At 37.1% G+C, this 144179-nt stretch overlaps 9 protein-coding genes, 1 non-coding gene and 1 pseudogene across 10 annotated transcripts in view; 3 read left to right on the top strand and 8 right to left on the bottom strand.

The window, feature by feature from the left end:
• LOC142611425 (cytochrome P450 CYP82D47-like) overlaps nt 1-7409 on the bottom strand; it is an 18219-nt pseudogene extending 10810 nt beyond the window's left edge.
• A 3105-nt stretch (nt 7410-10514) lies between these two features.
• Nucleotides 10515-10847, bottom strand: LOC142609076 (uncharacterized). The gene has a single exon (XM_075780711.1). It carries the CDS (start codon nt 10845-10847, stop codon nt 10515-10517), a length of 333 nt encoding a protein of 110 aa, XP_075636826.1.
• A 38600-nt stretch (nt 10848-49447) lies between these two features.
• On the bottom strand, nt 49448-50029 carry LOC142609075 (uncharacterized). The gene has a single exon (XM_075780709.1). It carries the CDS (start codon nt 50027-50029, stop codon nt 49448-49450), a length of 582 nt encoding a protein of 193 aa, XP_075636824.1.
• A 14413-nt stretch (nt 50030-64442) lies between these two features.
• LOC142608571 (uncharacterized) lies at nt 64443-74447 on the bottom strand. Its single transcript, XM_075780263.1, has 2 exons — nt 74271-74447; nt 64443-67281 (listed from the first exon to the last, which is right to left on the bottom strand). The coding sequence occupies exons 1-2, from the start codon at nt 74275-74277 to the stop codon at nt 65192-65194; spliced, it is 2097 nt and encodes a 698-aa protein (XP_075636378.1). The 5' UTR covers nt 74278-74447; the 3' UTR covers nt 64443-65191.
• A 24469-nt stretch (nt 74448-98916) lies between these two features.
• LOC142611459 (small nucleolar RNA R71) lies at nt 98917-99025 on the top strand. The gene has a single exon (XR_012840043.1). It is a non-coding gene; the product is annotated as a small nucleolar RNA R71 (small nucleolar RNA).
• Nucleotides 99026-99077: 52 nt separating this feature from the next.
• LOC142609073 (uncharacterized) lies at nt 99078-99404 on the bottom strand. The gene has a single exon (XM_075780708.1). It carries the CDS (start codon nt 99402-99404, stop codon nt 99078-99080), a length of 327 nt encoding a protein of 108 aa, XP_075636823.1.
• An 11882-nt stretch (nt 99405-111286) lies between these two features.
• LOC142609072 (uncharacterized) lies at nt 111287-112021 on the bottom strand. Its single transcript, XM_075780707.1, has one exon. It carries the CDS (start codon nt 112019-112021, stop codon nt 111287-111289), a length of 735 nt encoding a protein of 244 aa, XP_075636822.1.
• Nucleotides 112022-115929: 3908 nt separating this feature from the next.
• On the bottom strand, nt 115930-116490 carry LOC142609071 (uncharacterized). The gene has a single exon (XM_075780706.1). It carries the CDS (start codon nt 116488-116490, stop codon nt 115930-115932), a length of 561 nt encoding a protein of 186 aa, XP_075636821.1.
• Nucleotides 116491-119764: 3274 nt separating this feature from the next.
• Nucleotides 119765-128712, top strand: LOC142610918 (COP9 signalosome complex subunit 2-like). The gene is made up of 11 exons (XM_075782904.1): nt 119765-119921; nt 120602-120694; nt 121609-121687; nt 122607-122847; nt 122931-123005; nt 123086-123220; nt 124430-124617; nt 124957-125025; nt 125178-125268; nt 125389-125523; nt 128316-128712. The coding sequence occupies exons 1-11, from the start codon at nt 119912-119914 to the stop codon at nt 128517-128519; spliced, it is 1320 nt and encodes a 439-aa protein (XP_075639019.1). The 5' UTR covers nt 119765-119911; the 3' UTR covers nt 128520-128712.
• Nucleotides 128713-135186: 6474 nt separating this feature from the next.
• Nucleotides 135187-143097, top strand: LOC142610350 (COP9 signalosome complex subunit 2). The gene is made up of 11 exons (XM_075782154.1): nt 135187-135400; nt 136215-136307; nt 138379-138457; nt 139245-139485; nt 139658-139732; nt 139813-139947; nt 141089-141276; nt 141580-141648; nt 141782-141872; nt 141986-142120; nt 142762-143097. The coding sequence occupies exons 1-11, from the start codon at nt 135391-135393 to the stop codon at nt 142963-142965; spliced, it is 1320 nt and encodes a 439-aa protein (XP_075638269.1). The 5' UTR covers nt 135187-135390; the 3' UTR covers nt 142966-143097.
• The window catches only part of LOC142610352 (uncharacterized), a 3202-nt gene continuing 2070 nt past the window's right edge, over nt 143048-144179 (bottom strand). The window contains exons 3-6 of the mRNA XM_075782156.1: nt 144053-144151; nt 143883-143924; nt 143567-143798; nt 143048-143454 (exon numbers count right to left, since the gene is read on the bottom strand). Coding sequence (XP_075638271.1) covers nt 143234-143454; nt 143567-143798; nt 143883-143924; nt 144053-144151 — 594 coding nt within the window. The 3' untranslated portion in view covers nt 143048-143233. The remainder of the gene's footprint in view (nt 143455-143566; nt 143799-143882; nt 143925-144052; nt 144152-144179) is intronic.

The raw sequence follows: 144179 nt of genomic DNA, 5'->3' as shown, positions 1-144179 counted from the left end.
ATTATTTCAATGTAAAACACATCTTCGTCTGGGAAATCATCAGAGAACTCCCAATCAGATGGAACTGGGTGATCAGCTAAGAAATCTGCAATACTTGTCCTTTGATAGCTCTTTGCGGAACATATGCAAGGTCGTATTGTTGCAGCAAGACTGCCCATCGAGCTATGCGACCCCAAACCACTGGCCTGGAGAGGACATATTTAATCGGGTCCACCTTTGCTATCAAACGGACCGTATGTGCTTGCATGTAGTGCTCCAGTTTGTCTATGACAAAGAAAAGAGCGAGGCACATCTTTTCAATAGGAGACTAGTTTAATTCATCTCCATTGAGAGTCCGACTTAAATAATAAAGGGCTCTTTCTTTCCCTTCTTTATTTTCTTGTGCCATAAGAGCACCTAGAGACCTTTCTTGTGCCGCGATGTACAACGCCAAAGGCTTTCCCGGGATAGGAGCACCTAAAACTGGAGGATTAAGCAAGTATCTTTTGATGCGTGCAAAAGCATTGCTACAAGCCTCATCCCATTTAAAGTGTGCACCCTTCTTCATTAATCTATTGAAAGGTTGACATCGACCTGCCAAGTTTGAAATAAATCGTCATATGTAAACTAGTTTTCCTTGCAAGCCTCTAAGTTCTCGCAGGTTCTTGGGCTCTGGCATTTTCTGGATAGCTTCAATTTTGGACTGGTCAATTTCAATACCGCGGTGCCTCACAATGAAACCAAGAAATTTCCCGGATGTTACGCCGAAAGCGCATTTGCGAGGGTTCATTTTAAGCTGATACTTTCTTAAGCGATTGAACACGGATCGCAAATCTACTAGATGGTCTTCCCTTCTTTTTGTTTTAACCACCAGATCATCGACATAACACTCCACGTACTTATGAAGTACATTATCAAAGATCTTTTGCGTGGCTCGTTGATAAGTAGCACCAGCGTTCTTTAATCCAAAAGGCATTACTTTGTAACAGTAAATACCTTTAGGGGTACGAAAAGCTGTGAACTCTTCATCCTTAGGATTCATTCGAATTTGGTTGTAACCAGAAGAGCCATCCATGAAAGATAAGGTTTCATGACCAGTAGTGGCGTCAACCATGATCTCAGTGATAGGCAACGGAAAATCATCCTTGGGACATGCATTGTTCAGATCACAGAAGTCAACGCACACCTGGATTTGTCCATTCTTCTTTTTGACAGGGACGATATTAGCGATCCACTCCGGATACTGTACTTCACGGATGAAGCCTGCCTCAATTAGCTTATTGACCTCAGTTTCTATTTGAGGGATAAGCTCCGGCCGAAAGCGTATTTGAGCTTGTTTTACTGGGTGCACGCCCTTCTTTACTGCCAAATGGTGTAAAGCAATACTTGGATTGAGCCTAGGCATTTCTTTGTAAGTCCAAGCAAACACATCTTTATATTCTACCAGGAGCTGGAGGTATCCTTCTTCTTCTGCAGGAGTGAGAAGGGCACTGATGAAAGTTGGTCGAGGTTCTTCAGTAGTTCCTAAATTGATCTCTTTAAGTTCATCAACTGTAGCCTGTACTCCATCTTCCAAGGCTAGGGGAGCTTCATCGACCTCATTCTTTGCGGCTTCATCATCTAACAGTATATCTTCTTCTACTGTAATATGAAACGAGGATGATACTTCTTCAATTTGCTCATTGTGGACGAGTGACTGACTTGTGTGTACAATTGTTCGCCTTTTGACTTTGAGAGCTCCTTCAATGCTGATATCCAAGATAAAGTTACACTTCATGCGTGAAGGAATATTACTACGTATCTCATCATTAGCTTTCTCCTCCTTTTGGTCCTCAACGTTTATTGAGCTTTGAGAGCAAGTATCAATGGGCCTTTTTGTTGCCCCTAATCAATTAAAGATTAATCCACACGCAAAAGTGTCCTGACTTTGCGTTAAACAAGCCGTATTCAACCTGTCGAACACTATAATTCGTGATGATGAAGCCTTAATGCGATCGAATACTGAGATGCGTGATGAAGAGTGATCTTTTCTTTGATTCGAACTTTCATCGACCTCTACTGTTATGTATTGGGAACTTGAAGCATTGCTTCTTTTATTGATCCATATTTGAGTCGGTGGTTCTAGAGTATAACCTATTCCGGTCTTTGGGATAGGAATTTCATGCCCTTCAAGTCACATTTTCCCTTGCGTTTTACTAAGGCCGTGCATCTTTTCTCCGGTGGCTTCTGGAATTAGTTTCCCTAGGCCACTCTGTTTTGAGAAATCATAGCCTGCTTTGGCTAATAGCCTATATGCCTTTAGGTCAAACCATTCTTTCGTCCGTTTACTTGGTAGAATACCATGCTCTGTCAGACTTTGTGAAGACCTCACGAATCCATTTAGTGGCTTTGAGGGCAAAGGATTTGTGGATGAAGTTAAAGGCATTACATGATTTTCTTTCAATATGGCTACATCCTTCATCGTGAGCTTTGTAGGAGGTCTTCGCATGTCCATTGTAGATTGAAGGCATTCCGTGAATTGTCCGTTCTTGCGGCGTGACAATGGTACATAGCGGAGGAATGGAGGGTTAGTGGAAGGCGTAGAACTTTCATCCGCTCTCTCTGAATTGCTAGTAGACTCGTTAGACTGGTTATTCCCATATCGTGGATCTTCCTTTGGGGAAGGAATATCCTTTCTAGTGATGAATTTAACATGCTTCTTTTCACCCTGCTTGCTTTCATGGACGGGACTTCAACTGGATGAACTTCATTAGGGATATCATCTTCTACATAAAACTTCGCGTCAACAAAGTGAGCTTCAGTTTCAGAAAAAGGCTTCAAGTCGGCATCGACTTTCTTTATTTCACCTTGAAGATACTTGAAACATTGGTGCAAAGTTGACGGCACTATTCCGTTCCCATGGATCCATGGACGTCCTAACAACATGTTGTAGGTTGTTTTGGCATCAATGACATGGAACAAAACATTGCTTGTTAATTCTCCAATAATTAACTCCAAGTGTATCATGCCGATGGCGCGTTGTCCTCCTTGGTTAAAACCTTGTATGACCAAGCGACTGTGTGACAATTCCTCCATAGCAAGACCAAGTCGTCTCGTTGTCATTTTTGGTAGTATATTAATAGCTGAACCTCCATCAATGAGAATGCGATCAATCTTTTGTTCACGAGCATAACCAGAGACATAAAGTGGACGATTGTGAGGCTTAGGGCCTAACAATAGATCCTCGTCAGTGAAAGTCAAGTCTGGAGAGCACGCGAAACATTCCTGTGTTTGTTGAAGTGTATTGGTACAAGGAGTGTAAATCTTTGGCTCTTCAAGAGCTTGGATGATCCCTTCTTTCGGTGAGGTGGAGGATTGCGAGGGTTCAATTTTATCAACCTGAGATTTAAGTTGTTCTAAAGACGACAAAGTCTCATTTGAACTACCATGGTCAACACCTTTTTGTTTTTCATCAACTTCACAACGAGAGACCGTGTGAACAGCCTCCATTGACTTGTTTTGAAAGAATTTTATGGGGAAAAATTCTTCCAATGTGACAAGACTTCGAAATTTTTGGGTTTGTGCCGAATCATCACACATTTCCGTTCTTAGTCTTTCTTTCCTTTTATCATTCTTTCTTCTTGACTGCGGCTGAATTTGGTTTTGTGCTCTTCTGGACTCTTGGGTGATCAAATGAAGAGGGAATACTCGTCTCTTCTTCCATCTCTTACGAGTAACCAACGTCCAACCTCTTCCTCATCCATTGTTGACTTTTTATCATCATTTGAGTTGTAATCAGATGCTTTTTGTGAGAGCTAAACTTGAACAGGTTCCAAAGAACCAAATCGGATGAACGTGGTATTTGCCCTCTGCTTAGTAGTTGGAGACTTGCAACTAGGCGACCCGTAAGCAAATGTTACAAGGTTTGACTGAGCAACATCATTAACATCTAAGTCGATTTTCCTTTCCTTGGCTAGCTTCATGATGAGTTCTTTAAGAACAAAGCATTTTTGGATCGGATGACTTATGATGCGATGATACTTACAATAGTTCGGGTCATCGACCTTTCCTACTTCTTCCGGTCGTTTGCATTCTGGCAATTCAATTAATTTCAAATTGAGCAGTTGTTCTAGCATTTCGGGTATATCAGCGTCAAGGAAAGGATACACCTTTTGTTCCCATTCCTTGAGTGATGAGCGACGCGTCTCGCGTCGTTGGCCTCCCTCAGGCCTCTTCTCGTTAGCCTTTACATTTCCCGTTGAAATTTTGACTGGGGCAGGGTTGACATTCATGGAGTGTTTGACATTACTTTTCGTATTCCTGTCATTTTTCCTTATTTCTCGCCTTTCTTTCTTTTCTTCAGGTACGGGAGGTTTCATATTTTCATGGCAAGAGATACTCAATTCCATGTCATGCGCACGAGTTGCCAATTCTTCGAATGTTCGAGGCTTTACCCCTTGTAGGATGTACAGAAGTCCCCAATGCATGCCTTGGATGCACATTTCTACAGCAGATATTTCAGACAGTCTATCCTTACAATTTAAACTCAAAGAACGCCACCGATTGATGTAGTCAACAACAGGTTCGTCTTTCCACTACTTAGTATTGGTAAGCTCCATCATGCTTACCGTGCGGCGCGTGCTGTAAAACCGGTTAAGGAACTCCCTTTCCAACTGATCCCAACTATCAATTGACTCAGGTTCCAAATCTGTATACCAATCAAAGGCATTCCCTTTCAGTGAACAAACAAACTGCTTTACAAAGAGGCCTCCTTGAGTCCCTGCGTTCTTACAGGTTACTACAAAGTAAGCAACGTGTTGCTTAGGGTTTCCCTTGCCATCGAATTGCAAGAACTTGGATGGTTGATACCCATTTGGCATTCTCATATTGTCAATGCACTTCGTATAAGGTTTTGAATATATGAGAGAATGTGTAGAAGAACCTCCATATTGTGCTCGTATGGTGTTCATTATCATGTCTTGCAGTTGTTGGACAGATATCGAGGCCATTGAGGTGGAATGTCCTTGTTGAGAAGTGCCTTCACCTCCTTTTCCCTTATCACCCCTAGCATTTTCTCCCTTCAAGGTAAAGCCAGGAGGGTGCTCAAGGTCTAGATTTGATTCACCCGAATCTTGGACTTCCAGTTTGTTCATCAGGGTTGCAATTTGGACATCCTTATCTTCAAGTGCTTTTGTGAGAAGGGTGACCCTTTGTTCCATTTCAGCCATCTTTTCTTCCATAGTAGAGGTGTTGGTCATCATTACTGGCATGACCTCTAGATATGATGGAGAAAACGATGAGACAGGATGAGTCAAAGGCATTTTGTTCCTTAGGCTTCTCATCACGGGTGAAGAGTTGATAGAAAAGGTCTTTGTTGGGGATGATTCATCATTGATCTCAAAATCCTTCGAGACAGATGAATCCTTAGCGGTAGCTTTCCTTTTTGCAAGAAAGTCTAGAGAGATGATATTATGAAGCTTGCTTTCTTTGGTTGATTGGGGTTGCGGTTGATCAAGAGCTTTGGATCGACTACGAGTGATTGGGCCGACATAATCATCCGCAACAGAAGCATCCATCACCGATTTTTGAGCATTCTTGTTAGAAGCCATCGAAGCTAGTAGCAGATCGAATTTCTTTTCTTTTGAAGGAAAAAAAGATGAGAGGCAGAGATGTCCCACCGGGCGTGCTAGAATTTGTAGACGACTAAATTCTTAGTTCGAAATAAATCAAACAAGTAAAAATAGTTTCACAAATGCGAATTTGTATTAATGAATATGTGGTACAATTCTCTGTGATTACAAAAGAGTGATCCTCTGATTCGATCTCCTTGAAAGATTTATTGATTGGAATTGTGGAAATGTGATTTTGATTTGAACACAAGATATCCTTCAATTTGGCTGAGGAATGGATCGAAGATCTTTGAAACGGAATTACAATGAATCTTTGGCTATGAGCTTGTTAGAAATTCTTTGTTCTTCGTGTTCTTCATGTGTTCTTCGTGTGTTCTTCGTGTTTGAAGGTTTGTGGTGGAAATTCTTCGGTGCTTTAGAGGCTTGATTCCGTAGAGCTTCGTTGATTTATGGTTTGTTGAGGTTTCTGGAGGCTTTTGAGCTTGATTCTAGTGACCTTTGAGACTTGGACGAGTAGTTTGGATGATTTTGCTTCGAATGTTGTTTGTATTCGAGGTTGAAGTTCTTGAAATTCTTGGAGGCTTTGGGGTTTGATTCCGGCAGAGCTTCTGGATTTCTGAACTCAAGATATCTTCTTCCTTCTCTCTGTCCTCTTAAATGTCTCAGGAAGGCTTCTATTTATAGGAGTTTAGGGGTGGGTGAGCGACACGTGGCAGAGTCTGATTGGTGACACTTGTCACAGCCTGATTGGTCCGCTTATGTCATCGCTTACACGTGCTAGATTGCTTATGTCATCGCTTACACGTGCAGGGCTGCTTGTGTCATCGTTTACACGTGCTGATGCAATTTCATGCCTTTATTTCAATGACATTTGGCAAATTTCTATTGGAATCCGAATAGTGATGGCAAAACCTAGCAGCAGTACGTGGCGCCTTGTAATTGGTTGTATTTTGTGGACTTGGTAGTATGATGTGTCAGCTTGTGATAGGTCGGGAATTTTCCCTCTCTACACCATACTCCAACCATATTATCCACTTCTTTTGCAGTTTTTTTCATGGCTTTCTCATACCCTCCCACGTCTAACCACCTTAGATATGGAAGTGCATCTGTGAACATAAATTCCCCACTCAAATTGGAGAAGACTCTGAACGTCTTTCGGCACCGGTCATTAGCTTCATTCTCTTCCTTGCTCGTAGCCCTGCCAAATCGTTTCCCTACAACTATCCTACATATTACATTTAGGACAGTGTACCCAAACCATCTCTCCATTTCCACTAACAGTTTGTTGTTATTGCCCAAAAGCTTAAATATCTCTTTTATAGAATCATTCACCTCAGCCTCCCGAATGTGTATGAACGTCTCAAGGCGGTCGTTTGAGAGGACCTCTAGTGAGGCGATTTTTCTCACTTGGCGCCAGAAGGGACCGTAAGGGCTGAACCCAATTATGGCATAGTTGTAGCCCAAGACTTCTGGAGCTACACCTTTTGGACGATTGGCAAAGGCTTTGTCATTGGTGGTAAAACACTCTTTAGCTATCTCCCAACTGCTTACGACCAGAGTTCGGTGCACACCTAACCAAATAGTGAAGATTGGGCCATACTTGTCAGCCATCTTACCCAAAGTTATATGGGGCGGTTCTGACCCTCATAACAGGTGGAGGTGGCCAATCAAAGGCCATGCGCCGCCAGCTTTAGGTGGAACTCTCTTTTTACTAGCAGCTCTGTGAAATATTCTTGGTATCCATAATAGAAAGAATACAAACATGAAAATGATGAATACGCTGGCCATAGAAGTTGTGAAGAATGGGTACGAGAAGTGCATGGTTTCTATGTTGGATCAGGTGGATTTGTGGTAATATATATTTATATCCCAAACTAGCTAGTAACTTGGAGGGGATGACAATTAAATGGTTGACAATTAATGAGATCATGTTGTCTAATAAGGAATTCAAGGGAATTAAATTTGAATTTAAGAATGCCAATTAATGAAAGGAAAAACAATTAATGACTTAAATTAATGGGATGATTTTTCCTAGAGACTTTAATATTTGAATTTGAATTTTTTTTTTAATACATGATAGAATTTCTACTCTAGCCTAATCTAAGTCTCTATGTATATGAAATATATTTATATCCCAAACTAGCTAGTAACTTGGAGGGGATGACAATTAAATGGTTGACAATTAATAAGATCATGTTGTCTAATAAGGAATTCAAGAGAATTAAATTTGAATTTAAGAATGACAATTAATGAAAGGAAAAAAAATTAATGACTTAAATTAATGTGATGATTCTTCCTAGAGACTTTAAGATTTGAATTTAATTTTTTTAATACAAGATAGAATTTTTACTCTAGCATAATCTAAGTCTATATGTGTGTAAAGCTCCCTCTTAGAAACTAGAACCTCGGCCCTTACCCCCCACACTCCACAAGCATTTATACTTGTAGATTGATCACCGCACCAAGGGCTAAAGGCTTGTTTGAATCACCATAATTTTGAGTAATATCACTCAGTTTTCATCACTGAGTTTCCAAAACGTGTGGGTCTCACAGAAAAAATCTTGTTTGGATTGGTTTTTGAGTGATGTTTCCATCACTCAAAACTCAAAAATTTGGGTGATGGATTATGGAAACTAAAAACAAAATTTTGGTGTTTTCAGTTTCTGAAATATGAGTTATGGTGGCAAAAAGTGAGTTATGTGACCAAACAAGAATTTTGGAGTTTTTGAGATAAAGTGAGGTTTGGGTTATGAGTTATGAGTTATGGGTTATGAGTTATAAGTATGGAGTTATGAAAAATTGAGTCATGGCCAAACCAAACGAGCCCTAAATGATTGATAAGATGTTTCTTAAAAGACAAGAGTACATTTAATGATTAATGTTAAGACTACATAGGAAGACATAATAAAGACATTTATTAATTAATAATTAATTAATAAGACTTAATCATTAATTCAAATTAAATGTTACATTTCTTACTTGATGTTCACATACTTGGATGTTCACATGTTTACATATTCACATGCTTTAATGCTCACATACTTGCATGCTCTCAAGTTCAAAAGCTCACATGCTCATATGCCCACATGCTTAATTATATATTCCAATGTTCATATGCTCATATGCTTGCATGTTCTCGTGCTCATTTTTAAGTTGGAAATTAGTAAATTTGATTTGAGTTTTTGTGTTTAGTTGCCAAGAGATTGCAAGAAAATGCAATATAATCTGGTAAATTATTTTTTCTATCTTTAAATTTGAAATATTAAAATTTTTTGCTTTTATTTTTTTAAAATTTAAATGCTAACATGGAATTTTTAAATACTTATTAAAAAATTTATCTATTATTTTATCTACCACGTAAGCTTTAAGTGTGCTAACTACTTACATACTGTGCCACATAAGTATTTTTTTTTTAGTGAATTAACTGTATGGACCAAATTGATTGCAAATTGAAAATAATTGAGACCAAATTGATTGTTACCAAAATATAGTAACAAAATTGACTATGACCCTAATATGTAGAGACCAAAATGGTATTTTCTCCTATTTTATATTATATCTACGTTTTATTAATGAAAGAAATTCTCTTTCCTAAAGGAAATTTAAAAATTATACTATACAACCTCTCTCTTTCAAGTCTTTCGGATTCACCATTGAGCTCCTGTAAAAAATCCACCCCTTCCACTTGACCTGGTTGGTGCTCAGGGTATTTAGGTATTGGGTGCAAAAATCCTTGTTTACCTGATTTTTTTGGATCCGGTACGAGTATTGTTACTCAACTCGGCCTTTTTTTTTTTTTTTGAAAAAATTAAAAATAAATTTTTTTCCTATTAGATATTATTTATATTACATATTTTCTTAGCCTCTATACATGAATAAGTCTACATAAAAAATGTAGTGATTGGAAAAAAAAAAAAAGAATTAAAAAGTATAAAGCCAATACTTATTATCTTACCAAAATTATAATTCGAAAAATTAATGATACATGATCAAATGTTATGGGAAAGTTTAATGGCCATTCTTCTCCTTCTAATAAATTAATTAACAAAAAAAATCCTTAAAGTTATGTCTTTCTAATTACATAGATATCTTTTGCTTAACTGGATAAATGTAAAACTAAGAATTTTGAATTTAGATGTATTTTGAAATATTAATAGCTTAGTGAAGAACAATTAGCCTCATCATCACACGCGCTTCATGCTTGCAATGGGGCTTATTTTTTATTTTTTATGGTGTCATAATTTTTCATTCAAGTTTACACGTTTTCTCCTTCTCAACAAAAAAAGTTTACATGTTTTCTCATTAATATTATGTATTTAGAACTACTAATACAATCAAGAGTGTCGTGAGGTTAGTTTCAAGAAATGAACAAGTAGGAGTTAAAGTTGTATTTTTACTGGATTATCATTTAGTTTTGTCTCTACTTAAACATAGAGGTGTAAAAGGCATTTTTTAAAAGAAAAAAAAAAATCCCAAATAGGAGAAGCCCCTTAAATAGTAGTATAAATTAATGAGACAATGCAATATCGTCTGCTTATCTTAGTAACCATAACAATTACTTTAGCAGAAATACAAAATAACCATAACAACTAGTAAACAACAATTTTTACTTGGCTTTTAGCTTCGGCTTGCTCCTAGATACATCTTCAGTAGAATATTGTCACCTCCTGTTTGATGAACATTTTCAAACATTTACTTCATAGAAAGGTAAATTGAAGCATCTATTGCTTCCTTATTAATAGTAACATAGAAATAAGTAAAGCAACCATACTCAAAGAAGCATGGCTGCATGAGTCTCTTTAATTAGCGTAAGTCTCAAAGGGCCTCAGGGGCCCCTAGAAAATTCGCAACTGCTCCCAACGCTGTCTGGACTATACTGACAAGAGTGATAGTCACTGTGAGGGTTCCGGTTGGAGGCAGAAGGGTTCAATTGCCGACAGGGAGTTTGACAGTTATAGAGCATAGAGATTTATCAAAGATAATACCATCTAGATTTTTAAGAACAATATTGTAAAATCCCGTGGCGTTAGTGACAGCTTCGCCGATGCTACCTTGGGCGCCATTGCACACCAGAGCTACATTTACACCTGCCAAACCCGAGGCTTCAATGTTAGGCAAGGGATTTCCAGTGAGGGAGCAAAACATACGTCCTAGAACAATTATTTCGGCTATATTAGTGCCATTGATGCTGAGGCCATGGGCGACTGAGGTTGCAGAAACAAGAAGGAGAGCTAAGAGGAGCATGGCAGGATAAGCCATGGATATTTGTGGAGTTGGTTTCAGAGGTTGTAACTTATATCTTCTTTTTAGTTGTGTCCCAATCTTGTGGACAATTCCTCTATTTATAGGGGAGCTTGTGACGTAACAGCTCCAAGTTGCTTTTATTTTTTTTTTTTCCATCAGTTTTTTGATAAAGGAAATTTTTTTGAGTGAGGATTTGATGGATTTAATAGGAGTTGAATATTATGATATCCGCTTTATAATAATAATTCATCTTTATTCTTAGGTCAGTATAACAATAGATTTACTTTTGATGTAAACAATATTCAAACTTATAATGAAGGTTCTTTATCATCAATTTAAGACACGAAGACACAAATGGAATCTTTTTTGATATAGGTAGAATTCAAAGTCATGTTTTTACATTCAGTGAAAAATGCTTTAAGGCCAATTGATGGGATTTAAATTCACATCTGTTTAAGCAAGATTGGCATTTGTTCATCTATTGGCCAGTCATACTTCACTATTCCAGAGAAAAAAAAAAAAAAAAGTGGCATTCCTCGCTATAACCCTTTTTTTTTTTAAAAAAAAAAAAAATTCTTCGCTATGACGTTGAAGCGGTAGGTTCATGTTGTGCAAATGACATCTTCAGGATTAAACCAATAAGAGTTTAAAGACAAAAATATATCAACAAATACACAAACAAAGAAAATAATAATTTATGTGGTTCAATATTAATATATCTATGTCTATAAGCAGCCATAGAAAAAAAGTTTCACTATAAAAATAGGGAGATTACAATAATGACACAAACTCTCTCAAGAAATTCAAACTCCAAATACACTAGTCACCTCTTTGAGTTCTAAAGTCACTTTTTTGTATATCAATGTAGTCAGTAAATCATCAAAAGATATGAGGAAGAATATTAAAAAAAGTATCGTTTTGTCTTCTCTATAATTTTTCAAAATTTTAGAATTAAGTGTTCAACTTGTCACTCTTCTATTTTTGTACCTAAAAATTCACTTGTCACAAAAATTAAAAAGAATTAAATGATATACGTACCCGTGCCATAAAATTGGACTTCAATTTAAATTAAATTTAGAATTTAATTAGATATAAACTTCAATTTTGTGCAGTTAATAATTCATTTTGTACAAAAACTAAAAATTAAATGGGACACATGACATAAAACATTCTTATGATTAACAAGTAATGGTACGTGTTAAACTTGACTATGAAGAATCAGATCAGCTCAGCTAATGTTTGATAGGTTCAAAACAAATGTTTCTCACTCTAGCTAGTTAATCCAATCAGTGCAAGAAACTCCAATAATAATAATAATAATAATAATAATAAACTATAAACAAAAGAGAGTATTAAGGATTGAAAGTTGAAGAAATTGGATCTACGTAATACATGCATGCCAAGTTAACTTGAATGCCTAGCAATCTAAAAACAACCCATGCCAAGTTTGACGTTGTTGCCATATGACGAACTTTTTTTTTTTTTCCCGAAATGATAGCCATAAGACGAACTTGAATGCCTAGCAATCCAAACATCCCATGCCTCTCGCTTCTTTCTCTCTCTTGTAAGCAGTGCGATAGATGCAGTTGTCTAAAGCCCTAAGTAAAAAAAAAAGGCCTTTAAAGTTTAATCAATAGGATTATTTTTTTAATTAATTAAGCCCAAATATAAGCTAACAAATAAAATCATTTTTTTTTTCATCAAATGAAAGACAAGAAAAAAAAGAGCGAAAAATGCTATGTCCACAATATTTTTCACAACATTTTATAAAAAAATTTTAGTAGCAAATTGTTACAGGTTATTATTGATGGCAAAAAAAAAAATTCTAATAGTAGATTCAAATTAGAATCAGTAACAATTTAACACCTAAGATTTGTTGTGAAAAATATTGTGAATATAGTACTTTTCAAAAAATAAAAGAGCGCAATACACAAAAAAGAAAAAGAAAAAAAGTTTGCAACATTTTTCATAATAATTGAGTTGGCAAACTTTTACTAGTTCTCACTTAGGTCCACCCCTAACATCATTCTTTTACTTACCACTATTAATCTACTACATTAATAGGTGTAAACAGTTTTGTCAAATTTTTTGTGTCTATAGGCTTTCTTAAAAATAAAACATTTTACGTGGTTCATGTTAATTAATAATAATTTTGCCTATAAAACAAGATAATAAAGTTTAAATAATATTTAATTTTTTTAAGTCATATATATAAAAGACCTCAATGTTTAGTTTTCACTTTACGCCCCAAATGCATCAAGCCACCTCTGCTTGTAAGTACATGAATGCCATGATGTTAACATATGCCCAGGTGGACTTAACATTGCATAAGCTGCCAAAGCAACTTTCATGCTTAGCATAATCGTTCTATGTTCTAAGTTCTACCCATATTCCCAGCCAAATTTTTTTTCTAATCCATATGCTTTAGCACTAGTATTGGGTTGTAAAACTCTCCCATTATTATTTTACAACCCAAAAGCATAAAAAACCCACTACATCCGGGTGGGCATATTCAAAATTTTTTTGGCAACCTTCCTACGGTGGGTTCTTATTTATAAGAACCCACCGTGGCAGGTTGTAAACAAATTTTTAATATAAAAATGTTCTCTCTCCTCCCTATTGTTTGAGTTAGATTTTATGTTTATTTTATTGTGTAATTATATTATTTTAATAGATTGTATGTAAAAATTAAAATTAAAATGTAGGGAATATTGTAAAGTAAGTTTGTATAATAGATAAAGTGGGTTTTTAGAAGGTAAAATACCAACTTTTATATCATCCCCAATGCTAGTGCCATAATGCCTCTCTTTGTTCTCTCTCTTGTAACTTGTAAGTACATGCATGCCATGATCTTGGAGTTTTTGCTTACCGCAGATATTAAGCAATATTATTATTACTTATGAAAATGTTTAAGATACCATATATATACTAATTTTAGGGTTCTGTTTAGGGTATTTGTTGATAGAAAATTTTAAGAAAGTTTTAATACAAATTTCAAAGAAATATAAAAAACTGTCAAAAAATCAATTGTTTTTTTTTTTTCCATTTCTCATAAAAATTTCTAAAATTATTTTTTAAACTAATACCCTTAGGGCATTCATTAATTTTTTCCCCAATAAGGATTTTGTTAGCAAACACTTTAATGGCAGTGGTTAAGATGCATTCAATATTTTATTAAATAATGTTTTATACATTTTTTTTAAAATAAGTCAAATTTTATATTTATATATATAATCAAAATACACACACAACTACAATAAATTTGTTTGTGTAGGCCAATAATCATTAACATATGTAATTCATTTTTTGAAAACTATGTCTTACAACTCATAATTAAACATATATTAATTTTTAACATGTACCCTTAAGATACTCATTAACAAGACCTATCAATAAAATGTGAACTCAAAGAAGGCACATGAAAACAAAATGCTATAGGAAAAAAATGAACTTAATAAGTAACATGAATATTCATTGAGTACCCTACCCTTTTAATTATAAAAATGAAGCAAAAACTCTCTTCGTGTATTAGACAAGTCACCACAGAAAATCCGGCGTAGTACAACTACAAGTGCTTTGGTTCTTAGTCTTCTGACAGATCTAAACCTTGGAACATATGTACAATTCCAGAGCCAAGCCCATCTCAAACAGGACCATTTGAGACTGACCAAATAAGTTTGAACAAATTTATAGATCCAAATCTGAAAGTCTAAGAATAAAGTAAATAAAATAATTCAAATTTCAATATTCAACTTGACAAGTAACTACAAAGTAGAGAATGCATTTCAATTCAATGATCACTATAAAATAAAAAAGATTACGCATATATAGTATATAATAAGTAATTTGTCTTTGTTTCTTAGTGTTGCAGAATATGTTTCCTAATTTTTATGAATAAAATTCCTAGCCATATTTTTTATGAGTCCAAGTTTTCAATTCCAAAAGCCAAAAAAGCTCGACATGCTTTCTAATTTTCCAAACAATTTGTTCTAAGTCCAAGGTTTGTGGAGTCCTTTTTTTGCAACATGCAAATTTTGAAAGAACACTAGTCAACTAGTCAAGTCATTGTGAACAAAATACTTATTTCCTAATTAAATTATTCATTACTCAATCGAAACAACGTGCTAAAACCATCACCACAGGGTTAATCATTAACTAATAGTAAAAGCAATTGGGTCATTCTTCAAACACATTCAATTTACAAATACGTACAACCCAAAAACTGATTCTAAAAGTACACTGTTTTTATTCATAGGGTAAACATAAGAACACTATAAAAAAACACCCACAACTTTATATTGCCTATTAATTTGTTGAAAAAAAACCCACAAACAAGAATTAGAAACGGAAAATCAGTCAATCGAGCATTGATTTACCAAATAAAAATTCGGGGTTTTGAGAGAGGGACTAAGAAAAAAAATCTTGCGGCAGCTTAGTTCATGCTTGCGACAGAGTTGCTGCATCTAAACAGGCCAACCTGTACCCATTTGTATCCAAGCTTGTACTTACTGTATCTAAACCTTCTTTCATTTCTTTCAACAATTTAGCTAATTGAGAGGGGCTTTTCTGCAACCGCAAATTTTAATTTTAATTTTTAAGAAAAAAAAAAAAAACAGACTTACTAAACTTAACCCGAAATTCATATATTCATGAACTGGAGTGTCTTTCATTGAGTTATAAAACATCTACAAGTGGCAAGTGCCAGCAGCAGATACAGAAAGTCATGTAAATAAAGTATCATTGGAATTTGAGTTGGCAGTCCCTTCCACACTTGAATTTCAAAACCCTGCAATCATTTTATCAAACACAAAATATTTCACCGTCGAAATTAGCCTAGTAGTAGTCTTGCTTGGGAATGTGGAGACCACGTCACAATTCGTGGCTGACTTCGTACTATGCATGGCTGGTTTCTTCTGCACCTCCAAAAAATCATGTAGAACTTGTTTTTCTTTGGTCCCAATCTTCCATAGTTCCCATTTCGACTGGTCCCCCACATATGTTCATTTATATCAACACTCGACCCAAACCTTTCCCCCATAAATTTTGTGAACATTGATTCAGACTTCCAAATGATTTGGCTTCATCACAATACCACAGGACATGGATGCAATCTTTGGCCTTATCATCACACTGACTGCAATATGGGTCTTGAATCACTTGTCTTCTATAGAAATTATGCCGAGTGGGGAGAGATTATTGCAAACTCGCCACATGAAGTGACGGATTTTGTTTGGTACTTTGAGTTTCCATATACCCTTCCATATGGCTTTCGATTTCTTGGATTGTGCATGAATACAAGTAAATATAAATAAACTACTAATGTTAAATGATGATGCAGCTTTGTAAGGTAAATTCTTTTGTTTATGCTTTATGGCCTTATTAATTGAATGTAAAACCTTCACATTGAACATGAAATACTTTTCTAACTAATTAAATTGTTAACTTTATTATTAATAAGTAGATATCACAACTTTTATATTATAATCTAGGGAATAAATTTTTTCATAGTTTCTCTTTTGGGCCCATTAGTTCGACTCCACTCGATCAATTGAGTTTCGTGGATTTTGAATCTGAATTTCTGTTTCAACTCATGACAACTCAGCCCACTCAGGATCTATGTAATAGGGATCTCAAAGGTATAAAAGCATAATTTTAGAATCATCACTTTAGGGATAACTCATGCATAATTGGAGAAGTTGTTGCGACCTTGTGCGTCTTGAGTTTCTATACTGAGCTACTTCTGGTTCATCGTTGAAACATGTTTACTGTGAAGATATTTGGATGAACAACTTCTACAATCAAGAAGGTTGATTGTGAAGTCAATCACAAATTGACATTCATGCTGTAAAGTTGAATTTATTCAACTATGTGTTGGTTTTATTCCTTATCAAATTTTCTTGTAATTCAGTATTTAAAAACCCTGTATTTAGGTGAGAATAATGTAAGGATTGTGTGACAGAAAGTGAACAATTGATCAAGTGTATGCAACAAGGAAAATATGGTGACTGGAACTCGCGATTGACTTGCGAGTGACGACTTGCCAAAACATGGCACACGCATGAAGCATGCAAGAAGTTGAAGGGTCACGACAGTTGAATCACTACAAGACAAAAAGTACAGTATGACCTTTCTGTTAACGGGCAATTGGAACTTGCGACTCATACCAGTAGCGAGTGACTCGCCAATGCACTGTTTTGCTGAAAACTGACTTTTCACATTTCATCTCATGCCTTATTATAAATACCCTTATACCCATGAATGTAGAAGAGCCTATTGAGAAAAAAACCCTAAGAGAGATTTCTACAACACACCCACCTTATTCAAAAGAGAGCTACTCATTCTTAGAGAGAAATCTTTGTAGTCTCTTCTCCTTCTCTCTCTCATTATTATACCCATTGAGAGGAGATTTGTATCCAAACACTACCCACACTTATTCAAAGTGTTGAGAGTGTTTTTGGAGCTTTGGGAAGTATTGAAAGATGCCAAGGATGACAGATGCAATATGGAGCTTATTGCAGGATTCGGAAAGCTAGAGAAAACACGATTCGGCGTAACCTTGTTGGAGCAAGACGCTTAGAAGGCTTAGGTGCATCGGGTAGATTAGGCTTGGAGGGTCTATTGATATTCATGTATCTCAACTGATTTTCTAGTGGATCATTTTACCGCTTGAAGGGCGACAGAGAGGTTTTCGTCAAGTTTTTCAGTTTCCTCTTCGATAACACGTGCCGGTGTTATCTTGTGTTTGCATCTCTCTTCCCTTACTCTTTAACCATTAATTGTTACTGTGTTTGTGATTAATTATGTGTTAAAGTAGCTTGCCAAATTGGGTATTGCTTATATTTCATATTCCGCACATCTATTGTTTGAATATAAGTTTGCTTTGTAAATTTGTAATTGGGGGTCTAAACATTCACAAGTGTTTTATACACTAAGTGAACTTTCACATGCATTGCAAATAATGTCACTTAGAAGAGTAGTCCAACTTGGTTGGAGCTACTCTTAGATAGCTTAATAGGTTTTATTATATGTAGGTACTTTGAGATCTAGTAATATTTTTTGTAATCTCAATTTTTGTTAATGGATTCTTTGAGTTCAGTGACTATCTTAAACCACCTATTTGGAGTTTTCCCTATAGTAAATGCATTATTTGTGTCAAATTTATTTTTCGTTATATTAAACTCTAAATTGGTGGTGTGATCGTGCCTTAATTTATTAAATCGAAAAATTGCATAAATTGAACTTAATTGATCAACATGAGCAATTAATTAATTTAACTGTGGTCAAATTTCAATCCAACAAATGCACATATAGGCATATATGGTCATACGTAATCAAAACAAAAAGAGTTAGAAATTTTAGCTTTTGCTCTATTTTGTTTTGATAATTCAATGGAAAACATTATGTAAAGATAGTTTTTTTGTATTTTCCTGTATTTAGTAGCATAAAAAAAATTAGTCAAAGAAAAATTATATTTAGTCAACAGAAAACCCTATTAAAAACATAGCTTATTTTTTAGAATGTTTCCCACTAAATTTTTTCTAAAAACAACTCTATCTCTTAATATCACGCCACTTGAAACACTTAAAAATAATCTATTTTTTCCGTTCTAAAAAAAAAAAAGATCTCACCCTCAATATTTGTTATGGTAAGCTCTCTCTCGTTTCTTTTCTTCCCTTTGCTTTATCATTTTTCTCTAGCCTTCACTCTGTCATTCTCTCTCTCTCTCTCTCTCTCTCTCTCTCTCTCTCTCTCTCTCTCTCTCTCTCTTGATTAATTTAAGGATTTAAATTATTGTTTGATGGTTTTTTTCAACAAGTTAATATGTCATTGATGGAACCTCAACGCTTCTATCAACAGCTTTGGAGTGTTTCGTTGTGTTCAATTCTATAGTGGTTTTGGGCTCAATTAGCATCATTAAAAACAAACATAAGATCGAGGAAGACAGGAAAAAACATATAAACAACGTGAAGAAGAAAAGTTAGCATTGAATCTCTATAAGGAAAATATTTAGAATTCCCATGTAGAACCATTATCACATGACGGCAAAATGCAAATGCATATCCATATTATTCATAACAAATGGCTAATATGAACAACACAATAGGTATTAAAGCATTAAGGTTACTTAAGTATTACCCCACAGTAGATAATGAATTGTTAAAGTAGGGTATATATAGTTAAGAAATGTATCAGTAAGATCAACTAGGTTTAGGGGGATTCTAGCCTTTTACCCCTATTTTATAAAATCTTTGGCAATATGCCCATGTTTTAAACTATTTAGGTTTGTGCCTCTGTTTTGAAACTTGATTTTATTAAAATAAAGTTTCAATAAAAAAACTCGATTGGTAGAAATTTGAGTATGGGGTGATCAAACTTTAAAAAAAAAAAAAATTGCATGAAACTCGAGTTCATGGAGCTCGAGTTCCATATAAAACGCTGCTATAGTTCTTATAAAATGCAGCTATAGGTTTGGGTGATCAAACTTTAAAAAAAAAAAAAAATTGCATGAAACTCGAGTTCATAGAGCTCGAGTTCCATATAAAACGCAACTATAGGTATGGGGTGATCAAACTTTAAAAAATTTGCATGGTAAAAAATTTGGGGTGATAAAACGCAGCTTCAGTTCCATGCAATTTTTTTTTTTTTTTTTTTTAAGATTGATTGTGCATAACATGATTTTAAACCAATCGAGTTTCAAAACAAGGGCACGAACCTAAATAGTTTGAAAACAGGGGTATATTGCCAAATATTTTTAAAAATAGGGGTAGAAGGTTAGAATCCCCCTAGGTTTAGTGGTTGTTTGGCTTTTATTTGTATAGTATATTAGTTGTGTAGGAAGTTGGCTTTGTAAGTAGTTTCTACTTTCTACAAAGTGGCTTTCATCGGTGTATTGTTGGTTTTTGGAGCTGGTATTGCAAATAGTTTTTGTAGTGTGGTTTTATCATTAGTAACAAACCAAATTGGCTGAGAATACAAAGTTAAAATTATTTACGACTCTCAGAACATGATAAAGCTGATTTTGTTTTTAACAAGGACCTAGGTTATGCTGCAAACAATATTGCTTAGAAAATTCAAATAATTTTTTCTAGTTTCACATAAATTTTATTAAGATATTGCAATGTAAAAGGTAACAACATTTCGCAAGAACTTAAGGGCTTGATTGGTAGGAGAGTTTTTATTTTTGTTTTCAAAACAGTATAAAAACAATTTTCAAAATATGAACTTGAAACTAGATTTCAGATAATAATTTTTATATTTTACATGTTTAGCTCCTACTTTTAAGAACAATTTTCAAAATACTAAAAACAAAAAAAAATATTGTTTAGGAGAACATTTCTATTTCTGAGATTTAAAAAAAAAAAAAAAAACTTACATAACATATAAAATCTGTAGATTACTTCTTCTTTTTGTGGATGATAATAAGGAAATAAAGCTCATTATGTTTTTTTTAATGATAAGTTTCAAATTTGAAGTGTTGAGTATTCTTTTTATGATAAAGACAAGCTCCTTAATTTAAGAAATAAAAGAATTTGAACAAATATGTGGGGTTCACTGTTTTCAATTTATTTACAACTATGTCATTAAAAATATTTTATGTATCCTAAAAAAAAAAACCCTTAGCTGTTTTCAAAATCATGTTCTAAATCAGGAAAATAGGATATTGTTTTTTGAAAACTGTATTTAGAAAATATTAGTCAAACAATAAATTCAAGTGCAAGAGCCACCATTTTATGGATTGCAAAAAAAAAAAACTATGTTTAAATACTTTTAACAAACAGACCCTAAATTTTAAAAATTATTATACCTAATTCATAGTTGGTTTTTCAATTCATATTGATTACATTAATTGGTTTACACAAATACGTGCCAAACATATTTTGAATTGAAATGTTAAAAAAAATTAGGTGCATATCAAACACTAGAAAACATTTTCAAGGTTGCTACTAAACACAAGAAAATGAAATAGTTTTCCTACAACAAACTTTGGGTTTATTTAATTGTTTTGTAGAACACTCAATACCAATGGATAAAATTCGGATGAAAAAAATTATGTACAAGGTGTTATTGTCTTTTTGAAGTTTGAATACCAAGTTAAGACTATAGATGAGATGATTTGATATCCTTGTATAATATGTGCAAACATAAACAATGTTTACTATCGAAACCGTACATGATCACTCAGTATCTAATGGATTTAACCCTTGTGTTATTTACAATCTGAAGTTTGCATCTCAAGTTATGACTATAGATGGGATGATTTGATGTTCTTGTACAACAAGTGCAAACTTAAAGTTATGACTATAGATGGGATGATTTGATGTTCTTGTACAAGAAGTGCAAACTTAAACTATGGATTTAACCAGGGATATAAATTTTGGTTTTTTAATTAAGAACCCTTGTCTACAACAACTTTTAATAAAACTAGTAAAAGTCATATCCAAGAAATCTCAATGCATAAGAGATCTCCAATGATTATGAAGATATACATGATATGTAGCATAACGTATTATATAACTAGTTAATGAGTAAATACGGAGATAATAATTATTGGTTAGAACTAGAAAAATAAGTCACGAATGTCCAACAATCTATCCAAAATCCTAATGAAGATGCATAAAGGTTTTACAACTTTTTTAAAGACACTAACCAACATTTTTTTTTTTTTTGTTGATAAGTAACACTGACCAACATTTATATGAATGGTGCATGAATTTTAGCATATTGTCTACCATTGTTCCTCCAGAATTTGAAAGATATGCTTCATATGTGTATAATTGTCATACTTAAGGTGGGCAACAAAAATAAATCATGTTAACAACTTAATAATTGCTTCATTCAAGAAAAGAAAGAAAAAAAATGCTAAGATTATGCATTGTTATCCTTCAAAACCAAGACTACAACGGTTGTTTATATCTCCCAAAACAGTTTCTTCAATGAAACAGCAAGTTGAGAATTGTACAAATGAAATGAGAGTAAGACATCCTATTGATCCTCTAGCTCGGTAGCCATTTTACTGTCAATATGTAGATTACTCATCTGATCCTCGCAATGTCAGACTTCGATTAGCAACTAACGACTTCAACCCTCATGGGAATATGAGTTCTAGTCATGGTACAAGTCATTCTAATTCTATACAATCTTTCTCCTTGGATGTGCATGAAAAAAAAATTTATTTCTTGTTATTTTTACTAATACCTAGGCCTAATTCACCTTTAAATAATATGGATGTATATTTACAACCTCTTAATAGAAAAATTGAAGCAATTGTGGGGCAATGGAAATGAAACTTATGTATCTTCTAAAAAGACTTTCCAGATACATGTGGCATTAATGTAGATGATAAATGATCTCCTTGTATATAGTGATTTTAGTGTAGTCAAAGGCACAAGTGCCTTTGACTACACTAAAATCTATATGCAAGAAAATCCAAGAAAAATATGTATCATCTACATCAAAATTGCATGCATCTAGAATGTCTCTTTACAATACAGCGTATGTTGTTGCTTCATCGTTCCACAATTCTTTCAATTCTTCTATTGAGGTTGTAAATGCACATCTAAATTATTTAAAATTTAAAGGTAAACTTAACCCAAGTATGAGCAAGTATGACATAAAAAAAGATCATTTCATACATATCCAAGGAAGAAGTTTATACAGAATCATAACAACTGGCTTTGTACTATGACTAGTACTCTTATTTCCACAAGAATCTATTAGCTGCTAATCCAAGTCTAACATTGTAAGGGTCAAATGAGAAATCTATGTATGGACAATCAAATCAAATGTATTCCAAGCTAGTAAATAAAAAAGATGTCTTCTTATCCCATCACTTATATGACTTTCAAAATGCTATTTCTTTGAAGAAGTTGACACATTAACAATCTTTGCAATTTTAGCAGTTTTTTTCTTTCTTGAGTGGAGCATTCATCAAATTGTCAAACATCATTCCATGTATTGACCCACTTAAAATACAACAAACTATACACACTTTATTTATGAGACTTTTTTCCCAAAATAGCATTCAATCATTTATATAAACATCAATCTTCTCATTTATAGCTAAGTCCTAAATCCTTAATAATCGTTTTAGCCTCATATGTGTCTTTTGGTCACTTGACATCCAAATGAAGCATATCTTTCAAAATTTGGGACTTTTTATAGTTCTGACCAATTATTATTATCTTTGCATCCATTCACTAACGAGTTGTGTAATACATTAGGAAACATATCACCATATTCATTGATTTTTTGTGCATTCAAGATCTCCTAGACATGACTTGTACTAGTTTTAATTTGCGATAGACAATGATTCTCCATGAAATAACTATTTATAACCCTTGTAAAACCAAGACACTAAGTGATCACGTATGATTTCAATAGTAAACATAGTTGAGTTAGCACATGTTGTACAAGGACATGAAATCAACCAATCTATGATCACAACTTGGGATGCAAACTTCAAAAAGTCAATAACCACATATACATACTTTTTTGACAAAAGGGGGCGTAGGTTGTCCCAAAAGATGAAAGTAGCTTTATAGGGCAATGATGTACCCTGACCATGCCACAAATGCTGCGTAAGGGTATAAATGACGCTTCTATTAGCTAAAGAGGTATCAAGAGCTCAAAACGACATCTCATAGTTTTATTACTAAAGATAGTAATTGACTTTGAGTTTAGGAGTGCTTATTGTCGCATAGTGCGGTTCTGTGCTCTTCCTGTGCAGAGCTTCCCCCACCAATCCATAGTCCATAAACCTTAAAATTACCTAGAGCTCATTTTTCAACCACTTACAATTGGCGTCATTCATGGAAAGCCAAGTTGAAGCAACAGTATTTAACTAAAATTCTTGAAACTCGAGATAAAACCAATCCCTGAAGCACATACCCCCAAGGCCCATGGCAGATATTGGAGGAAGGAGTAGCTGAAATAATATACGAGCAGTCATCCCAAGCTCCGGTAAGAACGACAATGCAATTGGTACCAAGGCAAATGAAAAACACTACTACTAGCATTAACAATTTACGGACTCCTAGAGTATGAACTACAGGAGTCGAAGGTTGTCAATGAAGAACAACGTCCACCCAAGACAAAGCACAATCATGACTATAGTAAGTAATAAAAACTGATAAAAGTTGAAAGCCAACATTTTCAATATGATTTAAGCCGGGGTCATAACCACGAACAATAGAGCAAATTGAAAACGACAACATACATTGGGAGGATTTGTTTGGTCATCAGCACGGTGTAAATGGCATAGCCAACCGAGTGATACCATTCACAGGCTGGGATCTAGAGAAAACACAAATGTTGCACAACAATGCCGTAGGTGTCACTATTGGATTAAGGGGCTGCTCAAGTAGTTACGTCTACATCAGTGATATGTGATGTTGTGCACTTTGCATTGAAAAGGTAGACTCCTTACAGGTCATTACTTTGGCACTTATGGAACTCAAGCAGAGGCAATGGCCTCAATAGTAAATACAACAAAAGCGGTATTGTTGCCCAAAGACCGACTCCCAATGGAAAAAGTTCACAAGGCCAAACATGTAAGCAGATAAACCGACCCATGACAAGAAGCGTTTTTTATGTTAAATATTCGCCCCCGAGATTAACCTACCAAATGGGGGCCTTAATCCAATGAGCAGCCCATAGTCATTTGCGAAATGGGATTGGACCAAGATAGGCACCACACCTAAAACCCTAGCTTGGTTAGGTGTGACTAGCCCTAGGTCAACCATATCAGATGATAGGTCCTAAATACCCATCTAGACTTTAAAGGTAAGAACACCCTATTCCAAGAACATCATCCCAATACATTTCAAAAAATGGGTTCTGGACTCCCATCTAGACTTTAAGGGTGAGAACACATAATGCCAAAGAATGACACCCCCAAAACCCTAGCCTACCCAGGTGTGACTGGCCCTCAACCAACCATGTTAGACAATGAGCCCATAAGAACAACCTATGCCAATAACAATACTTTGAAACCTTTGTTTGTCTAGGTGTGACCTAAGTTAGATTATGGTTCCTTAACACCCTATCTAGACTCCGATGGTATGAACACCCAATACCGATGTTGCCAACACCATCGCGGAATAGCCCATAGCCACAAGAAAAGCAATGGAAAGAATGTATTGTTGGAAATAAAGGAGAGATAATACCTGAATTTTTCTTGGAAATTACACAATTTGATTTACCAAAAAGAGGTGGCGGAGATGAGGCGTGGACCAAGTCACTGTCTTGAGACAAATCGTACCGTCTACGGTATATCCGATGTAGTTAGACAAATAGTTTCTGCACGTTGTCCCCAGGATACAACAGTCCAGCCACCTTTGCTGATTATCCTTGCGAGCCTACACTACTCGTAGGATATAAGCTCTCTATAGTACTTTTTTTTCCCAGGAAAATTTTGTAAAAGAAAAAATGTTTTTTGTGAGTAATAAGAAGCAAAAGATGGTAAGTGTTTAAAAAATATTGTTTCTGAAAAGTTTGCAGCTTTATAATTCAAAATAAAAGTGTATCTGATCTATTTTTTTCTTTTCATATATATATATATATATATATATAGCTAGACACGTTGCTTGTCCTTAGCTAAAAATTTAAATACATTTGCTATCCTTAAAAGCTTTAAATGATCATAAAAATTTTGAAATCAATGCCTGAGTTAATAGCTTTTTTGTTATATATAAATATATATATTATATATAACCGGTCAAAACTTTCCTCTTTTTTTTTTTTTTTTTTTTTTTTTTTTTTTTTTTTTTTTTTTTTTTTTTTTTTTTTAAGTTAGTACGTTGAGGCAGACAAAACAAGTTTGTCTTTTTAGTTTTAAGATGCCTTTTAAAAATGACAGCCCCTACGTGGCTGTCATTTAAATACTAAATAATAATTTCCTTTGATTTTTGACTATACACAATAATTACAACCAAGAATGAAAAGTACTATATAATGCTATAATTAATCCATCAACTGTAAATTATATAAATATATAGTTGTACAATATCTGATACTTTCTATCTATAACGTTACTATTAAATATATTAAAATAAATGTTTTAAAGCAAAAGTTTACAAAGGAAAGTATACTAAAAGTTGGCAATATATGGTATTAAAATTCACATTAATTTTCAGAGATTTTCTAATTAAAACCATTGACAATAGCTATTCAAATTTTGAATTTTCAAAATTTAGCAATTAACGCATCTGACATTAAGGGATAATTGATTTCCTCAATTCACATAAATGAGTATTAAAATTAATATGATATTTTTTATAAAAATATCCAACATGTAACAAGCAAGCACATACTAACCAACCCACTAAAAGTTTCCGACAAAATTCCATTCATAACCATAGATAATAACAAAAACGAAGACAAGTATTGTATCAAAAAAACAAACCTGAAATTTACTTAATTAGTATTGCATCCAATACCTACGTCCAAGTTTTTCCTACCAACATTATATCTACAGTTCTACATCATAGTGTATTAATTTAATTAGTATCATTTTAACACAAACTAGATTTCAATACGGGGCCATTTGGTAATCAGAATCTTGGATTCTTATGAAAGTTCTTATTCCAATAATCTTAATTAGATTCTCATAAAAGTTCATGTTCAATGAATTTGGGATTCTCGTAAGCATATCATTGAAAATATAGAATTTTTGCTTTTATATTGATAGTTACTATCCTATTAAATTCATGGGAATGTGACCATATGAGTTTTGAAAGTGCTAGAAATCTTGTTCGGAATCTGTGAACTAAACGACGCTTTGAAAGATTACAATAATTTATGTTCATACACTAAATAACAAACAAGATGAAAACATATTCTCAAGATCACGATCCTTATCAACAAGATATATAAATTATAATATGCTAGCACCATGTATTTCAGAAGAAAACATACCAAAATAAAAGCCAATCCGCCGGAAGAAGATAGTCCATGATATATTTCACCTGAACAAAAAATAAAAAGATTTTAATAAAATCATAATTAAGTCACACCATATGTGTTGGGAAAAATCCTTAATCCCCTCAATGTCTATGTGTGAATTAAAATTAATGACTACCAAGCAATAGCAATATTATGGAAACAGAAAAAATTTCAGCAAACACCACATAAACACAACCACACAAGAACACCAAATCTTACGTGAAAAACCCTCCAGTGTAGAGGAAAAAACCACGAGGCAGCTCCGAAAAATATCCATTATGAAATAGAGATTACAACTATCAAGTTTATGCTAAACTTGAGTCCACAATAAATTGAATATATAACAAATAAATCTCAAAGAGTAAATACAATCTTACCACAAAGCCAGTAGCAAAATTTTCCTCTAAATACTCCAACTCTTCATGGTTGCAACACTCAAAAACTCCATGAAAATTCCACCAATTTATCTTCTTTGTGTGTAACTTGAGTAAAGAAAAATGTCTCTTTTTTCTTTTTCACTCTTTCACACTCTCGCTGTGTTTCTCTCTATCTCTTGAAACGGATTGCACCTCTCAAGCTGAAGCTCTCACTTTCTGTGTCTTGCTCTCTCTCTCTGGAACTCTCACACGAAATGGCCGAATGTGGCTCTTTGTTTGCTTCAGCTTCCCACAAGGCCGAATGACCTTTCTTTTCTTTTTCCTTCTTTTCTCCTTAGCGTGTCTTACACACTAACTCAGTTTTGCATCACTTCTCGTTAAGAGAGGTCAAACCTTCCCATGCATGCTCAGCTTTGCATTAAACCAAAAGCTGACTTTGGAAGCTTGAGGAAGCCAGCTCATCAATTGAGCTTTGACTAATGGTGTGCTGGAATCCAAAGGGTGTCACGTGCACCCAACAATCTCCCCCTCTAGCACACTACGGAGGAGATCTTCAACCCAAGTCTTCAGTTAGAATTCATGCCGGCCAACCCGACACAAAGCTTTAGCTTCTCTCTAGACACAACCTTGGTCAACATGTCAGTTGGATTTTCATCTGTGTGAATCTTCTATAATTCAAATGATTGTTGTTCAACAACTAGTCTCAACCAATTGTATCTCACCTCAATGTGCTTCAAGCGTGAATGGTACATAAAATTCTTGCTCAAGTCTATAGCACTCTGACTATCATAATTAACTACATACCCATCTTGCTTCAAACCCAATTCTTGGAGAAACCGTTTCAACCAAAGCATCTCTTTACCTACTTCATTAGCTGCAATATACTCAGCCTCAGTTGTAGATAAGACAACACACTTCTGCAATCTTGACTGCCATGATACAGCTCCCCTTGCAAAAGTAAATAAATACCCGGATGTAGATTTCCTACCATCAAGGTCACCTGCCCAATTTGCATCTACATAACCCTCCAAATCTGGTTTAGAATCACTAAAAGTCAAGCACAATTTAGAGCTACCCCTCAAATACCTAAAAATCCACTTCACTGCTTCCTAGTGATCTTTACTAGGATTAACCATGAACCTGCTAACAACACCAACTGCATAAGCAATATCTGGTCGTGTACAAACCATAGCATATATCAAACTCCCAACTGCTGAGGAATAGATAGTTGATGCTATGTCTCCCTTCTCTTTCTTTGATGAAAAATAAGATCTCTTTCTTAGCTTGAAATGAGCAACAAGAGGTGTACCGATTGGCTTGGCATGCTTCATATTGAACCTTTCAAGAATCTGCTCAATATATTTCTCTTGTGATAACCATAGCTTCTTAGCTTTCCTGTCACGAAGAATCTGCATACCCAAAATTTGTCTTGCAGGACCTAAGTCTTTCATATCAAATGACTTGAACAAGTCCTTCAAATTTCCAATCACACCTGCATCTTGTCCTACTATCAACATATCATCTACATATAGCAGAAGAATAACAAATTTACCATTGGGAAATTTTCTGACATACACACAATGATCTGCATTTGTCCTTATGTACTCGTGACGCACCATGAATGAGTCAAATTTCTTGTACCACTGTCTTGGAGCTTGCTTCAAGCCATACAATCTCTTCTTTAACTTGCAAACTATATGTTCTTTCCCTTTTACTTTGAATCCCTCTGGCTAATCCATGTAGATTTCTTCTTTCAAATCACCATGAAGAAAAGCTGACTTCACATCAAGTTGTTCAAGCTCAAGATCCAAGCTAGCTACTAATCCTAGAACTACCCGAATGGAACTAATCTTGACTACTGGAGAGAATATCTCATCAAAGTCAATCCCTTGTTTCTGACTGAAACCCTTGACCACTAATCGAGCTTTATACTTCACTAACTTGTCACCATCTTTCTTTAGCTTGAACACCCATTTGTTTTTCAACACCATCTTACCTTTAGGAAGTTCCACCAAGTCATAAGTCTTATTCTTGTTCAAAGAATTCATCTCTTCATGCATAGCCTTCAACCAGCTTTGCTTATCCTTATGAGACTGTACTTCCTGAAAACTTTCTGACTCCCCTTCTTCAGTAATCATAGTATACTCAGAATTGGGATATCTAGTCGATGGACGACGCTCTCTAGTAGACCTTCTCACCTGAGGTTCTACCATCTCTAGTGGAGGAGGCTGCTCCCCCTGCTCAACACCATCTGTATCTGTCACATCATCACCATCAATACCTGCTGGCTCATCAACATCAAATTCAGTTGGTTCATCACCATAATTCTCATCTTGTACATCTTCCCTATTTGTGGCATTCTCTAAGGAAGAAGAGGTAGGTGTAAGATCAGGAACACCTTCAACTGTAGCTTTAGGCTTCTCAGTTTTCTCAAAGTTTACCAAGTTTTCATTCTCATGAAAAACTACATCTCGACTTCTGATCATTTTCTTTTCCTTAAGATCCCATAACTTGTAGCCAAATTTTGCATCTCCATATCCAATAAATACACAAGGAGTGGATTTCCTATTAAGCTTCAATCTTTGTTCCTTAAACACATGTACAAATGGCTTGCACCCAAATACCTTCAAGTGAGAGTAAGAAACATATTTTCCTGTCCATACTCTTTCTAGAATATCAAAACCCAAAGGAACTGATAGAGATCTATTAATTAGGTAGCATGTAGTCACAACAGCTTCACCCAAAAATGACTTAGGCAGATTAGCTATTCTCAACATACATCTGATCTTCTCAATAATAGTGCAGTTCATCCTTTCTGCCACACCATTTTGCTGTGGGGTACCAGGAACTGTCTTCTCATGTCTAATGTCTTTCTCAGTGAAATAACTCTTGAATTCATAGGTGTGTATTCACCTCCGTTATCACTATGGAGACACTTTAAAGGCTTCCCTTTCTCTCTTTCCACCATGGCATGAAATTTCTTGAAGTGCTCAAATACCTGGTCTTTTGTCTTCAAAACATAAACCCACACCTTTCGTGAAACATCATCAATAAAAGTAATAAAATATTTATTGCCACCTAAAGTTTCTACATCAATGAGACCACATACATCAGAATAAACAAGATCTAATACATTGGGTTTTCTAGTATAGGGTACATTAAATGAAACTCTATGTTGTTTACCAAATAAACAAAAATCATAAGGATTTAGTGATGTACCTTTGGCAAAGGGAATGAGAGACTTCTTTGCCAAAATCTGCAACATTTTTTCACTCATGTGAGCCAGCCGCCTATGCCACAACTTAGGCGAAGAATCCTCTTGAGCTGCACTAATAACATCCTTGCACAACTTTACTTGTGTCTTGTAAAGTGTACAACAAATCTTCCCTCTAGCAAACACCAATGATCCTTTGCTAAGCCTCCATTTTCCATCACAGAAGTAATTTCCATAACCTTATTTATCAAGAACATGAGTGGAAATCAAATTCAGGCGAATATCTGAAACATGTCTCACATCCTTCAAAATCAGGGTGTGTCTAGTGTTAGCCTTAACACATATATCACAAATTCCCACAATGTCGGCATAACTATCATTGCCCATCTTCACTCTCCCAAAGTTTCCCGCTTTGTATGAAGTGAATAACTCCTTTCTAGGAGTGACATGGCAAGAAGCAGCTGAATCAATCACCCATTCAACATAAGGATCTGAAACTGTACAACAAGCATCTTGTCCTATGGCTAGGACCTCATCTTCGAACACTATAACAGCAGCGGTATTCTCATCATTCGCCTTTTTCTGATTTTTATCCTCTTTCTGTTTGTTCTTCCAAGCCTTGCAATTCCTTTTTATGTGACCTTCTTTATCACAGTAAAAACACTTTAATTTTCCTTTCGACTCTAACCGACTTCTGGATTTACCTCGCCCTTTAGAATTTCTACTCTTACTTCTCCCCCTGTTCTTTGTGACAAGAGCCTGTGCAATATCCTTGCCCATATCCTTTCTTCTAGTTTCTTCATTAAGCAAACTATCTTTAACCATGGCAAGTTGTAACACACCATTCGGAGCAAAATTACTAAGTGACACTACCAAAGTCTCCCAACTATTAGGTAAGGAACTTAGAAGCAATAAAGCTTGCAACTCATCATCTATTACCATCTTCATTGTAACCATCTGATTAACCAAGTCTTGGAATTCACTAAGGTGCTCGGCAATGGACTTACCCTCTTTAAGCTTCAAATTCACAAGCTTTTTAGCAATAAAAGCTTTATTTTGAGCTGTCCCTCTTTTATAAAGACTCCTTAATTTTTCCCTAAGAGCCTCTGCATTTGTTTCCTGAGACACATGGTGAAAAACACTAATGTCGATGCATTGTCTAATACACCTGATAATTTTTCTATTTAATTTCTCCCGGTCTTTATCTGACATATCACTAGGCTTGGCACTATCACCCTCAATAGGGTCATGCATATCCTTGCAATAAAGGACATCCTCCATCATCGGCTTCCATATTGAATAATTCGATGCCAAGATTTTAATCATAGTGTTCATAGCCATATTCTCCATTTAATCCAACACAAGATAATTATACCCAAGCAACCAAAAGCTCTGATACCACTTATTGGGGAAAAATCCTAATCCCCTCAATGTCTATGCGTGAATTAAAATCAATGACTACCAAGCAATAGCAATACTACGGAAACAAAACAAAAACAAAAACAAAAAAAATTCCAACAAGCACCACATAAACACAACCACACAAAAATATCAAATATTATGTGGAAAACCATCAGTGTAGAGGGAAAAATCACGGGGCAGCTCCGAAAAATATCCACTATGAAATAAAGATTACAACTATAAAGTTTCTGCTAAACTTGAGTCCACAATAAATTGGATATATAACAAATAAATCTCAAGGAGTAAATACAATCTCATTACAAAGCCAGTAGAAAAATTTTCCTCTAAATACTCCAACTCTCCATAGTTGCAGCACTCAAAAATTCTATGAAAATTCTACCAATTTATCTTCCTTGTGTGTAACTTGAGCAAAGAAAAATGTTTCATTTTTCTTTTTCACTCTCTCACACTCTCACTGTGTTTCTCTCTTTCTATTCAGACGGATTGCACCTCTCAAGCTGAAGCTCTCACTTTCTGTTTCTTGCTCTCTCTTTCGAACTCACACACAAAATGGCCGAATGTGGCTCTTTCTTTGCTTCAGCTTCCCACAAGGCCGAATGGCCTTTATTTTCTTTTTCTTTCCTTTCTCCTCAGCGTGTCTCACACACTAACACAACTTTGCATCACTTCTCATTAAGAGAAGTCAGACCTTCCCATGCATGCTCAGCTTTGCATTAAACCAAAAGCTGACTTTGGAAGCTTGAGGAAGCAAGCTCATCAATTGAGCTTTGACTGATGATGTGTTGGAATCCAAAGGGTGTCACGTGCACCCAACAATATGTAGTCCAATATTAGAAAGATTAAAGTATTGCATTTACTAGAGGTAGCACAACTAATTAGAAAAACTACTGCAAAATTAATTACTCATCACACATACAAAGCTATATGGTTTTATATGTAGAACAGATTGTATCATTCATGTTTAAAGGAGGAATAACGCCATGCATGAGATAATTCTTCACAAAAGAGTGGATTTTTAAGATGCTCTAGGTTTGGAATTTTAGACCAAAGGGGTCCGCATGTTTTAGTTACCTAAAACTAGCTCCTGTGACCCAACTATTTCCAGTACCACTTGTAACTTTCACCTAAGAATCTAGGATACTTCTAGTACTAACTACCAAGTTCCTTGATAGGATCCGTAACTTTCACCTAAGAATCTAGGATACTTCTAGTACTAACTACCAAGTTCCTTGATAGGATCCGTTTGTAAACTTCAATTTTCAATTTTTTAAAAAGAAGATAGATAACAGTGCTACTAAATCAACTTCAAGCAATAAGTCATTGTCCAGTCACATTCGGCAATTGAAGAATAAACTCCGTATATACTTTGAGTCGGTTTAATTGACAAAATATTTGGGTTCTGGCTTTCTAAGAGCATCCACATTGAATAGGGCATATGGCAAATGTAAACTCAATTTGCAATTTAAGCCCAAAAACAGCACTCCATCAATTACGGTAAAACCCAACAATTGCAAATTTTTTTGCAATTCAGCTACAGTGTAATTCTAAATGTAGAATGCACTGTAGCTGAATAATAAATGAAAATAGTATTATTTAATTCTCTCTCTCTCTCTCCTCCTTTTTATTAAACAATTCCTATTCTTTCTCTCTCTCTCTCTCTCTCTCTCTCTCTCTCTCTCGTTATTTCTCTGCTCTGTTCCTTCTCTCTTCAATCTTCAGACCCAAAACCCATAAACACCACACCACGGCAGATCGGCCTGGCTGACGGCGACAACGTGGCTTGGTTTCTCTCTCTCTAGTTGACGGCGGCGACATGGATCGGTGTTGGTTTGGATTGATTGGGTTGGATTTTTGGAATGGGTTTTGGAGTGGTGATTGGGTGGTTGAACGAAATCAGGGTGTGCTCGCCATGGGTCTGAGTTTGCCGGCGTAAATTTGGGATTTGCTCACTGTGGGTTTGGGTTTTGCTTGCCGTGGGTCTCTTTTTTTTTTCTTTTTTTTTTTTTGGTGGTGGGTTTTGCTCACAGTCATGCTCTTCAATGGTGGTGGTGGCGGCAATGGGTTGTGGTTAAGGTTTGTGTTCACGGTGGTTGTTGGGTATGTGGTGTGGGTTGGTTTCAAGTTCGACGGATCACGATGGATCGAGGTGTGGTTGAGGTATGGGTCACGGTGGTTGTGGGTTGTGTCGTTTTGGTGGTGCTGGGTGGAGGTGGGTTGCTGTGTTTTTTTTTTTTTTTTTTTTTTTGTGGTGTTGATGATCGGAGAGGGTGGTGTTGATGGTCTGGGTTTTTTTTTTTTTTTTGGGGTTGTGTTGTTTTGGTTGTGGGTTTTTTTTGGTGTTGACAGAGAGGGTGGAGGTGGTGTTTCTGTGTTCATGGTGTGGTCTTTTTTTTTTTTTTGTTGGTGTTGAGGTGTGGGTCACCGCTGGTGGTGGTGGTGGTGGTGATGGTGTCAGGTGTGTGTATTGCAACCGTGGTGGTGATTGTGGTTCTGGAACAGAAAGAAGGAGAAAGAAAGAATAAATAATGTGTTGTATTGTAAATGATGGTGATTGTTTGATATATTATTTTATTGTGTAGAAATAATATTTTAATGAGTAGAATAGGAAAATAAAAGTTTGGATGTGGAAGTATTGTAAAATTGTATTGTATAATTGATAAAGTGACTTTTTGAATGATAAAATAGGATAGAATTAGGAAAAATGAATGTGGATGCTCTAAGTAGTCACCATTACCACGTCAAAAAAAAAAAAAAAAAAAAGTCACCATTAGGATCAGCTATTAGGAAATTCTAGTCTCCAAAAGAAATTTAAACAAAATAATTATGATATATATATATATATATATATATATATATATATATATATATATATATATATATGTGTGTGTGTGCTTTAGCATGCTCTATCAATCCCCAGTTTTATATACAAGGATCCGTTGAACTAAACTAACAAAAACCATAAAGAAAATAATTGTTTATTAGGGGCGTGGACCTTAAACAAAGAATAACATATAATGCAATCAAAAAAAGAATAACATATAATAACATGAAATGCAAAAAAAAAAAATAATAATAATAACAATAATGTAATAACATGTGAGAATAGAAGGTGTTAGAAATACTAAATAATTGTATATCTCGATTAAAGAATATACATGTGTGCCTTTATATAGGAGGCGTAGGAGTGCAGTACAAGTATGTGTGCTATACAAGTAATCTATCTAGTTAGGCCTAAAGCCCATAACACTATACACGTTAACAGCCTCCCTCAAACTCAAGGTGGATGTGAGACCAACTTGAGGTTGTCAACCAAAGTACGAAGGCATCCCTTAGGATGTGACTTGGTGAAGATATCTGCAAGTTGATCTGTAGAGGAGACTAAGATTAGCTTGAGAGCACCATAAACAAGATGATAACGGATAAAATGGCAATCGATCTCAATGTGTTTAGTTCGTTCATGGAAGACACCATTGTGAGCAATATGAATGGCACTCTTGTTGTCAATAAAGAAGAGTAGCAAAAGATGTAGACACACCTAAGTCTTTGAGAAGTCATCGTAGCCAAAGAAGCTCAAATGTGGTATTAGCAACGGCACGATATTCTGCTTTAGTACTAGAGCGGGCCACATGAGTTTGTTTCTTGCTTCGCCAAGAAATCAGAGAAGAACCAAGAAGAAAGCAATAACCAGTGGTGGACCTGCGATCAATGGGATCTCCTGCCCAATCAGCATCAGAAAAAGCACGAAGAACAAGAGGAGACTGAGCAGAGTAGAAAAGTCCATGGAAGAGAATGCCCTTTAGGTACTGAAGAATGCACAGAACAACAGCATAGTGAGTTGATCATGGAGCAAACAGATACTGGCTCACCTGGTGAATAGCATAGGAAATGTCTGGACAAGTAATAGTGAGATAAACTAGGCTGCCAACTAAGCGTCTGCAAAGAAAGGGATTAGACAATGGTTTCCCCTCTGAGGGAGTTAGATGCGCATTAAGCTCAACTGGAGTGTCAATAGTCTTGCTTGGAGTGTCAATAGTCTTGCTATCAGTGAGTCCAGCTCGAGACAAGAGTTCAAAGGCATACTTGGCTTGAGTAATGTAAAGTCCATCTGTAGAATGAGTAATTTCAAGACCCAAGAAGTAGCTGAGATGTCCAAGATCTTTCATCTCAAACTGCTGACTAAGAAAATTCTTGAGTTCTTAAATGCCACTGAGGTCATCATCAGTTATGATCATATCATCCACATATAGGAGAAGTAAAATAGTGCCTTTGTCAGTGCGATGTAGAAATAAGGTAGAATCATAATGACTGGCCATGTAATCTAAGCGAGAGATGGTAGAGCTGAATTTGGCAAACCAAGCTCGTGGAGCTTGTTTAAGGCCATAAAGTGCATGTCGAAGGTGACAAACATTGTTTGATTCAACAGAGACACTAGGAGAAGGTTGCATATAAACTTCTTCACTTAAATTCCCATTAAGGAATGCATTTTTGACATCTATATGGAAAAGGTCTCATTTACTGGGAGCAGCAATAGCTAAGAGGGCACGAACATATGAGACACGAGCAACCGGAGCAAAGGTCTCTTCATAATCAATCCCATACTCCTGTGTAAAACCTTTTGCAACAAGATGAGCTTTGTAGCGCTCAATGGACCCATCAGAGCGAGTCTTAATATTGTAGATCCACTTACAACCAATCACAGATTTTCCAAGGGGGAGAGTGACCAAGTCCCAAGTATGGTTTTTAGATAATGCATCAAGTTCCTCTTTCATTGCAATCTGCCATAAAGGGTCAGTGGAAGCCTCACGATAGGTATAAGGCTCATGCAATGTAGCAAGGGCAGTGTAACAATGATAGTCAAGTAAATGTCCAGGAATGGATCTTACCCGAGTTGAGTGATGAGGTGGAATGTCTTGTGCAAGATCTTCAGACGGAGCGGGAGCAGGGGACTCAAGCTTAGGGTTAGGTAGCTTGTCTTTGACCTGTTCATCTTCTACCTGTTCATTAAAGGGTGAACTAGGAAAAAGATCAAGGATATCTGGTGGTTGGACAGAGAAGTCTACAGGAGAATCAAGAGCAGCTACAAGAGGATTAGGAGTAGCTATAGGAGGGTTAGGAGCAGCTACAGAAGGAATATGTGCCTCATCTGGAAATAGATCTAAGATAGAAGTGGAAGATAGAGAAGCACGGAAGTGAGAGAACTCGACAAAAAGGTGATATTCACAAAAGAAAACATTGCGGGAGATATGTAGACGTGAGAAACAGGATCATGACATCGATACCCCTTTTGAGTTTCACCATAGCCAAGAAAACAACAAAGCCTTGACCTAGACTCAAGTTTGTTATGCTCATGTGGCTGAAGAAGAATGAAACAAGCAGAACCGAAGGAGCGAAGGTGGTGATAGTCTGGAGGTGACCTAAAAAGGCGCTCATATGGAGTTTGATTTTGGATAACAGGGCTGGGAATGTGATCAATAGCATGAATAGCATGAAGAGCAGCTTCGCCCCAAAAAGGAGCAGGAACTTTGGCAGAGAGAAGGAGAGCACGAACAGTGTCGAGAATATGACGAAGTTTTCGTTCGGCTCTACCATTTTACTGAGAGGTACCTGGACAAGTTAGTTGATGAACAGTGCCATAGGAATGCAAAACAGCTTGGAAAGCATATTGAGTGTACTCAAAAGCATTATCAGATCGAAAAATTTTGATACGTTTGGAAAATTGGGTTTCAACCATTTTTGCAAAATTAGAATATACTTGCAATAATTCAGATGATGATTCATATTAAAAATCCAGCTATAGCAAGAGTAATCATCAACAAAGACAACAAAATATCGAGATCCACCAATACTAGAGACAGAGGAAGGTCCCCAAACATCAGAATGAATAAGATCAAAGATATCAGTGGATATTGATTCACTAGTATTGAAAGGAAAAGCTGGTTGTTTTCCTAACTGACAAGAAACACAATCAAAATTTTCTATAGACACTAAACCTAACAAACCTCTAGAAGCCAATTGTTGTACCCGAGAAGAAGATGCGTGACTAACTCGAGCATGCCAAAGTGCAAGGGAAAGAATAGAAGAAACTGTAGCGGCTGCAGTAACAGAAATAGGAGCAACAAGTGGAAGACGAAGGTTGTTCACGGGAAACATACGCCCAACTCTGGGACCAGTCCCAAGCTCCTGTCCCATCCTTGGATCCTGCACAATACATCCAGAATAATCAAATATAATGCGATAAACCAACTCAGCTAATTGTCCCACAGAAAACAAATTGTAAGAAAGGTCAGGAACATTAAAGATCCTAGGAACTAAGAGGTTGGAGGTCGAAACGGAACCTACATTAAGACCAGACATTGTGGAACCATTTCCTGTGCGAATATTAAGAGGGTGTGGTGCAGGTTTAAGTTCAGAAAATAAGGACGAGTGAGGTGTCATGTAATTACAACAAGCAGAATCCATAAGCCAAGAGGAAAGAGACAAACCAGATAAAGCTAAGAGAGAAGAGGAATAAGATGCATTACCAACCATACGAATGACATTGGCGATGATGTTTTTAAGGTCATCTGTGGACATGGTGAAAGTGCGACTTGAAGACTTAGACTGTGCAGAGACGGGAGCCATTGGTTGGACACTCTTAGTGATAGCAACAGTGGCAGCAGAAATTGAAACAGTTGATTTATTGCGCTGATAGCAAGTTTCAATATTATGGCCAAAACGTTTACAAAAATTACAAAAACGTTTGCTGGATTGTCGGCGACGATTATTGCAAAAAGAAGAAGACATGTCCTTATTCTTCATTTAGAAGCAAAATATGCAAAAATAGACTGCAAAAATGAAATCTACGCGAAAAATTAAATAAGGAGCACCTAGACTGCAAAAAAGTCAACCCTAGAGAAAAGTTAACGGTCAAAGTCAACCTTCAGTCAAAGTCAATAGTCAGTCAACGCAGGTCAACATTTGGTCAACGCGAGTCAACATCTGGTCAACACGGGTCAACGTTCTGGTCAATGATGACGTGGCAAATGACGTCAGCAGGCGAATGGATGCTGATGTCAGCTGATGACGTCACCTAGGGCTGACGTCAGCAGGTGCAAACCCGGTGCATGCAAGCGCTTGAAGAAGGCAATCAGCGCGTGGGCACGTGAGCTTTAGCGCAGAATATTTTGGTGGTGCGTGAGGGAGCGTGCGGGCTTCTTTGACTTTGAGGTTTCCACGATTGAGTAGATCGGGATAAGACGATCACTGTGGTACTTGAAAAATACTTATCGGAGCAAGATGCACGGTGGAGACAGTAAGTGCAATGGTCTGTGTGGTGTGGGACTCCTCAACGACGGTAGCTGCAGGTCTGGAACCCAAGGAAAATGACTGGAAGAAGTCGGAGGTTCTACGGCGAAAAACTGCAACAGCTGTTGTGATGGCAGAAGCGATGTTGAGAATGGAGTAACACCAATAAAGACAAGACTGCTAAGAAAAAGTCAGAGCAGTGGCTCTGATACCATGTTAGAAATACTAAATAATTGTATATCTCAATTAAAGAATATACATGTGTGCCTTTATATAGGAGGCATAGGAGTGTAGTACAAGTATGTGTGCTATACAAGTAATCTATCTAGTTGGGCCTAAAGCCCATAACACTATACACGTTAACAGAAGGAAAAGCAAATAGAAAAGTTGTGCACTGTTAAGAAATTAAAAATTGAAATTAGAAGAGACAAAACTATGAACAAAACGAAACAAAAAATAAAAGAAAATCAATTAACCTATTGGGTGGACTGTGGAGTGAAGGTATTGATTGGCGGAACGAATATATGGTATAATAAAAGGGAGAGAAGAGCTATGTGACTGTGAGGGAAAAAGAGCCGGTTAGGGTTTTTTTTCTATAAAAAAAAATCGGTTAGGTTAAAGGTTTTTCTTTTTTTAATTATAAAGAAAGTTAGGTTAAAGTTAATTAAATACTTAAAAACCAAGTCAGAAACACGACTTTCTTCATAAACTAGTTGAAGGCCCGTGCGTTGCACGGTTTAAAAATGAAAACCTATGTTATTTCCTTTTATGATTTAATGAAAATATTTTGATAAATACAATACTATTTACATTTTCTCTATCTCTCTTTTTCTAATGCGTTTCATTTTATTCTTAGACATATTCTCAATGTTGACAGTGATATATGCACTTTTAATTTGAGCAAGTAGCAAATTCGAAAGTACATTTTTTTTCAATTATGTAAATGAGGATTCAACATGGAATGTAATTGAGGTTACATTATTTTGCACTTTTGTGCAAATAGCAAATTTGAAAGTACATTTTTTTTTTTTTTTGATAATGTAAATAGGATCCAACATGGAATGTAATTTCGCACATGAATGGAAATATCCATGAAAAAAAAAAGTAGCATATTGTTGGGGGCCTTTTTTTGCAAATGTTGGGCTGGGCCGCCTCTTGCTGCACTCGGCCCAAAGCTTTCTGGATCAGGGATTTGGGACCGGTCCAATAGCAACCCTCCTTGGTCTGGCTTGTGCGCAAATGAATGTCGTTGTTTGCCCAATTTTTATCACATGCCCATGGCAGGCAGAGCTATTACAATAGCTATAGCAAGTAGATACAATAAAGACAATAATAGAAATTCTCTTACGATTCAAACAAAAGTAAATAATGGGCTTGGATAATGAATGCCCATTTTATGAAACAACAACAAAGGATAAGTATTAAATGAATAGCAATTAGCTTATTAAAAGAGAAAATGTCAGTCTGCTGTATCAAGTTATGTTGCTGCGTCTAAGTCAAGAAGGGGAACCATCTCTTCAATGCGACTAACCTCTCTATGGGAGAAATTAACTGCTTTGAAAGGGCGGGCCTGAATGACTTGTAGTTAGAGAGGTCATTTGCCATTAGCAAAGAACAAGGGTCGGAGAGGGAGAGGGAGATCAATCTATTCGGTGCATGCCTACCACTCTATTCTCTCCGTTTTTTACTTTCCTTTCTATTCTCTCCAATTCTTTCCTTTTCTTTTTCTTCATTTTTATCTTTCAATGTTTTTTCTTAGTTATGGTGATTCTCCCCTCAGAGTTTGCTCTGCCCCCCGCCGTGCATAGTAAGGGTTCCTTATATAATGCCAGCCATGGCTGGCTTTTACCATTTTAGCCCTTAACCGTTTTTGTCTGGTGTGGGTGTCCTTACCGACCATTACTCACTGGTCAGTCACCCAACCAGTGCCACTTACCTACGCTGCCCGCGTCACTTCACCTCACCAGACAAAGAAGACTCTTTTGTTTGTTTGCTTGTCGTGACATCCTTACCTGCCACAGTGTAAGTACTCTCTTCCTCCCCATCCCTCATGGCATGCACCTAGTGATTCCAACTCAGTTTTACCTCTTTGGTTGGTATGTCATCCCAGCAGGACACTGCCTCCAAAAGAGCCTGAGCAGGAAACACGAAAATAGGTTTTTTCCCTCTCTACCACCAAACCATGCCCTCTTACCTCTGGCCCATGACCCACCACTTCTGGTATTGGCTGGGTACAGGCTAGTGGTGTATGGGTCTTGCGCGTGCCTTACTTCCATGCTCGTCCAAAATCTGCCTGCTGCTTGCCGTGGTCTGAAGATCTGCCCTTCCTTCCGTTTGTTTTTTTAACTTCTTACGGCGTGGGCTGCTTTATTAATCTTTGGTTCTTTATGGCTTGCTGGACTTTGCCTAATTGTGGGCTTCCTTTCCTTCGCGCCCTCCTTCGTGTTCGATTGCTAGCCTTGCTATTATTTCCTGCCGCGTTTTTCTGTTATGCCTGCTGTGATGTTTACTTGACCCAGGGCTACTGGGCTTCTTTGGGCTTGCTGCTCATCCCTTTTCTAGTGGCCCAATAAACTCATTGGGCCTTTTATTACTTGCGGGCTCCCGCATCCCACTTACTTCCTTTTGGGCATCCTTGGCCCGTTTACTTTCTTAGGGCATCCTTGGCCCTTTCCAGTTCTGTGCTTCCCATGGGCTTTTACTAACTCCTTGGGCTTCCTTGGCCCAAGTACTTTATACTTCATCTTTGGGGCTTATGGATTCTCCATTCCCCCTTACTCTCTTTACTTACATTGTTTTAGGCCTACTGTGACAGCCGTGACCCATTCTCACTTTTCTACATCCATATTGCCCATGGGTTTGCTATTTCTTTATTTCCGGGCCTTCTTAGGCCCATTTACTTCTTCAGGGTCCATTTGTTTGCTTCATGGATCCACGATCCATTATTCCTACCACTTGGCTCAATGGTATTTCCATCCCACCTTCTTTTGCCCACGTCTTTGGGCTTTCTCCTCTTGCTGGGCTTCTAAAAAAAATGAGCATCTACATTTAGCCCCCTAAGCATATGAAATGCTCCTACAGTTCATATGTGAATAAAGACTTTCCTATCCCTTCTGTTTTCTTCTTCTTCTTTTCCTTCGTGGGCTTTTTCAAAAAGTGGACCCCAACTCATGCATTTTTTTTTCTTTTCCTACAGTGAACAGTGTTGTCTCTTCAAATTCCCCCACAACCTCCTCTTCATTAACTCCTTCCCTTATCCACTGATTAACCCATCGCATCCCTTCGCACCCTTCCCTATGGCGTTGGTATTTAAGACAGAGTCCTTTCATATTTCGGACACAAACACCCTTTCTCTTTTCTTTTCTTCTCTGTGTCCTTCCCAATCACCGCAAATCGTCTCCCCCGATTAGTCGATACTCCATGACACCGGCCAAAGGTCAAACCTCTTCCCGCCATAAGGGGAAGGAGGTTGTCAATGATCCTGCTGTGCGTGAGGCAAGCGAAGAGGCCGCCTATTTTGAATCGAACCATTCCGATGAGGAAGTAGAACGGTGCGACCCTAACAGCGAGTATGCCCCCCTTATAGATCCTTGGTATGATGTTCACGGCCACTTCCCTAAGGTTCTCGGTGATTATGCGCCATCGCCGCCGGGCCATGTGTAACTCACCCTTTGTCAAGGCACTGCACTCCCTGTACCCATCCATTTCGAATTTGGGTCCGACGCAGCCTCGAGTTGGAAGGAGTGGGTAGATAGAGAGTTGTCTGATACAGGCTTCATGGGATTACTACAGCGGGCCGGTGTGTTGAAGACCATCGTTCTATCTCGTCGTTTGGCTAATTTCAGGGACTTGTTCAACCTCCGCCACTTAGTCTGTCAATGGTGCACCATTACCCACACCTTCTTTCTCTCCTGCGGTGAGATCATCGTGACCTTGGAGGACGTGGCGAATCAGTTGCTTCTGCCCATCCTTGGTGTTGTCGATCCTACCACGCTAGAGCTTTCTCTGGAAGAAGAGGCCATAAAAGCCGAGTTGAAGAAAAGGATGAGCGGTAACACCAAGTTATCATTTTGGATTGGTTCTCCTTCAAAGCTCTCCATCGCTGCCAGCCGTGCAGCCTTTGTCACATTCTAGCTATGTAAGTTTGTTTTTGGTTCCCATCCCCAGCCTTTGTACTTTCGGTTGGCTATTAAGAGATCTGCTGGGGTGAGTCTGCCGCTAGCACCCATGTTCCTGGGGCATCTGTATGTCCAATTAGACGTCCTGCGGAGTGATGAGAGTCAAGCAGGTTCTTATCATATAGTCACCACTTCTGTTCACAGTACCATCTTGCAACATGTGTTGTATGAGCGTTGCGCCAGGCACCTAGCAAAGTGTAGGCTCGTCCGATTTGCCAAAGAAAAGTAAAGTTCATGTCCAAAGGTTATCACGGACTTCTATGGTAGGTTTGATTCCGATTTTCCTTTAGCTTTTCATTGGGTTGGTTTAAAACCGATTAAGCATCCTGTTGTTGAATTCTTTGATAAAAGAGTTGGGTTTTCTTGGAAGGCGTATAGGAATTTAGGTACAGGTTATACATGTATGGATTCTGTTATGGGTACATTTGTTGATGTTGTTGACATTACCACCCCGCTGACTAGCTTTGAGGAGAGGGGTATAACGTACTTGGCAGCCACCAACGTTGGGTGGTTGCCTTAATTGACTGATGAAGGTGTCAGGTTTGTACATTATCCTGCCAACTGGGTGAGGAGGCAATTTGGACTGGATCAGGACATTCCTGATGACATCTCTTTTCTCCCAAAGTCTCCCACTTCTGTTCGACAGTTCCTGCGGCATACCACTTTTGAGTTTTAGAGCCAACACTTTACCACAGTTACTATTTCAGGCTCTCAGAGGGAAGGCATTTATACCGCTGCTATGCACGGGTACTGGCAAGTAGTGATGATTTCTTTTGAGAATGAGTTGTTAGGTAGTCACAGATTTTCCCTCATCCCTCCTGACGGGCTTAGTGCAATTGTCTCTACAAATCCTCTCTTGCTTTTGCCTTCTGCATCCGTGCTGGCTTATGCTAGGAAGCAAAGCCGTTCTGCCATATTCGAGTGGGTTGAGGAGGAGAGAGGGTGGTACTGGCACGTTGGTGATTACCCCACGGGCTAGGAAAAGAGAGTGAAGGTGACTAATGTCCCCATGCCTACAAAGAAGGGTTCCACCAAGTCCAAGTCTGCGAAGAAGAAGGCAGGTGATGATTCCTTTGAAACTTGCTCGGATATTGTTCCTTTTGAAAGTGACCTTCCTCCTATGAGTAACATCGTATTAGAGAGCACTACTCCTCTTTCCTTTTGCACCCGCTTCAGCAAGCTTTCCCCCGTAGGCAAGACTAGGCTTACCATTCCCCGACCGTCCACTGATGCTCCTCCCTCTAGCAGGACCCAGGGCCGTAAAAGGAAAACTTCACCTCCTAAAGCACCCACCACTACTAAGCGATGAGTATGTCATCTCTAACTTTCTCCTATTCTTTATCGTTCTTGTATAGGATTCTTCTTGCGACTAACCCTGTGCTCCTACTGGCTTGTCCATTTCTTCTCATTTTTCTTTTTGCAGTCGAAGTACAAGGAGGACTCGTCTACTACCCATCCTATTCCACTCGATGAGCCTGAGTTTGAAGTATGCCTCCTTCTTCCCTTTTTTTTTTTTTTAATACATGTCATTAACCTTCATCTTTTGCTTTCTCAAACCGAGCCTGAACCCATCTCTATGTATTGCCCCACAGCTGAAGAGATTTATGCCTCCATGCTCCCATGGGGGGGTTTCTTTGATGGGGAGAATGTGATATTCCCTGCTGTGACTTCTGCTACTCCTGCTGCTCCACAGGGAGTTCCTGCTGAAGGGGTTAATGAGACCATTCCCATTCCTGCCTCGACACCCACTTCCCAAGAAGGTGCTATTCCTGCTGCTGCTGTTCAGGCCAAGGTTGTTTCTCCGGTCATGCCCCATATTATCTCCACTAGTGACCCTTTCGCATCTCTATCCCAGGCAGTGAAGGATGGCCCCTCCTTAGTGGTTACCCCTTCCTCCATTCCTAGTTCTACCACATGTGGTCCTGATGTGGACTTGTCCTCTGAAGAGTCTGAGGATGTTCTTAAGGATCTTGATGATGAACCTGCCAAGAAAAAGAGGGTTTTCAAATCTGAAGGGGAAGAAGAAGAAGACTTTGTGCACGGGGTTGAATTCATGGGTATATATATATATATATATATATATATATATATATATATATATATATATATATATATATCAGTGTTACTCCCTCTGCTGCGGTCTCCCTTTATTTTGCATGTCCAATTTTTTTATTACAAAGACCTCTAAAAAGCCAGAGGTTGCAACAGACAAAGACATGCCCACAGTTACTTCTCCTGCCGCACCTGTAGCACCTGTTTCTGCCGTTCCTACAGCCTCCACTCTCACAGGCCCTAGTGAGTGCCTCTTTTCCTCTTCTCTTCCTCACCCATTCACTGTGTGTTTTAATTTGCTTTCCTCGTGTATTCTTATTCCACTCCTTACACCTTCTGCCAGGTTCGCTTCCCACCATTCCTTCTCAGTTTGGGTAGCAATTCTGCCGCAGTGCCGGATCCGACGAGTGAGGTTGCAGCCTTCTTCACCTGCTTCGACCAACATGAGGTTAATGACCTCAATCCTGCAGATTTTTGGGGTTTCGGGCCTCCCTATGTCGACTTTCATGGTTTTAGGATACCTGCGGATTGTGCTTCTCACCTAGTGGCAATTTACAGTAGTCGGGGCGACTTTATGCGAGAATTTCGGTACGGCCGTTCTACCAAGGAGCATTTTCTGAAGCTACTAGGGTGTTGTGAAATTTTAAAATACTCGCAAGTGTACGAACCGTACCGAAGTATAGTTTGACAAGAACGAGGTCGAACCCACAAGGACTTGAATGAACGTAGGAAAATTAATCAAATCTTAACCAAATTAATCCTAATCCAGTTTAATAAAAATTAGTTGTTTTAAAATTAAATAAACTAAGCAAATAGTGAAACTAAGCAAAAGATATAAAGCAATAAAAAGATGTAAACATTCAAGGGAAAGGAATTAAGGTTTTGGAATCCGCCTTGTAAGTCATATCAGCATATATTTATGATCATTAATTTTTCCCAACTACTACATGATAATCTAGAAATCAATCTTGCTATCATGGAAAATATTCTCATTAAAATCCTTATTTTAAAAATCAAAAGCATGTTCTTCTTCGCTTCTTAAGTATAAAATCAAATTATCAATTGTATCCATAGCTAAACAAATCACAAGATATATCCAATTCTAAAAATCAAATCACAAATTGTATCCATTGACAGATAAATCACAAGTGATATCCAATTTTATAATCAAGAATTAATAAACCAAGCATTCAATTAATTAAGAAAAATCCTAAATCATGAAAAAAACATGATTGAACTCATATCTAGAATCTCATCTTAGTCAATTGATATGAAGCAAGAGCAATTTAAATCATTAAAGAACAACTATTGTGAGAAAAATCAAATCACATAAATATTACTAATAATCCTTAACAAGGTTTCATTCTCAACCCTAATTATAAATTTAGCTACTCATAGTAATTAAAATAAAACACAAGAATAAAATACTAAACATTAAACTAGACAAATAAAATAAAACTAACTGTCATGGAAGAAAACCAAAGAAGTAGCCGCACTCTCTATGTTCAGCCCTCAGCCCTAGCACTAGCCCCCACACTGGCCTCCATTGAATTTTGCCCTAAAGAGCCTTTAAATAGGTCAAGGAATCCTATTACAAGTTGAATTCCCGTTTGGGGAAAATTCCAGATTTTTAGGCTTCACTTAACCGACAATTTTGGCCCATTTAACGTCAGAATTAGGACTTTTGGTAAACTACAAAGTTGTAGACCTTTAAGTTAAATTTCCAGTCCAACTTGAATCATCTCAATTGGACATCTGAGCCGAAAGTTATGCCAAAAATACTAACTAATGTGCAGGCTGGAATCCTAATCCGAATTGAACTTGGATTTGATGCAAATTTCCTTTGGTTCCCTGCTCCAATTGGACTTAAATTTAATTGGATTGGTCTTCTTTAACTTCATCATGGCCCTTGCAAAAGTAAAGTCCATTAGCTTTCTTCTTTGCACAAATCCACTTATTTAATTCCATTCTCCTACGAAAGATCAATTCACGCAATAAGATTCAATTAAGCACAAAATTGATTATTCACCATTATTCCAAAACCAAATATAAAATGCATGAATTACCTCAAAATAAGTATGATAATGCTTTCTAACAATGATATAAATATGCAAAATTAAGCTATTATCAATGCACATCATAAGGAGTGTGATGAATGATATTGAGCATAATTTTGTTGACACTGTTTCAACCGAAAGGATCTTGTAGTGGAGGGCAGCGATTCAGGAGCTTGTTAGTGTGGGGTTCACCGTAGAGTTCATCTTGGACCACCTTCGTGAGATTGCTTGCGCCTTTTTTATAAGGAAGGTTCATCCTGCCATTGTTGCCATTGACACACGCCTTGAGGTCCTGAAGAAGGAGGTGGCAAACTTAATGGGTCATCGTGAGCGCCTCCTTTCCAGCATTGGTGGTTCCAGTCTTTTTGGTGACCAGACTCTTATCTACGAACTTTGTTAATGATGATGTGGTTCCTTTCCTTTTCTATCTAGTACCTCTTATATTTCCCTTCCTTTTTTTTTAGCACTCATTTGGCGAGTCTGCCACAATTTGGGTTTTATAACTATAAAATGCTACACTTGGTAACTGCTTTCTTTTCTTGCTACTGCTATGACATGGGATGTTTTACAATGCTTCATAACTTTTCATTGCACAATTCATGAAAGCATGTTACAGTTTTTTTTTTTTTTTTTTTTTGTGACATAGTCACTTGAAAAAAAGAAAACAAAAGGGAAACATAAGACTCTTCAAAAGGGGTGATCTCTCGTTCTTCCTCATTCTACGCATAATAATACTTCAATCACTTCCCATTGACGGGATCCATCGGGTCTTTGCCATCCATCCACGTCACGCGGTAATACCCAGTGGGATGCTCCTCTCTTATCACAAAGGGTCCTTCCCATTTTGTTGCAAACTTAGATGATCCTGCCATGCCTCGCCTGACATAGTCTACCACCTTTAACACGAGTTGTCCTTCTGCAAATACCATTTCCTTAGTCGTCTTGCCGTAGGCTTCCGTCATCCTTTGTCTATATCTGCGGCAGCGCACCTGAGCTTCTTCTCTCTTTTCATCAAGCCCTTCTAAGTCCTCATACCTTTCTGCTGCAAAGACCTCCTTCTCTTTTCCATTTTCCTTCATTTGCATAACCCATAGGGAAGGGGTCCTTATTTCTGCTGAGCTCATTACTTCTGTTCCATAGACCAGAGAGAAAGGTGAGAATCCTGTGGCTGACTTCGGCGAATTTCTGTAGGCCCAAAGGGCATCTGGCAGATGCATTGCCCATCCTCCTGTATACTCTTGACTCATTTTACTGATGATCTTAATGAGGGTTTTGTTCGTCGCCTCCGCTTGCCCATTCCTTTGCGGGTAGTAAGGTGTTAATCGATGGTGTTTGACTTGGTAAAATTCCAGCATCCTTTTCACGTCATTGTTGACAAATAGCGTGCCATTGTCGCTGATAATTCTATGGGGCACCCCGAAGCTTACAATTACATTTTCCTTAATGAAGTTTGCCACTGCTCCTCCCGTGGCTTTCCGAAGTGGCATTGCCTCTGCCCACTTAGTGAAATATTCTGTAGCCACCAGGATCCATATGTATCCTCGCAATGGTGGGTTAACTGGCCCCACCAAATCAAGCCGCTAAGTATGGACTGGCCATGGGGTAATCATACTGTGCAAGTGCTACGGGTGGATGTGAATCAAGTTGGCTTGTACCTGGCAGCTGTAACACCTTTTTACAAATTCTACCATGTCCCTTTTCATGGCAGGCCAGTAGTTGCCCATCTGTAGCAGGCATTTGTATAGCTTCTTCTTCCCTTGATGCTTACCACATTCTCCCGCGTGTACTTTATCATACCTTTTGCTTCCTCGGGGCCCAAACAGCATAGTGGGTCTCCATCATACCCTTTTTTGAAGAGGACCCTATTATGCAGGAAGTAACGTGTTGCTAGCCTTTTAAGCTTGTATCGCTCACTGTGCTTTTGTGGCAGGATACCTTCTGCTAAGTACTGGGTGAATGGCTTTCTCCAGCCTTCGGTGACAAACACAGCATAGCTTTCTTTTCTGTCAGCCGTAAGCTGGCAGGTCTCGCATTGGACTTGGACTTGGTCCGCGTCTCTTCCCATACTTGGCTAATAAAAGCCTGCCCTTTAGAGTCTGCGGTAAAGGTTGATCTCTCCGCAGGATCCGCAAGTCTTGTCATGTACCTCCTTCAACTTTCTCTGAGCCTCCTCTTGCCCCATACATCTAGACAAGACCCCACCTGGCATCATGTGGTATAATTCTCCTTTTACCAGGGCATAATCTTTTGGTACCTTTAATTCTGCAGGCTCTCCTTCCTTCATCAAGACCTCCCTTATGGGATTCCGCCAATCCTTTTTACACTGTTCCTCCTGGAAATTTTCCTTCAATATTTCGATAATAGATTCTTTCCTTTTGTTGAATTCTATCCTGGTGCTATCCCCTTCGAATACTATTTGTGAGCCTAATGTGGCCAGCGCATCTGCGAACCGATTTTCGCTTCTCAGAGTGTGCTCTATTTCAAAGGTCGAAAACCTTTCCTCCATCTTTTGGGCCATTGCCCTGTAAGGGGCTAGGTTGGGTTCCTTTAACAAGAAACTTCCTTTGGTCTGGCAGACCACTAGGTTCGAGTCCCCTATTACTCTCAAGTGTTTGACCCCCATTTCAAGGGTCATGGCTAACCTGGTTAGATAGGCTTCATATTCTGCCATGTTATTTGAACAGGGGAATTCCAATTCAAATGATAGTGCCACAGCCTCGTTTTCTTCATGATACAAAACTACTCTCACTCCCCCCGATTAGGTAGTAGAAGACCCATCAAATTTCATCACCCATCATTCTCCAACTTCTTTTGCCACTGCTACTTCCCCTGGGACTTCATCATCCAGCAGGAATTCTTCTTCTCCTGGGAATTGGGCCAACAGATCTACTATAGCCTGGCTCTTTACTGCATTGGGTGTTCCCGCTTTCAGGTCATACTGTGACAATTGTAGCAACCACTAGGATATTCTGCTAGAGAGAATTGATTTTTGTAATAAGGCTTTGATGGCATGAGACTTAGTCATCAGCCATACCTCGTAGGCCAGGAAATAATGACGTAACCTTTGCGAGGCATACACGATAGCCAAGCATGCCCTTTTTGCCCTTGGGTAGCGAGTTTTTACGTCTTTTAGAGCTCTGCTGATGTAATAAACCGGCTGTTCCACACCATCCCCATCCTCCTAGGCGATCAGCGTGCCTACGACATACTGGTTGGTGGCTAAGTATAACAACAGTGGCTTCCTGCGGATTGGAGCTTGCACAGTAGGGAGATTCATCATAATTTGCTATAGCCTTTTAAAGGCCGCCTGCTGTGCCTCCCCCCATTTAAAGTTTTGCCCCTTTTTTAGTAGTTTCCTGAAAGCAGAGGTGATGGATGCTAGTTCGGGGATGAATCTTCGTATATACGAGACCTTCCCCAAAAAAAATTTCAACTCCTTTACTGTGGCTGGAGGCTTCATAGTTGCTATGGCTATAGCTTTGGCTGGGTCTACGTCTATTCCTTTGTTGTGGACCAGAATGCCCAATAATTTTCCTGAAGACACTCCAAATGCGCATTTGAGGGGGTTCATTCTTAGCTTGAAAGTTCTACACCTTTCGAATACCCTCCTCAACACTTGGATATGCTCTTCTCGTTTCTTTGACTTTACCACTGTGTCATCCACATAGTCTTCTAATTTTCGACGCATCATGTTATGGAATATAGCCGTCATTGTCATTTGATAAGTTGCACCTGCGTTCTTTAACCCAAATGGCATTACTGTATAGTAAAATTTGCCTATAGGAGTTCTGAAAGTAGTCTTTTTCGCATCCTTTGGTGCCATTCTGATCTGATTGTATCCACTGAACCCGTCCATGAAGGAAAACATGGCGCTTCCTGCTGCAGAATCTATTAGTAAGTTCATGTTTGGCAGTGGGAATTCGTCTTTCGGGCAGACCCTGTTAAAATTTTTGAAATCTACGCAGCACCTTATCTACCCATTCTTCTTCTTCACCGGCACTATGTTGGATAACCAACGTGGATGTTGAATGGGTGTGACGAATCCTACTGCCAACAGCTTCTGTACCTTATTGACTATCTGTTCTTCTATTTTAGTGTGGGATATCCTGGCAGGCTGGGCAGCTAGCTCGGCCTCTGGATCCACATTCAGCATATGCACTACTAGCCCAGGATCCAATCCTGGAATTTCACTATAATCCCATGCAAAGACATCTTTGTATTCCTTCAACAGTAGTATGAACTCTAACTTTTCTTTTTCTAATAACTTTGAATAGATTGAGATGAGCCTTGGTTCCTGTGAGTCGGATCCCAAGTTGACTTCCTCTAACTTTTCTTCTGCCATAACCTGTACATCCTTATTTGTTGTAACCTCCTCGTCTCTTTCTCCATAATTTCCTTCTTCTCAGCCTTCTTGAGCTACGCAACACACCAGGCTTTTCTGCTACCACTCTTGTCTAGGGCTCGCTTGTGTTTCACTCATGGGCCCCACGCACCTTCATAGTTTATACATAATTCTGCCATCAGGTCCTCGGACCCTGACGCATTGTGGCGTGTCATTTAGTTCTGCAACAAGTGCTTCTTTTCTCTTCTTCTTCTAAGAGATTAATTCTCTCAGATCAGGCTTTGGGTCACCTCGAATTTCCTCCCACCTAGGGACAAAGGTGCCTCTTGGTTTTGACACCGAGCTTTCCCCGGACGGTGCCCGCTAGTCATAAAACATAGTTTCTACTAAATGAGCCTCTGCTTGCTCGAATGGTGATGGGTTTGCCGCTATACGTATCATCCTGCCATTCAACCTCCCTTTCACACACTGGTGATAGGTAGACAACACCAGTCAGTGTTTATGCAACCACGACCTCCCTAAGAGCACATGGTATGAAACTTCTGTTTTTACCACATGGAACCGAGCTAAAATGGCTATAGGCCCACTTTTAACCATAGTTGAATGTGGCCTACGGTATATTCACCACTTCCTCCAAACCCAGTTACTTCCATTGGGCACCTTGGATCTTTTTTTATGAAAGTCCTGCTACCTGCAAGGTGCTTAATGGGACAAGGTTTACCAAGACACCCGTATCCACCAAGGCTCTCTTGATGGGGATCTGATTTATGGATGTAGCTAAGTAGATGGGCCTCCTGTGGTCAGGGCACCCTAAATTCATATCCTCATTACTGATAGTGATATTAGTTGATTTCTATAAGAGGGTTCTATCATCTGCAACTTCTGCTAACAAACATTCTACTCCTACCCCATAAGCAATGCTTACCAGGGCCTCTGTAGCTATCTTTCACTCTTTCGCTGTAAGGCCTAGTTGGTCAAACAGATTTTTGAATTTGGAGCTCTTCTGTAGGGTGGTGATTGCCGCGGCAGGCAAGGCTAGATTCTCCTTCTCGTCTTCCCCTAGATCTACGCAAATTACTACCACTGCTACACCCTTCCCTTTGTAGTTTGGGAGTGGATTCCTTTGAACTTCTTGCCGCGACAGCTCCAGAGTCCCTTCTTTGATCCTACGGTGCACCAGTTTACAGAGCGCCCAACATTCTACTGTAAGATGTTACACATAATTGTGCAAGCGGCAGAAGCATGGGTCCCTCTGCTCTTCTTCTGTGGGCTCCCTAGAAACTTGATTGGGTTTAAAGACTCCGTCTGCTATCCACCTGTCCAAGAGCACATCTAGCTCCTTTGGGGTGCATGGTATTGGTGGAAAGGTGTCATACTCCCTCCCATCAGTTTTCCTTTTCCTTTCGCCGGTGGATGCCGCCATGGCCTGCAGGGCGTTCCTTTTGTCAGAACTTGGCCTCACCAATTAAGCGGTCTTTCTGGCTTTCTGTAACAGCTGCGTAAACTGGGAGATTTCCAAGTTTTTCAGAACATCTCTATATTCTCTGATCATATTCGTCATACACATCTCCACCAATGTCTTTTCCTCACAATGGTCATAGCAATTAAGTGCTATGTCTCTGAATCTCTTGATGTACTCCATTAAATCTTCTCCATTTCTTTGTTTGGTAGCTTGCAAAGTAGCAAGCGTCACTGTTTCCTCTCCGTGGAAGTACTTAGTGCAAAATACATCCACCATGTCATCCCAGGTTGGGATTGATCCTGGTTTTAGGCCAATGTACCAGGTGTAGGCACGGTCACATAGTGATTTAGAAAACTCCTGCAGACATAAGTCCCCGTCTGCCGCATAAGGGCCAAGAGTATCGATGAACTTGCTCATGTGCTTCACAGCACTACCCTTCCTGCCGTCATATTGCGCGAAAGCACGTGGTTCATACCTTTCAAAATATGGATTGCTAAGCACTCTTAATGGATAAGGAGGTCTCCGTGCATAGAATCTCTCCTTAGGTGCTCTGGCCCTTTCCTGCTCTAAGAAAGTTGCTACCTTGGCCATGGTGATGTAGCGTTGTCCTTCATTATGCGGGGCGCCTCCAACTGGTGTCGTCTCTTTGTCTACCGCATGCTCTGGGACATCTGGCTTCCTTTTTCCTTGGTCTTTTCGGTCTTTAGCTGACGTATTTTCTCCATCATTTTTTGTTGTGAATGTTGCAGTGCTTGCAACACCTCAACAAAAGAATTGGTATTGTCAGCGGGATTCCTTGACTGCGGTGGGGGTTCAGCCCCCAATTCATTGATGTTTTCTGCCTAGTTGGGCTGATGAGGTGTTGTTGGCCTCAACTCGGCCTACGAAGGGACAGCACTCATGTTTCGCATCGTCCTGGATTTTGGCGGCATTTGTTTGCGAGGATCTCTATCCTTGTCTGCTTCCTAACTCCCCAGTGGAGTCGCCAATTTAAATGTTGGGAGCCTTTTTTTGCAAATGTTGGGCTGGGCTGCCTCTTGCTGCACTAGGCCCAAAGCTTTCTGAATTAGAAAGTTAGGACCAGTCCAATAGCAACCCTCCTTGGTCCGGCTTGTGCGCAAACGAATGCCGTTGTTTTCCCAGTCTTTATAACATGCCCATGACAGTCAGAGCTGTTACAATAGCTACAGCAGGCAGATACAATAAAGACAATAATAGAAATTCTCTTACGATTCAAACAAAAGTAAATAATGGGCTTGGATAATGAATGAAATTAGCTTATTAAAAGAGAAAATGTCAGTCTGCCGTATCAAGTTATGTTGCTGGGTCTAAGTCACGAAGGGGAACCACTCTTCAACGCAACTAACCTCTCTATGGGAGAAATTAATTGTTTTAAAGGGGCGAGCCTGAATGACTTGTAGTTAGAGAGGTCATTTGCCATTAGCAGAGAACATGGGTCAGAGAGGGTGAGGGAGATCAACCTATTCGGTGCATGCATGCCACTCTATTCTCTCCGTTTTTTACTTTCCTTTCTATTCTCTCCAATTCTTTCCTTTTCTTTTTCTTCGTTTTTATCTTTCAATTTTTTTTCTTAGTTATGGTGATTCTCCCCTCGGAGGTTGCTCTACCCCCCGTCGTGCACAGCAAGGGCTCCTTATATAATGCCAGTTGTGGCTAGCTTTTACCATTTTAACCCTTAACCATTTTTGTTTGGTGCGGGTGTCATTGCCGACCATTACTGACTGGTCAATCACCCAACCAGCACCACTTACCTGCGCTGGCCGCGCCATTCCACCTCACCAAACAAAGAAGACTTTTTTGTTTGTTTGCTTGTCGTGACATCCTTACCTGCCACGGTGTAAGTACTCTCTTCCTCCATGTCCCTCATGGCATGCACCTAGTGGTTCCAACTCAGCTTTGCCTCTTTGGGTGGTATGTCATCCCAGCAGGACACTGCCTCCAAAAGAGCCTAAGTAGGAAACACGAAAATAGGTTTTCCCCCTCCCCACCACTAGACCATGCCCTTTTACCTTTGGCCCATAACCCACCACTTCTAGTATTGGCTAGGTACAGGCCGGTGGTGTCTGGGTCTTGCGCGTGCCTTACTTCCATGCTCGTCCAAAATCTACCTGCTGGTTGCCGTGGTCTGAAGATCTGCCCTTCCTTCCGTTTGTTTTTTTAACTTCTTTCGGTGTGGGCTGCTTTATGAATCTCTGATTCTTTATGGCTTACTGGTATTTGCCTGATTGTGGGCTTCCTTTCCTTCGCGCCCTCCTCCGTGTTCGATTGCTAGCCTTGCTATTATTTCCTGCCGCGTTATTCTGTTATGCCCGTTGTGATGTTTACTTGACCTAGGGCTACCGGGCTTCTTTGGGCTTGCTATTCGTCCCTTTTCTAATGGCCCAATAAACTCATTGGGCCTTTTATTACTTGTGGCCTCCCGCGTCACGCTTACTTCCTTTTGGGTATCCTTGGCCCATTTACTTTCTTCGGGCATCCTTGTCCCTTTTCAGTTTTTTGCTTCCCATGGGCTTTTACTAACTCGTTGGGCTTCCTTGGCCCAAGTATTTCATACTTTATCTTTAGAGCTTTTGGATTCTCCATTACCTCTTACTCTCTTTACTTACATTGCTTTGGGCTTGCTGTGGCAACTGTGACCTATTCTCACTTTTCTACATCCATACTGCTCATGGGTTTGCTATTTCTTTATTATCGGACCTTCTCAAGCCCATTTACGTCTTCAGGGTCCATTTGTTTGCTTCATGGACCCACAATCCATTATTCCTGCCACTTGAGCTCAATAGTATTTTCCATCCCACCTTCTTCTGCCCACGTCTTTGGGCTTTCTCCTCCTGTTGGGCTTCTAAAAGAAAATGAGCATCTACACATATCAACACATTTGTCAAAAAGAGAACGCAACACCCAAAACATGTACAATAAACTAAGTCAACCTATCCCAAATAAAATTTTAAACTTTAAACTGAATTAGCATATTACAATAGCTTAAAAGTAAATAAATTTTTTAAACTCAAATCAGTCCAAAATGAAAACAAACATAATTTCAAGATGGTAAAGAAGTCATTAAAAAGAAAAAAAAATACTGACATAATATCAAGATATAGTAAACAATGACGTATATACTTAATGTTGATATTTAATGACAGTGGGGAGTGGGAACGTGTGGTAGATTATTTCAATCTGAACCTAAGTTACCTATATTAAAAATGATGGATGGCCTCTCCTGAATATGTGGTATGACAACAATCGCCTCAACCAAATATAACATGGAAAAAAACATGCAAAAGTAGTGTATAATAATAAAACCTGATCGCTAAGCAAGTCTTGAAAATAAGCTTTTCAACATTGAGTAATCTTCTGCTGTGATTCAGAGTCAAGTCTGAATCGTCTTTTTCTTTTGCGAGAGAGAAAGATAGACTTTTTGAGAGATTTTTTTTATTGATAAACAGAATGAGAGAGATCTGATTTGAAGAATACATAATAGTTATAAAAGTAGTATTTGATGCGGATTAGTATTCGGTATTTCAATTGTGATCAAATTCTTTTTTATTTTTTTTATTTATTTTTATTTGTCTTAGGATTATCTATTTAGTTTTTGGAAGTGGTATTTGAGAATCACCACATTACGTTTTATATATATAAACGTGCGGTGTATTAAAAAATAAGATTAGATGGATTAGATGAAGTGGTATTTGAGAATCACCGCATTAACTTTGTTTTATATATATATATATATATATATATATATATATATATATATATATATATATATATATATATGTATAAAACGTGTAGTGTAGAAATTTTTTTTAAAAAAAAGTTGTTTTTTTTTTATAATACACTACATTGGAAAAATAAGGATTAGATAAAGAATTTGGATTATAACCAAATTAAGATTTTTATCAACTTAAAAATTATAGTAGATTTTAAATTAAAAAAAATCTAAAAAAATTTCTGCAATTTGGTGAAGCCACTTGGTGCAATCACGGCTTTTAAGCCCAACTTTTATTATATAGTATATGATTTTATTTCTCCAAAATTCCATCCAATAAACGTCAAGATTTTACCTACTAATTATTTGTCAATGTAATCAACGCACCGTACATAATGCCCTCACAAAAAGTTTGACATTTTCTTGACAATTTATGAGGGTCCATGGCCAATAGACATGGCAAAACAGGTGGGTCGGGTCAAACAGGTCATCTTAAGCGGGTTAAAAACGGGTTCAGGTCAATCGGTTTGCAGGTCGGGTCGGGTTGGCCTGTATTTTTCACATAAATTTTTTTTTTTAAGAAAACAACATGTATTTGTCATTTGGAAAGTTATGCAACAAATTACTTGATGTAAAATGCATTATTTTAAATTCACCACTTACATAAAGAATGATTCAATTAAACTTATTAATTCTTATTCAATAATTTTAAAGTTATACAAATCCTAACATTGCTATCTAAAATAAAATAACACAAAGATAAGTAAAACAAATACACATGTTTTATTTCTACACAATATTGACATTCCAAAAAATAAAACAAAATTACAATTGACTTATTGGATAGCTCATTTGATAAAGAATAAAAACATATAAGAAATTTACAATCTTGAAAATTAATTTTATAATCTATTATCAATTATGGTTGGCACTCTATTTCAATTTGAGATATACATTAAAGTTTGATTGCTTACTTATTTATACATGGTCTCTTTTATAAATATCATATCATTGCTAAGCAACACACACTCTAGAAAATATCATAATTTATTTTGAAAAGCCATTTATTTTGGACATAAATTGTTAAAAAATAGGTCTAAGCATTCATAATTTATGCTAATTTGATACTTTGGCTTCACTATTTTCACACTTGTAAATGTTTCTCACACATGTTTACAATTTTAAATCTATATTTTTAACTCTACTATAATCATATTATCTTGGCATGTACTTTGTTATTTGATATCTAAAAATCTTTACTCATTACAGAATGCTCAACCATTTATCTTTCAATTAATTTGCATGCAGTTATGTAAATGTATCAATTGTTTCCTTAAAGCTCACAATAAACAATTAAACTATTGTTGTCTTTTAAAAAAGTGATTCGGATTCGAGTCAGGTCGGGTCGGGTTGACCCGCAAAAAAACTCGGGTCGGGTCACAGGTCAACCCATTTATGCTTCAGGTCAAAAAAATCGGGTTCGGGTCAGATCTGGTCGGGTCAAAAAATTTTGACCCGTTTTGCCATATCTAATGGCCAAGCATTCCCTTGCAATTATATGAGATACGAAATTGCTTATATCTAATCTTGTTGATTAAAATTTAAAAAACAAGAAAAAAGTCACTAATTATGGACAAAATTTGACTACAAACTTGGTTGTATCTAATAATTACAAATCTACTCAATATTTTTTTATTAGATGTAAATTTTAACAAATTACCATTAGATTACTTCTTTTTTTTCCTATATCTTCATTGCTTGCAAAATTTACAAAAAATAGTTATATATCAATCAAATGTTTAAATCTCAAGTTTTTGTAATTTAAAATTATGCATAAAAATTAATTTATGAATCAAATAGTAAATAATATCTAATTGGTACGAAATTTGACATGAATGTTAAGAACTTAAAGAACATTCAATCTAATAATTAGATTTTCAAAATATGTAGCTTGTTATTTATTTTATTTTTTTAGAAGAAGTTGTAATTGTAGCCAAATTTTGTCCATTAATTAATATTTTTAATTTGATATTTTGCTTGATTATTTGAGAACCAATCATTACTTTAAAGTTTTTTTTTTTTTTAGAAAAAAATATTACTTTTAAGTTAGAACCACGTTACCCTCACAAAAAATATGGAGGGAGTATTTTCCTCCAAAAAATTTTACATTTGCCATGCCACTGCAACTGCATGATATGGTATTGGTGTGGAATTTTTTCCTCCCTCACAAATTAGAGCTGGTATCTCATGCACCAAGCACATAAGACGAGCCTCTTATAGACAGATGAGCCCCACACTTCACAAATTAAAGCTAGTATCTCATGCACTTAGCGCATGATAGATTTTTCTCACAAATTAATGCTTTGCCATTTTACCAAATATTTGTCTTGGTGTCAATTGTACCCTCTTAAAATTAAAATATATAGTATTATTCTAATATTTCCCGCCAATTTGACATTTTCCTCATTATTATTTGTGGGAACTGGGAACCAGTTATTACCCCTCACAACTACATAAGAATTTGTGACGGTTCCATAATATGTTGTCCTCACAAAAATGTTCTTTTTGTTAGGGCATCCACATTAAATCCTTACAAAAGAATGACAAAAATATTTCCCATCAAAAGATTGTGCATTTGCTTAGCTGAGAATCCTGAGATACGGCATCGTGATGAATATTTTCTCATCCAACAAGTGATTTTCCATTTCACCAGAATTTAAGGGTGGTCTTTGGTCCCTCACAAAAGCATATTTTTGTGGGGGCTTTGTGCACATGAAAAATGATTTTTTTGCATCTGAATTAAGTTTGATGGGCTTTGATAGAAACTTTCACGCTTTGGTAAAAGAAAGAAACATGAAAATGAATTCTCAAATTTAGTTTTTTTTTTTTTTTTAGAGAGTTTCAACAAGTCATTTCCTAATGATAGTTTTTTATCATCAGACCAAGATATCAATCAGTTTCTAGTGTAAACGGGAATTGAACCCCAAATCTCTTATTCAATTATCAAAAATTTTACCAGTTGAGCTAATTGGAACCTACCACAAATTTAGTTTTAGATTATCCGTTTAGATTTTTTTTTACTTCATAATAATTTTTTCTTCTTCTTTACTTAATTTCGGGAGGCCTCTCTTCTTTATTTTAATTTTACTTTAGTTTTTTACTTTTTAAGGGAGCATCAAAAGCTGATTTACATTTCTTCCGAAATAAATGCCATGAAGATGCTCTAAGATAAACGTGAGTACAGTCACATGGATTCTTTCTTAGTTGGGACATAGAACTCTAGCTTTGATGAATGGTCGCTTATTAGAAGAGTTTGAACTTTCGTTATTTGATTATCCAGTCTATGGCAACAAATATGGTATCGAAGGAAATGTGAAAGCTTCAAAAGCGCAAATTATAAATTTGATGTGAGGATAGATTTTCTCTTTCTTTTTTTGTGTTTGTTAATATCAGAAAAAAATGAATCAAAGAAAAACTATTTTCAGTCAATAGAAAACTCTAATAAAAAAAAAAACTTATTTTTCAAAGATTGTTTTCAACAAAAATTTTCCGAAAAATAACTTTAGCTTGCACTCCATGAAACAAAAAAGTAAAGATTCACGTTTTCAAACTCATTTTCAAGATCATTACTGTGGGGGGCAGAATGGTCAAAATACGCTTTTGGGCGTTGGGCTTGATTTAGAGGTATTAATTCATCTGAGCAGAGCCTTGAAGTCCACAAGCAAACTCTTGATGTAAGGATTGATGGGGTTGTCCGAGGAGGGGCATCTCCTCGGCCAAGTCAAGTGAAGATTGAACGACGTGTCATGATGTTTGGAAGAGAATTCTGGAAGGTCTGTTGGGTAAAGATATGTTCCACACAACTATAGAGAGGAAGAACACATGAGAAATATCATAGAAAAAACTGCTACCACCGCATTAAAGACTCTGCACCTACCCTTCTGGCCGCATTAATGAGGAAATGACATTTGAACAGTATAAATCAGTCTTACAGCTATTGTTTGAAGACTTCCAGAGGGCGGTGGATGGGACAAGTATCTGGATCATTGATTTGATCCATACGTGGAAGATAAAGGGAAGGAGGAGAATGATATAAAGGGAAAAGAGAGGCATTCTAGCGGGGGGATGAAAAAAAAGAAAGAAAAGAAAGAAAGAAAACAATGTACACATCATCTTCAATTATAATCTATTGTTTGGAGAAGGAAAGGCAATATAAGTCATCCTCGACTTACGTCCAAGGAGAGTTTTTGTTATTTTATCCATTTATTGTGTAGATAATGGCAATCTAGCCCACCATATTTGTTATCCAATATCCATAAAACTTAGGTTTCAAGCCCACATTCTACAAATTTGATTGTATAAGGCTTTTTGAGCCTGAACCCATCACGCGGTTGGGTCCAGGTACAAATTGTGCACTTACAATTACCAAATATAGAAAAATGAAATAGTTTCTAGAAGATACATTTTAAAAATAACTCATTTTTCAAAAAAAATTTAATATCAAAACAAACGGAGTAAGTGACTACAAAACCATTGAAAAAAGTATTTTTGACAATTGAAATGACTGTCGAGAACCATCACTAAAAACCATGTCAAGAAAATTTTTCCACAACCTCCGCAACTATTGGAAAAAATGTTACACCTTTATCAATGTTCAAACGTTGAAGTATTATTAAAAACCATTGAAACATATACCATATTCACATAAATGTATATTAAAATATGTTTATTAATTTTATCCACATACATTCAACCGTTGGTAAAAGGTATTTTGAGATAAGTTTCAACAGTTTGTGAACATTAAAATAAGTTTTTTACTTTTTAAATAAGAAAACAATTTTGGATGCTCACTTATACATATGTGCAGCTAAATGTAATATACTGATTAATAACCTGATTTAAAATATAAAGATAAACACAAGTGCATTACAATGTAATATACTTTCCTAAATCTATTTCACAATAAGTGCAGGTAAACACTTATTTAAATTATAGGAGACCTAGAAAGATATCAAAAAATTATATTTTCATTTAGGTGTTTTCCTATTTTCCTACAAGCCTTCAAACACACTCAACAAATACTTCAAACCACTTCCTTGAGTTCCCAAGTGCGCAAAACAGAAAATGATCCTTTCTCCTTCATTACACTAATCACAATTATCCTATATACTGAAACTAACATCACGATTTGTCTAAATGTTATGAACGGGCCATAGTGTTTTTATTTCCTGTGTAGGCTTGTCTAAGTTCCGTATTACACAAAACGTATCTCTAACCTTTTTCACCAATCGCGTAGACGAGGGTAGAGGATTCACTCCTCGACTGAATCCGGGCAACAAAGAAGACCTATCAAGTGCAAACTTGTGACAATTAGGAAAACAACCTTCAACAATAATTAACTAGAATTATATGGTCAAAATAATCAAAATTTATAAACTTAATGACCACGTCACCATGTTTTCTACGAGCTTTTTAATTTAACTTTTAACTTTAATTTAACTTATAACTTATTTTATTTGTGTACAACTTTTTGAAACTCTCTACTTTTTAAAATAGGATAAATTTTGTTAATAACCCTTGAGGTTTGGGCAAATACTAAAGAGGTCTAGAAAATTTCAAAACTGACAATTTCAATCCCTAAGTGCAAACGGACTCTAACGACATTAACCTCAGTCATCTCATCCCTTTCTATGACTATCTCTCTTCTCTTTCTTCGCTGATAAAATAGAAATTCTCTTGTAACTTTCTCAATAAACAAACAGGGAAAGAAAATGCTTGAATGAATCCAACAATCAAAACGGAAAACACACAACAAAAATCACAAAACGATCAAGAACTGTGACAAAAAAAAATCAACCTTTCAACTCAAAATCCTCATCTAAAATCAAACCCAATAAATCAAAACCTCTCTTAACCAAAATCCCAAAGCATCTTCTCAAATTCACAAACACTGCTCACTCCATCACCAAAACCCCTCACCAATGGCTCTCAAGCTCGGCAACTTCATTAGCAAGAGAAAATCTTTGCTCAACCACAGCAAACCCACAAAACCTTTGCTCAAACCAAATCAAACCCACCTCGCCTATCCAAACCAAAATCCACAAACCTCCACCGCCGACCCAAACCAAAATCACAAACCTCCTCTGCCAACCCACAAATAACTCAAATGTTGATGTTGATCCACACCAAAACCCACGAACCACTGCTAACCCATAGCACGGCGCTGCCCAAAGACCATGAGAACCAACACCGATCCACACCAAAACCCACAAGCACCGCTTACCCACACCAGGATGCCATCGCAAAGACTACGAGAAGAAAGGGACAATAGAGTCAAAGAGAGGTCTGAAAGTGGAAGAAGGATGAGAGAGTCAGAGAGAGTGAGAAGAAAGCTATGAGAGTGGAAGATGGATGAAGGAGTTAGAGAGAGAGTGAGATGAAAGTGGGATGATAAAAGAAAGGTTTAAGGGTTAGAGAGAGAAACTAAAAAATAAATAACAGCATTAGAGTCTATTTGGACTTAAAAGATTGAAATGGTCAATTTTGAAATCTTTTGGACCTCCTTGGTATTTGCCCAAATCTCAAGGGTAATTAATGAAATTTACCCTTTAAAATAAAATGTATATTTAGCTTTCTTTTGGCAAAAAGTGAAGTAAGTTGATGCCAAACAAAGGGGCTTCAAAAGTGTTGGGATTGTGAAATTAGTATTAATGTATAGTATTGGAGTTTCCTAATGAAGGTCTTAGAATATTCTCATCAAAGGTGGAATAAATGCTAAAAGGTATTTTTAGCAACTAAACCACTAAAAAAAACCCTACATCAATGGTGTTAAATTTTAAATTTTTTAGCACCTTGCTCCAGTAAGATGTTATTACTAGCACCTAACTATATCAAGTTGTTACTCATTTTTTATTATTTTTTTATTCCCCTCATATCTCACTCTACTCTCTCAAAAAGAATAAAAAATGACAAATAAATAATATTTTAATGAAGTGGTAAAGAAAATAGAAATTTTGATGTTAGGTGTACTATAAAGTGACGTGTTAAATGCTATAAAATTAATTTTTTAGGTGCTAAATACTAAAATTTTTAAAACTCTTGATGAGAATGCTCTTAGGTTGCGTTTGGGATTTAAAAAAAATAGTTAGCTTTATTTACTTTTTAACTTATTTTTGCTCTTAATGTGGATTCCATTGTACTATTAAGTGGGTCCCATTGCTCCAAAAATCATCTTTTAGCTTTTTTTTCTACATACTTTCAGCAAAAAAAAATTCAATTTCAGCAAAATCAGCGATTTCCAAACCGACGTTAATCTGCAAAAAATTGAAGCGAATGGAGCAATAATTGGATTCTCATCTAAATTGTTATCTATGCTTGTTGGATTCTCATCTAAATTGTTATCTATGCAAACTACACAAGCAGAACTGAGAATTGGCCTCATCCGGAAAGATAATAGTTACAACATTCGTGAACACCCAAATTGAAGACAGATCATATAGGAAAAAAGGTTTAGAGTATGCCCTAAAAAATTAAAAATCTAGGACAGAAACTTGTGAAAAGTCAATTTGAACTATAGATTAGAGACTCAACTAACCAAATAATGCTGGTTCTAAGGGCTCAATTAAAATCCCATGGACACCTCACCTTCCCTCCCCACCTCACCCAAAAAGAAAAGGAGAACAAAAACAAAGGAACTAATAACACATTTACAAACAAGATGATGCCCTGAACAAAGCAGACTACCCAAATCCAGTCTAATACCTCACAATTACACCAACTTCAGGGCAATCTGAATGACTCATATCTTTACAAAGGAATGGTTGGAATTAATACAGAATATATCCATAAGAAACTCACAAGAGCTGAAAGCAATGATCTTCTTGATTCTCTACATAATTAGGGAGCTGCAATGCCTAATATATGCGGGCAACTTCTGAAAAAACCCAATCCAAGAACACTCTATCTAGACATTCTGGAAAACTCGACACTTTGGCTCATCCATGCATATACCAGACAGCAGTCCCTGAGATATCCAGATAGTAAACAGCACAACCAACACCCAGATGTACAATCATGATCAAGCTGCTTCATGCAGGACGCAACCAAACCATTCTTGTAAATTTCAAACCAACATTCTGTCACATGTAAAACAAAATCCAGATCCTTGAATGAGTTGAAACAACTGACATCATGATTCAGAGACATCCACCAGAAATCCATAGTGTCCAGCGTCATGAATAGATTATGTAAAAAATGATTTGAGGATTCATTTGAGATGGTGTGGCCAATTGAAAATGGCCTAGCCTGATGTGTCAATTTCCTTCCCACAATCTTCCTCGCGAATGTTTCTTTTTAACCTTCTTAGCCATATCTCATAGTCCATTGGATATGGCGTTCCACACAGACTGTCCACATAATCAGCAAATGCTTTCAAAACAGTTGAGACATCACCAAGCTTCTGCTGAATCAACCTCCTCGACCAAGATGTCTCTCTCCACTGCAGTGCCCCCTCAACTGAATCCAGATCAGGAAAAGTCCCACCAGAGGAATAATAAAGCATATAAACCAGGCTCTCAGCATCTGAAGCTGAGCAAAGCTTTCCCTCCTGAAGAGCATAAGTTGATGAGAAATGAAGATTCATGGCAGGGCGGTCCCTGTCTTCAAGAATAGCATGTCCCCAACCAATAAGAACAAAATAAGGATGTCTCACGCTAGACCTCACGCAAATTACATTCTCTGGCCTGATGTCTCCATGCCGAATTCCAGCAGAAGCAGCAGTCGAAAGTGCAGATAAGCAATCATGACAACACCTGATTGCCTCCTCTGTTCCAAATCGACCCTCACTTACCATGTCAGCCACTGTTTCACCAATTGGGCTGGTCACAAGAATTGGAGTGCCACACCAAGGGTGGTCACAGTTTCCTCCTGAGCTGGGTCTTTGACACTGACCAGGGTGAATAATCCTGCCAGATGCACTCAACTGTGGCAGATACTTGCAAGATAGACCTTTCTGTTTCATTATAGTCAATATTTTTGTCTGCCTCTGAACTTGATACCATAAATTCATATCTTCCCATGCTGGTTCCAGCTGAGAAGGGTGAGAACCAACATATAGAAACAGACTTTTTCCCGGGTCTTCTACAGGAGATGCAATGTAATATGAGAATTCAGAGGTACTCAAGGCTTTGTTAATCTGATAACCCTTCTGCCAGTTAGAATCCTCTAACCATAATACGGATCCTACTTCTAACTTCAACATTTCTTCAGACTGAATATTATTGGAATCTTCTTGAACTTCAACAATTTCAGGGGAAACAGTGCGCTTTTTGTACCGAAATATACCATTTCCATTCACTCTTGTATCCTCCAACTCCCTCTCCCCTCTTCTTGTTTGAAGGCGAGAACCATGATCAGCAGCTAAATCCTCAATGGAGTGCTTGGGCATTCCAGCAAACTGCACGATACAGTGGAAGGTTGCAAAGAGTACCTGTAATGCACCAATATCTCCCCAATTTGCATTTCCAAGTTTGTTCCATATCCTATCAATTGGAGAGACTGCAATTTTAGAATGGTTTTTTATCCATTCAGCAGCACATTCATAAACATTATTCGCATCACATTCCAACTTATGTACGTCTCCTTCAACTTTTACAACCCCTCCATATTGAGAGTCAACAAGAAGAACAAAGACAGTGTTTGAACTCTCAGAGAAATTTAATCTGCTTAAACTTCTTGCTAGTAGCATACGAAGAGCATAGAAAAGGGCCTCCCCTAGAACAGAGAGAGAAGGCTGCCGGTCGCTATCTGCAGCAAGGCTTCCAATATCAGGCCTCAGAAGAGCCAGTTCAAGAATATGGTCCCACTTCCCATGGGGATGTCTAGGATTTTTAAGCATTATACCAGTGGCACAAAGGCCTCCAAGCTTTCCGTTAGCAATTGCCTTCTCAGCCTGGTAGAATTTCAAGTTAGCATTGGACAGACAAGCAACCGAGAAAGGCATAGGCTCATCCTGACTCCAAAATGCCTCCCACAAGCCCTTCACACTTGCATGTAAAAAGTCTTCAATAGCAAGATAAACAGTTGCTTCCACAGCATCAGAAGTGGAAGCATAAACAGCATTGGGCATCCGAATCAGCTGTTGAAATGCAATCCCTTCCAATGCATAATCAAATTTTTGAAGGTCTATCAACTCAAAAGGAACATCAAAGGCAGGTGTATTTGCTGCCGGATTTTCAAATAATGAATCAAACCAGTCTTCAAGCTTTGAGGTCAGGCCTTTACTATCCACAAATCTATTAAAGAAGTCCTTGCGACTCTGAGTCCTACTGCTAGATGATACACTAGACCTTTTTGTTCCAGACCCTACTGATTCCTGGTCCGGGGATTCACCTGTTCAAATATTGATAATCCTCACATGATGCAACTATGGAAGAATTAACTAACATATAAAGGATGCAGCAAACAATTACTCAAGGCCAGCAGGTAACTTCACCATATACAATTAAGTGCAATAAATAAAAATCTGACAATGTTACAATAAAGAAATGAAACTCAATAATAACTTGATGTTAAAAATTTCATCAGTCCCACACCACATGTAATTAACCACATGTTTGAGCATATCTGAAAAGTTCAAGATATAAAGCTTTTACAACACAAGGAGACTTCAGTAAATGATTAAATCTATTTTTGGTAAGTCTTGATTGGATCATTAGGTGAAAATTAGAGGAATAGCATCTATTCACCTAATCAAGGAAAAACCTATCAATTTCCATAAACAATAACCGTATGAACATTCTATGACCCACTTCATGTCCAAGATCATCACATTCTACCTAAAAAATGAGAAGAAATTATATATTTCAACAAAACAATACATTTCACCAACACATAAAGATGTCTACGCGGTGGGCAAGATATTAGACAATTCATTTTTGAGTACAATGAAGTCTGCTGGTAGGAATTCATCAGTGCATATTATGGCTTTTCAAATAAATTTCACATTTTAAAACTATCGGCTCCTTAAGAAGCTCCCCTAAAGTGTTTCCCAAAATTTTGGCCAGCAAATTCAAGCTCACACTATTTAAGATTATAAAGCCGACCATATCCTGTCCATGAGAAGAAGGATGGACAATCCACTTATAGATGATGTGCTATTAGGTCTTGAATGTTTTTCATGTTGCCATAGCTTGTCATATCCCTGTCTAGGTGGACTTATGTCCCTATTGTAACTAAGAAAGACAGTTTGATTCAATAAAGAGAGATAGTTTACAAGAATTAGAAAAAATACCAGAAAGGAGAAATCATACAATTATATATTGGGGTTTTAATCATTAACTTTGCTCATAATGGGATCTTGACGGAGTCCAGACAAAATGGTGTAATTTAAATCTCATCCATTCTTCAAGGTCAGGTTAACCTTACTCTTATTAATAGGAAAAGGGCAAGAAAGTGGACAAAAAGCTATCAAGTTTCTGACGTGTTAATAAGATGATTGTGCCCCAAAAATAAGAACTAACAAAATCAATCCAATGTTCACTTGAACATGTTAATTTCTTTCTTTTATTTTTTTTGATGAGTACCTTGAACATGAAAATTTATTCATTCATTATTCTATAACAATACCTTAATTAGTTTAAACAGGATAACTAGACATACAAAAAGGACAGAGGAAAAAAGGAGTAATTTAGATTCAACTTCTGCTAAAAAGCTTAAAACTTATATTCAAATTACAATCATGAGATTTAGCGGCATCAAACCACAAAGATCTGAATGAAGAATAAACACCATTAAGAAAGGTTGAAAGAAAAGACAAAAAAAAATGAAAAAGTGTAAGGGCCTCAAATTTAGAATGTATATCTTCATCCAGTAGTTTTGTTCATAATTTACTAAAGGTGTAAATGCCCTTTTAGTCCCTACATTTTGGTCTCATTTCTGTTTTGATCCCTACTTTTCTATTTTACCGCTTTTAGTCCTCAATGCGTTCCATTTTAGTCCCTACTAACGAAAATATCCTATGTGGCTAACGGAATGCACCGTTGGCACACTAAATGCTTACGTGACCAATAAAATAATATTAAAAAAAATTTATTTAGCATTTAAAAATGTCATGTCAACATTTTAATTAAAAAATTAAAAACAAATAAATTTTAATTTCGCAATTTTAATTTAAATTGAAAAAAAAAAAAACAAAAAACTTTTTTTTTCTTTTCAGTTTTAGAGATTAAAAAAAAAAAAAAAACTTGTAGTAACTTTATCAATTTTTCTTAAATTTTCTTGTCATCCAAACACAACATCATTAATAAACACAAACACGGTGCCAAACTCATTTTTCATTTTCTTATCTCTCTCTCTCCCTCTTGGATTTCTCTTATTTCTTTTTCTCTTTAAGTTCAAGTTGTAGTTTTTGGGATATGGCTTTGATCTGGGTTTAGAGAAAGAGAGGCTGAGATGTGGTAGTTTGGATTTGGGTAGAGAGAGAGGGGCTGAGATTGGCGGTGGTTTGGATTTGGGTTAAGCAAGGGGCATTTTCTGTGGGTATCTGACCCGATCTTCATCAACAACGAGCAGAGGAAGGACTAATGGAAAGTCGCCTGTTTGGGTTTGAGAATATTGGGAGTTTTGGTTTGTTTTCCCTATGGGTATCTGACTCGATATTCATCAACAATTTATTCTCTCTCACACAATTCAACCGATCTGGATTTTTTGTGTTTGTTTCCCAAGAAAATTTATGGGTTTGAAGGTTAGGGTTTACTTTGTTGATCAGTTTGGTTGTTGGGTTTATTGGTGTTCTGGGTTTGGTTGTTTTGCTAGAGATTTGGGCTTGGTTCTTTGTTGGAGATTGATTTTGCAGGAGATCTGGGTTTAAGAGTTGTAGCTGCAATTGTAATTGCAACCTCACCCATCTAGGTTTGAAGCATTTTGCAGGGGATCGATTTTTCTTTGCTTTGCTATGTGTATTTGCAAGTTTGTTTACTAGGAAAATGAAAGAAAAGAAAAAAGAATTCTTAAATATTTTAATTTTCTGGGCAATGAAACATGTTTGGGGAAGAACATGAAGAATGAACAATCATGTTCCTCCGAAAAACTAATGAAATTTTTTTTATATTTTATTTAGGTTTTAATGTTTGTTTTTAATTTAATTTATTTTTTGTTAAACATTTTCTGAAGTGGCCTTTCTTATATAATTAAAATGCTGATGTGCCATTTTTTAACAAATAAAATTTTTAATATTGGCCATGTAAGCATTTAATGTGCCAGTTGTGTACTCTGTTTGCCATATAGGATATTTCCATTATTGATATGACAATTGGGACTAAAATGAAATGCATTTTTCATTTTGAGGACTAAAAGCGGTAAAATAGAAAAGTAGGGACCAAAACAGAAATGAGGTTATAATGTAGAGACCAAAAGGGCATTTCATGTGCAAATGTCACCCCTGGCAAATGTTATGCAGGCTTATATTATAAGGTAAATACAAATCAAGGCCCCATGCAATTGAACTTGTGAACCCACCCTACATCCCTCCATAACTAAGGGAAGAGAAACCGTTTGACCCTGAAACCTTTGGCAAACACAGTTCCACCAACGAGCAAAGATACTGCCCATTGCAGTAACTTGTGCCTATGCTTAGACATATTCATTCATATTAGCAAAGATACTGCCCATTGCAGCAACTTGTGCCTATGCTTAGACATATTCATTCATATTAAGTGAACGTTATTAATCTGCCAAATTGGCCCATTGTGGGATGTCACCTCAGTAAGTACCCACAAAACTAAAAGAGAGCACCCAAGGAACTGAAATATTCTGTTTTCTTATATGAACAGTAGATGAAGACAATAACTTTCCAAGAAAACACATTCCTTAAGGTATCACAGAAAAAACTATTCAGGATTATTTAGGGCCCAAGTGATGTATTATCTAAAAAAAGGTACCCTACTCAAAAGACTTTTTGAAGACCTAAAATCACTTTCTATATGTAATAAAGATTTTGACTTTAGAATCCAAATCACAAAAATAAATATTCTCCAATGGAAGAAATGGCCGCTCAGTAAAATCACCCAATAAATATTCAGGTCCTCATAAACAAAAGGCAAGCTCATTTTGGTTTATCCATACATCACTAGATTTAGTTCCACCAGCAATGGCACCCACAGGAGAATCACTCTTCCTTCAATGAAGCACTGGTTGGACATTTGAATTTTCATTTCAGTGTCTTCAACAAACAGAACATGACACAAACAAGGATGGCAGTATCTAGTCTCAATAATAAGGTTCTTGCACAAAAACTAAAGTGTTAGATCCTGAACAAACGAACTTCAACAACAGTCACTCCCGATCCATGAGAGGCCATTCCCTAAACAAAAGGTAAGTTCATTTTGGTTTATCCATAAATCACTACAGTTAGTTCCACCAGCAATGGCACCCATAAGAGAATTACTCTTCCTTCAATGAAGCCCAGGTTAGAGATTTGAATTTTCATTACAATATCTTCAACAAACAGAACATGACACATGCAAGGATGGAAGTATCTAGTCTGAATAATAAGGTTCTTGCACAAAAACTAAAGTTCTTCATACATCCTCCTGAACAAATGAACTTTAACAACAGTCACTCCCAATCCATGAGAGGCCATTCACCTAAATTCAGACCCTTTATCAACCACAAAACCAAGATAGGCATGATTTCATGCATAGGCTCCTGATTTCACATGTAAGACTTGTCATTGGTTAATACAGTTGGCACTCATGAAAATTTTCAAGACCAATTCATGGTTCAATAATGGATTCCTATAGATCCTACATTAGAGAATTATCTTTGGCCTCTCAATAAGCAAGCCTTGTAAACACAATTAGAGTACTTTGATTAAGGAAATTTTAATCAAGATGTACCCTTTTCTAAAGTGAGCCTCCATCAATATTCTTACTATTAGTTTTAAGCTATAGTCACACCCTGCAAAGCCTCAAATATTTTTTTTTATAAGCAATAAACTTGAACAAATAGGAAATAATGTAGCAATTCCAAGCATACAAATCTAAGCAAGTTTCTTGTCATTGTTTGAACAACTCAAATATTCCTTCATGTTTGATGTGGTTGGTATGGAAGGAATGCAACTCTCATACATTTAAGAACACTAAAGATTCTTAGATCAATTGAAATCATTATTGATTCACAGACTGTTTGATTGGTCTCAGGCTTGGGGTTTTACACATTGTACTTCCATTTTTGAGTTTCCAGCATTAAACTCCAATCCCAGCACCTACAAAACATTCAAGTAGCTGCTGTCCTGAAAATTCCTGCAACCCATATTTCTTGATCTCAACTTAAAAACACCCCAACTACATTATTTGAAAAAATTTTCCATCCCTGATAACTAAAGAAGCCTGCTAGCTGTGGACCCAAAATCAAAATATTTAGCCCACATATATTTATTGTAGGAAGGCGCTAACTCAGGATTTAAGGGCTTTCATATATTGTTCATGACTCAGTGACACACCACAAGAAACACATTACCTGAAAATCAATCTGTAATACTAGACAATCAATTAAGACCGTGACACTGTCTTGTTTTCCACTATAGCATATAGGTAGTACTTGCTAGGCACTTCCTTAGCGAATTTCAATACCACTAAGCTTTTCACTTAACACAAGCAGTACGGTCTTTAACTAGAAGGAAATGAAGCCACATAGTCCTACACATAATGTCTTATAAACTATGCATTAATTTTGAATTACAAAACTTATGGTGACAAACTATCTGCAAGAAAGAACCCTTCCCCCCCCCCCCAGTGTGCCACCCCATCCCACCACCACCACACACATCCACGTCACTTTTTGATGTTCTGATAGAGTGATGGGTACCAGCCACTCACAACATGAATTTTGATCCCATTAATGAATTCTCAGCTTTAGAATCTTTTCAAGGTTCCAAAAAGTATATTCAAATCCCTTGCGTCTCTTTAATGGTTTGCCATCATACAGTGTCAAGAATAAGTAATCTTGTACAGTTTGTGTAAGAATAATGGAGAGACAATGGAAAATCTTTTACATCATTGTTCTGTGGCCTCAAACGTGTGATCTTCTGTGTTTCTTTATCTGGCGTATTTTGGGATATGCCAGATTTGATTGTTCAAATGCTAGCTTGTTGGGAATGAAGGTTCCATAATCACAGCTCAAATTATGTGGAAAAAAAAAAAAAAAACAAACAAACAAACTCAATCTTATCATATAAACAATACTGCCCAATCAAACTAAAGGTAAAATTTATACCAATAAAATTACCAAAGTAAAGCTCACATATAAAGCTAAAACGCTGATTTCAAGCAACACACACACACACAAGATATTCAAATCAAGGCTATAAACTCTCTAAATCGAAAATTTGCCACAAACATTCTAGAAAGAGTAATCAAGTTCTTCAACTAAAAAAATTTCCACATTCAAAGAGGATCTTGAATTTAGAGATAACAGTTTCCAGCCATGAGGGTAATATGTTTCCATAGCCCAACAAATCCATGCTGATCTGTTAACTCAGTCTTAAAGCATATAGAGAAAAATGTGAGTGTCTTATTTTCCAGTCAAACATCTCTCTCTCTCTCTCTCTCTCTCTCTCTCTCTCTCACACACACACACACACACATAATAACACAGTATTTCGATCTTCTTGTCAACTTAAGGTGAGAATTTTGAAAAATTACTATAATCTGTCTTTGAAGCCCCCCAAGCCCCTAGTGTTGGAGTATTTCATTTATCCTGAGTCAAATATCTGATACATAATTACATGTACTCTTCTAAATCAAGATCATTATAGTAGTGGGTACAAAAAGTTTTAATTTTTATATCAGCAGCCATCAAATTCAACTCCAGAATAGCAAACAAACACACACAGATGCGCAATGACATTACAATCAGAAGGAAACCTCAAACCCCAGATGGGAATTTCCCTAACGTTTAACTATAAACTTTTTTTTTTATTATTGGTAAATGAAACACAATTGAATTACAAATTCTTCACCTACAGAGTACCATTTCTGATCATTTACATGTCTATGGTCACAAATTACCATATAAAACCTCTCAATTACATCAAACTTCCAATTTTTTTTTTTTTAATATCACAGTTTTAAGCACAAATTTCTTTGAATATAATGCAAAATTTTGAAGAGCCTAACTTCATATAAAGTCAAATAGTGCGTGTCTCCAATTGGGTCTGGAATTCAGACACAATGCACTGTAAAACAGAATCAAAGAGAACCCAGAAACACTGATGAAAAATCCTTTGAAATTTAAGCAAAGAAAATGAAGGTGAATTGGGTTCTTCAAGAAGTAAAACTCAGTCAAAGTGGAAGTCAAAAGAGGGAGAGAAAAAAAAATACCTTCCATTACGAATCAATCTGTATGTTGAGAGCTAAAACAAACTTCAGATCTTTCCGTTCGGAAAAAACGTCCGACTGTCTGTACGTCTGAGTGTCTGTCTGTAACTCACCACTTTTATTATAATAATCTTAATCTCTCTCTCTCTCTCTCTCTAAAATAGTTAAAACCTTTGTCTCTCTCTCTGTTCTGTCGTCGTTTGTACTTTGTGCTACTTACTTCAATTACAATAATAAGATGACTCGTTTTTTTTCTTTACTCTGCTTCTTTTCTCTTCTCATTACTCATTACTATCGCTTCTCACCTCCCGAGATTTTTGCTAATTTAAATTTTCTTGCTCTTTTTTTTTTAATACTATTTTTATTTCATTAAAATTTTATTTTTTGTCTCTAAACTTTAAAAAAAAAATTATTTTTATCCTAACTTATTAAAAAGTTTGTCTTTCATCTATAAACTATTAAAAATGCTACACTTTCTGTCCTTAAAGTAGGGGTGTTCGCCTTTCGATACTGCAATGCAATTTTGAACTATTTTTAGTACCGCATTTTGTGGTGCAATTTAGCCAAAAGCATAACAGTACTGAACCTTATTTTTACTGCCATATGTGTGGTGCAATGTAATGTAGTGCGATTTAAAATTTAACCAAAACTATAACCGCATCATACCTCATTTTTGCAGTCACATATGCAGTGCAGTGTATAAAATGTGGTTTGAATACAGGGACCAAGCCAGGATTTAGATATAAGGGGGAGGCTCTACATCTAGTTGTGGCGACTTTAGCCATCGGCTCTACTATTGCTTGGCCATTGAAGTTTTTTGTTTTTTTTTTGTAATATAATTTTTGGTGTCTTTAATGCATCAGAGTAAGGATAAAATTATTTTGTTTAAAATTTTTTAAAGGGTCAGGCTGTTTATTTTACGTAAAATTGGTTGATTAGGTTCAATGTCTTTTAAATTTGCTACTTGTAATTTTTGTTGGGCTGTTTTTTAATAAATTACTGATGTAGTGAGTAGTTATTAGTAAGTAAAAAAAAATGATATAAGTGATGGGCCTAAATAGAAACTATTAAAAATTTGTTAACTCAATAATTTGTAAAACTGTTGTAAAAAAGTTTGTCAATGTAACATTACTCTTAACAGAATCAATAAACAATGATATTGTTAAGGGGGCAAAGTGTAATTTTATTAAACAAAATTGGTAAAAATTAATTAGTATCTATATATATACTAGTTTTTTTATTAAAAAGATTAGCCAATAATACCTCTGTCCATGTTTGAACGGTTTGAAGCCAATATATTTTACAAATTTCAGACTTTTTCTGTCTAGTTCAAAACTGATTTTTCTCTTTGTTTTGGACCAAGTTTTAAACTATTAAACTAGTTTTTCTTTATTTTTGGCTGGCTGTCCTAATCAATACTTGCTAGAGTTATTAAACCTTTTTTCTTTTTTTTGAAAACTAAGGTTGTTAAATATTAATAATATATTGTTGATATTAAAAATGTAAATATATTAAAATATAGAGAGGGTGTGATGTAGTGCGGTTTTCTTATTATAAAATTGCAAATTGCATTGCACTATGCGATGAAGTGTAGTTATGCCATTTTGCGGGTGGTTTTTGTGGTTTGTGCGGTTTGACGAAGACCTTAAATATTTTTTTTCATTCCTAAATATAAGTGCACAATTTGTACCTGAACCCAACCAAGCAATGGATTCAGGCCCAAATAGCCTTATACAATGAAATTTGTAGAGCGTGGGCTTGAAACCTAGGTTTTGTGGATATTGGACGACAGATAGGTGGGCTAGACTGCCACTAACTACACAATCAATGGATAAGAATAACAGAAATTCTCCTCAGACATAAGCTGAGGACGACTTGTATTACCTTTCTCTCTTAAAACAAAATATTACAACTGAAGTTAAAGTGTACAATGCTTTTTTTTCTCTCTTTCTCTCATCCTCCTTCTCCCCATGTCTCTCTTCCTCTCTTATATCAATCTTCTTCTCCCTTTCTCCTTCCACGTGTAGCACAGATCACCCAATTAGATACTTGTCACATCCACCACCTTCTTGATATCTTCAAACAATAGCTAGAAGGCTGAACATTACTATTCAGAGGTCATTTCCTCATTAATACAGCCAGGGAGGTAGGTGCAAGGTCTTTAATGCGGTGGTAGCAGTCTTTTCCCTAAATATTTCTCATACATTCTTCCTCTCTATAACTATGTGAAACACATCTTTACACACCAAACCTTCCAGAATTCTCTCTCGAAACATCATGACATGTTATACGATCTTTATTTGACTTGTCCAAGAAGATGCCTCTCATTGGACAACCTCACCAATCTTTCTAGCACGAATTGGCTTGTGGGCCCCAAAGTCTCTGCTCAGACAGGCTCTCATCACCAAATCAGGCCCAAATCCATGTTTTGACCATTTTACCCCTACAATAGCCCCTCAAAACTTCGTTTTCCTCCCCATCTAGGAAGGAAAGTGAAGTTTTGACACAACAGCATAACCTTCACATGCTTTTCAAATCAGCACGTGCGAAAGACGTCCTCTCACCTCTTTTAAACCGCCACTAACGCTTCAAAATCCACCAAATGCGCATTAATTGCTACAGGTAACGCCCTATCCTCCTCATCCAACGGTGTAATGCACATCCAACGGTTCGGGTCTCTTACTCAGATTTGGGCGGGATAACTCACATTCAATGCCGCTTCCCATTCGCCAAAACACCTAGGAAACCGAAATTCAACCTCTCACTTTAGAAATCAATCACATCTCAAAAGTTCCTATTCTCTCTCCTCTCAAGAAGCTCACGAAGAATCGTCTACCTATTTCTCGTAAGTTTTCAATCTTTTAAGTTCATTTCTCCTCGGCTATTGTTCTCGGCCACTAATTATATCCTTCTCCTCTCTAAAATTTCACTCTTTCCCCCACCAAATGGGTAGATTCAAGTGTCTAGTCGATACCGACGCCGGTATCGAGGGCTTTCGGGCTAAATATCGTATTCCTCAAAACGTAGGCTTAAGATACTGCCCTCTAGAAGCTATAGGTAACGCTAGGGGGGAAGGAGAAGTTGTCATTCCCATCATCGCATTCCTAGAGGGTGGGATGACCCTTCCCATGAAAAATGTAACCAGCGAATACCTCCGTAACCATAGGTTATGCCCAGATCAATGCACACCCAATGTATTTAGAGTTTTAGGTTGTGTCGACACCCTAAACGAACAAATGGGTCTGAATCTCACATGGCATGACGTCGTCTACATGTACGAGTGTCATAAACTTAAAGATGTAGGATATTACCTCAAATCTAGGTCCAGCATCGTTAGACTCATATCTTGCCTTCCTAAATCTAATAAAGGTATGAAGGACGACTATCTAATTGCTTCGGGAAGTTGGTCTGACGGTCCTCATTGCCCAGTCAAATGGGGAACCCCAGGTGTGAATCCATAGGCATTAGATTCCCTAACTTGTGACTTAATTCTTTCAACTTTTACCATTTTTGATTACATTGTCTTCTATTCTCTCTTCATTTGGCCCTTATTGTCGATCTAACCATATTCGCTTCCTCGGACATTTTTGCAGACAAACAACACGTACGGCCCTGTCTAAGCCTCTGCAGCGCCGCGGACCTCAATCACGTTCTACGATCCGAGGTGTTCATGAGCGAAGACCTGTAAGTGAGAGCAGCCCATCTCATATTAGGATACGACCCTCTATTAGAGGTCTTCCAAGATATCGGCAACGCGATCATCACGGGTGACCAGAGACGCAGAAGGATTGATATTTCAAAACCTGGCTTTCTTTTTGCCTATAAGATACCAGACGACCCCTCGGTGATCCTCTACACACGCCCAATCGCAGCAATTCCTCTTTCCACACACTCCCAAGCAACAGCCATCCCAGAAGAGTCAACATCTTCGCAACAGTTACTCAAAGAAGAAATAGATCAGTTCCAACTTGAGGAAGCAGAGAGACCCACAGAGAGCCACATTGTCACCATCTCGGACAAAGAAAACGAACCTTCCGAGAGTTCGGGTGTACAGGGCTTGGTATTTGCACAGGTTGAAACTAGTGCCGAGGAAGAAAAGATGTCCAGTTTAAGAGCATTGATGACCAGGAAGGGCATACAGTTGAGTCTCAACCCCTTCCTAAGCTGCCACCACCTCCTCCTCCTTCTGACCCTAAGATTCGTGCCCCTGACCCTAAAAAGAAAAGGAAAAACAAGGCCGAGGAGGCAGAAATGGCGAAACAAAAGAAACTTAAGCAATAGTAACAACAAAACGTTGCTAAGGGTAGGACGCGCGCCCCTTTTGTAGAGAGTGGGGAAAGCCATGACCTGGTCGAGGTGCACCGTACGCAGGCCAACTGGTACCCTACACTAGAACTAGAGGGGGCTCCAATTCCCAACCACTCCAACATCAGAGCATTCTAGCAAGGACATGCTCACCACCTCGCCGATGCTCTGGAACAGCCCCTTCTCTTACCAAAGGATATGGAGGCTTTGGAGAAGATGACCCAATCCCACCTTTTTCTCTACTTAAAAAGAGACTTAGGCTTGGTACGTATCCTCCGATTACTTCTATCTCACTGTTTCATTATCTTTCTGTATAATGTCTCCCACATGTGTGTCCATGTTGTTTCTGTTAATGTGCTTGTTCAATATTCCAATGCAAGCCATCCAAGAAGTTTTTGTTGCTGAGAAATGGGTGGAGGATTCTCGGAAATAGGCTGCGGCTAAGCTCCAAATTATGGTCGAGACCGAGAAGGCTTTAGGCCGTGTCGTGGTGGACAACAAGGATCTGACCAAAAAATTGGCAGATGAGAAGAGAGAAACAAACGGTGCCGAGGCTAGCCTTAAAACCACCAAGGCTCAAGTGGAGGGGCAATGCAAACTCTTGCGCCAAAAAGACGAAGACCTATCCAAAGCTCAGCAAGAAAACTCAAACCTAAGAAAGGAACTTGCTCAAGCCAAGGAAGAGGCTCGTACTTTCAAGGAAACCATAGAGGTTGCCAAGAAGGCTGCCTACAATGAAGGGGTCAAGGCAACGAAAACCCGGCTGACCGAAGAGCTAGCAGAGTTGTGTAAGGAGTACTGTCAACAAGTTTGGGCAGAAGCTCTAAACGTGGCAGGAGTCCCAACCGACTCTGAGTTGAGGAAGTCCGAGAACATTTGGATTCCACAGGATATCCAAGTGATTGAAGACCTTCCTCCCACTTCAAATACCTCCGAGGCAGTGCCTTCGACTCAGCCATCTTCAATTCAAGAACCTCTTCCATCTCCTAAAGAACTTACTGGTTCTGATAAAGAGAAGGAACAAGGTGATGGGGCTGGGAAGCGCTTAAGCGAGCATGCTGAGCCAAATGCTCCTCCACTAGTGGCAAAGGATAAAGGAAAACAAGTCCAAGCCACGTTCGAAGGTGAGCCTAAGCAAACTGGGGAGGAGGACAAAGCGAAAGAGGCTGCAAAGAATTCCAACCAAGACCCTCCACATAAACTTAAGGCATAGGCCATCTAGGACTTTTTCTTTATGTTGCTTTTTTCTTCTTCTTCTTTTATTGTTTCAGGATTCTTGTGTTGATCCTTTTATTCTAGGTTTTAACTTTCAATGTACCCAACGACAGTATTAATGACAAGTTCAAAAGATTTCTCTTTATTGCATTGCCAATTTTCTCTACTGAGCTATTTACCTCTTTTACCTTAGTGTAAATTACATGCGTAGCATAATTGACTTAATACCCCAACGTACAAAGAAATCTTCTTAATGTCTCAGTCAATACTAATAATCTAAAATGAAACTATGCTAACTTCATCAACTTAAATTATCAACAGATAAACTATGTATTGAAACTACAACATCTAAAGTGCACACAGGATACAGTTGAATATGTATGGATATATCTAAACTCAAGACAGGAGAAATATAGTCTAAGGCTTGATTTGACGTTTAACTTAGACATAAAGCAAACAGTAAACTTACTATGGTGTATGACCCAAGAATCAAGGCTTATTCAAATCTCTGTCATATACCTAGAAAAATAAAGCGAAATGTTAATTTTCCCAAGGTAGATGGTCCGAGAACCAAACGTAACCAAGGTTCTGTTTAACACTTAACAAGATATCAATTTCTATGAGGTATGTGGTCCGAGGAGCCATGCATGACCAAGTTTCTGTTTGATACTTATAAAAATGAACGGTAATGTTAATTTCCCCAAAGTAGATGGCCCGAGGACCAGACGTAACTAAGGTTCTGTTTAATATTTAATAATATATCAATTTTCATGAGGTATGTGGTTCGAGGAGCCATGCATGGCCAAGTTTCTGTTTGATATTTATAAAAATGAACCGTAATGTTAATTTCCCCAAAGTAGATGGCTCGAAGACCAAACGTAACTAAGGTTCTATTTAACACTTAATAATATATCAATTTCCACGAGTTATGTGGTCCGAGGAGCCATGCATGACCAAGTTTCTATTTGATATTTATAAAAATGAACCAAAATATTAATTTCTCCAAAGTAGATGGCCCGAGGACTAGACGTAACTAAGGTTCTGTTTAACACTTAATAATATATCAATTTTCACGAGGTATGTGGTCCGAGGAGCCATGCATGACCAAGTTTCTGTTTGATATTTATAAAAATGAACCGTAATCACAACATAATAATAATAAAACATAGGATGACAAAAGAGTCTTTTATTAATAATAGTACTTTCGTAGGTTATTTACATTCAATGGACGTTGTACAACTTTTTCATCTAAGTCTGCTAGACGATATGCCCCTATGCCCGTGATAGAAATGATTCGATATGGTCCCTCCTAGGTAGGTCCTAGCTTTCCCCATGCTGAGTTCTTGGCATTACCCAAGACCTTCCTTAACACCAAGTCTCCAGGTGCAAGCGGCCTCAACTTCACATGAGCATCGTACCCCCGTTTAAGTTTATACTGATAATAAGCTAATTGAACCATTGCACTCTCCCTTTGTTCTTCAACTAGGTCCAGACTTTTCTCCAGTAAGTCGTTGTTATTATCCGGGCTGAAAAAAGCTTGTCCTTAACGTCGGGAATCTAGTTTCCATTAGGATCACAGTCTCGGCCCCATAAGTCATGGAAAAGGGTGTTTCTCCTGTGGATCTTCGTGGTGTAGTTCGATATGTCCACAGAACATGTGGTAATTCTTCCACCCACCTTTCCTTTGCGTCATCCAACCTCTTCTTGAGTTCACTTGTTATAACTTTGTTAACTACCTCGGCTTGCCCATTACCCTATGAATAGGCTGGAGTGGAGTATCTATTCGTGATACCCAGATCACCACAGTATTTTTTGAAGGCCTTACTATCAAACTGCAGGCCATTATCTGAAATAAGAGTATGTGGTATCCCAAATCTGGTGACAATATTATTCCAAACAAACTTCTTTACATCTATATCTCGAATGTTTGACAAAGGCTCAGCTTCAACCCACTTGGTAAAGTAGTCAGTTCTTACGAGCAGCCACCTTTTATTTCCCACAACCTTTGGGAAAGGCCCTACTATATCCAATCCCCATTGAGCGAACGGCCAGGGACTAGACAGATGATTGAGAAAACCACCAGGCTGATGGATATTAGGGACAAATCTCTGGCGTTGGTCGCATTTTTTCGCATAATCCTGGGCCTTTCTTTGCATGTTGGGCCACCAATACCCCTAGGTCAGAACTTTATGAGCCAAAGACCTTCCCCTTGTGTGACTTCCACAAATCCCTTCATGCAATTCCTCCAATAGTGACTCCATTGCTTCAGGGTGTATACACAGCAAGTATGGCCCAGAGAAGGAGCGTTTATACAGCTTCTGATCCTCGGACAACCAGAATCAAGGCACCTTCCTACGAACTTTATCTACCTCAGATCTATCCTCGGGCAGAGCATCATTCTTAAGAAAGGATATTATGGGGTCCATCCAACTAGGTTGACCCTAACTTGATGAATATGGACAGCAGCTACCGCCGTTCGAGTAGGTTTTAATAAGTCTTCCACAAGGATGACCCTAGGCAAACCTTGAGCCGAGGATGTTGCCAACGTGGCTAAAGAATCAGCATGCGTGTTTCCACTCCTAGAAACATGCATCAGGACAAAAGAATCAAATTTGGATCGTGAGTATCTAACCTTGGTCAGATATTTTTGCATTCTTGGATCTCTAGCCTCCAATGTCCCTATTACTTGGCCCACGACTAATTGAGAATCCGAGAACATTTGAACTAACTTTCCCCCTATTTTCTGGACCATATCCATCCCAACCAATACAGCTTCGTACTCAGCCTCATTATTAGTGGCCGAGAACCCCAATTTTAACGATTTCTCAAAAGTAATTCCTTCAAGGGATACCAAAACTAGTCCGACACCTGATCCTCTCTGGTTCGCCACCCTATCAACATGCACTTTCCAAACCGGAAGCTCCTTACATGTGATCATGCCAACTTATTTTCATCCATGTGCAGCTCCTTTGTAGTTTCTTCTAACGAAGGTTCAGCGAATTCTGCCACCAAATCAGCAAGGATCTGGCCCTTCACAGAAGTGCGAGGTATATACTTAATATCAAAAGCCCTCAAGATAGTTCCCCACTTAGCTACCCTCCCAAAGTAATCAGTACTCCGCAATACCGACTTAAGAGGGAGTTGGGTCAAAACACAACTGTATGGGACTAAAAGTAGTGAGGAAGTTTACGCGTAGCATGCACCACGGCCAGGATCGCTTTCTCCAACGACAAATAACGCACTTCAGCTTCATTCAAATATTTGCTCACATAATAAACTGGTATTTGCACACCACCATCGTCACGTATTAGAACCAAACTGATAGCATGAATGGCCACCGCTATATAAGCAAATAGGATCTCATCCATCTCCGGTCGAGACATGATGGGTGGTAGAGAAAGGTATTCCTTAAGTTGTTGAAAAGCTAAAGCGCACTCCTCAGTCCATTCAAATCCCTTCCACTTATTCAGCAACTAGAAGAAAGGTTTACACCTATCGGCGAACCGAGAGATAAACCTGTTGAGAGCTGCAGTCATCCCCGTTAACTTGTGAACCTCCTTTGGATTCCGAGGAGGTTGCAAGCTGTTAATTGCCTTGACTTGCGCCGGATTTACTTCTATTCCTCTATGAGTCACCTTGTAGCCTAAGAATTTACCAGAGCCTACGCCAAAAGAGCATTTAGAGGTGTTAAGGTGTAACCTGTACTTCCTCAGAATCTGAAAAGTATCATCCAAATATTTTACATGCATGGGTATGACCTTGCTCTTCACCACCATGTCATCCACATATACTTCAATAGTCTTTCCCAACTGCGACTCAAACATCCTGGTCATCATCCTTTGATAGGTAGCCCCTACGTTTTTCAAACCAAATGGCATCACCTTGTAATGATAATTCCCCGTAGGAGTAATGAAGGTTGTTTTCTCCTGATCACCTTATGCCAAAGGTATTTGGTGATAGCCTTGGAATGCATCCAAAAAACTCATCCGAGGATGCCCAACTGTAGCATCCACCAACTAATCTATGCAAGGCATTGGAAACGAATCCTTAGGACAAGCCTTATTCAAGTCCGTGAAGTCCACACAAACTCTTTACTTCTCGTTCTTCTTCTTTACCACTACTGTATGCGCCAACCATTCCGAATAAAAAACTTTTTTAATAGCCCCAGCCCTTTTGAGCTTGAGCACTTCTTCCTTGATGGCCTCGGCATGTTCTTTAGAAAAACACTGAGGCGGCTGCCTCCTCGAGACAATGGTAGGATTGACATTCAAATGATGGCAAATGAAGTATGGGTCGACCCTAGGGGCCTCATAGGGAACTTCACCTTGACATGTAAAGTTGAGGAAACAGCACCCAGAGCATGCAGCGACGATGGCCGTGTATGGAGAATAAGCGTCAACCACAATGAAATCCACGTCAACTGTTTCTGAACCTAATTACACAAGCAAGCGAATTTGTCCCTTTGGTATGACGGCCTTCCCCTCAAAACTTATTAATGGCTAATCATAAGCCGTAAGATCTTCGAGCTTTAAATTAAGCCCTTTAAACAAATCAGGGTACATGATGTCAACACCACTACCTTGATCAACCATCACCATCTTCACATCATAGCCCCCAATCCTCAATGTAACCACCAGGGCATCGTCATGCGGTTGGATGGTCCCAACTTTATCTTCATCCGAGAAGCCCAAAATAGGTGGAGTATCCCCTTTAATCCTCTTCGGCATTGAGCCAGACTCCTCGGCAGGAATATGTGACACGGACATCACCCTAGTAGAACAGGAGCCCGTCTTGCCAGGGGCAACAAAAATGACATTAATCATCCCCAAAGGCGGTCGGGATGAGTTGTTCCTTTGGTTATTCGAACCTGAATGGCTTCCTTGTCCATTGGGTTGATACAAATGTTACTTCAATTTTCCTTCACTAACCAATTGCTCTAAATTATTCCAAAGTGTCCGGCAGTTCTCGGTAGTATGACCTACATCCTGATGATATTGGCAAATGAGATTCTAGTTCCGCTTCATAGGATCCCTAGCCATCTTACTGGGCCATTTGAAGTATGGTTCCTTCCGGATGCTCTCTAGCAACTGATGTACCAGTTCTCGAAATACGGTGTTGACTGCTTATGGAGTGGCCGAACCGGACTGCCCCGAGAAATCTCTCATCGGCCTGTTGTTATTGTATCTATCCGTCCTGAAATCCCTCCTCTCTTGAGGGATAACCTTCACCTTCCCTTTACCTTGTTATTGATCTTCCTCAACTCTTTTGTACTCGTCAATACAATCCATGAGCCGACGTACACTCCGTATGGGCTTTTTGGCCAGAGATTTCCTTAAGTCGTGATCAGTTGGGAGGCCCACCTTGAAAGTGTTAATCGCCACCTCATCAAAATCGTCGTCGATTTCATTAAACATCTCCCAATATCTATCAGAATACGTTTTCAAGGTCTTTCCCTCCCTCATGGCCATAGACAACAATGAGTCCAAAAGCCGAGGAATTCTATTGCATGTAATGAATCGAGACGCAAATGCCCTAGTGAGTTCCATGAAAAAGTCAATAGAACCCGCTTTCAGGTTGTTAAACCATCTCATAGCAACAGGTCCCAAGCTAGAGGGGAAAACTTTGCACATTAAGGTTTCGTTCTTAGAGTGTACCGCCATCCTCTGATTGAAATGACTCATATGCTCGATTGGGTCTGTTCTGCCATTATAGATGGTGAACGTGGACTGAGTAAACCGTTGTGGAAGCTTTCCCTTCTCGATCCTGCATGAGAAAGGTGACTTGGAGATCTAGTGCAACGCCCTGTTCATAGCATCATTTCCCAAGCCCCTAGAGGAAGACTTCTTATCCCTACGACCCGGAAGATCGTCTTTCTCGTACGAGAAGGTTTCGCTAGGAGAAGTCCTGGACCTTAGCCTGTAACTACTCCCCTAGGAGCCCTCAAAAGGAGGGTCAAAAAGAGATGGTGTCCGCCTCCGCCTCACACGGCGCAACTTCCTCTTAAGGTGATCAATCTCCTTCTACATGGCCTTAGCATCATCCTCATGGAGGGCTTTTCTTCCATCACGCAAACGACTTCCATCGGGATGCACCGTATGCACACTTCCCTCTCGATCCCTCTCACGTTTGAGACGTTCGAAATGGTCCTCACGCTGGGACCCCTGAGACTCTGCATGATGCGGATCTGAGCCCGCCATAGTGCGCCAATTGTAAGTGCACAATTTGTACCTAGACTCAACCAAGTGATGGATTCAGGCGCAAATAGCCTTATACAATGAAATTTGTAGAGCGTGGGCTTGAAACCTAGGTTTTGTGGATATTGGACGACAGATAGGCGGGCTAGACTACCACTAACTACACAATCAATGGATAAGAATAACAGAAATTCTCCTCGGACATAAGCCGAGGACGACTTGTATTACCTTTCTCTCTTTAAACAAAAGATTACAACTGAAGTTAAAGTGTACAATGTTTTTTTTTTCTCTCTCTTTCTCTCATCCTCCTTCTCCCCATGTCTCTCTTCCTCTCTTATATCAATCTTCTTCTCCCTTTCTCCTTCCACGTGTAGCACAGATCACCCAATTAGATACTTGTCACATCCACCACCTTCTTGATATCTTCAAATAATAGCTGGAAGGCTAAACATTACTGTTCAGAGGTCATTTCCCCATTAATGCGGCCAAGGAGGTAGGTGCAGGGTCTTTAATGCGGTGGTAGCAGCCTTTTCCCTAAATATTTCTCATACGTTCTTCCTCTCTATAACTATGTGAAACACATCTTTACCCACCAAACCTTCCAGAATTCTCTCCCGAAACATCATGACGTGTCATACAATCTTTATTTGACTTGTCCGAGGAAATGCCTCTCCTCAGACAACCTCACCAATCTTTCTAGCACGAATTGGCTTGTGGGCCCCAAAGTCTCTGCTCGGATAGGCTCTCATCACCAAATCAGGCCCAAGGCCCAAATTCGTGTTTTGACCATTTTACCCCCACACTAAATTATTGAAAAAAAAATTGTTTTTATTTTTTGTCTCTAAACTATTAAAAAAAAAACTTTTTACATAGTGTAAGATGAAAAACTAATTTTTTAAAGTTTAGGGACAAAAAACAAACTCTTCTAAGATATTTTTTTCGTCTCTAAACTTTGTATGAATTTAGTTTTTCATTTTTAAATTTTATAAAGTTCATTTTTTCCTAAAACCATTGAAAATTTTATATTTATCCAATTTTTCAATTTTAAAGTTCATTTTACATTTTTAAATTATTGTAAAAGGGCCTGATTGACAAGCCCTCACAATCAATAGAACATTTGATAATGGACCATTTTAAGAAAGTATTGATACTTCTTTATAGGTAATATAAAAACCTACCAAAAAATTCAATTACTTTTTTTTCCCACAAAAAGTTTATAAAAATATTCCATGAATCAATACTCTTAGGACACCCATTAACTTTTTTTATTAAAAAAATTTCTTATTTTATCTTTATTTTTGTTCCTAAACTTTATTGTGCTATGCTTTTTTTCTCTTCTCATTACTCAATTACCTTTTACCTCTCGACATTTTGGCTAATTTAATTTTTTTGTGCATTACACATAATATATGGCATTTTTTATTTTAACCAAAACATTGTTTTAGTCCTTAAACCTTGCTTGAATTTCATTTTGTTCTTAAACTTTAAAAGGTTAGTTTTTTGTCCTTAACATATTATAAATGTTAGATTTATCCAATGTTCAATTTCAAAAGTTTATTTATTATCCTTAAACTATTGTAAGAAGTTTTTTTTTTAGTTTTTTTTTCATCCTTAAACTATTGAAAAGGTCTCTTAAAAAGTGTTAAAGTCGAAAAAAAACTTTTAAAATTTACAGATAAAAAATAAATATCACGTAAAAGTTAGGAACAAAAAATATATTTAGCCTTTTATTTTTATCTTTTGACAAATTATAGGTCAGTTCCTCAACTTTGGGTCATGGCTGATTTTAGTGTCTTACAAAAAAATGACATGTGATTACTATGTTAGACACATTATAAACTGAAAGTGACCATTTAAAATTGTTAAGACTAAAATCACTCATGAGCTAAAAATTTAGGAACCGAGATGTATTATAGCCTTATTTTTTTTTTTTTTTTATAATTATCATAATTGAATTGAGCATTTGAACCATCAACAGTATATATATATATATATATATATATATATACATACTTTTCTTACTATTAAGGGAGTGATGATGTTTTTTTTTCCAATATAATTTTTTGTTGATTCAACCATGTTAGACCATTGGAATAATAATTAATTTATTTTGAAAAATATCTATAAATAAATTAAAAATACATAAAAATGTAGAAAAAATATGTTTAAAAATGATATGGTATTCAATTTAAACATAGATATGAAATTCTAATTAAGATTGGAAATTAATAGAATATTATTGTTTAGAAATTTTATTCACAAATAGAATTTAATATTTTTAATATATAAAAATAATTAAAATTATGATATTTGAATTGATATTTTGACTACTTATTTTGAGTTTAAAAGCAAAAAACTTAAAAGTGCAAAATAGAAAAGAAAGTATGATCATCTGGTCAAAATAATTTTCATTAAAAAAATTAAACGATTTGATTAAAACAATGTGTAAACAAACCATCAATTTCCATGTTTACTCTTTTTTCTTTTTTACAAATTTGGTATGTCTTTCGTATTGAACCAAACTTTTGTATGATCTACTGGTCTTATGGTTTTGGTGATTGATTTTTGCCGGTGGTCAAGGATTAGATAAGTAAAGTGTTTTTCTAAATAAAAAAGAAGATGAGTTTTTGTTAGATTTTAAAGATTTAGAATTAAATGTTTAGAATTATAATTTGTGTGTGTTGGCAAACCGAGAACAAAACATTTCTAGTCTATGTGTTAGGCATTGCTCAAAAGTGTACGTTTCAAGTTCAACTGACTGCAGAAAAGAGGAATCAAAATCTACCAAGCTCAATCAATCGATCAAATATTAGGCCCCGATCAATTGAAAATTGCAAAAATCAGATTCTGCAGAATTTTCAAATCAGGCTGAAGCCCACAAAAACGTTTAGGGTTTCAATCTAACTTGTCCACATATAAAAGGGAAACTCTAGCTACATTTTGTAGACTTTTGGAAGACTTGTGTGTTACTCTTTGTGAAATCTGAGAGGTTTTGTACCTTCTAACTACACAAGCATTTACCGGAGCAAGATCTACAATCAAGCGTTGGTAGAACTTAGTTTCTGCTACAAAGATCAACAACTGAAGGTGGTCTAAAACCTTTGAGTGAGATCTCAAATAGGAATGACAATGAGCCGGGTTCGGCCAGGTTTTTTCATACCCGGACCCGACCCACGGGCCCGAACCTGGTCCGTTTGTTAAACGGATTTTTTTCCCAAGGCCCAGACCCGCGGGCCCCGTTTAGGCCAACCAGATTTGGGCCCAATCCGCGGCCCAACCAAAAAATAATAATAATAATTGAAGCCCAAATTCATTTTTGCCTATATTCAAGCCCTATAACGTGTAGATTCAAGCCCATATAACATGGCACAAATGCCAAATTAGTCCAAATCATAGGCTATTAATCATAAATCAATAAATTACCAGTTAATTATAAATCTATAAATCACATAGCTAAGATAACCATTTAATCATAAATCAATAAATCCGAGCTAAAACCACCTGCTAAACATAAAAATAAAATAAATCCAACAAGTCCAAGAAATAAGTAACACAAGTCCAAGAAATTAAAAAGCTACAAAATAAATCCCACCAGTTTAGAATAATTACAAACCAACAAATTAATCGAACAAGTTTAAGAAATTAAAAAGGCTACTAAATCAATACAAAAAGTCTAATCCTCCATAGCTGTGACACAACTCCTATCCTCCTCTTTAGGCTCCTCATCTTCAAGAATTGATTGAAGTGTACAATCTCCGAGCATAGTTGAAGAACCTAAAATAATGAATTAAAAAATGGAATAAACTTCTTCAAATTATAACTAGCAAATATAAAAATACGATTTTGATTTCATTTTATAGAATGTTTTGATAAAATCAACAATGAATCAAAATCATTGATTTCACTCCATAACCAATTCTAAGCACACATCATTGCCTCTATAGTCTTGGGATGAAGCCTACTACGGTGTGGACTTAACAATCTCCCACTAGTGCTTAAGGCAGATTCTGAAGCAACAGTTGTGACAGAAATGACTAAAATATCTCTTGCAATCCTTTGTAAAGTAGGATACTTGAGACCATTACTTTTCCACCATGCCAAAATATCAAAGTCTTTACTCCTCTTCAACACTCCCTCATTAATGAAATGATCAAATTCCATCCTAGCACTTCCAAGTTTCTTTGAACTACTTGAACTATTATTCGCAAACAAAAGATGGCATTGCCCACTCAACCTACATTTTATTTGTGTCTCATAATTTGAAGTACTTGCAGGCATATGAAAACTTCCTTCATTATCTACAGGGGACTCATCTACTTCTTCATACTCATCAAGCAAATCATAACAAAGATTCTTAATTTTTTGAATCTCCACATTAGAATTATCACCATAAATGTTAGGATAATAAAACTCTAATAGCTTCATTTTATATCTTGGATCCAAGATAGCAGCAACAGCCATAGTAACATTAATATTAGCCAAATAAGAATTAAATTTAGCAAGCCTGCTGTTTGTCATCCTCCTTATCATCTCATTTGAAGACAAACTCCATTCATTTCATGCTATTTTCAACTTACAAACCAAAATAAAATACATATTAGTTTTAGGGTACTTGCGACCAAAGAAAAACTCAGTCACACTATAAAACAAATCCAACCTCCCACAAATATCTTTGGCTAACTCCCAATCATGGTCATGTGACAAAAAAGTATAAGATGCTTCACATTTAGCCAAATGAGAGAAAACATTTTTATAAATCAATGCAATAAAAAGCATTAAGTAAGTTGAATGCCAACGTGTCTTACAATCTAAAACCAACTCTTTAGTACATTGAACACGCAATTAACATGCATTTTCATCAAATTTCTGCCTCCTTTTTGGTGATCCAGTCCAATAAATCACACTATCATTAATCATTTCAATACCATCACCAATAAAAGACAATACATCTTTAACAATCAAATTCAAACTATGTGCAACACACCTCATATGCAACATAGACCCACCCAACATAAGAGAACTAGTATCAAACTTATCAAAAAAAAAAGAAAAAAAGAACTGGTATCAAACTTGTTCAAGAGAATTCTTATCATGGCATCATTAGTACTACAATTATCAACCGTTATTGTAGACAACTTCCTATCAATGTTCCACTCTAAAAAACAATCAGCAAGGACTTCAGCAAGGACATCTTTTGTGTGTGGAGAAGGAACATAAACAAACCTAGAAAAATAATATGAATAATTATAACATAATTCAATAAACTTTTTTTTTAACATAAAGTCTAAACATTCAATTTAACATAACTCAATAAACATTCTAAACATAAACTCTTAAACATTCAATTTAACACAACTCAATAAACACTCTAAACATAAAGTCTTTAACATTCAATTTAACATAACTCAATAAATGCTCTAAACATAAAGTCTTTAACATTCAATTTAACCCAATACCATAAACTCAATTCATATGGTTTAATAGATGTAACATTTATAGATCAAAAAATTACCTTAAAACCCGGCTTTGCAATGTCCAAGTTTGATTAATAAAGTGAGAGGTAATGACCATAAACCCTCTTTTTTTGTTACTCGAAGTCCACATATCAGTTGTAGTTGCCATCCTACTTCCATTCTTGTCCGTCATCTTTAAAGCTTTCTCCCTCTCATTATCATAAATTTTAAGAATGTCACTCTTCAAAGTGTTTCTTGAAACAAGTTTAAACAAAGGTTGAAAAGAACCCACAAATTCTCTAAACCCAATGTGGTCAATCATTGAAAGTGGGTATTCATGTAGGATGACCATTGAAAGTGGGTAAGCATTTAAACTCATCGTTCCATCCACCTTATTTTGTTGTCTAATTAACACTTGTTGTCGCATATCCCTTATATCTTTAAACTTCAACCGTGGACATCTTGCTAAAAGCTTACGCAAATGGGTTGTACCTTGGCTAGAATCATCCAAGTTAAACTTGCTACAATGATGGCATAGGGCTTTAAATTTCCCCAACTTTCTTTCTTGTAAAATGCTCCCAAACATCTGAGGTAATCTTTCTTTTTCTACTTGTATCCCCATCCTCATTTGTACCCTCTTGCTCTCCCCCTTCCTCTGTCACTTGACTCCCTTCTTTTTCCTCTACCTCCAAGTCCTCTCCAACTAAGTCCACCATAAGGGATTTCAGACTCCCAATTGGTTCAAAATTTTGGGAGTTAGAAATTCTATCAATAAAAACAAAATATTTACAAATTCATTATTTATTATTACACATATTGATTAATGGGCATAAATTCATAATTACACCGATTCACAAATATAGCTCAATACTATTAATCCAATCATAACTAAACATGATTAACTACAAATTCAAACACTTACTCATTGTTTAATGGGCATAAAGGTGATGGTGATCCTCAGGGTGAGCTGCCAAAAGGCGACAATGGCGAGGGTGATCGTGAAAATAGTGAAGGAGACAGCATTGCTGGCAAGGGATAACGTCCGTTCTCAAGGGAGAGCCACTTGGCGAGGGAGAACTAGATTTTTTTTAGTCTCCCATCTCTGTTTTTAGACACTGCATTCAAAACAAATACAAAAAAAAAATTATAATAAAATAAAATAAAATAAATAAATAAATTAGGAATGTAAAATTTAATGAGAATTTAGGGCATCAAAACTATTATAGACCTTTAGAGGACAAATAGCAATTCCTCAGATTTTAGGGGAATAGTTATTACTAAGGAATCATTCTTTATAATTAAAGTGAAACCAAAAAATCGATTAGATATTTTCTAGGAATATTCATTCCATTCCTAGGAATGCAAAAGGTGAACCATGATTTACCATGGAGTAGTTCCAAGTCTGGGTTTTTTTTTTTTTTTTTTTAATGAAACTAAATGGGTAAAAGTGAATCAAATTCATTGAAAATCCTGTTAAGATTTATGGTTTCAGCACCAAAAACAAGATTCTTGTATAATCATTTGGCACTATCTATTTTACTTAAGAATGAAGCAGCAAAAGTTGTAAGATTTTTTTATAGTTTATAAAAGTTGTAAGACTTCCAATTTCTTTCCCTTAACTTTCTCAACTACTCAACCATTAGCTACTAAAAATCCATTATTTATTTTATTTATAGCTATTGTATGTTGTGAGTTGTGTGATGTTGTGAAATTTTAAAATACTCGCAAGTGTACGAACCGTACCAAAGTATAGTTTGACAAGAACGAGGTCGAATCCACAGGGACTTGAATGAATGTAGGAAAATTAATCAAATCTTAACCAAATTAATCACAATCTAGTTAAATAAAAATTGGTTGTTTTGAAATTAAATAAACTGAGCAAATAGTTAAACTAAGCAAAAAATATAAAGCAATAAAAAGATGTAAACAATCAAGGGAAAGGAATTAAGGTTTTGGAATCCGCCTTGTAAGTCATATCAGCATATATTTATGATCATTAATTTTCCCAACTCACTACATGATAATCTAGAAATCAATCTTGCTATCATGGAAAATATTCTCATTAAAATCCTTATTTTAAAAATCAAAGGCATGTTCTTCTTCGCTTCTTAAGTATAAAATCAAATTATCAATTGTATCTGTAGCCAAACAAATCACAAGATATATCCAATTCTAAAAATCAAATCCTAAATTGTATCCATTGACTAACAAATCACAAGCGATATCCAATTTTATAATCAAGAATCAATAAACCAAGCATTCAATTAATTAAGACAAATCCTAAATCATGAGAAAAACATGATTGAACTCATATTTAGAATCTCATCTTAGTCAATTGATATGAAGCAAGAACAATTTAAATCATTAAATAAAAATTATTTTGGGAAAAATCAAATCACATAAATATTACTAATAATCCTTAACAAGGTTTCATCCTCAACCCTAATTATAAATTTAGCTACTCATAGTAATTAAAATAAAACACAAGAATAAAATACTAAACATTAAACTAGACAAATAAAATAAAATTAACTACCATGGAAGAAAACCAAAGAAGTAGCCGCACTCTCTATGGTCAGCCCCCAGCCCTAGCACTGGCCCCCTTGAATTTTGCCCTAAAGAGCCTTTAAATAGGTCAAGGAATCCTATTACAAGTTGAATTCCCGTTTGGGAAAAATTTTAGATTTTTAGGCTTCACTTAACCGACAATTTTGGCCCATTTAACGTCAAAATTCGAACTTTTGGTAAACTACAAAGTTGTAGCTCTTTAAGTTAAATTTCCAACCTAACTTGAATCATCTCAATTGGACATCTAAGCCAAAAGTTATGCAAAAAATACTAACTAATGTGCAGGCTGGAATTCTAATCCGAATTGAACTTGGATTTGATGCAAATTTCCTTTGATTCCCTGCTCCAATTGGACTTAAATTTAATTGGGTTGGTCTTCTTTAACTTCATCATGGCCCTTGTAAAAGTAAAGTCCATTAGTTTTCTTCTTTGCACAAATCTACTTATTTAATTTCATTTTCCTACAAAAGATAAATTCACGCAATAAGATTCAATTAAGCACAAAATTGATTATTCACCATTATTCTAAAACCAAATATAAAATGCATGAAATACCTCAAAATAAGTATGATAATGCTTTCTAACAATGATATAAATATGCAAAATTAAGCTATTATTAATGCACATTAAATACCCCCAAACCTACATTTTGCTAGTCCTCGAGCAAAACAGATAAAGAGTAAAACAAAACAAAGAAATAAAAAACAAAGAAAAAGAAAATCCTAACTAATCCACTTTCGCTGGAAATTTCAATTGCATTTAGCGTATACAACAACCCTTTAAACCCCTAGCTTACACTAGTGGACGAATTGTAGTCTCATGAGGGTTTGCAGGGAATATACCCACAAAATTCTGAGAATGAATACTAAAATAAACAAAACAAAGAAAATCAAACTTTTTTTTTTTTTCAATTGCCTTTTGCAAAGAGGATTAGTTTAAGTTCAAAAACACTACAAATGCTAAAGAAATTTCTCATGCCATCAAAACTCAATGTGAGTGAAAAGTGATAGCCAACCCAAACATACTCTTAGTTATAGAATAAATTTGACTCGAATCTCTATTTGAAAGTATGGTTCAACTCAAATCTTTCCGGTGTTATCCCTCAACAAATGAAATCACTTTGAAATGGGGTGTAACACTCTCAAAAACATATGTGAGCGGAATAATGTAAGCAAAATCAAATACCTCACATATAAATCACATGAAAAACGCTTAATCAAGAAAAAACAAGTAATCTCATGAAAGGATGCCAAAAAGAATTTATACCACACCTTTTTCCCCTCAGTCATATCAATATTTGAACTACACAATCTTCAAGATCAAATAAGGACTTTATTAGGACGTAATGTAGGGAAGAAGCAAAGGGAATGAAATAAAAATGGGTGAAGGTAAATATAAGAAGTGTTTTCAAGATCAGTTGAAATCTCGATACTTTTTGAAATTTCCATTCAACACTTTTTTTTTTTTTAACTCTTCTTCTTCAAAGCAATACTCCTTCCTTCCATTTTACTTCTCAAAATTTGATGAGAACCCTTTTTATTTTTTTCTTTTTGACACTTTTCCCCCTTTTTTTTTGAATTTTTTTTTCTTTGACGTCTTTTTTTGACTTCTTTTTTCTTCCTTCTTTGAATTCTCACACAAACCACCATATTGAAACAAACTGATCAAATTCTATCTTGAAATACTATGGATAAGGGCTTTAAGAAATAAAGTCTAATTAAAAGGCTCAACGGGGTGACTAGCGATAATGTATCAAGAAAGAAAAAGAAAAACACATATATGGCTCAAAGTACATAAAAATAGTCTAATCTCATCTCTCAAAGACTAGTATAGTTCATTCAATATCAATGACTTCAAAAGATTCAAGTGTGACATAAAATTAGATTTTTTTTTCTTGGCCAAAAGAAAGAACAATGAGACTACAACAAGGGAAACATGTTATGCACTTTCAAATGAACTTTAAGATAAGAAACAATAAATAGCCCTCAAAAAATAATGATTGGCTCAAAACTCACAAGGGTTACAGTCTCCACATTGTTATCATCAAGATTTTATAATCATTTTTATCCTTCAACAACAAGTTGTGTCTGAGTGGCTATGTACATGTGCGATGAATTGAGCATGAAAGTACTAAAATTCTTTAAGCAGGAGTAGTATAACAAACTCAAAACATAGACTTCAAGCTAGGCAAAAGTTTTTTTTTTTTTTTTTTACACAACTAAACAAAACAAAACAAAAAGATAGAAATCTATATACATCCCCCCCAAACCTAAACCAAACATTGTCCTCAATGTTAAAAATGATACTCTCAAATATATGTCTTGAATGAAAAGAGAGTAAAAAAATTAATATGCAACATGAGAACCAAGTAGAAACAAGTAAGGTAAGGAGAAGGAGGAGACGTACCTTGATCAAACTGATTGTTATAAATTTTAATTTCTGTCAAAAATCAGCTAGAACAAAAGTGAATAAAACTAAACAAGAAAATAAACAAAAATATTAATCTAAAAATAGAAAATGAACAAGAAAAAGAAAAAAAAAAATTGCAAACCTGATAAACACAACTGGGAATAATCCTGATAAACAGGATCATCCAAGAGGACTTCTTCAACTTCTGGAGGCTCAAGTTCTAAAAATGGTTTCAAACGTTGGCCATTAACTTTAAACATATCACCATTTTTAGGATTCTCAATCTCAATAGCACCATGGAGATAAACAGTGTGAACTATGAATGGACCAGTCCATCGAGATCGTAACTTGCCTGGATCAAAAACATGTTGGGAAGCTTTTGTAGTGTCTTCCAAGTGAATTCTTTGCATAACCACAGAGGAACTAATACCCTTAATATTAGCAATTTTCCAACCTATAGCTTCCTTGTGTTCTTGAAGTATACTTATCAATTGGTGTTCCCATAAGTCATCCAACTTTGGTGGTTCTACAGTAGATGGGAGTGGAGATGAAGAAAGTGGAAAAGGGACCACTTTTGGCTGCCAGCTATCAGTACTTAAGAGAGGAACAGAATCCAACAATGCATTGACTTCCTCAATTGATTTTTCAATATCCAAATTGCAATAAAAAAGGGTTAAGCAATCCTTTAGGGGATCCTCACAACTTGATTGTATGAGAGTATCATGGACTAGGTTCCCAATCATGTTAACCTCACATATATTCTCATTATCTAGTACTTGCTTACTTATGTCAAAGATATTAAGCTCAACAGTCATATTTCCAAAAGAAATCTTCATCACACCACTTCGACAATTGATCAAAGCATTGGATGTGGCTAAGAAAGGGCGACCCAAAATGACATGGATTTGTGTATTGGCATTTAGAGCAGGCTTAGTGTCTAACACAACAAAATCAACAAGAAAATAGAATGCATCCACCTTAATCAGCACATCCTCAACAATACCTCTAGGGATTTTCACAGACCTATCAGCTAATTGAAGTGTCATGGTTGTTGGTTTTAACTCCCCCAAACCTAGCTGTAAATAAACTGAATATGGCATTAAGTTCACACTTGCCCCCAAATCTAGCAAAGCTCGCTCAATGAGGCGATCCCCAATCTTGCATGAAATTGTAGGAGATCCTGGGTCCTTACATTTCACTGGATATTTATTCTGAATAATTGAACTGACTTGCTCTGTCAAAAATGCCTTTTTAGGGACATTTGTCTTTCTATTCATTGTCACAAGATCTTTTAGAAACTTGGCATAAGCAGGAACTTGCTGAATTGCATCAAGAAATGGAATGTTTATTTGCACTTGCTTAAAAACCTCTAAAATGTCTCCAAATTGTGCACTTTTCTGAGGACTGATTAATCTTTGAGGAAATGGAGCTTTAGGAACAAACCTCTTATCAAGGGGGGAACTAAGATCCTGAATTGGAATGGAGAGTGGATTGTCCTTCTTTTCTCCATGATCATCATGTGAATTATGAGTACCTTTTTCCTTTAACACAATATTTTCATCATCCTCTACTTCTGGTATTTTCACTTGATTATCAACTTGCTTACCAGACCTAAGGGTAGTAATAGACTGAACATGTTCTTGTCCATGAGTAGAACTAGAAGAACCATTGATGGCATACTGTCTTTTTGGGTTAGGTATAGGTTGACTAGGAAACTTTCCTTTTTCCCTCTCTCCAACTTGGGTTGCTAACTAGCCAACTTGATTTTCCAACTTTGAAATAGCTTGAGTATTCAAATGGGTGGAACTTTTCATCTCTTGAATGGCTTGACTAGTTGACTGCATGAACGTTTTGAGAGACTCCTCCAAGGATGATTGTTGTCTTGGTGGTGCTACAAACTGAGGTGATGATTGAGGAATGGGAGGATATGCTTGAGTAGGTGGACGAAATAGACTTTGTTGATGCACTTGTTGTCCACCTACATTTGTGGGAGGCTGATTTTGCCTCCATGAGAAATTAGGATGGTTCCTCCAATTTGGATTGTATGTCTTTGAAAATGGACTAGCAAATGATTTTCCATAATTATTTAGTGCATTTGCTTGCTCAGTATAAAAATCAGGGTACCCAGCTGTGGAAGGACACATTTGTGTTGTATGCATAGGACTTGCACAAATAGAACATGTTTCACTTTGAACTTGATTGACAGAATTCATCCCTCTACCTAAAGCTAAAGCCTCAACCTTACGAGTGAGATTGTCCAACCTAGCTTTTATGTCTAAATCTTCACTGACTTCATACAATCCTCCTTTCTTAATTGCAGGGGCAGATCTCTCTTTACGGTTGGAAAAATCCCATTGCTGTGAACTTTCAGAAAAATTCTCAAGAAATTTGTATGCCTCATCATCTACAAGACTCAAAAATCCACCACCATTCATGGACTCAATCATGTTACGATTTGCTTGAGTCAAACCATTATAAAAATATTGTACTAGTCTCCATGTTTCAAAACCATGATGGGGACACTTTAAGATCAAGTCCTTAAATCTCTCCCAACTCTCATAAAATTTCTCTTGTTCATCCTGATAAAAATCTGCAATTTCTCTCCTCAAAGTATTGGTCTTGGCCATTGGGAAAAATTTAAAGAGGAATTTTGTGACCAATAGTTCTCATGAAGTGATAGATCCAGGTGACAAAGAATTAAGCCATGCTTTTGCCTTATCCTTCAAGGAAAAAGGGAATAAACGCAAGCGAACAGAGTCATCAGTGAAATTCTGGAACTTACAAGTAGCACAAATCTCAAGAAAATCCTTCACATGCATATAAGGATCTTCTCTATCCAATCCATGAAAAGTAGGAAGAAGATGGATTATCTGTGGCTTTAACTCAAAATGTGCAGTAGTGGTTACAGGCAATACTATGCAAGATGGAGGGTTGGTGGTTATGGGTAAGAACAACTCCCAAAGAGTTTTTGAATCATCTCCTGTTTCTCCCATTGTGGATGAATAATCAAAACTAACAAGACGATTATCTTTATCACGTATCCAAGTTCTCATACACCATGCACAAAGAAATAGTTTTTTTTTAAATAAAATAAAATTTAACTACAACTAGTAGAAGAAAAGATTCAATTAAGACTTAATTTATTTTCCTAACCAAGTCCCTGGCAACGGTGCCAAAAAACTTGTTGTGAAATTTTAAAATATTCGCAAGTGTACGAACCGTACCGAAGTATAGTTTGACAAGAACGAGGTCAAACCCACAGGGACTTGAATGAAAGTAGGAAAATTAATCAAATCTTAACCAAATTAATCCTAATCTAGTTAAATAAAAATTGGTTGTTTTGAAATTAAATAAACTAAGCAAATAGTTAAACTAAGCAAAAGATATAAAGCAATAAAAAGATGTAAACAATCAAGGAAAAGGAATTAAGGTTTTGGAATCCGCCTTGTAAGTCAAATCAGCATATATTTATGATCATTAATTTTTCCCAACTCACTACATGATAATTTAGAAATCAATCTTGCTATCATGGAAAATATTCTCATTAAAATCCTTATTTTAAAAATCAAAAGCATGTTCTTCTTCGCTTCTTAAGTATAAAATCAAATTATTAATTGTATCCGTAGCCAAACAAATCACAAGATATATTCAATTCTAAAAATAAAATCATAAATTGTATCCATTGACTAACAAATCACAAGCGATATCCAATTTTATAATCAAGAATTAATAAACCAAGCATTCAATTAATTAAGACAAATCCTAAATCATGAGAAAAACATGATTGAACTCATATCTAGAATCTCATCTTAGTCAATTGATATGAAGCAAGAACAATTTAAATCATTAAATAAAAACTATTTTGGGAAAAATCAAATCACATAAATATTACTGATAATCCTTAACAAAGTTTCATCCTCAACCCTAATTATAAATTTAGCTACTCATAGTAATTAAAATAAAACACAAGAATAAAATACTAAACATTAAACTAGACAAATAAAATAAAACTAACTGTCATGGAAGAAAACCAAAGAAGTAGCCGCACTCTCTATGTTCAGCCCCCAGCCCTAGCACTGGCCCCCTTGAATTTTTCCCTAAAGAGCCTTTAAATAGGTCAAGGAATCCTATTACAAGTTGAATTCCCGTTTGGGGAAAATTTCAGATTTTTAGGCTTCACTTAACCGACAATTTTGGCCCATTTAACATCAGAATTCGGACTTTTTGTAAACTACAAAGTTGTAGCCCTTTAAGTTAACTTTCCAACTCAACTTGAATCATCTCAATTGGACATCTGAGCCGAAATTTATGCCAAAAATACTAACTAATGTGCAGGCTGGAATCCTAATCCGAATTGAACTTGGATTTGATGCAAATTTCCTTTGATTCCCTGCTCCAATTGGACTTAAATTTAATTGAGTTGGTCTTCTTTAACTTCATGATGGCCCTTGTAAAAGTAAAGTCCATTAGCTTTCTTCTTTGCACAAATCTACTTATTTAATTCCATTCTCCTACAAAAGATAAATTCACGCAATAAGATTTAATTAAGTACAAAATTGATTATTCACCATTATTCCAAAACCAAATATAAAATGCATGAATTACCTCAAAATAAGTATGATAATACTTTCTAACAATGATATAAATATGCAAAATTAAGCTATTATCAATGCACATCATGTGATATTAAACCTGGGTTCCCACTCCCCTATGTGTGTGTGTTCAGTCTGTGTCTTTCTCAACAAAAAAAAAATACATACACTCTCAAAAATCATTATAGCTACTCAACCAAACTCAACAAATACCATAAACCTAATACAAAACAAACAAAATTGAACAGACTGAATGAGCCAAAAACTAACCAATTGCTGCTAATTGAACCTCGAGTCACGATCCGACTCATCGCTGGACACGTCCTAGACAATACCAAATACATTAACATCAAAAAAATAATAGAAGAGAAGTAGAGAACAGAACAGACTGAGACCGACGGCGGTGACACTAACAGAGCAAGGGCAGGGGTTCGACGGAGAATGATTGGAGTGAGTGAGAGTGTGAGAGAAGAATTTGGTGAAGTGAAAGTGTGAAACTGAGTCCGATTGAGAGTGAGTGAGAGTGAGATTAAGAGTGAGTGAGAGTATTAGAGAAGAGTTTGGAGAGATTAAGTCCGTGTGAGATGAGAGGTGGCTGAGTGAGTCTGACGTGTGAGATAAATAGTGAAGAGTGAATGTTAGGGTTTATAGATATTTATATATATAGGGGTATTTTATTAATTTAGGAATAACCGGGTCGGGTCCGGGTTCAGGCAAAGTTTTTATAAAAACTCGGATCCGACCCGAACCCAGTTCGGGTTTTTTTTAAACCCAAACCTGACCCTCTTCTTTATCGGGCCGGGCCAGATACCTGCGGGTTGGGCAGAAATTGCCATCCCTAATCTCAAAGTCACAAGTGTGGGTGCTTGTGTTACAGTAAGTCTAAGAAGAGAAGGAGTCCATGGATTCAGAGCTTGCACGTGATCCTGTCAGTAAGTTACTATTTGAGGTAGCAATAGATTTAGGGTTAAAGTTGATTGTAAAAACTTTAATTCTCTTATAGTGGATTTGTTTTACCTTAAGGATTGCTAGATCAAATCCTCCCCAGGTTTTTACCTGGAAATGGTTCGTTTAATCGGTTTTCTTACGTCATCATATCGTGGTGTTATTTACTTTTCCGCTATTGTGCATGATATGATTTATTCTTGTTTAACCTAGATCTAAATAATTAACCTAAGTAATCACTTGGCAAATATATTAGATTAAACAATCTGGTTTAAGGGGTCTAAACAAACAAATAATTTCTTTTCTTTTCTTTTTTTGAGAAAAAAAAAATGAGTATAGTCTATCTTTGGTTGTAATTTGTAAACCAAATTTTGTTTCCTTTATTAAAAAGGTCCTTTGTATGGAAAAAATATGTCTTATCTCATTGATAATTTTTTTTATTGATACAAAAATGTTTCAATTATAACACTTTTACACGTTTCCTTTCGCAATTATATATATCTTCTATATCTATATATACTAGTGAATGTCTCATGCGTTACATGGTTTTAGTCATGAATTTTCTTTATATGTTTTTTTTGAAAAACAACAACTAAATGAATTATTGTAGGGGTATTGGGCCCAGTAATTTATGAAGGACGGCCCAACGAAGTCTTTTGGGCTAGAAACCCAAATTCGAAAACATCAAAATGATCATGGAGTATTTAAATGTCCCAAAACGTCCAAGGAGTAGATTTGTCCTCGGAATGTTAAGCCGAGGATACACAGTATACGTGGAGGACAATAGAAAGAGCGGTGGAATGTCTAAAGTAAAGCTGCTACCACCGCCCATACATTAAAAGCTCTGTAATTGATACGCTGACTGTATAGATGGAAGGATGGGACCTGAGCATAGAGCTTGGAACTTGGTCCCTAATCCCGGCGGGCTTTAGGGAAGAATGGATGGGACAAGTATCCGAAAATCAGGATTGCAACCATAAAGTGGAAGATGATGAAGAGAAGGAGAGGAGTATAAATAGAAGGGAAGGCATACAAAGAAAAGGAGAGGCTTTTTGAGAAAGAAAAAGTGTAGGATGATCAATATTTGTATCCAAACTTGAGAAATACTATTATAAACTATCCTCGGAAACAGTCCGAGGAGGAATTCTCAGTCTTACTATTTGCAAACGATTCTTTGTTTTGTTCCATTGGGCCCAAAGCCCGTTCTTTTTGTAATTGTCTAAGCCATCCTTGAAATCTAGATTACAAACCCATCCTCTACAAATTCATTGTGAAGAAAGGCCTTTCAAGCCCATTTCTTCCCAGTCGTGGTTTGGGAATTTGAATTGTGTCCTTACAATTATTATTACATAATTTTAGAACTTGTATCTAACTAAATAAATAGTTATTATTATAATAGATTGCAATGAATTCTTTATAAAATGTATAATTTTGTATATTTGTCCTTATATATAATATCTCTAATTAAAATGATCAATTAATAATAAAAAAGTTCTAATTTTTTTTTATAATTCCTTGTATTATTTGTTAATGAAGAGGGGGATTGCATGAATAAGGTTATCCTAAAAGGATTAATTCTAAATTTAAGATTAAAATGTCAATTGTACTTGTACACCTAAAAGAAAATTTACTTTTAAGTTTTATTTTGATACTTAAAACATCATTTTTAGTGTTAATTTTATTCAAATGGTTATACTAAAATTTCATAATTTAATTATTGCATTTGATATTTTTTGAATTAAAGTTATAATTATTACTTTTGTAATTACAAGATTTAATTATTTACTCTCTTAAATTATACTAAGGTTTGAATATAATTTTCTTTAATTATTAGTTTTTTAATTATTGCTAGCCTATATCCTATGCATATGCATAAATACATTTAAAAATAAATATAATTAGATACATATTAATATTCATACACAAGTATAATACTATTGATAGTCATTTTTATATTTTGTCAACTCTTAAAAAAGTCATTTAAGATTAATTGCTAGAACATGGAAATAGTTAATTCTTATTTATTTTATTAAAAGAAAAAATATTTTTGTTACTTTTAAATTTTAAATTTTGATGCAATAAATCTATTTAATGTGTTTTCAAATAAGACATGAACAATCAATTTTTAGAATATCGTATACTTTTTCATTCCTTTTATATTTGAACTAATAAATAAGTTTTTGTGTAAGAAAAATATAGATTAGTTTTTAATAGATTACAAGTAATTTTAAATGAGATCTAAATATAATTGGTCATGAGTAGTTCTTGATGGACTTAAAATAGTTTTAAATAGGATGAAAGTGTTACACATTCAAAATTTTACATAGAAGAAAAATAAATTTTTATTTGAGTCTTTTTATATTTTTTAAGTTTAGATTTATAAATCTACATGTAAAGACACTTTTTTATAAAGTCAAAGATGGAATGACACTTGACTCAAATTCAAGCCATCTTAAAATATAAAGGCACTCAACATCAAATTAGTGGGCAATTAAAAATAGACTTGGCCCAAATAGGAATTAGAATTTAATTAGAATTCTTGATTGAACTTTCTCTTAACTTCCATTTTAATATTATATATATGATATGATTATGGATTTTGTTAATGGATGTTTTAAGGGTATTTATTTAGAAAATACTTTTAGATTTTTTTTTATGGGAAAAGAAAAAACAACTAATTTTTTGATAATTTTTATATTTCCCATAAAAGAGGTATCAAAACTTTTCTAAAATGGTTCATTAATAAATGCCTCAAGGGTATGCGTTAACCTAACCCTATGATTATTGCAGGTAAATTTAAGTACCATCTATTGGGTATCATATATTATATTTTTGTAGGTGCCACGGATGAGCTGATGTAATACAATGAATTTGTAGAGGCGAGAACTTGAATCAAATAACCTACCATAGTTGAGGAAGAAGAAAAAGACAAGGAAAAATGAAGAATACTGGTCCTCAGCCAAGGTTCGAGGACAAATACTTATATTAGATTGATCTCAAGGAAGATTTGTTATATCATCTCTCTCTCCAGGATTCTCCATGACCGCCGTTTCAGGAGGATCTCTTACATTATATAGCCTCCTTCAATTGATCTTGGCCCTCCATTTGTTGATCATGTAGGCTACTACTCAAGTGCTTGTCCCATTAGACACCTTCCCAAATCTTCTGTGAGTTGCAGCAACCAAGAAAGCACTGTTCAGGAGTCTTCTCCACATAAATGCGGCCAGGGGGTTTGGTGGAGTGCATTAACATGTGGTGGTAGCTACCATCCCTTCAGACATTTTAGGGCTAACCCCTTCTCTAAATCTATTCCTCTATAGTGTGACCTCCTCTAGTAGCGTGTCATTAACATGGCCAAGGCTTACCTTCCCGGCCTTGCCGTTCGACGGTATGGTCCCATTGGAACTGTATCAACCTCCTTGGCCTCGGATATGACACGTGACACTATTACCTTATTAAATTTCTGTGTCCCACAATAGCCCCTCAAAACTCCAATTTTTCCCTCTTGTCCGAGGAGAAAAATAGAGTTTTGACCTTGGATGATTGGCCTCACACGTTTCTTTGATTTTCCCGAGTGAGAACGTCACTTCGTATGCCCTGTAACCACTCTTGACGCTTCGAAGTCCGTGACGCCTCATTAAATGCTCCATACAATGCCTTGTTCCCCACGTCCTATAGTTGGATGGAGATCCTACGACTAGTGTTTTTCCTCGAAATTTGGGTGGGGTAACTCCCCCCCAATTCTACCTCTTATATAAGGCGTCTGGGGGACTCATTTCTCCCATTTTCCAAATCTTCAAACTTTTAAGAAGCTCCTAAGGTGACTCCAGTCATTATTTTCGTAAGTTCCCTATCTATCCCAATCTCATTCTTAGGTGATTTTTTCCTCGGCCAGTCTCCTCGGCCTTCTATTTTCTATTTCTTTCTTCAAAAAAGTTCTTTCCCTTAACCTTAGCTCGCTTAGATTGATAGGTTTGCTCACCTAGTAGATACCCCCGCAAGTATGGAGGGGTTTAGAGCCCTATATCATATTCCCTAAGGTGTCTCCTTGTGGTATTGCCCTTTGGGTGGTTGGCACACACTCAAACGGAAGGGGGAGGTCGTTATCCCAATGATCGCCTTCATAGAAGGGGGAATGAGGCTTCCCATGGATAAAGTGACTAAGGACTACTTGATCGCCCATAGGATTTGCTCTCATCAATGCGCGCCCAACTTGTTTAGATTCTTAGGTAATGTAGACGCTCTCAATGAGCAAATGGGGTTGGGCCTCACCTAGCACAACATTGTCTGAATGTACAAGTACCATCTTCTTCCAGACTCTAGCTATTACCCTAAGTCTAGGTCTTCTAAAGTTAGGCTTATTTCGTGTCTCCCCAAATCAAATAAGGGCATGAAAGATGACTTTCTGATTGTCTCGAGTGAATGGCATGACGGTCTTCACTGCACAACCCAAAAGGGAGCACCAAGCTGGGTACCTTAGGTTTAGGTCCTTTAGCACGGGAATCAGTTTTGTAGTTTGCTTCTTTCTTCATTTTTTTACTAGTTTGTTTCCTTCTGACTGATGATTTGTCTTTCTAATTGTGATTTTGCTTCTCAGCTTTTTCGTAGATAAAAGATTAGTGGCCCCTAATCTTAACTTTGTCAACGTGCCAGATCTCAACAAGGTGCTGAAATCTGAGGTGTTTGTAAGCGAGGACAGACAACTGAGAGCTGTCCATCTTATCCTTGATTTCAAGCCCTTGTCGGATTGACGTTTCGGTGCTCGAATTCTTAGCCTGAGAAGGTACAATGTGGGTCGAGTTGCCCTTCCATCGTTCTTCCTGTGAAAAAGTGGTTCCGAGAGAAGAAACAGCTTCCTCGCACCTGTCGCTCGAGGAGGAGATAGACCAATTTTGGCTTGAGGAAGAAAAGGAGGAGCAGGGAGAGCTTGTGATTAAGGTCTCAGACTTGGAAGATGAACTCGACAGATCTTCAGGTGGTCGTTCCACCGGGCTCGTCGTTGCACGTATAACCAGTAGTTTGGAAGAAGAAGAAGAAATGCCTCTAAAGAGGAAGAAGGGGACAAGCTTCCATGAACTCCTTGCAGGCAGGTCCAAAGGGTCGGCATCTAAGGATGCCTCAGGCTCTCAGCTTCCTCCTCCTCCTCCTCCTCCTTCAGCTTCTCCATTCGTGCCTGCCAATTTAAGGAAGAGAAAGAAGGACAAGGAGGTAATCGTGAGGGGGAGTTGGTCCCTTCCAACAAGGGGGTTCCTTCGAAGATGCCAAAAACGGCCAAAAGTAAGCAAAGGGCCTCCTCGGTAGAGAGTAAGGAGGCTGAGTATCTGGTCGAGGTGCTCCCTCTGAACCTGGCGTGGAACCCTTAACTAGAGCTGAACGGTGCTACTATACCATAGAACTCCTCCATTAGGAAGTTCTAGGGAACGCCCAACATGTTGCAACGCTTTGGAGCAGCCCCTATTGTTACTGAAGGATAGGGCTGCTCTGAAGAACTTGAAGCAACAGGATCTCTTTCTGTCCCTAAAGAGGGACTTGGCATTGGTAAGTCTTTGGGCACCTCTTACTAACTTCATGTTAGGTTATTTTCTTCTTATCTGATTAGGTATTCCTTTGTTGTTTTTGCGTAGGCCATTGAGGAAGTATTCATGGCTAAAGAGTGGGTGAAAGATGCCTGGTCCGAGGCTAGACTTGCAGACAACCTTCGCGCAGAGACCAGCAAGTCCTTAGCCACTTTCGAGAAGAAGAATAAGGAGCTTGCCTTGAAGCTGGCCACTGCAGACAGGGAGAGGAAGAGTGCTGAGGCTGGCCTTCAGATTGCTCAGACGTAAGCAAAGGAGCAGCTTAAAAAGCTCCACTATACAGAGATACAGCTGGCCACGACCAATTAGCAGGTTAAGGACTCAAAGGCAGAAATGAAGAAAGCTAAAGAGGCTACCCAAGCGGTTGTAGAGGCTTTAGAGCAGTACTATAACCTTGGGGCGAAGGAGACCGAGGTCTGCCTGGCTGATGAGTTGGCTAGGGCTTGTAAGGACTATTGCCTCGATGTGTGGACTAAGGCATTGAACTTGATAGGAGTTTTTGCTACCTCAAAGTGGAGGAGAGCTGAAAATGTATATTATCCACTAGACCTCCAAAAAGCACCTGAACCACCTTCAGCCCCTTAGGTAGATGCTGCCCCTACAACAACTGCATTGGAGCAGCTTCCAACCACCCAGACCTCTCTTCCCCTCTCGGAGACCTCCATAGGGCTTGGCAAGGCTAATGACCAAGGCCAGGGGATGGGGGTGGATAAGGGCAAAGAGGCTGATTAAGGCAAAGGGATTTCCCAAGCTAAACCTTTGCCAGAGGCTAAGGGCCTAGAGGCTGGCCAAGGCAAGGGAACTGCTTCCAAGACCAAGGAGTCCGAGCCAGCCAAGCCTCTAGCTATAGCCCAGGAAAATATATATATATATATATATATATATATATATATATATTTTTTTTTTTTTGGGTGGTAATTTGCCGTGGTTTGTGATGTACTTTTCCTTTTTGATTAATGAAAAGATGTTAACTGTGCTTTATGACAAGTGAATTTCTACTTTGATTAATGTAGAAATTGTACTATTTCCTGCTGAAAAGTTAGACTAATGATGTTTCTAAGAGTGAAAAGCCATACTAACGGTAATGAGCTGTTGTTAATCCAAGTAAACTAAGCCCACGTAAATAGTGAGAAAAATGACTATGTGCTAGTACTAGAAATTGTATAATTGGTAGAAGTGTTTAAGTTCTTAGAGACGAACAAAACATTTAGTAGAAAGGGGTGTTTAAGGTCTCTCATTTCAAGAGTACCTCATGAACGCACCTTCAAAACCTTTAACCAAAACCCAAGGTGACTTCACCATTTGGGTGTTACCACATGAGTCCCTATTTTCCCTTGATGATGCATATCTCAAGGTCTCATCCTTGATGAAACTACAAGGCGTTAATTTACCCAAGAGGGACCAGGCATGGCCATGATTCTATTGAACACTTAGAAATATGTGAGGCATTAATTTACCCAAGGCATGGGTCCGAAGGACCAAGCATGGCCGAGGTTCTGTCTAACCTTTAGTGGGGTTGTGAGGCGTTAATCTACCCAAGGCATGAGTCCGAGAGACCAGGCATGACCATGGTTCTGTTTAACCCTTAAAGATATGTGAGGTGTTAATTTACCTATGGTATGAGTCCGAGGGACCAGGCATGACCATGGTTCCGTTTAACCCTTAAAGATATGTGAGGCATTAGTTTACCCAAGGCATGGGTCCGAAGGACCAGACATGACCATGGTTCTGTTTAACCCTTAGAGATATGCGAAACGTTGATTTACCCAAGGCATGGGTATAAGGGACCACGCATGGTCGAAGTTTTGTTTAACTTTTAGTAAGTTTGTGAGGTGTCAATTTACCCAAGGCATGGGTCTGAGGGACTAGGTATGGTTAAGATTCTATTTAACCATTAGTGAGGTTGTGAGGCATTAATTTACCCAAGGCATAGGTCCGAGTGACCAAGTATGGCCATGGTTCTGTTTAACCCTTAAAGATATGTGAGGTGTTAATTTACCCAAGGTATGGGTCCAAGGGACCAGGCATGATCATGGTTCTGTTTAACCCTTAGAGATATGTGAGACGTTAATTTACCCAAGGCATGGGTTCGAAGGACCAAGCATGACCATGGTTCTGTTTAACCCCTAGAGATATGTGAAACGTTAATTTACCAAAGGCATAGGTCTGAGGGACCAGGCATGGCCAAGGTTCTGTTTAACCTTTAGAAAGTTTATGAGGTGTCAATTTACCTAAGGTATGGGTCTAAGGGACCAAGTATGACCGAGATTCTGTTTAACCCTTAGTGAGGTTGTGAGGCGTTAATTTACCCAAGGCATAGGTCCGAGTGACCAGGCACGACCATGGTTCTGTTTAACCTTTAGAGATATGCGAGGCGTTACAAGGCATGGGTTCGAGGGACTAGGCATGGCCAAGTTTCTGTTTAATCCTTAGAGATATGTGAGGCGTTCATTTACCCAAGGCATGGGTCCGAGGGACCAGGCATGGCCGAGGTTCTATTTAACCCTTAGTGAGGTTATAAAACATTAATTTACCCAAGACATAGGTTCGAGGGACCAGGCATGGTCATGGTTCTATTTAACCCTTAGTTGTAATGACATAGGAATAACAAATGAGATGCGCTTGTATTAATAATAATATCTTTTCAAGTTATTTACATTCCAGAGTCGTAGTACAGTGTTTCCATCTAGATCCCCCTGTCTAAATGCACCTATGCCCGCTACTAAGGTGATGTGATAAGGGCCTTCCCGATTTGGCCCCAATTTGCCCCAGGAAGGGTTTTTCGTATTGCCGACCACTTTCGTGAGGACAAGGTCCCCTGACACAAGTGGCTGAGACTTCACCTTTTTATCGTATCCCTGCCTCAGCTTGTGTTGGTAGTGGGCCAATTTTATCGTTGTCATCTCTCTTTTCTCCTCAACCTAGTCTAGACTTGCACATAGTTGACTATCATTATTATGTTCTTCAAACTAATATGTTCTCATCATCGGGAATTTCATTTTCACAGGTATAACTACTTCCACTCCATATGTCATGGAGAAGGGGGTTTCCCCGATTAATCTTCTCAGGGTAATCTTGTATAACCATAGTACATAGGGCAACTCGTCTACCCACTTCACTTTCACCTCGTCCAGTCTTTTCTTTAGACCATCAAGGATTACCTTGTTGGTGGCCTCGGCCTGTTCGTTTCCTTGTGGGTATGCAGGGGTAGAGTAATTGTTCTTAATTCCAAGTTCGCTACAATATCTCCTGAAAGCCTTGCTGTTAAACTGTGTTCTGTTGTCAGATATGAGGGCGTAAGGTACACTGAACTACGTGACAATGTCTCTCCACACGAATCTCTTCACGTCTTGGTCTCAGATATTAGCCAACGGCTTGGCTTCTACCCATTTCGTGAAATAATCTGTCCCAACAAGTAACCATCTCCAATTTGCAGTAGCACGGGGGAAATGGGCCCACAATGTCTAAAACCCACTGAGCAAAAGGCCATGGGTTAGAGAGTGGGTTCAGAACCCCTCCGGGTTGGTGGATGTTTGGGGTGTACCTCTAGCATTGATCACATTTCCTTATGTAATCCCGAGCGGAATTCTGCATACTGGGCCACCAATACCCTTGGGTAAGGGCTTTGTGTGCCAAGGATCTTCCCCTTATGTGGCTCCCACAAATCCCTTCATGTAGCTCTTCCAACAACAGCTCCACTGCCTCTGGGTGTACGCATAGCAGATATGGCCTAAAAAAAGACCGTCGATACAATTTTTGCTTTTAAGATAGCCAGTATTGCGTGGCACGCCTTTGGATCTTCTCGGCATCTGCCTTATCCTTTGGCAAGTCTCCACTTCTTAGGAATGCTATTATAGGGTCTATCCAGGTGGGTCCAGCTTGGATGGCATGCACCATGGTTAGGCTCTGGTCCTTCCACCTCGGCTTGTCTAATTTTTCCACTATAATTAACCGTGGCAGAGCACCATCGGACATTATTGCCAGTGTAGCTAGTGAATCAGCATGAGAATTTCTGCACCATGGTACTTGCTTCAAGATAAACTTCTGAAAATGTGCCTGGAGTTGCTTATCTTGCCCAAATAGGCTTGCATCCTTGGCCTCATACTCTCCTAGTACTTGTTCTACTATTAGTTGGGAGTCACTGAAGGCCTTTATGCTGTTTCCTCCCAAGCCCTTTACTGCCTCTAATCTTGACCATAATGCCTTATACTCGGCCTCGTTGTTAGTGGCCGAGAAGGATAGCCTCAGGGATTTCTCCAAAACTATCCCGTCTGGGAAGACAACTCCAACCCCAACTCCCGAGCCCTTCTGGTTAGCAGCCCCATCCGTGTACACAATCCATGGAAGGGAAATTTCAGCGGCAAAAACTCCAACAGCTTCTTGGTCTTGTACACCCTCCTTGGTTTGATCTTCCGAGAACTCGGCGACGAGGTCAGCTAGGACTTGGCCAGTAATCGATGTCCTCAGCTGGTACTTGATGTCAAAAGCCCCTAGCATAGTTCCCTATTGCACCACCCTTTTAGAATAGTCTGATTTTCCCAATACCGCTTGTAGGGGAAGCTGAGTTAAGACCACTACCGTATGTGCCTAGAAGTAGTGTGGCAGCTTCTTGGTAGCATGGATGAGAGCTAAGATGCCTTTTTCTACATGAAAGTACCTCGTCTCAGCATCTTGTAGAGATTTGCTAACATAGTACACTGGCCTTTGAACCCCAGAATCCACTCGAATCAAAACGAGGTTGACCACATGGTTTGTGATAGCTAGGTAGGCATAGAGGACCTCCTCTTGCCCAGGACAGGACAACACCGACAGATTTGACAAATACTCCTTCAGTTCTCGTAAGGCTCGATCACATTCCTCGATCCAAGAGAAATCCTTCCCCTTATGTAGAAGTTGGAAGAATGGTCTGTATCGATTAGCCGACCGCAATATGAACCTGTTCAGGGCTGCTGTTATGCCCGTCAACCGTTGTACCTCTTTGGGGTTCCGAGATGGATGTAGGTCGTTTATGGCCTTGATCTGATCTGGTTTGACCTCAATGCCATGGTGTGTTATCATAAAGCCCGGGAACTTCCCTGCGCTTGTTTAGCCGCAGTTGGTGTTTCCTGAGCACTAAAAAAGATTCCTCTAAGTCTAGTATGTGCTTGGACGCAACTTTGCTTTTTATCACCATGTCGTCTATATAGGCTTCCATATTCTTACCCAGCTAGGCCTCAAACATTCTTGTCACCATCCTCTGATAGGTGGATCCTACGTTTTTCAACCCAAAAGGCATCACTTGGTAATGGTAGTTACCGAGGGGAGTCCTAAAGGTTATTTTTTCCTAGTCAGCGAGCATTAGAGGGATCTAGTGGTATCCCTGGAAAGCATCAAGAAAGCTCATGCGAGAGTGTCCGAAGGTGGCGTCTACCAGCTGGTCTATCCTCGGGATAGGGAAGGGGTTTTTGGGACAAGCCTTATTGAGATCAGTGAAGTCCACACAGACTCTCCACTTCCCATTCTTCTTTTTCACTACCATAGTGTTAGCCAGCCAATCTGCATAAAAAACTTCCTTTATTACCCCAGCTTGTTTCAACTTGCTGACTTCTTCTTTCACTACATTGGAATGCTCATCGAAAGACCTCCAAGGTGGCTATTTCTTTGGCTGAGCTTCGGGGTTCATGTTCAGCTTATCGCATATGAAGTCTAGATCAATCCCTGGCGCTTCGTATGGGTCCCAAGCGAACACATCAATATGCTGCTTGAGGAAAGCCACCAACTCATCGCTTTCTACAGGTGATAGATGCACTCCTACCTGAAAGTATTTGTCGGGATTGCTCCTAATAGCCACCTTGGTAAGGCTCTAACAGGCTTCTTCCGCTTCAACTCTATTAGCCTCAGCCACGGTAAGCATTAGCTGCTATAATTTTGGTGGCGCCTTGTCAATTCCTTCTAGAGGGGTTCGGTGGTTGATTTTTGCGATGAGGCATTGTCTTGCCGAGGCTTGGCATCCTCCTATCTCTCCGAGCCAACCTTTAGTCAGGAATTTCACCATTTGGTGCAGAGTGGATGATACGGCTGCGAGAGCGTGTAGCCACGGCCCAGCCAGAATAGTTGTGTATGGTGAATATGCATCCACCACAATGAAGTCCACCAACACCTCCTCCTTCTCTACTTAGACCGGTAGCTTGATTCTTCCCTTTCGGATCACCATTTTCCATTGAATCCCATAAATGGGGCTCCGTAACTCTCTAGGTCTGTCTAATTTAGCTTCAGTCCTTTAAATAGAACAGGGTACATGATTTTAGCCCCACTTCCCCCATCGACCATTACCTTGTGCACGTCTAAACCCCCAATACACACCATGACAACCAGAGCGTCAACATAAGGTTAGGCAGTGCCTGTTAGGATTAGTGCCCTTAAATCCTATTGTATGATGCTATATATGTTATTATGTATGACATTATGTATGACTTAATGTTGTGTTTAATAAAGTTGTTTTATTATTATCTAAAATAATGGTAACATGAATATTGGGACATTATCATATAGTCTATGAGATGCATTGTATGTGATTTATGTGATTTAGTCACAGAAGATGTAAATCACAAGTTTCTTGTAAACTCAAAATGTAGTTCGTAGTCGGTGATGAAATTAGGTATTTCATCTGCAAAGACTATAACATATCAACTAAGATGATTTGTCTTGATCATGGAAATGGAAATTTCTAGTTGGTATGTTGATATGTTTTAAGAGTTAAAATATATTGGACTGGACCGGTGTGCGATTTATTATTCTCCCAACGACTGTCAAGTGAATAATAAACTCACGACTTATGTTTGCATGAACTCTTAATCCTGAGAGAATAATGGACTTGATCATGAGGTGTAGGTTACTTTGATATATCAAGAGTGAGATCTAGAGTAATGGTCAAAACCTCAGTATGTTTGGCAACCACATTTAGTGTTGATGGAACATATATTCTCAAGATAGAATTCATAGTCTCTTAACGGAGATATAAAATATTCCCTTGAGATAAGTTTAATGGGTTCAGTTATTCAGAGAGTTAAGCCTAATCACTTTAGTAAGGAGTTACTAAAGTATATATTTATGAAATTGAATTTCATAAATATATGATGAATAACTTTAAAGGATTAAACCGGGTACTCAAGGAATTAAGATATAGTAATCTACAAAGTGGTGGTCTTCTTTCATGACTTTATATTACTACGAATATTTTATGAAGGGGTTACATGTACAATAAAGTCTTGGGATATAATTTATAAATAAGGCCTAGAGTGCAACTATGTTTATATAGTGGCATTAAATATAGTTAATGGTAACTTTTGACTTATCAAGAGTTGACAGAAAAACCTAAGGCCCATTGGAGCTAGTGTCTTATTGGTCCCTTTTGGTTCCACTCCAAGCCACACACTTAAGCCCAATTGGAAAGGCCCAAAAGGCCAGCCCAATTAGATAATCAGTTGGATACAAAGGGAGAAACATACAGAATTTTCTGTAGAGAATTGAAATAACACAATTGCGAAGTGGTGTAAGAAGTGTTAGACATTTTGACATTCTCTCTTTGGAACTGATTGAGAGACCACACATCTTGGGCGTTAGTGGGTTTGGAATGAAGATTGAAAGTGTTCCCAAGTACTTCTGATCTTTGGTTTTGAAATTCACCGCTCCAAGGTACACTCTCTTGTTCTTAAATTCTAAAACTTACATAGTGTATGTTATCGATTGTGTATGAAGTAGATCCGTTAAATTTCCGCTGCATATGTTTTATATGCGATACAAACACCTGATTATCCAACAGTGCCAACTAGGTCTTTGTTAGAAAAACCCATGACCAAACTGGGTCCTATCCTGGCCCTCTTGCAGAGGTTTTCTCGGTTGAAGTTGGTAATTGGTGGAGATACGGACATCACCCCTGTTGATGTGGCCAATGTCTGTTCAGGTTTGGCGAGGATAACATGAATAGTCCCTAAGGGGGGCCGTGGTGCTTGCCCTCCTTGGTATCCCTGATGTGAGGCTCCTCTTTGTGCCGAGGTCTCGTTCGTGAACTCTCTCAGCTTTCCTTCCATAAGTAGACGGTTTAAGTATGATCGTAGGGTTTTGCACTCCTCAGTGGTATGCCCCTTATCTTGATGATATTGGCAATACACTAACTAATTTCTTCGGGTCGAGTCTTCACCCATCTTGTATGGCCAAGTGAAGTAAGGCTCATTTCGGATCTTCTGCAGTATTTGGTGGATTGGGACCTTGAACACTGAGTTGACCAGTTGGACCTCGCTCAGTTGTCCCTGATTGAGGAAGTTTTCCTTGGGCCATTTCCTATTGTCTTATTGAAGCGATTATCCTTTCGGTCATGGAAGCCCTTTGCCTTTCCCTTAATTTGTGCTCGGTCATCTTCTACCTTCTTATACTCGTCTATTCAGTTCATCAACTGTTTCATGGTCTGAGTAGGTTTCATGATGAGGGACTCCCAGAGGTCGGACTTCCCATAGGCCGGACTTGGTGGGTAGCCCGCTCTTGAAGGTGCGTACTGCAACGTCCTTAAAGTCCCCGTCTAATTTGTTGTACAGTTCCCAATACCTATCTGAGTAGGTCTTCAAGGTTTCTCCTTCTCTCATCGATAACGCTAGCAGGGAGTCCAATGTCCTCGGCACTTTATTGTACATAACAAACCTTGCACCAAAAGCTCTGATGAGCTCCTCGTAGGAATTAATGGACCTTTCATGTAGTCTATCGAACCATCTCATAGCCACGGGGCCAAGGCTGGAGGGGAACACCTTGCACATCAAAGTCTCGTTTCTAGTGTATATGGCCATCTTCTGATTGAAATAGCTAACGTGCTCTATGGGATCGGTCCTCCCATTGTAAACGGTGAAGGTGGGTTGCGCGAAGCGTTTGGGCAATTCGGCCCTCTCGATTCGCCTCGTGAAGGGCGACTTGGATACCTGGGAAAGGGCCTTGCTCATGGTGTCCCTACCCCTATCTCCCCAAGGGGTAGGCCTGTGCCACCTTTCTCTGTGCAAATCTTTGGAAGGATCAGTTTTCGTTTCGCTTGGAGGGGTCCTACTTCTCCTACGCCAGCTCTGTTCTAGCTTCGAACTAGAGCCTGAGCTCACAGTGAGGCTCCTACTTTGTTGATTTCTCTGGTTCTGCCTTACTCACCTACGTCGATGGTTCACCTCTTGTCTCAGGCCAACGGTCTCATTTGAAAGATTGCTCCGCGATCTCGAATGACTGTGGCTATGTTGACTGGAATGGGCTGGTTTCGGGCTCCTGGACTTAGACTTAGCTAACTCACGGTCCAGGCGGTTTTCCAAGTTTACAAACTGGTCCATCCACCTAGGTACTCACAGATCCTTCACTGCTGGACATCCTTTGGCGTTCTCCTTAAAGGTGTGTAGATTAAGTGAAGTTTCCCATAGACGGCGCCAATTGTAGGTGTCACGGATGAGCTGACGTAATACAATGAATTTGTAGAGGTGGGAACTGAATCAAACAACCTAGCATAGTTGAAGAAGAAGAAAAACACAAGGAACAATGAAGAAATACTGGTCCTCGGCCAAGGTCCGAGGACAAATACTTGTATTAGATTGATCTCAAGGAAGATTTGTTACAGTATTTCTCTCTCCGAGATTCTCAAGGAGGATCTCTTATATTATATAGCTTCTTTCAGCTGATCTTGGCTCTCCATTTGTTGATCATGTAGGCCACTAATTGAGTGCTTATCCCATCAGACGCCTTCCCAAATCTTCTATGAGTTGCAGTAACCAAGACAGTACTGTTCAAGAGTCTTCTCCACATAAATGCAGCCAAGGGGTTTGGTGGGGTGCATTAGATGTGGTGGCAGCTACCATTCCTTCAAATGCGTCAGAGCTAACCCCCTCTCTGAATTTATTCCTCTACAGTGTGACCTCCTCTGGTAGTATGCCATTGACAAGGCCAAGGCTTGCCTCCCCAGCCTAGCCGTCCGAGGGTATGGTCCCCTCGGAACTGTATCAACCTGCTCGACCTCGGATATGACACGTGGCATTATCACCTTATTAAATTTCTGTGTCCCACAATTTTCAAATTAAATTAAATTGAAGACTTTTCATTGGAAAAGATAATATTGCTCAAACTTAATAAGTCAATACAACCTTGTGTTTACATTTAAGTAGAGAACTATAATTTTCCAAAAAAATATTATATACATCAAAGAAGAGAACAGTAAAGTTTCAACTCTCTAGTTTTTTTTTTTTTTTTTTTTTCCATTATGCTATTTTTGCAAGCATATTTGTTATGATATAAAAAATGACACATATTAGTTATGTGGACTTATTTGGAACTTGAGTCATATAAACTCAAATTTTAGGGTCTGTCTGGGATTCGCTTATTTTGCTGAAAACTGAAAATAATAAAAAATAATTTTTTAGTTACTGTTCATTAATGAAATTACTATTCATTGGCCTATTTGCACTATTTATGTCTCATGAACAGTGCAAGAGGTGCTGGTCCAGGAAAAAAAAAACACAAATGCAGGGGCAAAATAAAGGGCTGTTTGGTTTTTTGGAAACCATCACTCCTCACTTCTCACTCAATTTTCGTCACTCATCACTCAATACTCATCACTTAAAATACCCCAAAAATCACCCACTCTTGTTTGGCATCTTAGCCCGGTCATGGTTTTCAATTACAAAAACCCCAAAATGCGGGCCCCATTGTCTGACTGTGGAAGTGATGTGTGTGATAACTAATCACTCATCACTTAAAATACCCTAAAAATCACCCACTCTTGTTTGGCACCTTAACCCGGTCATGGTTTTCAATTACAAAAACCCCAAAACACGGGCCCTATTGTCTGATTGTGGAAGTGATGTGTGTGATAACTGTGGTAGGTGTTTTGTTTAATTGGGTCATTAGAGCCATTGGTAGCACAGTGTTGGCACATAGAGTCTGAAAACTGAGTTGACATTGTCTGATTGTGGGCCCCAATATTGCTAAAAACTACACAAAATGCCACGTTACTCATGTTTCCGTTTTCAAAAAACTCCAAAAAGTTGTTTTCGAATTCACTCTCTCATCACTCAAAATCCAGAGATTTGAATGATGGGTATATCACTGAGTTAGGACGTCCACTGATTTTGGGTTATGGGTAATGAGAATTGGGTGATGGATGATGGGTGATGGAAATCAAGAAATCCAAACAACCTCTAAAATACCCCAAAAATCACCTACTCTTGCTTGACACCTTAACCCGATCATGGTTTTCAATTACTAAAACCCTAAAATGCGGGCCCCATTGTCTGATTGTGGAAGTGATGTGTGTGATAACTGTGGTAGGTGTTTTGTTTAATTGGGTCATTAGAGCCATTGGTAGCACAGTGTTGGCACATGGAGTCTGAAAACTGAGTTGACATTGTCTGACTTTGGGCCCCAATACTTGCTAAAAATTACACAAAATGCCACGTTACTCATGTTTCCGTTTTCAAAAACTCCAAAAAGTTGTTTCCGAATTTGCTCTCTCATCACTCAAAATCCAGAGATTTGAATGATGCGTATATCACTGAGTTAGGACGTCCACTGATTTTGGGTTATGGGTGATGAGAATTGGGTGATGGATGATGGGTGATGGAAATCAAGAAATCCAAACAACCTCTAAAATACCCCAAAAATCACCTACTCTTGTTTGACACCTTAACCCGGTCATGGTTTTCAATTACAAAAACCCCAAAATGCGGGCCCCATTGTCTGATTGTGGAAGTGATGTGTGTGATAACTGTGGTAGGTGTTTTGTTTAATTGGGTCATTAGAGCCATTGGTAGCATAGTGTTGGCACATGGAGTCTGAAAACTGAGTTGACATTGTCTGATTGTGAGCCCTAATACTTGCTAAAAATTACACAAAATGCCACGTTACTTATGTTTCTGTTTTTAGAAACTCCAAAAAGTTGTTTCCAAATTCGCTCTCTCATCATTCAAAATCTAAAGATTTGTATGATGGGTATATCACTGAGTTAGGACATCCAAACAAGCACTGGCCTATGGGGTCCATTGATTTTGGGTTATGGGTGATGAGAATTGAGTGATGGAAATCAAGAAATCCAAACAACTCCTAAGCATTCCAAATGGACGCTTAATATGAAAAATTGGAATTCAACTAGAAACTCCAAAAAAAAAAAAAAAGTTCCAAATGAGGCCTTGATGTGGGCCAAGCCCGAAACCCGGAACCGAGCATTAAAAACAGTAGTATAAATTAAAAATCACAAACGGGGCATGTTCACCGGATTCTAGAACCTCTCTCAGTCTCTGCTCTCCGATCGATTTCGAGTTAGAGAGAGAGAGAGAGAGCGAAAGAGAGCCCTAAGAATACGAAAGCCCTAAACACGATCTTTAAGCACCTCCATCGACAATGGGTTCCGGTAAGCTTTTGTATATCTTTTGTTTGTGAAGATTCACTCCAATGCTCTGTTTTGTTGAGTAGAAAATTGATGAAAACGAAAGGAATTATGTTTTTTATTTTATTTTATTATTACTCCTTTTTTAGTTACCTTCGGGAGCTCAAAGACGAGCTGGTGAATATTAATTTTTCTAGGACAATTTATAGGGCCCAAATTAACTTTGAGATTTTTAAAAAAAAATTTAATTTATTTTTCTTTCTGTGTTTCTGTCAATGTTGTGTGCTTAATATGTAAACCTCGTTCCATTGAAAACAAATTTTTTTTTTTTTTTTTTATAAAACAATGCCTAAACTTTATAAAAGAAAAGGGTTTTCTTTGGTTTTGGTTTTGGGTGGGGAATTGTTGAATGTTAGTGGGTTAGCTTGAAACAATGTCTAAACTTTCTCTAGTTGTGAGTTTCATGATTTTTTATAGTAACTTGAAAATGATTAATAGGTAACATTCATGTTGCTTCTTTGGATTGTTTATGCAAATCATTATTTGTGTGCACTTACAAATGCTTGATTTGTATTGTTCATATTGTTATTTTTAATTTGAAAGAATAAGTCCAATTTAGAATTGACCCATTTGCTCTTAGGGGGTAAAGGAAAAAGAAAAAGATAAAATTTGTATTGTGGATTTACTATTCTTCACTTGTGTAGATGCGGACATGGAAGATTACGGATTTGAGTACTCGGAGGAGGAGCAAGAGGAGCAAGATGTTGACATTGAGAATCAATACTACAATGCAAAAGGTACTTCTAATTGGTTTGTTCTCTCTTTCTTTGTTTCCCTTATAAGCATTTAGATATTTGGAAAAGCTTGTGAGATTTGGAATTTAACATGCAGTTATAACTTATAAGATATTAATTTTTTCTTGCATAGAGCTGTTTAATATGTTCCTAATCAAGGTTGAGAAGCCTGAGCATTGCATGTTTACAGATATTGGACATTAATCAAGATTTATAAATTATTAAAATTACAGATGATGTTATACTATGATACAATATTTGGAAGTTCTTTTAAAAAAAATATTTGGTACTTGTAAAATTGGAGGATAAATGGGTTTGTGCAATATTATTTTACATGTATGAATTTGCAGTTCAAAATTTGCTTTAAAAATTCTCTTTAAAATAATTGTTATTTTGGCAAAGTCAATATATATATATATATATATGTTTTGTTAAAGTTTGAAATTGAGAACTTGTTTAAGAAAATGAGGCAACAGGAATCTCCTTTAAAAATATTCCATTTTCAGTTCCTGAATTTACTAAAATGTTGGGTATTTTTATTGATCAACTTGTATTTAGGAACATGAGCCCATTTGATATGCTGCTGGTTAGATCCCTTTTTTTTCTCTATTGGTGGTACTGTTAATCATTTTTTTTGGGGGGAGAGGGGGGGGGGGGGGTGGAGAATAGTTGCAGTTAGATCCAAAATTTATCTTTTTATTTTTTCAACAAATTATTTTGTAAAATTGTAAGGTGTCTACCATGAAGGTATCATTATCTCTCCTCCCTAATTTCCTGCTGTGATTGAGATTGGTCATTATTGTTTCATATAGGAGCCTCTTTTTTTTCTTTTCTTTTTTAACTTGTTTCATATAGGAGCCTTGTGCTCCTACAATATTGATATCCTCATTTTTGCCTTTTGGTCCGTATTTTTCTAGGTTTGGTTGAAACTGATCCAGAAGGTGCATTGGCTGGTTTTTCTGAAGTAGTACACATGGAGGCAGAGAAGGCAGAGTGGTGAGAATCTTATTATTGGAATTTCCTTTGCTTATTGAATAGAAAAATAGCCTGGAGATAGAAATAGAAGAATTCCACAATTATTTATGCCTCCCATGTGTAATCTTCTCTGTAATCTCAGTCTTGCTTTATATGATACTGATGTGTTTTTGTTTTTGTTTCTGTAACTTCTTGTTGTGTATTTTTTTTTTCACCATTACACTTGTAAGCCTAGTGTAATTGGTGCTGATGTATTGAATTTTGAACTTATGTGGCTCACCAAAGCGTAGTGTCAATTTTGAGTCAAAAAGCTTTTCTGTTATTTACTATAATTCTTGGCTGTGTGGCTCGGTGACGATGATTTTGAGAGCATTGTTTGATTGGCTGATGGCAACTAGTAACTTTTGTATTAGTTCATTTTTGGACTTTCTGGGTCTTTGTGATTTTAGATCTTAAAAGTTTCTGAGATTCTCATGCATGCTTCTTCTGTACTAGGTTTGTGCACTTCTATTTACTGAAGTTTTTAAACTTATGAAAATTAGATAATCACGTAATTAAGTGTAAATTATTGCAGAAAAATTATAGCAAATAGCATTTCCTCCTCTTTTAAGAACAAGATGGAGATAAGGTTGTGGGTTCAAGACCCATTGGGTGTGCACTAACTTATACAACAACAACAACAACAACAACAAAGCCTTCCTCCCAAATTTTTTGGGGGTGTGTCAATAAAGAAAACAAAAATTTTTTTTAATGTGATTTTTTTCATATTTATTTTCTTGAGATGCTTTCTATATCTGTGCATGCTTTCCATTGCAACATTTGTTTCTATTGCTTGTTTGCATGCCTGGAGATGACTTTACCTGGAAACTTTATAGAATATATTTGGAATATGCAATCATTGCATATAGGTAAGGATTTCTATGTTTTTTTTTTTTTTCAGGGGATTTAAGGCTCTAAAACAAACAGTCAAGCTTTATTATCGGTTAGGGAAGTATGAAGAAATGATGCAAGCATATCGGGAAATGTTGACCTACATTAAGTCAGCTGTGACACGAAACTATAGTGAAAAATGTATAAATAGCATCATGGATTTTGTTTCTGGGTCAGCTAGTCAGAACTTTGGGCTTTTGCAAGAGTTCTACCAGACAACATTGAAGGCCCTTGAAGAAGCGAAAAATGAGGTTAGAGGTCATCTTACCCTAATCCACGGTGAGTTTCTTGTTAGGGAGTTCAAGTTTTGACTTTATCACTCTATGTTGTGCAGAGACTATGGTTTAAAACAAATCTCAAGCTTTGCAAGATTTGGTTTGACATGGGTGAATATGGACGGATGAGTAAGGTATTGGGCGGTTATAATGTTATACTTCAACGTTCTCTCAATATATATATTACAACATAGCTTATAATTTCTCAACACAGATTTTGAAGGAGCTTCACAAATCTTGTCGAAAAGAAGATGGTAGTGATGACCACAAGAAAGGAACCCAACTTTTGGAGGTATACGCGATAGAGATTCAAATGTACACTGAGACCAAGAATAACAAGAAACTCAAGGTCTGGACCGTCTGTTTTCTGAAGTTTAACTTTCTGATTTTATTATTGGTGCTTGTATTCAGAGGGAGGTTATGTGCTCTTTCTTCAGTCGTGTTTCTGACCATGTCTTTCAACAATCTTGATGAATTTGTTGGTGTTAAGTCATAGAAAAGGTTTCAAATGGAGGAATTTTTTTAAATATTAAAAAATGACATTAGGAAAATGAAACTTTGCTATTTCATGAAAGCATTAAAGTTCCACTAAACATGTGATTTCTGAATTTATATCAGATTGGTATGTAAGGAAAACATGTGCGCATCTTTAAAAAGGAAACACAGGATAAAAAGGAATTAAAGAAAAGTATTTGGTGACATAAGGCTCCTAAAAGGGTCACACTTTTGTTCGGACAGTAGCTTGGGGAAAGAATTTAACATGTGACAATATCATGAAGAGGAATCGCCGTTGTAGGGTGGTGCTGCTTATGTAGATATAGTGGTGAGACTGTGGATCATTTGTTGTTTGCTGTATATGCTATATGGACCTATGTCTTCTTTGTTTCTAGGGTTCAGTGGGTATTGCCGATGAGTATTATCAATATTCTACCTGGTTGGAGGAATTGGTTTGGAAAAAATTCTTCCTCTAGCCCCTGTATGCCTAATGTGGAGAGAAAGGAATCAGTGCACATTTGAGGATGTGGAAACCACACATCTTGTAAATGTTTAGGCTGTCTTATGTTTGCGTAAGGTTGATCCTCTTCATCAATGAAATTTTATTACTAATTAAAGAAAAAGGAAGATATGATTTGCGGTTGAGTTGTGATTTAGATCATGGGATTGATGTAGCCAAAGGTCATCTTTATATTTTGAACTTAAATGGGAAGGAGGGTTTTTAGAACTGATCTTTGTCTATGTATTGCCTATTTTTGTCTTATATATTATGTTTTATTGGAGTTTATTTTATGGTATTCTTCAGATTGTGCTGAGAGTTGCAGTTGTTGTAGAAGGTTTACAATTTTTACAAATTTTATCTTATCTAAGTAGTGTGGTGAATCAACAGTAGGTCTTGTGCCATATTCCTAATTGATTTTGTTTTTTTGTTTTTTTTGTTTTTTTTTGTATCATTTTGGCTGCAGTTTCAACTTTGAGCCCTTTCAAGTTGATGCAGTCTCTTTTTAGTTATTCCTTTTTGTGCATGTTATGTTGACTGAGATTCTATGTGGATTTGTTGCAGCAACTTTATCAACAAGCACTTATGATCAAATCAGCCATACCCCATCCAAGGATAATGGGGATAATTCACGAATGCGGAGGTAAAATGCACATGGCGGAGCGCCAGTGGGCAGAAGCAGCTACTGATTTCTTTGAAGCTTTTAAAAACTATGATGAAGCTGGAAATCAGCGGCGAATCCAATGCTTGAAGTGCGTATATGGAATCTTTTTTAATCATTGATTCCAAACATGTTGTTTTCAATGAAAAAATAGTTATGCATGATATATTAAACTATCCTTTTATGTAGAGAATGTATGCATCTTTAAGGTAATTATGCATCTTTTTTGGCATAAATACAATGCATGTCTTTTTAAACTATAGATGTTCTCCCATCCTAGTAGTGGACTGTGGTGGGGAATAATTTATGGAAGATTAGAAATTTAGATCCTGATATCTATAGACCTAAACAGAAAGTTAGAACTAAAAATTTCTGTTAATCTTTGAACTTTTATTTAACATGTTTGCCTGATTCCTGTTTGATGCATCAGATATCTGGTTCTTGCCAACATGCTGATGGAGTCTGAGGTTAATCCATTCGATGGGCAGGAGGCTAAGCCGTAAGTCCTCTATCTGATTCCTATGTTGCATCTACGTAATCTTCAGTCTCCTCTCTGTCTCTTTCTTGGTTGGAATTTGATTCTTTGAGTGGGTTGGCAAGGTTTGTCTGTCTTTTTCTTCATGTTGACCACTTATAAATGCTAATTTGCAGATACAAAAATGACCCAGAAATTTTGGCAATGACAAATCTAATAGCAGCCTATCAACGGAATGAAATATTGGAATTTGAGAAAATCCTGAAGGTAAGTTTAAAGAGCTATCATCCCTCATATTATGCTAAGCTTACATGCCTAATTATATATTATTCCTTTTCTACTTCTCTTTCTCACCTAAGAGGATTTTTGGAAAATATTGATGTCCAGAGTAACAGAAGAACTATTATGGATGATCCATTTATCAGAAATTATATCGAGGATCTTTTGAAAAATATTAGAACTCAAGTCCTGCTCAAGCTCATCAAACCTTATACAAGGATCAGGATCCCATTCATATCTAAGGTAGCCATTGCTTTCCATTGCCCTTTTTTTCTTTCAATTTCCTTTTCCTAATTTTTTTAGTCTCTACTATTCACATTTGATTGGTCCGGCTCGTAAGTAGTCCTAATAGCTGGATTAATAAGCTATCGAGTGCTCTGTCATTGGTTCAGTTTTTGTAAAAAGTACTTGCACGTGTTCACTTTTTGTAACGAACTTTGCATATTTTTGTAGATGTTAATGGAAATGGATATTTTGGCCCTTATTCAAACCCCTTACATTGTGTTTGGATGAAATAAAGTGATTGATATTTGCATGGAAAGTCTAAAACAATTGGGTTTAGAGCTAGTGCAAAAATTCTTATCTATTTTAGCATAAGAACTTACTTATTCTATTTTACATACTCATTTTTCAAAACACACCACATCAAATTGTCTATTTTACACTACTTTTCATTAAAATATCAAATTTTCTTGATTTTATAGAATTGTTTATCTTTCTTCTCACACAACCACCGTCCATTCTCTTCCTTCATCTTTGGGATATGTAAAAAAAGAATAAATAACTAAATGCAAAATTAATAGTGTCTGTGTAAATTTACAATGTTACTATAGTAAACTTGTAAATTTATTCAATTATATACATTCTGATGTGGGTCATTCTTAGGCAAAACTGTGTAAATTTTATACTTTTTTTCATTATACATGCGCTGATATGAGTGCCCTTACAGCCCCATCATTCAAAGTCCCACTAATTACTGATTTTATTGTTTGGAAGGAAATCCCAGGTATTTCTTTTGTTTTTGTAACGTAACCCTATATACACAACAGAATAGAGCATCAGTGCAACTCCTAAATAAATAAAGCATGATCACCAAATGTTATTCATAAACGTTATAGACTCTATTTGAGAAAGCAATAGCTAATCTAGGCAATCAAAACCCCCCCTTCACTTGTTCCCCTTCACTTGTTTGGTTTTTAAGTTGACAAATCATTTGTTGTGATTTTTAGGCTTCCCTTGTGCATATTCCCATAGTTGGATATGTTGTTTGCTGTAATTTAAGGCTTGTGAGAATGCCTTTGCTTTAGCCTCTTGGGCATGAGGATAAACTGCGTAGCCCATCAGAGGTGAAAAGCCCTTGGATTACCCAGTAACTAGTTCTAGTGGGTGGGATCAGTTGCCTATAGGAATTTGATTAACAATGAAGATTGTTGTATAGTATTCCTCTACGGAGTGTAAATTTGAGTGAAGTTATCCTACATCATAAAAAAAAGAAAAAAAGAAAGCCTTTGCTTTAACCACCAAGATAATAAAAACTCCATTTACACATGGCAAATTGCAACTCCCAATCAAACCCATTCACCTCCAATCATCAAACCCCCGGTCAATAAACCAAAGCTAGCACCCTCAACAAACAAACAACACCCAATCTGAAACCCCAATAAAAAACTACACAACTGCTAGCCATGGCCAAACCTACTTATGCCTGAAAAAGACTTAGACCACACCCCCCTCAATTGAACCCAACCCCTCCATTCAACTGAATAGACCCGTGCACCTCAAGCTCCCTTCATCAGCCAAATCCTCCCAAAGACCCCTCAACACAACCCGACCACCTATGCTGCCCTTGGCCCCTGTGGGTTTCAATCTGGCCAGACCACTGCTGTCCAAAACCCTTGACGCCATAATTTGTTATCTTCCCCCTCAAAACCTTCTCTTGCTGCTAGGATATTCCTGTCTTATGTGGGCTTTTTTGGAAGGAAAGTAAAGTCGAATGTTCGAAGGCTTGGAAAGTTCAGGCCGGCTGTGAAATCTCTTTTCCTGTGACTTTTGTATGATTGGATGGCTTCTCTAAGTAGTCATTCTTTCACTAGTTTGTTGGATTTTATTGATTGCGGTACTTTTATATATTTTTATTACACCAGTACATATCCATGTGCTGAGGGTGTCTTTCTTTTTATATTAACCTATCAAACAAAAAAATAAAAAATAAAAACCTTCTCCAACTGCTAGACTGAGGTGATGAGATTGAGATAGAGATGGAGAGAAGAAATAAAGCTGGGGAGATAGAAGCAATGGGTCAAAGATGAAGGGATAAGGTGAGGGAAAAAAAGAGATTTCATGGTTGTACGAATTTTCATCCAGGATTTGAGCCCCTAACTCCCAACTATAAATCCTCCCTTGAAATTTACAATTTCTTACAATACTTCATACAAACAAGGATTTTGTTATATTTTTAATTCACACACACACACAAATTAAATTCCATCTACAAATTCCCTACTCAAAGACAACATTAGTAAATTTATCAACTGGTTTAAATTAGACTGAGCTCATAACAACTAGATGGGGCATGCCAATATACATGTCAATGACCTGGCATGACAATTCATGCACAGATGGTCTGTCTTATGTGTGGTTGCTGCAAATTCTTTGTGTGATGCTAATTGATATTGTCAGTTGTAGTGGTTTTTGAGAAGTCCTTGTATGATACTAACTTATATTGTTAATTAAAGTGGAATTACATGGTAACTTAAAGGCAAATAAGAACAGCTGCTTGCCTAGGTAGATAGTTATAGATTACAGATCAAAACATGATGTCTCCTGACCCCCGAGCTACTGCTAACTCTTTACCCTGTTCTTTTCTCTTTGCTTCTGTGTGTGATCAACATTTGGGTGCATCTCCCTGTACTCTGCTTCTGTTTTTCTTTTTTCTTCCTTTTGTCTTTTGGCCTCCTGTGCTGATCTTCTGTCTGAAATTGCTATTTCATGGTAAGTACAAATTATGAGCTGAACATGCTTCTTGTCTTGTTTAGGAGCTTAATGTGCCTGAGCAAGACGTTGAGCAGCTGTTGGTGTCACTAATATTGGATAACAGAATCCATGGGCACATAGATCAAGTGAACCGGCTGCTAGAGCGCTGGGACAGGTCAAAGGGAACAAAGAAGTATGCTGCTGTTGAGAAATGGAATACACAGCTAAAGTCTCTCTACCAAACTATCAACAATAGAGTTTGTTAGGATTTGTTTATAAGGTTAAAAAAAAAAAGGTGGCGTTTTTTCATTCCCCCACTTGTTGTTTTTGTGATGTAATATTGAGATGACAGTTATCCTCTACCAAGGCAAATTACCTGAACAATTTGTTGATTATTACATTTATCATAACTATCTTTTAATGAAAGGTTTTAAGGGGCCAAACCCATATTTTATACTAGGCGTTACGTATTTGATAAGTAAATATAAGGCATACAATTTATGGTTAATAATTTCCCATCTATCATTAGCAGTATCTGATTACTGTCATTGCACTGTTGCTGTTATTGGATACAACAAGGATTTAAATAAGACTATCCCATGCACGCTTCATTTAAATCCTTTGTATGTGAGAGAATATATGCTGGCTTTAGAGGGATTCGAGTTCATTATACTGAACTGAGGAGAGAGGCTGAACTGAGAGCGTGAGGGTGGGGTGCTGTGAGAGTGTGAGAGCTGGGCTGGGATGAAGAAGAGTGTTGAGGGAAGAGTGTTGCTGTGATGAAGAGTGTTGTTGCTGTGATGAAGAGTGAGTGAGTGAGTAAAGACAGACGAAGTGAGAGAGACAGAGAGATAGAGGGGAAAAAGGCATGGCTGGGACCCACATTAAACACGTGGAGAGCTGTCCACCAAGTCCTATGGACTCAAGTTCAAGGAATTTTTTTTTCTTTTAACATTATTTTTTAAATATTTTAGTTAGTTGTCAGGTTTGCAAACTATACAGCAAACTAGCATCTCGAGACTCTAAAATTTGAGTTTAGATTTGAACTCGAGTTTCTAAGACTTGAATTGCATGTGATGGAAAAAAATCCACATGGAAATCGAGTATTTAAAACTTGAGTTCTCGTTCTTCTTCCACATCTGAGTCTTCCTCTTCCTTAGTTCTTTTCTTCTTCCTTCCACATCTGAGTCTTCCTTTCAGATTTGAGTCTTCTTCTTCCTGCTCGATCTGGTCCTCTGTTTTTCTTCCTCTCCTCCTCCTCCTCCTCCTCCTCCTCTTCTTCTTCTTCTTTCTTCTTGATCTGTTTCTCCATTCTTTGCCTCTGTCCCTCTGTTCTATGTTTCTCTGTTCCTGCCCGATCTAATTTGTTTTGGTCTGTTTCACTATAGAAATTGAGTCTTATAGACTCGGATTTACTTTTTACAAACTCGAGTCTATAAGACTTGAGATCTATGTGGCAAAAAATACCCAAATCAACAAGTGGAATTCGAGTATTTGAAACTCGATATTTAGATTGAAATCGAGCCTCTAAAACTCGAGATGCTAGTTTGCAGTATTCTTTCTCACCCATGTCAACTTATTATATTCTTTCCCTCACTAATGCTATCCTGCAAATTCCCTCCGAGTTCAATATGACAAAACTTGAGTTCTATGCCTACGTGGACGAATTTCCATGTCAGCTACTGTCACAATGTAGGAATTGAGTTCATTATTCTCGATTTAGCACTCCAAAATCGAGTCTCTTACACTCGAAATGTTAGTTTTTTAAATAGTTTTGAAAACGTGTTAACTAACGAATATGTTTGAAATGAGTGTTATTTTGAAAAATACAAAATCCGCTTTAAAGCCTACACAATCTCAAGATCAGGTTCTTAGAAAAAAACAAATGTAATGGAAAACCCCTCCAATAAAAGTGGTAAAGTTTGAATGTGGATGCTACTGTCATTGATAAATTTAGAACATGGCTGAAGTGGCTCGAGAAGAAAGGGGTGAGGTCTAATATGCATGGGCTTATCAGCATGTACTATATGATCATCGCAGGCAAAAGCAATGACAATCTTCTGGGCGTTACAATTAACACAAGTTGCAAATCTGCACACAATCATTATGGAGAGCGATGCCAAAATTTGTTTTGATGCTTTGAATTTGGGTTTGCTTAATTTTGAGTGGTCTACTTTTGTTCCGCTAAACAATGTTGTTGAGATTAGCTGTTGCTTTGACTCCTGTGCATTTTTTTGGGTTAGAAGAGAGGCAAAAAGTGTTTGCAAATAGATCTTTTGCCTTTTGTCCTCCCTATGGTTTTGAAGGAGTTGAGGAAGGATGTTTCTAGTTGTTTTTTATTTTTATTTTTTTGCTAGTTAAAAAGTGTGCTTAAAGACTTTTTTTTTTTTAGTTAAAAATTATGCTTAAATCTCACCCAACAACCCACGTTTTCTTTCTTAAAAAAAAAAAAAAAAAAAAAAAAAAAAAAAAAAAAAAAAAAAAAAAAACCTATGTTTTGACTAAGGAATAAAATTTAACAATAATTTAAAATAAATTTAAATTCTATTTAAACTAAAAGTCTATTATCAGTGGTGTGAAGACACAATCAGGGAAGCTTGGAACCTAAATCTTCCTAATGGTAGCCTAATGTTCAAACTATTTGAGAAAATAAAATAGTGTCAGTGGAAGTTGGTTGCATGGAGCCGTGAAGTCTTTGCTAACACAAAACATAGATCGGATGAGAAGCAAGCGGTTTTAGAGGAACTAATCAAAATGGGGTACAAAAACAACATGCAATAGATTAACAAAGTGAGAGGGGAAATTAATAACCTGCCACACCATGAGGAAGTTTATTTAAGGCAAAGATCTCGGGCTATATGGCTCCAAGGAGGGGATAAGAGTACCAAGTTTTTTCATAAACAAGCAAGTCAAAGGCGTCGCAAATACATGATTGATGGCCTAAGGGATGAGGAGGGTGTGTGGTGTACGGACGAGGATGGAATAGTGGGGATAGCTGACAGATACTTTAAAAACATTTTCTCCACATCCCACCTGAATATAGTGGATGAGGTTTTAGATTCAGTGGACAGGGTGGTTACGGAGGAAATGAACCAGTCTTTACTGCGGCCTTTTATGGGTGAGGAGGTTCGAAGAGCCCTTTTTCAGATGCACTAGTCGAAGTCGTCAGGCCCGGATGGTATTTCTCCCTTCTTTTTTTCATAAATATTGGCATATAGTTGGTGGAGATGACATAGAGGCAGTGTTATCTATGTTGAAGGAACCCCAATCTATGTCAGATTACCGCCCAATTAGCTTGAGTAATGTGGTGAGTAGAATAGTCTCAAAAGTTTTGGCAAACAGAATTAAAACTATTCTACCAAATGTTATTTCCATACTCCCAAAGTGCATTTGTCCCAAATAGACTTATCTCAGACAATACTTCTGTAGCATATGAGATCTTATACAAACTAAGAAATAGAAGCATATGAGATCTTATACAAACTAAGAAATAGAAGACAAGGCAAGATAGGTTACATGACTGTCAAGTTGGACATTAGTAAGGCTTACGATCGTGTGAAATGGGAGTTTTTAAGGAAGATAATGCAAAAACTGGGATTTATAGATGGATGGGTCAACTTAGCTATGCAATGTGTTACTTTGGCAAGCTCCACGATTTTAATAAATGGGGAGCCCTGCAGTTTTATCTCTCCCTCCCGTGGTATTAAACAAGGGGACTCTTCGTCACCATACCTCTTCCTGTTCTATGTGGAGGGCCTGTCTGCTTTGCTCCATAAAGCTATTGAGACATAGCACACTCAGCCACTTATGTCTTGCTTGAATGGAGTTGGTATTTCTCACTTACTTTTTGCAGACGATAGCTTGTTGTTTTGTTATAAGGCTCTACCTTCTGAATGCACCTAACTTCCACGCATCCTTGAGAACTACAAGCAAGCTTCTAGCCAAGCTATTACCAAGCTGAAAACATACTTATTCTTTAGCCTCAACAATGGTCTGCATGTGAGGGAGGATATCAAACGCATGTTTAATGCCCAGATAATGAGAGACTTTGAAAAGTACTTGGGTTTGCCGATGGTGGGAGGTAAGAACAAGGTGAACACTTTCAAAGACCTCTGAGAGCGAATAGCCGAAAGAATTACAGGTTGGAAAGAGAAGTTTATTTCAAAAGCGAGTAGAGAGGTCCTCATCAAATCAATGGCACAAGCAATACCAACGTACTCAATGAGCCTATTCAATTTACCAAGAGTGCTCTGTAATGACATAAACTCCATCCTAACCAAGTACTGGTGGGGACAAACAAGTAACGAAGAAGCGCCTTTGCGATCAGAAAAACAAAGGTGGGACGGGCTTTCGGGATACTAACGCCTTCAATTTGTCTATGTTAGCATGCAGTCATGGAGGCTAATCAATCACCAGACCTCTCTGTTTTATTAAGTTTACAAAACTAGGTACTTTCCTACATGTTTTTTCTTGGAAGCCTAATTGGGGAGTAATCCAACCTACGTGTGGAGAAGCCTTCTCCAAGTGAGAGAGGTTATCTTGGAAGGGTCTAGATGGAGGGTTGAGAGTGGAACCACTATTGGTATTGTAGGCCATCAGTGGCTGCCTAAACCTCCTTGTTTGCGTAGTGGGGGATCCTCGTCGGTGAAAGCGAGAGAATTGGTGGACGAAGATACCCGACGGTGGGATAGGGCTAAGATAGCCCAGTGTTTTGAGCCTCACATTTGTGCTGACATTCTATGTATACGCTTGACCAACCTACATGCAAAAGATGTCCTAGTGTAGAAGGAGAACAAAGCTCTTTCGTTCTTGGTCAAGTCTGCGTATCCGGTGGCCTTGATATTATACAATCCTTCGACCAATGATCACTTTAAGGCTGATCCTGATAGCAGGTTATGGAAATCGGTGTGGTCCTTAACCACCCCAAATGGGATTTTCTTTGGAGAGCCTGATCTAACATCCTACCTACCCAAGTTAATCTACAGATGAAGAAAGTGCCTCTAGATCCTCACTGTGTCGTGTGTCATCATCATGGAGAAATGGTTTACCATATACTCTGGGAATGTCTATTTGCTAGGAACATGTGGGCCATGGTTCGTGGGAAAATTCAGAAAAGCAATACACATGCATCAGCTTTCTTTCAGCTGACCTGAAGTATGCTTGAGAAACTTTTCGGAGTGAGATGGAGCGTTGGGCTATGATAGCGTGGGCAATATGGAATGCCAGGAATAAGTTTTGTTTTGAAGATAGTCAGACTCATCTAGAGATTATTCTTTGCGGGGAAACAACTCTTCTTGAGGAATATATCATATTATATATCATATTATATATTGGGTCTGTTTGGATAGAATTTATTGTTGAAAATTGAAAACTGAAAACTGAAAATACTGTAGCAAAATAATTTTAAAATGTGTGAATAGTACCGCGGGACCCATTTTTAATGAAAAAGTGGCTGAAAAGTGAAATTTGTGGGTCCGTGAACAGTGCACGAATGCACTGTTCACGGAAGACAAGTCAACATCTGCGGCTGAAAAAAAAAAAAAAAAAAAAGGCTTGAAACGCAAAACGCAAAACGCAGCCCCCTTTTCAGTTGAATCCAAACACATTCATTATATAATAAATGCTAGGCTTAAAAGGCATGATTATATTAAGTGGCTACTCTTATTAATTAGTAAATTAATTATATATTTTTTGTTAGTATATATTAATAATTAACAATTTTCTAATTTAGATAAAACCTTATCATTTAAATTTCAAAAAAAATTAAATTCTATTCAAAATAAAAGATTATTATAAAAAATTTCGAAACTTAAATCTCAAAAAATAACTCATGTTTTCTTTCTTAAAAAAAAAATAAATAAAAAAACCTCACGTTTTGACTAAGGAATAAGATTTAACACTAATTTAAAACAAATTTAAATTCTATTCAAACTAAAATATATTATCAAAAAGTTTTAAACTTAAATCTTGCACGACTCACGTTTTTGTTTTTTGTTTTTTCCTCAAGTTGTATGATTTAACAATAATATTAAAACAAATTAAAATTTATTCAAACTAAAAGTCAATTATAAAAAATACTTAAAATTAAATCCCACACAACTCACGTTTATGTTTTTTTTTTTCCTCAAGTTGCATCTTCTAAAATTAATATTTTATTAAGATATTAAGTTACAAAGCTCTTGACTAAGGGATAAGATTCAAAATCCAACTTAACACTTATGTTTTAATCTAATAAATTGAATTTGCGTGTAGGATATTATGGCAAAGAAAGTTTACTATATAAACTATAAAGAAGCAAAATAATGGACACCCATTTAAGTTCTTGGTTCTCTTATGTAAGTTTTTATTTTCTCAATTTTTGAAATCTTTTATATATGTTTTGATTTTTGGTTTTAGTTATTTTATTTAATTTGTGAGTGTGTTGATTTTTTTTAATTAGACTATCACTAGCAAAAAATCGGTATTAAAGAACGGGTTTGGCTTAACTCTAATACTTTTTTAACTGGAGATCTTATTTTGTTTTAAATATCCAATGACAAGTGGTAGTAGATTTTAATTTTCACCTTTTATTTAGTTAATGGTCAAATTTTTTATATATAATTTTTATTTCGAGAATCTAATAGAAGAGTAGTCCTATTTTTTAGGCAATGTTTTAGTGAAAGTTAAAATTGTACTTTTGTTGGATTGTCCTTTAGTTTTGTTTTTACTTAAATTTAGAAGTGTATGAGCATTTTTTTTTTTTTTGAGAAAGTATAAGCATTTTTAAATAATAAAAAAAATTCTCAAATAGAGGAAGCCCGTTAAATAATAATTGAGATAAGTATAGAATGAGATGCCATTAATGTGTCCCAAAATTAAAATCATTAAACTAGAGGGTTGTTTTTGTACTTTCCCTTTTCTTTTTTAAACATAGCAACAAGTAACCCCCGGCCCAAACCCGAAACCCGTGCATTTATTTATAAATGAATGAAAGCCGGCGAATGGCAATGGCATCGTACCACCGGATTGTTGTTGAGTCTCATTCATTCTCACCCTACGCCTTGTGATTTCTGAAGGAGTTTGTTTCAGGTGTTTCTTCTTCACCAAGAAAGAATCAACTAAGCCCTAAATTACTAATTTATTACCATCCATCCAACAATGGCTTCCGGTGAGTTACTTTTCATATTCCATTGCTCTGTTTAGTTCAACAATTAACATTTTTTAGGTTTTTTTTTTTTTTTTTTTTGGGTACTTAAATAAACAAACCAAACGGAGAACAAAGTTATCATGGGTTTCTGTGTGTCGTGCTTTCTAGTACGACAATTTTTAATTTTTGAGAGAACAAAAAAAAAAAAAAACTTATATTTCAATGTGTCTGTGTGTTTATGGATATTGTTTGATTTTGTAAAACCTCAATTTAGTGATGAAAAATATTGAAAATTTTAATTCTAATGAGAGTTTGCACTTTTATTTATTTATTTTTTGTTATATAAATGGAGGATGATTTCTATAGCATCTAAAATAAGTGTACTTTAATCCTATTGAAATTGTAGAGTCGGACTAATTTGAAGTCTATGTCACATTTTTTTGTTTGTTGGGTTGTGGCGTTTGGATTTTGAACCTATAAGGAGGAGTGGCTCAGTGAGTGCAACTTTCAGATTGTTTTGTTTTTAGGTCTACAATGGTTAGTTTCCAAGGGTGGGTTAGAAAGAAAAAAGGGTTTCAATGCTTTTTTAGTACCACCCACACCTAGGCTAGATAACATCTTTAAGGTTTGATATTATATTTGTTATTGTTTTAGGCCATATATATATATATACACACTCTTGATTTGCAAAATTTGCAGTCACTTGTATCTCTCTCTCTCTCTCTCTCTTCATTTGTTGCTTTTTAAAAAAAAATTATTTTATTATTCAATTGAAAAGAAGAATTCCAATTTAGAGAAAATTGTATGATGGATTTGTTGTTCTTTAACTGTGTAGATGCAGACATGGAGGATTACGGATTTGAGTACTCGGAGGAGGAGCAAGAGGAGCAAGATGTTGACATTGAGAATCAATACTACAATGCCAAAGGTACTTCCAGTTGAAATTTTCTACTTTTTTTTTTTGTTGTTCTGACGAACTTTCAGATATTTGGAAAAGCTGATGAGGTTTTGGAATTTTACTTGCAGTTGTAAGATATTAATTATGTCTTGCTAGGAGCTGCTTAATGTTTGTAATCAATGTATAGAAGCCTGAGCTGCATAGCATGTTTACACTAATGTCATGTTAAACAAGTTTTATAAAAGCTGTAGGCTTACCAGTTTAATTCTTTAAAAAATTAGAGGTCAAGGTAGGGTTCAAGTGTTAGCCTAGTGGTAATGGCATCCTTTGTGGTGCTGCATGTCTCTGGCTCAAATCCTCCCTCCCCCTCCCACACTATCTACCTATCAAAATAAATAAATAACTAAATAGAGGGAAAGGTCTACAAAAACCAAGTATCAAATAATTATTTGTAAAACATGGGACAATTTATGGGGCTGATCAATATTATTTTACCATAATGTCTTTCATGGATTATTGATACATGATAGTTGTTGAATTCATGAGGCTATTTCTAAGAATATGAAAAATGCTTTGAGAGACGCATTAGAATTAGAATGTGCATCTCAATATGATTCCTTAAAAAATTTACCTGGAAAAGGGTTTTCTTTTTGGAATATCAGAAATCTTTTTCCACGTGTTGATTTTGAGAAATTGTTTGAAAAATAAGGCCATGCTCCTTTGCAAATTGTTGCCATTTTAACTTCATGCATTCTAAAAATTAGTTTGTTTTCCATGATCGACCTGTATTTGAGAACCTGAACCCCTTAGATATGCTGCTGGTTTGACAACATTTTACGTCTTAATTTTTTCTTTTGGTGGCACTGATGAACATCATGGCAAAAGATAGCAGTCATTTTTTTTTTTTGTTGATAAATAACGAAATTTCATTAAACAAAAGTCCCAGGTACACCGGGAGTGTACATGGAAAGGGTTACATTAAGATCGAAAATTACAGGAAAAAGATAGCAGCCATTAGGATTCTAAGTGAAAGAAAAGAGATGCTGATAGTAATGAGCCATTTGGGATTTCTTTTGGTCAAGCCCCCAACCCATCTATAAGATCTATACAATCAGCTAGTCCAATGTAGACTGAAGGATGAAGGTGAATTGGGTTTAAGAACTATTGAGGGCTGGGATAGGACTGCCATATGTGATATGACATTATGGAATGTAGAACTACCTAGAAGCTTTTCAACAAAGTACTCCTTGGCTTGCATCTTAGAAGTTTCTCATTTAACATTTTATTTTGTTAAGTTACTTTGTTTCAAAAGACATCATATGCAGTGGGATAAAGAATTGCATGATCTATAGTATGGGAAAGTCCAAAGCCACTTATTTAATTGCAGGAAAATAAAATTGGAAGCTTCTTTTTCTCCCCTTGTTGGTAAGGGTTATATAAATAGACAAATTGGACTGTGTTTGATGATTTATATGATGAACAAGGCCAACTTTATTTTCCTTGGACCACTTTCCGTTTCTTTTTTACCCTTTTAAGGAACAGAAGAAACGGGGTGGGGGGAGGGGTCAAGGTTGGTCTTGACAGGGCAATGTATAAATATCACTGCTATAATGTATCAATTATGAAAATTGTAATGCCTTAGATTTAATTGGAAATTGATTGAGCGTGTATTGTGTGGGTGTGTTCTAAGTCCACATCGGGCATATATTAGGTTGATCTGAGCTTTATTAACAATTACAAGGAGTCTCAATTGTGACTATATTAGTCCATTTGGGGTATAGGATAAATGTGGCTAGCGCGTTTCCATAGGTCATTACCATTGGTAAAAATAATCAGTTAAAAAATTGAAAGTAATTGACTTTTAGGAATTTGCTTACAATTAATACACAGGCCTTGTTGGACTGAAATACGTATTTTAGGCTTTACTGGTACCCTTTAGGGAAAATTAGATGTTATTTGTATCTTTCCTTTTTTTAAAGATTAATTACATAATATCCTCTTTGGGTGATGAGATGGATCAATTATTGTCTCATATTGTCACTGTTTATTTCTGTATAAATATTTTTCATCCCTTTTTTTTTTGTTCTGTATTTTTCTGTAGGATTGGTTGAAACTGATCCAGAAGGTGCATTGGCTGGTTTTGGTGAGGTAGTAGGCATGGAAGCGGAGAAGGCAGAGTGGTTAGCATCTTAAAATTTGAAATTTCTGGTGCTTAATGAACAGAAATATGACTCGGGAATAGAAGAATTCCGCAATTTTTTTTGTTCTTTTTTATGATACCTTTTCTGTAATTTCAGTTCTGGTGTCTATGGTCACAAAAGAATTGAAAATTTATTCCAGTGTATATAATCAGAAAAAAAATTCTTCATTTAACAAAATGTTGTCTGTTTTTCTCTAATTATGTGTAATTCAAGATGCTTTAAGAAATATGGTACACTTGCATGGTTTTATTTGATACAAATGTGGTTTTCTCTTCTTCTTTTTTAAGTTGGGGAGGGGAGGGGGGTGATTCCATATATTTGAATGGATACCTATCCCAAAAAAAATAAAGAAAAGAGAATGGATTGCACTTCAGAATGACTGAAGTTACATTAAGATGTGCTTAAAAACCTTGTTTATTTTGGTTAATATATTCCCATAAACTTTTTACTTTAGGCTTAATTAGCCAGAGCTTAGAGTCAATATTATCCTTTTCTTTTGGTGGCTTGTAGGTATACATTTTATCTTTTTTCCTGATAACCTTTGTTGCAAACTTGCAATATTCACATAACTAAAGTTATTTTACTGATATAAATTTCTGCATCTTGCTTTCCTTAAGATGCTGCTTTCTATACTTGTAAACCCTTTGTCTGTATTGTTTGCAGCGCACTTGCCCCTATAATTAAATTTACCTGAAAACTTTAATAATTATTTCTGGATTAGGCAATCGTTACCTGTTTTTAACAGTTTCCATGTCTGTTTTTTCAGGGGATTTAAAGCTTTAAAACAAACTGTCAAGCTTTATTATCGGTTAGGGAAGTATGCAGAAATGATGCAAGCCTATCGGGAAATGTTGACTTACATTAAATCAGCAGTGACACGAAATTATAGCGAAAAATGTATAAATAACATCATGGACTTCATTTCTGGGTCAGCTAGTCAAAATTCTGGGCTTCTGCAAGAGTTCTATCAAACCACTCTGAAGGCCCTTGAAGAGGCAAAAAATGAGGTTAGAGGTCATCTTATCCTCTTCCACAGTGACTTTCTTGCTATATGTTTAAGTTTTGAATATGTTACTCACATGCTGTGCTTAATTTTGAGGAAGTGCTTCTTGTAGAGCTTCCCTTTATCAATGAAATTTGACAGTACTTTGTAAAAAAACTTATTCTTATGCTGTGCAGAGACTCTGGTTTAAAACAAATCTCAAGCTTTGTAAGATTTGGTTTGACATGGGTGAATATGGGCGAATGAATAAGGTATTGGGCTGGTTCTGGGTTTATACTTCTACTTCCTCTTAATATATACCAAGATGCAACTTATAATATCTTGGACACAGATTTTGAAGGAACTTCACAAATCTTGTCGAAAAGAAGATGGCACAGATGACCACAAGAAAGGAACCCAGCTTTTGGAGGTATATGCGATAGAGATCCAAATGTACACTGAGACCAAGAATAACAAAAAACTCAAGGTCAGGGTTCTGAAGTTATACTTGACCTTTTGCTTGTCTTCATCAAGATTGTCTACCTTTTCTTCAGTCATTTTCTTGACCATGCCTTTCAACCATCTTTAAGAATTTGCCAGTTGAATTTATGCTGGACTTTCTTCACGTAACAGAACTTTCTTCATGTATAGTCAACCATTTTCTGTTTTCATGTAGCATAACTTTAACTATAGCATAATTAAATCAAATCTAGGATTAGAAGTGCTAGCTATTTGCAAGGTTTAACTGCTTTTGAAGGGTATGTTTGGAACAAAGGGAGATGGAGGGAGGAGAGGAGAAGAGAGTAACGGAGAAGGTGGATGGAATATACTAAAATTTAGTACATGCTATTCATCTTCCATTCACCTCCACGCTCCCCCCACCCCCCCCCCCCCCCCCCATCTCTCTATCCAAACATAGGGAAAATCTGAAATATGTTAAATAGATAAGATTTGTAGTGGTTGGATTTGATTTTGGCATTTTATATTGCAAACTTACCTTTATATTTTGGACTCAAATGAGGAGAGCTAGAATTGATTGCTGCTCATAATTGGCATTTGCTTCTCTATATTTCACATGCATTTGCACTATTGTTTATCTTTTTAATTCAGTACTGTAATGAAAGTGGTAGTTAGAGTAGAACGATTATGCTGTTTGGGTATTTAGCAAGTAGCATGATGATTCAACAAAAGAAAAGAAAAGAAAAGAAAAGAAAAGAAAAAGTAATGTGATGAATGTTGGAGCATAGGCCTTATGTCAATTTTATGATTTTTTTTTTCTTTTCCTTTTCTAGATTTCACTTACTATTTTTCGATTCTAATTCTTTAGGGGACACTTTTCTGTACTTTCTGTATGCTTAAGTTTTCATCTTTCTAGTAACTTTTTCATACTATTAACTGTAAAACAACATCCCAAGGGTAGCACAATTGGCTTGGCACCATGCCTCATGAAGCAGAGGCCACTAGCTTGAATCTCCCCTCCCCCCTCCTCCTTGGGCCAAACTATATATATATATATACATGCACACACACAGAGCTTTGAGTCCCCTTTGAAGTTGATGTTTCTTTTTTTGTAATGCTTTGTTTATGTTTTGTTGACTGGAGCTTCATTGGACATGAACTAATTGCAGCAACTATACCAGCAAGCACTAATGATTAAATCAGCAATACCTCATCCAAGGATAATGGGAATAATTCATGAATGTGGGGGGAAAATGCACATGGCAGAGCGCCAGTGGGCAGAAGCAGCTACAGATTTTTTTGAAGCTTTCAAAAATTATGATGAAGCTGGAAATCAGCGGCGTATCCAATGCTTGAAGTGCGTAGCAGACTTTTGTCCTTGATTCCAAACATCGTTCTTTTTTTCATAAGAAATAATTATGCATTTTAATATATTCAGTCAAGCTTTTTTATAGATATCTAATGCTTTTATGTCTTGAAGATAATTGTTTGTCTTTAAAGATTGATGTGCTGCCCAAGTGGTGACTGTTTGAGAGTATACTTTTTGAAGAATTAGATACCTGCATCTTCCTCTCTATAAACCTACTTAGAAATAAAATGGTCTAGTCATCTTTATCCTTTGTATTTCACATTCTTACATTATTCCTGTTTAATTTGTCAGATATCTCGTTCTTGCCAATATGCTGATGGAGTCTGAAGTTAATCCCTTTGATGGGCAGGAGGCTAAGCCGTATGTCCTCTATGTGACTTCTAAATTCAATCTACTTAATCTTCTTTTCTCATCTAATCTTGGTTGGTGGTTGGGTGGGTTGGGCTTGTTTCTATTCTTCTCTCCATTTGGCCAAATAATTGCTGCTTTACAGATACAAAAATGACCCTGAAATTTTAGCTATGACAAATCTAATAGCAGCCTATCAACGGAATGAAATATTGGAGTTTGAGAAAATCCTGAAGGTAAGAATATGCTCATCATATTTTGCTAGCACATATGCTTAAAATTTATAATATTCCTTTTATACTTCTCTTGTTCTCACCTAAGTGGATGTGTGGCAAATGTTGATGTCCAGAGCAACAGAAGAACAATTATGGACGATCCATTTATCCGAAATTATATTGAGGATCTCTTAAAAAATATTAGAACTCAAGTCTTGCTCAAGCTCATCAAACCTTATACAAGAATCAGGATCCCATTCATATCCAAGGTAGCTATTCACTTCTTGGCGTTCTATTTTTTTGTTTTTCAGTTTGTTTGTTCTTTGCTTTGGTTGTTTTTATTTTTTTATTTTTTTATATATAGATAAAAATCTTGTTACCCATATCATTTGGATTACTGCTCTAAGTAGGTTGTACCAGTAAGCTTTGAAGTATTTCTGACTCAGTAGATGCAGGCAGTAATATTTTAATGAACTTGGCATCTTTCTAAAGGTGCCAATGCAGCAGGATTGTTTTGACCCAAGCAAAATCATTTATGAACTCCCTTGGTAAATTGATTGTTAGGTCAAATTAGATATGAGCTCATAAGAAACTGAAGCAAAGCATCTTATCAATAAGAGATTGAAAGGGGAAATGCTGATATGCATGCCACTGATAATTGTGTAATACTGGATGCTGCTTAGTCTTTGCTTGATGCTAACTTGTATCGTTGATCACAGTGGAATGAGTGATGTCTCTCTCTCTTCTCTTGACCCTGTGTGTGTGTTACATGATCAATATTGACATATATCCATCTCAACATAATCTGCTTCTGTTTATCTTTTCCTGTTCTTTCTTTTTGGTCATTTAAATCAGCTTCTATCCCATCATTAATGCGGATTTTGAGATGATTATGTATTGTTAAATTCAGGAGCTAAATGTGCCTGAGCAAGATGTTGAGCAGCTGTTGGTGTCACTAATATTGGATAACCGAATCCATGGGCACATTGATCAAGTGAACCGGCTGCTAGAGCGCTGGGACAGGTCAAAGGGAACAAAGAAGTATACTGCTGTGGACAAATGGAACACACAGCTTAAGTCTCTCTATCAAACTATCAACAATAGAGTGAGTTAGGATTTGTGTTTATACCCTTATTTGGTGTTTTTGTCATTTTTAAGTTGAGATCAACGTTATTCTCCACCAGTGTAAGGCAGTCTAGGAAAATACAATTTTCAATTATTATTACATTTTATCCTTAATATGTTTATATGAGTGAAAGATACATGTCAAGAGGGCAAATCCATACCAAAGACAAGGAAATTTTCTAATACATAAACCAATCTGGATCATTCATTTGAGCCAAACTGGTGGAAAGAGACCTATGTCTTCATATCCGAAATTATCAGGCTGAGGCATCATCGGCAACTTCAAGTTCCCTATTGTTTGTGTTAATTGCACTCTTTTCATGGTTGTGGATCTTACACGCTTCTTCTGCATTTTTCTCCTCAAATTCCACTTTTGCTTCTCCATTTTCCATTTCATGCTTGTTTTCCACAGCACAATTATTATTACATTGGAGGATTTCTGCTGTCCAACTTTGCAACTGCTTGATAGCAACCTCATCTGTTAATAACACCCAAAATCAGCCAGGGAGCCAAAGTTTATCTACTATAGGTTTTAGTCCGTTAGAATACATGTGTATAAAACGTGAGGGAGAGGGATCAGAATAAACCACCTAATCTTGGGACCGTATGGCCTTGAGGATGCCTTATGATGAGAGGGTTGTCAAAAGCGGTAGCAAGATCCTCAGAAGGCAGTTTCAACCAATCCTTGGCTCCAATGAAGTGGACAGATTTGACCTTGATGGGGTCTTTGTAGGCAACCTCACATATGCTTGGGTCTCTGAACTTTGCCCCAGATATTGATACGAATAGTTTCATGGGTGGATGATCTTTCAACACCTTTCCCTGATTTCCCACTTATGGTTTCAATACGCTATCTTGACTATGAGTAATCATATTAACGACACGCAGAGACTTAAGTAGACTTACTTGTGCCTGGTAGCCCAGCAGAAGGGCTGACAGTGTTGCACCCTGAATAAAGGAACAAATATGAGTCATATTTGACTCTGGACAGTGTTATTTTGGACCATAATTTTTTTTAAGGCTTATAAATTTGTGATCTTCGGCTTTATATTGTCATTACAGGGTTGGATACATACCTGAGAGAAGCCAAGAAAACCATCAAAAGGACCTTTGGTTGTGATGTATTCACACAAGTAAGAAATGCATTCTTCCAAGTTGGTGTACTCTGTGAAGTCCTGGTTAACACAGTTTCAACATGTTTCT

This window comes from Castanea sativa, chromosome 9 (genome assembly GCF_040712315.1).
Source record: "Castanea sativa cultivar Marrone di Chiusa Pesio chromosome 9, ASM4071231v1".
Lineage (NCBI taxonomy): Eukaryota > Viridiplantae > Streptophyta > Magnoliopsida > Fagales > Fagaceae > Castanea > Castanea sativa.
This window is presented reverse-complemented; position numbering and strand designations above follow the sequence as displayed.

What these genes read in the sequence shown, in the direction of transcription:
- LOC142609076 (XM_075780711.1), bottom strand. Translation starts at nt 10,847, where the DNA reads ATGGCTTATCCTGCCATGCTCCTCTTAGCTCTCCTTCTTGTTTCTGCA.
- LOC142609075 (XM_075780709.1), bottom strand. Translation starts at nt 50,029, where the DNA reads ATGGCAGAATATGAAGCCTATCTAACCAGGTTAGCCATGACCCTTGAA.
- LOC142609073 (XM_075780708.1), bottom strand. Translation starts at nt 99,404, where the DNA reads ATGGGAGAAACAGGAGATGATTCAAAAACTCTTTGGGAGTTGTTCTTA.
- LOC142609072 (XM_075780707.1), bottom strand. Translation starts at nt 112,021, where the DNA reads ATGCTAGGGGCTTTTGACATCAAGTACCAGCTGAGGACATCGATTACT.
- LOC142609071 (XM_075780706.1), bottom strand. Translation starts at nt 116,490, where the DNA reads ATGAGCAAGGCCCTTTCCCAGGTATCCAAGTCGCCCTTCACGAGGCGA.
- LOC142610918 (XM_075782904.1), top strand. An exon ending in TCAATACTACAATGCAAAAG is followed by an intron (nt 120,695 to 121,608) that starts GTACTTCTAATT and finishes GTATTTTTCTAG; the next exon opens with GTTTGGTTGAAACTGATCCA. An exon ending in GAGGCAGAGAAGGCAGAGTG is followed by an intron (nt 121,688 to 122,606) that starts GTGAGAATCTTA and finishes TTTTTTTTTCAG; the next exon opens with GGGATTTAAGGCTCTAAAAC.
- LOC142610350 (XM_075782154.1), top strand. An exon ending in TCAATACTACAATGCCAAAG is followed by an intron (nt 136,308 to 138,378) that starts GTACTTCCAGTT and finishes ATTTTTCTGTAG; the next exon opens with GATTGGTTGAAACTGATCCA. An exon ending in AGTTTGAGAAAATCCTGAAG is followed by an intron (nt 141,873 to 141,985) that starts GTAAGAATATGC and finishes GTTGATGTCCAG; the next exon opens with AGCAACAGAAGAACAATTAT.